This window comes from Pelophylax lessonae (assembly GCF_965119305.1).
Source record: "Pelophylax lessonae genome assembly, chromosome: 3".
NCBI lineage: Eukaryota > Metazoa > Chordata > Amphibia > Anura > Ranidae > Pelophylax > Pelophylax lessonae.
Genome location: NC_138770.1, coordinates 304,888,616 through 305,032,794, shown reverse-complemented (window position 1 = coordinate 305,032,794; position 144,179 = coordinate 304,888,616). Strand labels below are relative to the sequence as shown.

At 43.9% G+C, this 144,179-nt stretch overlaps 1 protein-coding gene across 1 annotated transcript; it reads left to right on the top strand.

The window, feature by feature from the left end:
• Window positions 1-67,952: 67,952 nt before the first annotated feature.
• SLC51A (solute carrier family 51 member A) lies at window positions 67,953-136,475 on the top strand. Its single transcript, XM_082252265.1, has 9 exons — window positions 67,953-68,110; window positions 93,885-93,979; window positions 102,115-102,269; window positions 112,306-112,379; window positions 113,712-113,870; window positions 123,632-123,743; window positions 133,572-133,718; window positions 133,842-133,947; window positions 136,069-136,475. The coding sequence occupies exons 1-9, from the start codon at window positions 68,076-68,078 to the stop codon at window positions 136,182-136,184; spliced, it is 999 nt and encodes a 332-aa protein (XP_082108391.1). The 5' UTR covers window positions 67,953-68,075; the 3' UTR covers window positions 136,185-136,475.
• Window positions 136,476-144,179: the final 7,704 nt, after the last annotated feature.

Here is a 144,179-nt window from a genome sequence, read left to right as displayed (position 1 = left end):
TTTAAAGTTTCCAACGTCACCTTCCATAGCAGAATCTTACACAGTGGTGCCTAATATCCTCCAGAGGACTTACTGTTAGATGCTGATTCCCCCAGGCCCCCACCATCTCTAGTGGAGGAGACTCCAAAAGCCTAATTTCAGTAAGCAGTTTTTTCACCAAAACAGAAAGAAACTGTATGCTTACGATTAAAGCTGTGCGTTCCACTTTAAGGTTAGAGGTTTCCACTACCATGGTGTTTTGGATCAGTTCTCATAGACCTAAACTCTCCACGAGGAGTTTCCTCATCATCCGCTACTCAATTATGTTAGGGAAATGTAGAATGATCTTTGTTGAATCACCTGGTCACTTGACATTTTGTAACAGTGTCAACCATTTCAAATTTTTTTTTTAAATCAATATCTAACACCTGGATAGAGAACAAGTTTGAAAACTTAGTAAAAATATTTATGGGGGAAATTTGACCAGACATTGAGGCAAAATGCCAGGGGCTTTCAAGCCTTGACATGGACGACACATCTGATGAGCATGGACAAAATATGTAATGTATTTATCACTGGGAAAATATGAAGTTAATAATAATAATGACCAAGTTGTAGTTTGATCTTAATCTTGATATGTAGTGTCTATAAAAAAACTTTTATGATCTATAGGGAGTTTAGCGGTTATCTGCCTCAACCACCCCCACCAATGCTCAGTTCCTGAAAATCACTAATTTATCTAAAAGTTTAGAAAAACACCCAGACAAGCAATTCACTGTTCTTAAATGGTTCTAGCCATTCTATTCTTTTACAGGAGATTTTTTCACAAAATGGTCTACTGCTTCAGTAATTTATAACCTGTGTCCTGCATTATCAAAGCTCTGATCTTTCTTATAACAATCACTCTATCCTTTACGGACCGTACTGACAAGAAGTCGCAAGCGATTTCTCAATACATCTACTCCTTGTCGGCATCTGCCTTTAACCCATACTCATCCTCAGAATTAAGCTGCCCATAGTGGATCTAAATTTGGCTGGTTCAGCGGCAACATTTTGATTCATCTATCGCCATTCTCATTCCTAATTTAAGGATCAACTTCTCTCTAAACTGCTTGCTGGAAAATTCTCTTTCGATCAGCACCCCAGTCAATCGGGGGAGTCACTACTGTCAGAATTCCATAACACAAGTCTGACCTCTAGAGTACAGGCAGGCTGTGATCCCAAGTTGAATGCATAGACGAAAACTGACCATGTTGGGATGGATGTCCTTTCATGCCTAGCGTGATCAGTTTGAAATAGGAAAGCAGGGGAACTGGCAGGATCACCAGAAATTTTACACAAAGGAAACATTGCAAAAAGAACAGGATACTTTTTCATACAAATACATAATACAACACACACATATCAGAAATATGGGGTAACATACACTTTAAGTTTTAATAGGTGCTATGAATATTCACTTAACCCAGCTGCACGAACAAAGGATAAATGATGTAAGTCAATACTTAAAGCATTCCTTTCATTCCTCTAAGTCAGGTTCCAATTTCTGAACCCACGAGTCTTCCTCCACCTCCTCTGGCTCAGGGTGTTCTGAACCTCCTTGGCAACACACATAGGGAAGTTCTTAACTAAACACCCTCTGCCCAAGGTTTCCGTAGCGTCATCAATATGGTCATTCCTCTCCTCGATCTAAACAAATATTACGGGAATCTCGTTGTTTTACAATTTACTCCAGCAGAAACTGATCTTTACGAAGACAAGTCATATTCTCAAATGGGAAACTGATTTTGGACAATCTTTCACACTCCCACAATGGCTTTCGGGCTTTAAATTTATTTACACGTCATTCCATTGTGTCAATCATTGGGAAATTATACAAAAACTAATTAATAGATTGTATCTCACTCCCTACCAATTATCCAAATTCTCTCCTCATAATTCTGCACTCTTTACCATATCTTTTGGTCATGTAAAAATCTCTCAAGTTTCTGGAGAGAGATCTTTAAACTACTATCAGATATCACAGGTATCTTTCTAAAACCTAATCCTGCCCTAGCAAGAGTAATCCTCCAATTTGATGACTTACTTGCTAAACTTTCGCACAGTAATCACTCACATGCTCATAGCTGCATGAACAGTGATTGCCAGACACTGGAAAGCATCCCAGGCCCCTAATAAATTGGAAGTCATTTTCTTAGTTCAAATGAACTACTGTTATGAAAGATCTATTTCCATTAGAACAGGAAAAAGTCAATTATTTGACCGATTGTGGAAACCGTGGACAGATTGGTGTCATCGTTGACTTGAAGCGTAACTCCACTTTTGTTGAAAAAAAAACATTCCCCTCTGGGTGATCTCTGTGCATTACAGGGATTATAACATACTTTTTTGCAGATTCCTACTTTTCGTTATTCTGAGAAAATCACTGTTTGTTCCTCTGTGCCCCTGTGTTAAGTGGATCTAATGGGAGAAGTTTCATAATTATCAATCAGCTGTGCACCTGCAGAGCACCAATGAGGAAATCTGCTGGGCCTTCATCCCTTTAGACGTGTTCCTATTGGGAGTATCTAATCAAAAATGAAATTTTTGTTGCAGGGAATGCCTGAAATCTGGCTTGTATCTTAAGAAGATTTCTGGGAAAATCAGTGAGCCAATCACACAAGCAGGAAATTATGTTTCTGAGATGCGTTCAGTACAAATTCTGTATACAGAACAACTCCAGGTAGCCATATTGTATTGCATTTTCAGAAAATTACAACGGCTGCAGATTGAAAAGGAAAGGTAATTTTTAATACCATTCAATACAATATGACTTGTGTTGCAATTGTATACGCTATATTGTTTTTTATTTATTTGCAATTTTTTTTCCCCACAAAAGTGGAGTTGCCTTTAAGTTATCAATACCTTATTTTTCTTAGTGTGTAAACCATAGACACATTGGTACTCCTAAATGTAATTTAATATTCACAGTATGATATCTAGTATAGTTTCATGAAAACTTAAGACCATGTCACACAAGGGGTACCTCAAAAGGAAACACACCACTATGAACATAGCAACAAATGGATAAATAATAATTTATGCACTGTCAATGAATGAATATAAATAAATAGGAATAACTTTAAAAATAGTTAATAAAAGTGAATTTTTCAATAAAAATATATGAAAAATATAAAAAATCTTAAAATACATTTTAAAGAAAAAAGGCCCAACCGTACATAGCTTCATCAAGAAACTTAAAGCGGAGTTCCACCCAGGAGATACTTTTTTTAATAAAAATACCCCCGGGACAGTTAGGGCTAGTACATTCCACAATGGCTAGCCTCTGATCTGTCCCGGGTTGCACTTACCTTTTAGGAGAAATACTTACCTTGAAAAAGTATTCTCCAGCGCTGCCATCTCAGGTGTGGGCAGCTTGAAGCCAGCTCGATCCTCTTCGGCGTCCTCTTCCTTCTTCTTCAGTCCCATGATGCACTGCACCGGCCCCGCCGTCACTTCTGGGCGCGCGCGTCATCCCTCCACAGCTTCTGGGCATGCCCAGAAGCTGTTTAGAAGGGAATGACGCGCGCGCACCAGAACTGACGTCGGGGCCAGTGCACTGCAGGCGCATTGATTCCTAGGAGCAATGACGCTCAGCTCTCAGGAATCATTGCAAAAGCCAGGAAGTGACGAATCGCCGTGGCCGCCGAGGGGAGGAAGAAGGAAGTAAGGTAAGTATATTTTCTCTACAAGGTAAGTAAAAAAAAAAAATTGCGATTATCCATTTGTTTTTCAGGTGACCCGGAGCGAGAAGATGGAGGCAAGTGTAAATTTAGGGTGGAACTCCACTGTAATAATTTATATATATAAAAATATAATTATATAATTACACCTACATAAAAAAATTCACTAAATATGAAAAGTAAGCAGCAAAACATTACAGCCATAAATAGATGAACCACTTATAAAACAATTCAACTATTTGCAATGAACACGTTGACGTCCCATTCCACGTTCATATCATATTGGACGTAGGTTTTGGCTGTATACAGTATATCCACCAGGTCTCAAGCTTGGATATCTCCCTAACAATATTACTCCCCCTCCAACTTCCAATAAAGTGATCAATGCCCAAAAGAAAAACGATCCACTCGGATTCCTATTGTGGCAAAGTGCATAATGCTTAGATAAACTGTGGCCCGGAAACCCCTTTCTGATATTGGCCATATGTTCGTTAAACCTAGTTAACAGCATCCGTTAATGGCGGCAATATACTTTAGGCCAGATGGACATGGGCATTATGCACTTTGCCACAATAGGAATCCGAGTGGATCGTTTTTTTTTTTTTTGGGCATTGATCTTTTTATTGGAAGTTAGAGGGGAAGTAATATCCAAGCTTGAGACCTGGTGGACATATACAACCAAAATCTACATCCCATATGGTATGAACGTGGAATGGGATGTCAACGCGTTCATTGCAATTAGTTGAATTGTTTTATATGTGGTTTATCTATTTATGGATGCAATGTTTTGCTGCTTACTTTTCATATTTAGTGAATTTTTTTATGTAGCTGTAATTATATAATTATATTTTTATATATCTAAATTAATATGTTTCTTGATGAAGCTATGTCTGAGTGCGCCTTTTTTCTTTAAAATGTATTTTAAGATTTTTTTATATTTTTCATATATTTTATTGAAAAATTCCCTTTTATTAACTATTTTTTAAGTTATTCCTATTTATTTATATTCATTCATTGACAGTGCATAAAATAATATTTATTCATTTGTTGCTATGTCCATAGTGGTGTGTTGCCTTTTGAGGTACCCCTTGTGTGACATGGTCTTAAAATTTGGATTGGTTGATCTGCTTATTGTAATGTTTCCATAATTTGTAAGTTCCGTTACCTGTGTCTGAATCGCAGTCCGTGGATGTGGGAGGGGTGTTAGCCTTTCTTCCGCCCGGTGGAACGCAATCAATGCATCAGCTGGCTGCTTGTTTTATACTCTAAATATTTAGCGCAATGCCACATGCTGGTCACACCCCCTGATGATGTCATTGCTGACGAAATGCGTAGGGAGGAGACCAGACGTGTGACGTCATTGCGCACCTGGACGTAGCAGCCATCTTTATGCTTGGAAACAAACGATTTCTAAGGCACAACTGCTATCTGTCATCTGATGAAATGTGAGTTGTATTTTACTTAATAAACTCGTTTTTTTGTGGAACGTACTACCTCATGAGTTGTTCTCTTTCCATCTATGAGCTCTGTATGCCTCTGGAAGATCTCGGAGTGGACTATATCAACCCGGTTTGAGAACTTGAAGGGGTGCCTGTGGCTACATAACCAGAGACTTATTACCAAGCTTATCTGACCCTCTGTAATAGGGGGTCCACGTTTTGAGGTAGGAGGCAGTATGTTTGGTGTTGCTGGAGGTTGTGTTTCGAACTTTCCTTAAAATTCCATCGGCATCTGCTTTTCTGCACATCACCAGACTCCCTTGGAAGAGTTGAATTTGTCTATCAGCTCTTCACCTTATATGACTATTATTGTTTTATGCCGTTTGAGATCAGGACTCTGTGCAAGCCATTCAAGTTCCTACATCTTAAACTCGCTCAGCCATGTCTTTATGAACCTTGCTTTGTGCATGTGTGCATGACGTAATGCGTAGGGCCTGAGCGGATGCATACTGGAAGTGATGTCAGCATCTATATGAGTTCGGTACGTGTGGATTTTTATGTGCTTGTACTTTTTTAAATGTGAGTAATAGCTGCTTTACCCTAATAAATCTTTTAAAGCAGGTGTGTTAAATTTTGTGTTATCGCTCTCACTTTCTCATACTGGTCACTGGAAGTTCAACATGGCACCTCATGGCAAACAACTCTCTGAGGATCTGGAAAAAAAAAAAAGGGTTGCTCTACATAAAGATGACCTAGGCTATAAGAAGATTGCCAAGACCCTGAAAATAAGCTGCAGCACGGTCGCCATTTAACAGGACAGGTTCCACTCAGAACAGGCCTTGCCATGGTCAACCGAAGAAGTTGAGTGCACGTGCCCAGCGTCATATCCAGAGGTTGTCTTTGGGAAATAGACATATGAGTGCTGCCAGCATTGCTGCAGAGGTTGAAGGGGTGGAGGGTCAGCCTGTCAGTGCTTAGACCATACGCCGCACACTGCATCAAATTGCTCTGCATGGCTGCCGTCCCAGAAGAAAGCCTCTTCTAAAGATGATGCACAAGAATACCCACAAACAGTTTGCTGAAGACAAGCAGACTAATGACATGGATTACTGGAACCATGTCCTGTGGTCTGATGAGACCAAGATAAACCTATTTGGTTCAGATGGTGTCAAGCGTGTGTGGTGGCAACCAGGTGAGGAGTACAAAGACAAGTGTGTCTTGCCTACAGTCAAGCATGGTGGTGGGAGTGTCATGGTCTGGGGCTGCATGAGTGCTGTCGGCACTGGGGAGCTACAGTTCATTGAGGGAACCATGAATGCCAACATGTACTGTGACATACTGAAGCAGAGCATTGGAGACTGGGCCGCAGGGCAGTATTCCAACATGATAACGATCCCAAACACACCTCCAAAACGACCACTGCTTTGCTAAAGAAACTGAGGGTAAAGATGATGGAGTGAGCAAGCATGTCTCCAGACCTAAACCCTATTGAGCATCTGTGGGGCATCCTCAAATGGAAGCTGGAGGAGAGCAAGGTCTCTAACATCCATCAGCTCTGTGATGTAGTCTTGGTGAGTGGAAGAGGACTCCAGTGGCAACCTGTGAAGCTCTGGTGAACTCCATACCCAAGAGGGTTAAGGGAGTGCTGGAAAATAATGGTGGCCACACAAAATATTGACACTTTGGGCCCAATTTGGACATTAACACTTAGGGGCGTATTCACTTGCCGGCGGTTTAGACATTAAAGTGGTTGTAAACCCACTTTGATTACTTTTACCTATAGGTAAGCCTAAAAAAAGGCTTACCTATAGGTGCTGTAAATATCTCATAAACTTGCACCGTTTAGGAGATATTTACATTGCATGCAGCCGATGACGCCATCGGCGCATGCGCCCTGAAGAAACGGCCGCCCGTGCCGTTCCTTCAGAGCCCTGTGCCGTGACTGGCGGCTTCCGTGCGCATGCGCGGGAGTGACATCACACGGCTCCGGCCAGTACAGCCGGAGTCCGCAGACCCGGAAAGGAAGACGGGTGAAGATGGATGCGGCCGGCTGCAGGGACAACGCGGGCTTCGTTGCAGGTAAGTGTCACATAATGTGCTAGTATGCGATGCATATTAGCCCATTCTGCATATACTTTGCAGGGAAAAAAAAAAGAAACATTTTTTTGAAGAGTTTACTTCCTCTTTAATGGCTTTGTTGAATTATTTCGAGGGGACAGAAAATGTACACTGTTAAATAAGCTGTGCACTCACTACTTTACATTGTAGCAAAGTGTAATTTCTTCAGTGTTGTCACATGAAAAGATATTATAAAATATTTACAAAAATGTGAGGGGTGTACTCACTTTTGTGAGATACTGTACACATTCAATAGTGAAGGGTTAGACGATTGACAAAAAAAAAGGACTTTTTAGAGCATATTTGCGCAGTTTGATTAGTCCCGAAAAATTCATGTTAGAATTTTTTAGCACCTTGATGATTACATTTGGATTATGTGATTATATACAGTATGTACCAGTTACTGAAGATTTAACATGTGATCATAGGCACAACAGTATACATATTTATATGCGGATTTGCACATATTTACTTTATACAATATTTTGTGTGACCCTTTGCCTTCAAAATAGCAGCAATTCTAGTTACGCTTGTACGCTTGTTTTCGAAGGAACATCTTCCAAGGTCGAAGGCAAGTAAACATGATGTGTGTTTCATCTGCTGCATTAAGTTTCCTTGACCGACCACTATCTCTACGGTCTTTAGTGTTACCTGTTTCTTTGTGCTTCTGCAAATGAGCTTGAACAGCACATTGTGAAACCCCAGTCTACTTTGAAATCTTTGCCTGGGAGTGACCTTGTTGATGCAGTACAACTATCTTGTGTGCTCAGTCTTGCCTTGGTGTATGACCTGTGACATGAATCTGTCTTTCACAACCTCTCCTTGCTAGTAGAATTTGGCCGTTACTCACACAGGTTTAAGCCTCCAATACAACTGTTTCTCTTTCAGTTATTGACTGTGTTTCAATCTACATATGACAATGATGATCATTAGCATCTGCTTGATAAAATTGATTAATCACACACCTGACTCTAAACCTACAAAATCCCTGACTTTGTGCAGGTGTAAGAATTGATACTGATTTGAAGTCAAAGGGCAGTCACACCAAATATTAATTTAATTTCGATTTTTCTTCTGTTTGCTCACTTTACATTTTTAAATTGAAAAAATTAAACGATTAAAATATGTATTATTTAAAGAACTCTTACTTTACAGCATTTATAGATACCTGTTCACATAATCACATAATCTGTTCTCAGCTGCACTAAGGGCTTAGAAAGGTGGTGGGGAAGGGGGGGGGGGGGTTGTGAAACAGTAGTACACTGATCTTCCCAGTGAATGGCTGTGCAGTGGGACATGTCAGCACAAATCTTGGCCATTGGAGGACAGGGAGGCTGTTCTCCCAGCACAGTCAGGAAACTGACCACTCTGAGAAGGATGTACTCTCATGCCTAGCATGGTCAGTTTGAAAAAGGAAAGCAGGGGGAATGGCAAAAGCACCAGGAATTTCACACAAACGAAGCAATATAAAGAGAACAGATCACTTTTTAACTCAAGTACAACCGACATGAATCAGGAATTCGAAATGTTGAGGTAACATCATAGGCGTGCACAGGGGGTGTGCCAGGTGGGCCTGGGCACACCCTAATCACTACCCTGCAGGATGGAGAGTGGGGAAAGAGGCTAGTAAATATGTAATTTACTGGTGCCTTCCTTTTCCAAATGAACTTTGTGAACACAACTAGGTTTACTATGCTTCAGTTTGTGAATGAACGGGAAGGCGCTCAGCACAGAGCACTTCCCATTTATTCACTGTCCAGTGCAGCTGAGGCTGCAGAGAAAGGTATGTGTGGTTGAGCTTTGGGGTGCACACCCTGATGCAATAGGCTGCGAACACCTATGGGTAACATATTCTTTAACAAATATATGGATGAGAATATATATATATATATATATATATATATATATATATATATATATATATATATATACACACACACAGTACATATAGAATTACTTATAACCTTGTTCATTTTTGTATATCTGGAGTTCACCTTTAATTTAAACAATTCGTTTGTATACAATATGAATGCTTTTACATAATTTCCTTTTAACAAATTTGCTATTTTTTTTTTAGAATAATAACACATTGTTTCACTGCCCTAAGCTTCCCTGACATTCACATTTAACATGGATTTTTTTAATTATAATCACTGTTTACATAACTACTAAACCATCAATTAATGACTTACATGATGCCACATGCAGCGTTGACAAAGAGATTGTGTGTAAGAGAAAAATCAGGATAATATGCAGTTTATAGTGTACAAAATATGGAGGAAAATACATGCTGTATTTCAGTTTTTATAAGAACTCTAATTTAAGCCAATCATTTTGTACAGTTTCTAATGGATGAGTTCTTTTATTATAAAGGGTTTGCTATTTTTTCTCTGCATCTAAGCCTATGATACTTGAAATAGCTTACCAGTGATAGGATCGCTAAAAAGTGCACAGAAAATACTCACCTGTTTTTATAATGTAGCTCCCTTGCAGGCTGGATTTACAAATTGTCAGCCCATGGCTGCTGTGAATGCTGCACAACGTCATTGACCAGCAATGGATTGATGCCCCTGCCCTGTAAAGCGATCCTGTCCCTGGCAAGCTGTTGCCAGGGACAGGAGCATGAGTGTAACATGGCCCAAATGCTCCAAGGAAGACTGCCGTTTACATAGATGCTTCTGTCTAGTAAAGCCTCATAAACACGCATCGATAGTTGGCCGTGAATTTTCGGCCAACGTCCGATCGGCCGATTTTCGGCTTGTTAGTATGATGCTTTCGACAACCGACTCCGACTTTTCGGCCGAACAAAATCTGGTGTGCATGCTATAAAATTTTTGTTGGCCGTCAACAGAACGGCCGATTTTTCGGTCAGTCAGTACAGATTTCGGCAGACAAAAATCTGATGAGCAAGACTGGGCATGCTCAGAGAAGAAAAAACACACGGAAAGTAAACCAGCACATGACATCACTTCTGAAGCTGGTTTTTGTTGGCCGAGAAAATTTGTGTGCAGTCTAGAGCACATTTCAACCAACACAATAACACTGGACAAAAGACGGCCGATCGGTCGGCCGATAATCGTTGCGTGTGTACGAGGCTTTACTCTCCAGGTCCAGAAACCAAGTACCTTGCATAGCCCATGTGAAGGGGAGAGTGTTTTTTGGCCCTCATACATGTTGGCTGCCTTTTAGTGCAATGCAAAAAGTTGGCTTGGTCTCTTCTATCCTTTGGTCTGACACTCCTTATATCGGTACATTAACATATGAGGCACAGGAAAAGAAAATCCTATTGGTTCTTCAGAACCATTTTTAAACAGATTTCATTGTAAAATCATCCAAACAGACTAATGTCTAGTACACGCAGGCCGAATGTCGGGAGACATCGGCCAGTCCAATGGCTGTGAGCGACGGCCGGAGTGTTCTGGTGGGTGGGCTGTCCCGCTGTCAGAACACAACAGGTCAGCGGGGAAGATCGCTGTACTAACATCGGACATATAACCCACTGGATTGAACGAAAAAAAAAAAAAAACTATTAGTGTGTACCAGTGTTAATTTCGTCGACTAAAACGTTTTTTGTACTAAATTAACACAATTTTAGTCGACTAAAATACGACTAAAACTAAAACAATTCAGATGACTAAAATACGACTAAAACTAAAATGGCATTTTAGTCTTAAGACTAAAATACGACTAAAACTAAAATGGCATTTTAGTCAAAAGACTATAACTAAAACTAAATCGAAATTTGCTGCCAAAATTAACACTGGTGCATGCTCAAAGCTTAATACCATAAATAATAACATATTCGATTTTTCACTCCAGGACCAGCAGTAGTATATAATGAGTTTGGAAATTGTAGAGAAATGCTTAAATAATGCATTACAAATTACAATTGAACTACACACATTCGATTATAGATGACTAAAATTAGTTATAGTCGACTAAAATGTAGGACGTTTTAGTCGACTAAAATGTACTGGAGTTTTAGTCGACTAAATACGACTAAAACTAAAACACTTGCAGAAGACTAAAATGGGACAAAAACTAAAATGCCATTTTAGTCCTCAGACTAAGACTAAAACTAAATTGAAATTTGCTGCCAAAATTAACACTGGTGTGTACTAGGCTTAAAGTGTTACTAAACTCAGAACTTGCATTCACTACGTATATCTGCTCTCCCACTGTAAACAGAACGTTGAATGAAAGTTGAATTATTTTAGTAAATATAAATAGATAAATACATTTTCTCATCATCAGTATAGAGCAGCCTTGTGACTTGTATCAGTTACTAGTAAAGCTTGTAGGAGGAGATTTCATTCTACTCTGATCCTCTGTCTGGACATGTCTGGACAGTGCTGATTGGCCCTGTCCTGATCACATGCACTCCCTCAAGAAAAAAAAAAAAACTCTAGCAATACACATCAAACTGAGCATGTGCATCCCGTCCCCTGGCTCTGGAAATATCATTTCTTTTTTTTTTTAAAGACTGTGAAAGAAGAAGAGGATCAGAGAAGACAGGATCAAACAGCCTTCATACACAAAGCAAAGGATTAACCCCTTAGGTTCCACAGTGAGTATAACAAGCATGCTTTACTGCATATACAGACAGATTTTACTTTTGTGGGTAACACTTTAAGGCAATTTGCTACTAACATTTTCTATTAAAACGCTCAATAAATCAGATTTGTTGGTCATAATTTCCCTTTCTCCATTTCATTATTTTTGATTTTTAAAGTTGGTTGAAACTGCTTACAAACTTACACAGTCTAAAGCTGGCCATACACTACACCATCTGATTGTACAATCTGCTTTAGATTTACCAAAACAATGTAAAAAGAGGACAAATCTAGGAAATCCATTTATTTAGTATTAAATCAGACTGACTCTTGTATGATATACTGTTGATCTGAAGGAGAGCATATAATCAGGTTGTATAGGGTAGCCTTTAGGCTTAAGTCCCGATCACACTGGCGCGATGAGGGAAACCCTACGATTCAGTGACGGTTCCCACATTGCACCTGAATCGCACACTGGTTCACACTGACATCTGGGAACAGCTTGGGGTGTCAATGTAAAGTCGAAACTGCCAGATCAGTTCACAGATCGCAGTGCGAACTGTCAAATGGTGCAGGAATTGGATCGCATAGGTGTGTACACCCATGCGATCCGATTTCAGTGCGGACTAATAAAAGGGTCCTGCACCATTTTGGTGTGAATGCGATGCGATTTCAGCCATACAGTTTGTATGAATTTGTTTCGCACAGACAATGCGCTGCGAATCACATGCGATGACTGTGACTGAACAAGTGTAAACCTAGTCATAAGGGGTCTGTTGGTTCTTTTTTTTTCGAAAGTTCCCTCTACAAAATGTTATACAATTATGCCAAAGTGAGCAGTTGGGTGCTGATTTAAAGTAAATGTAATCCCAGTCACTAAAATCTCATATACAGTGAGGGAAAAAAGTATTTGATCCCCTGCTGATTTTGTACGTTTGCCCACTGATAAATTAATTGATCATTCTATAATTTTAATGGTAGGTTTATTTTAACAGTAAGAGACAAAATAACAACAAAAATATCCAGAAAAACGTTATAAATTGATTATCATTTTAATAAGTGAAATAAGTGTAGCACTGCCCCCACAGGAACTGCTGGATTCTGTCTTTTCGGGCTCCCCTGGTTACCAGCACACATTTACTTGAACAAGTCTCTGAATCTCTCCTTGTTCCCAATGGCTCCTCACATGAATGAACAGCCTATGGGTGTTGTTTGTTTTGTTGTTTATTGATAACTTTGGAATAGGAGAAGGGAATAGTGGGATACTCCAACTGAACTATTCACATTGTTTGAGGACTTCTATTTTCAAAACTCTGCTTGAAAAGATATGAAACAGCCAGGCTGTTAATCCACACTGCCACTAGGGTGGATGGGGTTAAGTCACTTGTTCTCTTTGCCCTCTAACAAGAAGACTTGATGGACGATAATCTATCTTCAGGACACTCACTAGCATCCTCTTCCCGCTGACACCCGTCCACTGACTATCCTAGGAGCAGGGGTAGCCCCCCCTCAGGTCAGGCCCCTTGACACGAGTTTCTGTACTCACTGTACTGCAGGGACAGATCCTCCAGTGTCTTCCCTCTTAGTCAGCTTCCCTGGATCTCTGGGTTCAGCTCCTCCCTGCTACTTTTTCGGCCCTCAGGGCGACCCCCTGAGGCCACATGGCACCTCTACAGAGGAGGATGCAGCTGCCCCCTCCCTCCACGACTCCGCTCCCCAACGAAAGACCTTGAGCACATGTGTTCCTGGCTTTTATACAGTATCCCAACATGCGCTGAGGCGACTTTCCCTCTGCCAATCATCAGGAATGTATCAAAAGCTCATGCACCTATTTGTCCCCTAGTCTACCCAATGGTCAGATCTTTAGGGCAAGACATTTTGCGAATTGTCGCACGATCGGTGTCATTTATTTACTCCTATGTACATGCAGATGCTTCTACATAGGAAAAACTAAACAGGAGTTCTGGCGTCGCGCATACCGCCACATCCTTAGTATGCGCAAGCCAGACCCCGAGCTCCCCCTAGGGCGTCACGTAAAATTAGTCCATAAGGGTAAATTTCCAAAAATTAAGTTCCTTATTTTGGATCGTATACACCCCAGCCCGAGAGGAGGAGACTGGAACAAAAGTCTCCTCCAACTCGAGCTGAGGTGGATACATCTGTTAAAAGCGACGGAGTCTCCTGGCCTCAATGGAGCAATGTCGTTCAAACCCTTTCTTGAAGGGTTTTCATCGGGAGGGATGGAAAAATAACTGTATTCTATATCTTATAACATCCATATTATTTCCCAATGTCCTTACTCCATAATGCACATGATGTGTTTTGTATATTACATATTCACTACATAGAATTGTAAAAGGAGTAGCTAATTCCAGACCAGATATTACCGCATAATATTCTGCTACCACAGTAAATCTTTCATTATGTGTATTGACATTTTTTTAACTTTCCATTATCTCTACTTCTTGTCACTTGTCATTGTTCTATTCATGTTTAAATATGGGAATAACATCTAATGAATAGGAAAATCACAAATTCATTGACAACCTGGGTAATTTAAGATTCTCATTCCCCCCACTCATTTTTTCCCGATCTCTGTGGCCACCCCGGCACGGGGAGACAGATCGCCGAGTGGCGCTCATTGTCCCTGGCTGGCCCTACCCATTGCAGTTTTCTGCACATATGGGCGGACCTAGCCAATCGCAAACCGGATGCGGTTGTCCGCTTCCGGTTGCGTGACCCGTGCCGGTGGAACGCAAGCGCCACTTCCGGTTCCGCCTAGCGTCATGACGTTCTGTCGTGCGCACACAGATGGCGGGGCGGTCCTGGCGCTTGTGATCCAGGAAGCCCCGTAGGCTAAGCACCAGCTGCCGGCAGTTAAGGACCAATTAAGGTAATATTTTAACACCCCACATTGTCAGCATTTTATCCACACTTTTCAATTTGTGCTGGTCGATCCCTTATGTGGAATCGGTGGGTCTTACAACACACAGGTAACTACAACTCTTATGCCCCTATATACGACACTCTGGTGAATACTTCACTGACCCAGGTGTCTACTTTTGGAGGCTTATACTAAGCCCAAAAAACTAATTAAGACATCCTGTCTATATACTTTTCCCTTATAGCTGGCCCCCACTGTCAGTTTCCAGGGTGCCGCAGCCAAATTTTTGGGACTTCAGGTGACCACAGAGACTGGGAGATCCGGGGGTTCTCTATGTGAATCATCCCATAATTACAAATTTGATACACCGGTCTCCTAAAAAACCTTGGAATGCATGGACATCAGTGATAGTGGATCCACATATGCGGTCATTCAGCTCTGCTTTTAGCTACCCTACAGGCTCCATATGTATGACAAGAATAACCATGTAAGTGTTTTCTTTCCAACTGTTTTGGGGGGGGGGGGGGAAACATATAATAACAAATGTATTTGCCTGTTATTGTGTTTAAAGTGCAATAGTCATACTATATATGATGATCCTGCTTAACATGTGTGGTGGGCCTAATTATATTGTTATCTCTATTATTAGAACACTTCTACTGTGAATTGCCCCTGAAGAAGGAAATTGTTTTTCCGAAATATATTGGGCTACAATCTTCACCATTCACGGTTACGGTTATACATTCTTGATGCATACATTTTCGCCTGTAATGTTTTTAACATTTATGCTCCTATGTTTGTCACTTTAATAAACTTTATAAATTTTTTGCATAGATCGTTGAATCTGTATATTTATGTGCCTAAAAAGTCCCAATAATAGGGGAATTCTCTCTTATGCACCTATTTGTCAGGTTTCCTCTCACTGTCCAACATGCCTTCCTATTGGACCAGTTTGAAACACTCTCTAGAAAGAATGAGTTGCACAGTGAGTTGCACAATGAGCATACCTCACTAACAGATCCTGCTCTCTGGTAGGCAGAGAACAATATATATTTACCTGTAGCTCTTCTGGTAAGCAGACAGAGCACAAACTATACTTTCTCACTAGCACCTACCTAAGAGGGTGCTACATAAGTATTTGACCCCTTTGCAAAACATGACTTAGTACTTGGTGGTAAAACCCTTGTTGGTAAGAGGTCAGACATTTCTTGTAGTTGGTCCCCAGGTTTGCACACATCTCAGGAGGGATTTTGTCCCACTCCTCTTTGCAGATCCTGTCATTAAAGTGATTGTAAAGTTTGATTGTAAAGAGTGGCCCAGATCCTCCGCTTCCAGTTTCCTCTTCTGTGCTCCAGACCCCTCCCTCCTGTTAAGTGCCCCCACAGCAAGCAGCTTGCTTTGGGGGCCCCTGAGCCGAGTCACAGACACAGAGCCCTGACCCAATCCTGCCCTCTCTCTCTCCTGATTGGCTGACTGCCTTTGATTGACAGCAGCGGAAGCCAATCGCACTGCGCTGCTGTCTCAGCCAATAAGAAAGGGAATCCAGGACAGCTAAAACACTGCGGCAACATTGCTGGTTAGAGGTGGGCTCAGGTAAGTATTAGGGGGGCTGCTGCACACAGAAGGTTGGTTTTATCCTAATGCATAGAATGCAAAAAGATGAAAAAACCTTCTGCCTTTACATTCCCTTTAAGGTTTCGAGGATGACGTCGGGTAACTCGAACCTTCAGCTCCCTCCACATATTTTCTATGTGATTAAGCTCTGGAAACTGGCTAGGTCACTCCGGGACCTTAATGTGCTTCTTCTTTAGCCACTCCTTTGTCTCCTTGGCCATGTGTTTTGGGTCATTGTCATGCTGGAATACCAATCCAGGGCCCATTTTCAATGCCCTGGCTGAGGGCAGGAGGTTCTTACCCAAGATTTGACGGTACATGGCTCCGTCCATCATCCCTTTGATGCAGCGATGTTGTCCTGTTCCCTTAGCAGAAAAACACACGCAAAGCATAATGTTTCCACCTCCATGTTTGACGGTGGGGATGGTGTTCTTGGGGTCATAGGCAGCATTCCTCCTCCTTCAAACACAGCGAGTTGAGTTAATGCCAAAGAGCTTGATTTTGATCTCACCTGCCCATAACACTTTCACCCAGTTCTCCTCTGAATCATTCAGATTTTCATTAACAAACTTCAAATGGGCCTGTACATGTGTTTTCTTGAGCAGGAGGACCTTGTAAGCGCTGCAGGATTTCAGTCCATCATGGCGTAGTGTGTTACCATTTATTTTCTTGGTGACTATGGTCTCAGCTGCCTTGAGATCATTTACAAGATTCTCCCGTGTAGTTCTGGGCTGATTCCTCACCGTTCTCATGACCAATAAAACTCCACGAGGTGAGATTTTGCATAGAGCCTTAGACCAAGGGAAATTGACAGTTATTTTGTGTTTTTTACATTTGCAAATAATCGCACCAACTGTTGTCACTGTCAGGAATACCATATGCAGGTATCCAGCATGGGTGATCAGATCAGTTGGCTGCACTAAGGACCCAGACGGATAAGGTGTAAATACATTTATTAAGGCAAAAGACACACTCCAATACCAACACCAGTAGCCTATGAAATATAACGTGACAGTGCAAAACCCCAAACTAACCTAACTAACTACAGTAAACCCCCCTCCATTGCGGGGGTTACGTTCCGGACCCAGCCGCGAAAAGTGAAATTCCGCGAAATAGAAAAACCCTATTAAAATGCATTGTAGGCATGTTTTTTTTTACTGTCACTGTACGTGTAAAAGCATTTTAAGGTCTTTAAACACACTTTTAAAACAATAGAAACTCATTTAAACACATAAAGATACTAAGAGACATAGCAAGAGCTATGGAAACACAAAAATATTTCATTTTTAATGATTTATATAGTAAAATAACATTACAAAAAAAAACGCGAATTACCGGGACCGCAAAAACTGAACCGCGATGGATCGGGGGATTACTGTATATACAAAATGGAGCGAAGACTGGGACAAGAGACCAGGGGAGCAGGAAGGCAAGTACAGGAAGCAGGGAACAGGACACAGCATCAGAATCAGGACCAGGGTACAGGTTTCAGAATCAGGTTCAGGCTCAGACAGGGACACAGTTTACAGGTAAAATACTGAAGCCCTGAACCCCAGTGAAGGGCGGGTTTATATTCCCTCAGCAGTCCAAATCAGGTGCAGCCTAATTAAATGTACAGTCGAGCTGCTGGGAGACGCCTGCTGTGTGTGGGTCTACAATCTTGTCCCTGACATCCTTGGGCAGTTCTTTGGTCTTGTCCATGGTGGAGAGATTGGAATCTGATTGATTGATTACTTCTGTGGACAGGTGTCTTTTTATACAGGTAACAAGCTGAGATTAGGAGTACTCCCTTTAAGTGAGTGCTCCTAATCTCAGCTCGTTACCTGTATAGAACACACCTGGGAGCCAGTAATCTTGCTCATTGATAGGGAATAAAATACTTATTTCACTCGTTAAAATGCAAATCAATTCATAACTTTTTTGAAATGCGTTTTTCTGGATATTTTTGTTGTTATTTTGTCTCTCACTGTTAAAATAAACCTACCTTAAAAATGATAGACTGATTATTTCTTTGTCAGTGGGCAAACACACAAAATCAGCAGGGGGTCAAATACTTTTTCCCTCACAGTAATCTTGAAAATGTTGTGAATTCAAATCCCCATATAATATTTTTTATTTCTGTAAATCTCATTAAAATAATACATACTGCCCCTGCTTGGAAGTCCTGATTTAGGCATTACGCTCAGCCATTCTCGGGCAGATGACGCATACGCAGTGACGTGATGGTGAAGGGCGGAGCCATTTTTAAATGTAAGGCACCTCACAGATAGGTAAGTAAGACCCCTCCGCAGCCTCTGCATCTCCTGTACCATGTCTACAGCCTATGACATCTCCTGTACCATGCTCGCAGCCTCTTCATCTCCTGTACAATGTCCGCACAACCTATGACATCTCCTGTACCATGCCCACACAGCCTATGCATCCTGTACCATGCCCGCAGCCTCTGCCTCTCCTGTACTATGTCGCACAACCTATGACATGTCCTGTACCATGCCCACACAGCCTATGCATCTCCTGTACCATGCCCACACAGCCTATGCATCTCCTGTACCATGCCCGCAGCCTCTGCATCTACCTTACCATGTCTGAACAGCCTATGACCTCTCCCGTACCATGCCCTCAGCCTCTGCATATCCTGTACCATGCCCTCAGACTCTGCATCTCCTGTACCATGTCCACAGCCTCTGGCATGTCCTCCTGCACTATGCCCGCAGCCGCTGCATCTCTTGTACCATGCCTGCAGCCCCTGCATCTCTTGTACCATGTCTGCAGCCCCTGCATCTCCTGTACCATGCCCGCAGCCCCTGCATCTCCTGTATCATGTCTGCAGCCCGTGACATGTCCTCCTGTACCATGTCCACACAGCCTATGAACCCTTCCTGTACCATGTCCGCACTTTTAACCGGAATTTGCTTATATATATATATATATATATATATATATATATATATATATATATATACGGGGCTTTTTTTCTCAGAGAATAGGTGCAGGAACTCCCACTTTTGGGGGTTTCCCCTTGTCTCTGCCCCCTACCTACCTCCGAGCACCGTTCCTAGGTTCCACCCTCTACCCACCTCCCAGTATTGCCCCTTTTAGAGAATACAGAATCAAGTATCATTTGTGATACTAAGTAATTTGTATGGGAATTGTTAATGTTAATGACAAGAAAAGCAGTAACATAACAACAAAGGACCCCCCAAAAACAGTAGATCCCACCAGCAACAATGGACCAGCCACAACAAAATACCCCTAGACAACAATAGACCCTCAGCAGCAACAATAGATTTCCCCACAGACAGCATCAATAGACCCTCCAGCAGCCAGGGTCTATCAACAGTAGATTCCTCTTAGCAACAACTGACCCCCCCCAAGCAACATAAGACCAACCCCAAGCAACAATAGACCCCCTCTGTAAAAATAGATCCCTTCCAGAGACAATAGGTCCCCCAGGAGCAACAGTAGACCTCCCCGGCAAAAATAAACCCCCTGCAAAAATATATCACCTCCAGCAACAATAGATCCCCCACCAACCAGCATCAAAAGACACCCGTAGCAAAGCCCAGCACCCCTTGCCATTACATACATTCAGTGCTGGAGGTGCCGGAACTGCGTCCCCCCGCGTTCCCGCTGAAAAAAAGCCCTGTATATATATATATATATATATATATATATATATATATATATAGCCCTATGTGCTTTCATATCTGTCTTATCTATATACTGTATAATACACTCTTCAAATGTGCTTTAAAATGCATGGTTTTCTCTTTTATGAACAAGAAAAAAATGACGTTATGCTGTTTGGCTGGTATAATAAGCTATGGGGCTGTTATGAAATTATTTCCAGAGCTGAATTTTATTCCCAGACTGGCCCTGGTATCAACACACGTGTAAAGCATATATCAGCAGCATACCGTGGATCTTCAAAATAGCACAGGATCCCTTTGCCTGATGAAGGGGTCCTGAGTGGCGCCAAAATGTCACAATTACTTGCTTTGATGTGGTCACTTCAATAAATGTTTGGACGCTAATTTGGAAATCCACGATGTGTTTGTGATATATACCTTAATGCTCTGTCCCTGGCTTCCAATTGTCCTCTTGTGTTGTCTACTGGCTACATAAGCTTTCAGCGTTGACTATAGGTGACCATTTTAACGCATAGGCTTCTAGCACACTGCAGCTTAAAAATGCTCAGTACAGCTTTTTTTTTTACTGAGCTAAAATTCAGCCCATTAATTGGAATATGCCCATGCACACAGGCATGTAAACAGGCGCCGCACATTCTTCAGTAAAAACAAAATAGAAAAATCTGCAAATGCCCATTTTCATAGAGCGCAAGGACGGGAAAAAAAGTTTACATGCGTGTGCAAAAATGCGTGAACGCATTTGCGTGAAAATACACGCACGAGGGACTCCTGGACATTGCTGGGGCTTAGGTAAGTATTAGGGGGTGCTGGGGAGGCTGCTACACACATAAGGTCTTTTATCCTAATGCATAGAATGCCCCCTCCTTTGGTCGATATCCAGCTTTCTCATCCAGCATCCTTTTATATATAAACAACCTCTCTAAGTTTTTCCCTATATTCACCATAAATATATATAAAAAACTTTTTTTGTATTTTTGTGCCTTCCCATCCAACATCATATTCATAGGCACTAATGCACTTTTCACACACACTCTTGTTTTCTTTATCACCCGGCACTCATTATTACCATTAATATTGTCATTATTCGCACAGAATTTTTTACCTAAGTACTGTTTAATTTAAATAAAAAAACACATTTTTTCACTTGGTTTCTTTATTGATACACATTGAGGGAACCTTTTTTCTTTTTGAGTTTTTTATTTTTATATTTTTTTTTTTTTTTCTGTGTTTCTGAGGACATATGTGCAATTTGATATATGTGTTTTTTCCTCAGGAACAAATTTCTAAAAACCATAATTAAGGATTCAATCATTAATACACATATTCTCGATTTAATTATTTATTGCCTCTGTTCTGTTGTGGCTATTATGCAGAAGTTTCCGGATAAGTTCATTCCCCTTTTTTTACCATCCAGACATCCGGGTTCAATAACATATCCACCTGTCCGTTAAACAGTTTTTTTAAAAAAACAAAAAAATTTTTTAATTTCACCTTTTTATTTTTTCATTTTTTAACTGGCCTTTTTTTTTTACGAGTTTTTTTAATGTTAATAATAAAGAAATGGTTCAAATACGTAAGGCTCGTATACACACTCGTTTGATCAGATATGATGAAGTATGGCCGTTCCCCTGCACATCCATAGCAAGAAGCTAGTAGTGGAGCAATATGGCTTCCGGAGCGGGAGTAGCAAGATGGCGGTGTTGTTCCGTCCCCTCCGTTGCTAGGATACGGGTGGCTATAAGAAGTCCGGGAGTACGCTTAGTTGACGCCGCTCCAGTTGACGTCATTGTGACGAAACGCGTAGGGCGGAGTCTCCGACGTCATACGTCACTTCCGGTTGTCGGCCGTGGAACGCGGAAGCATCCCGGCGCACACTGTATTCTGATCTCGATCATCTCACGAGTGAGTTATCTACGCCTTGCTTTATGCTATGTATGATTTTACTATTCACTATGGGATTTCTTCTTCTGTGAGCATCTAGGCCTTCCGCCATCGGCTATTGATTGCATCATATTTCGAAGGGGAACCCCTCATCATCATACAGGTTGTATTAGCAAAACGCCACCTAGTGGCCACTACGGACTTTACACACAAAGTCTTTTTCAGTTTATTATCACACTTTGTGTGGCACGTTTATTTACCTATCACTAAGTTCATTTTACACAATTTGTGGTAGTGGGTTTATCACACTCACGGTATTTGTTTATTGCACTGTTTGAGATTTATTTTGATCTTCATGTAAATAAACACTCTGATTTGCATTCCTGACTATCATTTTACAATACTTTTTGGCATATTTCACTATTTGTGGGTCTTCACACCCTTTTATCCCCACTCACGTTATTTGGGGTACTTATAAAGGTAGCGCCAACACCAATCGTCACATTTTTATTTATCACTTTCACCTTCATCTAAGGTTTGATTGGGGCAGCTTACACCTTATTATTTTATTATTTTGTGTGTGTGTTTTTCCACCCCCCTTTTTTCATATTTTGAAATCCGTAGCGCTGGTCACCTCTCTTTATCATAATGCATAGAATGCCCCCTCCTTTGGTTCAATAGTTCTACTTTAAGGGCAATCAAGAAAATGTTCATCCTCTTTAAAACAGGAACTACAGCTACAGGGGAACCTGTTTAGGCACCTTTGTCTCCAGTAAGGCCCCTTTCACACAGGTGGACCGTTCAGATCCGCCTGTCAGTTTTTTTGGCGGATCTGAACGGTCACCCCATGCATCTCTATGAGGCATCGGATGTCAGTGGAGACATGTCCGCTGACATCCGATCCAATCCGATCCATCAAATCTGTACAGATGGAAACCTGATTTTCCATCCGTCCACCGAATCGGATGGGATCGGATGGGAACGGACAGACGGTCTGTTCCCATCCGATTCCACCATAGAGATGCATGGGGACCTGACAGCTGTGTCTCCGCACACAGCGCGGAGACACAGCTGTCATCCTCCTGCTCAGCAGGGGATCGGCGGATCGATCCCCTGCTGAGATAAACGGAGTCCGCCGACGGACTCCCTAGTGTGAAAGGGGCCTAATATTTTATGAAAACCTATTGAGGTAGGTTTTGAACCTTATTTCAGTTTTTGACTGGAAATGTCAACTTGAAAAAAACTGTTGACATTGGAATGATTTAAAAAAGATGTATGGGTTTCTGTTTTTTATTTTATTCATACTCACCTAGGTGGATGCAGCATCGGTCCGATGCTGCATCTGTCCCCGGGCGGCTCTACACTGAGAACCGAGTGATTGAGCACCGCTGATTGCTCGGTTCTCACAGCTCCTCGAGCAGAGAGCTGCTGACTGTCACTCAGCAGTTCTCTGCTCTTCCCCCTCCTCGCTCATTGGAGTGCTAGGCTGTGGACGGGTGGGGAGCGGCCGGCTCAGGCTCTCAGCAGTCGGGTGCCAGTCCGGGCATGTTGGCAGGTCCCGACTCTGTGGTTGTGATGACACGGAGCCTGAACCGAATTCTGTGACCCCAGCAGAAAGCGGACTTCAACTCGCTCTCTGCTAAAAACGAGTCACAGGAGTGCAAAACCTACTGCACTCCTGTGATCTATAACAGATGTGCAGCCAAATGAGTTCCATTTTTTTTTTAAGGTGATAGAAAATGTTTCAAAATCCTGCAAGTACGCCACACGCATTAAAACTAGCAGGATAAGCAAAATGGTGCTAATGCTGAATATCATCTTATTATTAAAGAAAAAGATTTTAAATACCTGTTTTTAGTTGTAAAAATCAGCTCATAAGATTTCTTGCTTTTAAAATATGCAGCTGTGGAGGAGTGTACACATTGCAGTTTCTATGTCACTAAATACATGGGGACGAAGTGAACTTACTTTGTTAAAAACGTTTTGTATTTATTGTGACATGCTGAGGTACAGCAAAAGAAGGATGTTGCAGGGATGCAATATCCCCTTTATCAACAGACAGTGGATATTGCACCCCTGTAACATCTGTCTTTTGCTTTAGCTTGGTGTGTCTTAATAACTGCAAGAGACTTCCTTTTTGAATATAATACTTCTCTTAACTTTCTTATTTGGTTATTGATGTGGGATGATTATTAAAGTGGTTGTAAAGGCTAAAGGGTTTTTACCTTCATGCATTCAATGCATGAGGGTAAAAAATCTTCAGTGTGCAGCTACCTACCCACTCAGCCCCCCTAATACTTACCTAAACCCGATACCGATCCAGCGATGTGCACGAGACCCAAGGTTCTCCTGGGTCTCTCCCTCCTGATTGGCTGAGATGCAGCAGTAGGAGCAGTGCTGTATCTTGGCCTAGGCCACCAAGGCCCAGGCCTAGGGCAGCACTTTGCAGGGGGGCAGCAAAAAAGCTGCACGATTAATGAGAAAAAAACAGCCCCCTCCCGGCTCCCCCACTAAAAAGGGTCCCTGCCGGCTTGTGCTACACTTTTAGTATAGTGCCAGTCTTATAGGGTGAATTGGGCTGGAGGGAAGGGTCCAGGAGGCAAATCAGTCTGGCACCCCCATAAAGCGGTCACACCGCTAGCTCCTGGTATGATATGATGGTATGATGATGGGCACTGCTGAGGCTGACCTTCTGGGAACTGATGAGGCTACACTGATGGGCACTGATAGACTGTGGTTGTGGTCTGTGGTTTACAGATGACAGGGCGGGTCATAAACAGGAAGAGGTGTGGCCTTTACAGGAAGGGGTGCGTCATATTTAAATTAGGGGGTGCACAAGTTTAGTCAGGCCTAGGGCAGCACAAAACCTAAATACACCACTGAGTAGGAGCCATTGGCTCCCGCTGCTGTCAATCACAGTCAGAGAGGCGGGAGAGGGGGCGGAGCTGAACCGCCCTCTCTGTGTCTTATAAAGAGCTTGCTCAGGAGCGAGTAAGTACGAGTGCCCTCATAGCAAGAGGCTTGCCATGGGGGCATTCGGTAAAGGGGAAGGGGCCCAGATTGCAGGCGGAGGGACCCTAGAAGAGGAGGATCTGGGCTGCTCTGTGTAAAACCACTGCACAGAGCAGGTAAGTATAGGCATGTTTGTTATTTTTTTTAAAATAAAAAAGATTCCTTTAGGATCACTTCAATGCCTTCCTTGTCTGGCCCCAATACTTGTAGCAAAGATTTAGTAAGGAGCTAGTAGATAGTTGGTCCCTTCTGCCATTCCAGCCATAGCTGGACTCTACAACTCATTAACGTACCAACACACTAGTAGTGACAAAATAAGCTTTTGTAGGCACAATAGTTTAAAGCAGTAGTAAACTGCAAAAAAGAAATCAAAAATCTTCTCCCTGCAAGTTAATAGCACAAAGTGATAGTATGCATTGCATACTAGCACATTATGAAAGACTTACCTGGAAACAAAGCACTCTACCGTTGACAGGGCTTCAATCCTCACCCACTCCTCCTTCTGTGTTTGTGGGCTGCGGCTGTTTGAATGGCCAAGCCACGATGACGTCACTCTCATGCATGTGTGCGGGATTCACGGCGGCACTGCTCTCTCAATGGACGCCATTAAGAGGGCAATGAGCATGCGCCTGTAGGTATAAATCAACAATGGATTTAAAAATGACAGGCAACTCAATTGTAAACACTTGAACAAATATAAGCACAACAAGGGTAAATGCTGTTTGGTCCTCTAGTTGGTTGTGACCCAACTTTCAGAATTCACTAGGCAGGTGAAAAGGGAGCTTTGTTTTGTCTTTTTTTATAGCTTTTATCTGAGTATAGATATATGTGTGCCCCAACCATATATCATTTCAATTACGATTGACTGACCTACTACCTCTCCTGAAAGTCTGTTTCAAGCATCAACTATTGTTTCAATAAAATAATACTTTGTAAGGTTGGTTTTGAACTTTCCTGCTGCTAGTCCTTGTTCTTAAACTTAAAGTGGTTCTAAAGGCTCAAGGTTTTTTACCTGCATTCAGCAGCCCCCCTAATAGTTACCTGAGCCCCATCTCCATGCAGTGATGTGTACAAAAGCCTCAGCTCTCCGGGGACTTTCCCTTCTTTTTGGCTGAGACTGCAGGGGGAGCCATGGGCTCCTGCTGCTGTCAATCACAGCCAGTGAGCCATTGAGGAAAGGGAGGAGTGCGGCCGAGCTGCAGCTCTGTGTGTGAATGAATACACAGAGCTGCGGCTTGGGAACCAGCCTGTTTTGGTGCCCCCATTGCCATTGCAAGCTGATTGCTCTGGGGGCACTTGGCAAGAGGGAGGAGCCAAGAGGGAAGAGGAGCATCTGGTTTGCTCTGTGTAAAACCACTGCACAGAGCAGGTGAGTATGATATGTTTGTTATTTAAAAAAAAGCCTTTATTATCACTTTAATTCATATGGAAAATACTTCCCTCCTGCACATTATTCTCAGATCTATTTTATTTAAGGATTTCAATCACTTCTCCCCTTCTCTGTTAAACTTTCACTATTTTTTTTGTTGCCTGTCTCTGAACTCTATTCTTGCTTATCAATATTTTTTTTGTAAATGATGTAGCTTTTAATCCTTGCAGTGCAGAAGGACCCCACTGAAAGGGCTTTTTTTTTTTCGATCCCAGCCCTGAATTCAGCTTTACAGCAATTGTACACCGCTGCCTGTTTTTTTTCACTTCCCTGCAAGGCAAAGGCATAATGTGCTAGCATGCATTACATACTAGCACAACATATGAAACTGACATGAAAACGAAGCCTTCCAGAGATGCGATGTCATCACTGGAGAGTGCTTCCATATTCACCCGTCTTGCTTGGAGGTTCTCACACTCTGGCTCTGTGACTGGCTAGAGGCGCGATGACATCACTCTCATGCATGCGCGTGGGAGCCGCCGGTCACAGCGCAGGGCTCTGAAAGAATGGCACGGCTGGCTGTTCCTTCAGAGCGCGTGCACCTGTGATGTCACTGGCTGCATGTACAGCAAATATCTCTGTGCACAATTAGGAGATATATACACTACCTCTAGGTACCTATAGGTAAGCCTTATCATGGGCTTACCTATAGGTAGAATTTAAAGATGGAAGTTTACTTCCTCTTCATTGATCCTTTTTTCAGAAGTGATTCCAGTAGTTTTATTATAACCAATGTTAATCCCACTGGCCTGTAGTTGTCAGCTTCTTCCTTTAAAACCCTTCATTTGGAAAGGTACAATGTTAGGTGTCTGCCAGTCATGGGGAACTTCACCTGTTAGAAGAGATTGATTAAAAAGATCCATTAAATGTCCAGCAACTATAGGTCAAAGCCCTTTTAGAGCTCTGAATGAATACCATCAGGACTCATTGCTGTAATAAACTTTAATCAAGCCATTTCATCTGCTACCTCTGCCTTTGTGAAACCCTGAAAATAAATCTTCACCGCTAAAACCTTCAACTTGTTTTTCGTTTTTGTTTTTTACCTCTGACAAGACCAAACAGAAATTGATTAACATGCTTCTAAGAGACGGCTCACACTGAGGCGACACGACTCCTTACTACTTCGGGGGCGACTTGTGCATCACCATGCACCACGACTTCGGAGCGACTTGCAGGGACTTTAGATAATGGAAGTCTATGCAAGTCACTCCGAGGTCGCCCCGAAGTAGTACAGGACCCTTTTTCTAAGTCGGATCGACTTGTGTCGCTCCTATTAGAACGGGTCCTGTACTACTCAATGGACCGCGAGGGAGCGCGACTTGTCAGGCTGACAAGTCGCGCTAGTGTGAACCGACTCTAAAGGGTAATTTTTTTTTTTTACCTAAAATAAATAACATGTTATTTGTAACGGGGTTTTGAGGGCGCCCCCTAGTGTCTTTGGGGTCCCTAACCCTAGTTAACTCACTATGCCTGACAGGCGGATCCTGAGCCTCCGCTATCTGGGAGCTGGGGTACATGTCTGCGGCAGTGCCTCCACCCAGTGGGGCATCCGGGGTAGGGATGTGGGGTCCCACTGGGAACATACTTGGTGCAATGAGACTGACACAGCCTAACTGGAACTAACTTTATATAGTAAGTAGCAAATGAACCAACATACAGTACATAGGAAAATACAATAGAGTAGCACAGATAACAATGCAATGTGGATTTTCCTCACCCACCCACTAGCACACCTGCGTCCCACCCCCTTATCTTCACCCTAATGGCCGTTGGTGCACATAGGAGAGTTGGGGCCCTTATAAGTCCTGTTCCACAAAATAACTGAAGCAGCCTGAGCTGTGCAATGTCCACTCTGGACCGTAGAGTCTTTACTGTGAGTGAGGAGACAGGTGCCCTGGGGTGATACAGGGAGAGGCTTGGCTTACCCTCACAATGCAATTTACCAGATCAGTCCGCTGCAGTCTCCTCTCACTGGATTCACCAGACGTCTGGACTCAGTGCTTGTCTTTGCCAGGGGTCCCTCTCTCAGCTGGTGTGGTCTTGGGTGAAGTAAGTTCTCTCAGCAGGGTTCTATCTCTGTGCTGCAGTCTTTCACGGCTAGCCACATGTCCTTTCTCTGGCTGAGCATGTGGTAACTTCTAGAAGTCTTCCATGACCTCCTTCCTCAGAGCTGTGCAGGAAGTCCTCCCAGGACATTAATAGGTGATAAAACCTGAGCAGAAGGATAAGAAGTCATCCAGAGCTGGTGTCTATCTCCCTCAGTCTTTCCTCACACACCACTTCCTGGTCACACTGTGATGATGCCACAATCATGTGACTGAAAAGGCCAAGTCCTGTGTTCAATGCTCAATGTTTTATTAACTGCATACTGAGTCCATCTGCCATCTACTGGGCATTTCAGATAATACAGCCTGTGTAACTCTATTAGGGTTACATGCTCCCCCTTGAAAATACTTGCCTTCCACTGGCAAGTCCTAGCCAGGGGGCTTAACAAAAATTCAACAGAAAAAGGTTTAGCATACATATAGTACAGTTAGCACAGTAACATCCTAGCTAGCTAGTTATCTAGGGTAAAGAGTCACTAACATTTACCACTTCAGCTAGTGCATGTAGGAAAGTGGCCATTTTAGATGCCGCTTGTATCAGCGGGGCATAACTGGGCTCTCCTATATTATCATAAACTAGGGCCCTAGTGGGTTGCCGCACTCTGGTGCTGTGTCTCAGTTCTCGCTGTGGAAGAGGATCTTGGGACATTAACTGTGGAACTTCGACTGCGGCCCTCGAACTAGAGTCTCTAAGGGAAGTTCCAGGCACAAAACATGGACTTTCTGGATTTAACCTTGGAGAACTTTGTGAACCCACAGGAGTTAAAGGAGACAATTGCTGTGTTTCTTCAGCGGGTGATGACCACCACTGATCCTCTGCACTGGGAGTTCCCGGGGTCTCCTCTGCCCCATTTCCAGGACTCTCTGCTGGATTTTCCCTCAGTTCTTCACCACTCTGCTCCTCTTCATCAGCATACACAACTGGAAGCAGATGGTTTCTATGCCAAGCCTTTATTCGGCCCTCCGGGCCCCTAATGTTGTACACTGGCAGTCCTTCCAGCTTGGACACAACCTCAAACAGGGTATCTTTCCATCTGTCAGCCAGTTTGTGTTTTCCAGGCACACCTAGATTCCGGAGAAGAACTTTATCCCCTGCTTGAATCTCCCGATATCTCACCTTAGCATCATACCTTCTTTTGTTCCGTTCTTCCATTTTTGCTGCAGCTTGGGTGGCCAACTCATAGGCCCGATGAAGGTTTTGTTTGAGGTTCCTCACATATTGAAAGTGTGAAGTTGAATCTGTTCCATCAGGAGACACTCCCAAACGGACATCTATCGGCAATCGAGCTTCTCTTCCGAACATTAGGAAATAGGGTGAAAACCCTGTAGATTCATGCTTTGTACAGTTGTATGCGTGGACCATGGCTTCCACATGTTTACTCCAAGACCGCTTCTCGACTTGCTTGAGAGTCCCTAGCATATCTAGGAGGGTCCTATTAAACCATTCTGGCTGTGCGTCGCCCTCCGGATGATAAGGTGTGGTTCTGGACTTCTGCACCTGCAACATGTCCAACAGCTCCTTGATCAACTTACACTCAAAGTCTCTACCTTGACCAGAGTGTATCCGATTGGGTAGTCCATAGTGAATAAAATACTTCTGCCAAAGGACTTTGGCTACAGTCACAGCCTTTTGATCTTTAGTGGGGAAGGCTTGAGCATATCTGGTGAAGTGGTCTGTTACCACCAGCACATTTCCAATTCCTGCTGTATCGTTCTCAATGCAGAGATAGTCCATGCACACAAGATCCATGGGTCCCGTACTTTTCAGATGAACCATAGGGGCAGCTCTCACAGGCAGGGTCTTCCTCTGGATACACCTCCTGCATGTCTGTACATGTTGCTCGACATGTTCCCTCATGCGAGGCCAATAGAACCAATCTTGCACTAGGCCATAGGTCTTGTCCACCCCGAGATGCCCATGTTGATCGTGGAGAGCTCTCAGGACCATGCCACGGTATCTGTGCGGTAGTACCAATTGTTTTCTGTCAGGGTGATCATGATACTTCACGACCCTATAGAGTACTCCATCTTCGAGATGTAGTCGGCTCCATTCTCTTCGGTATAATTCTCTTTGACTCACAGGTAAAGAAGTCAGCAATTTAGGATTCTTTGTCTTTATTGCTCTGATAACTATCCCAATATACCAGTCCTGCGCTTGAGCCTTCCTCTTGTCTTCTGTGGTTATACTGGACCACTGTTGAAGCATGACTGGAGCATGGAACACCTCAGGCACAGCTTCCGGAGAGTGGCTAATGGAGTCTATCCCTCTTAGCTCGGCAAATTCTTCTTGACTCTCGGCCACCACATACATCTGACAAAAGGCTCCTACCCCCGGCCCAGGGATCTCTTCCCACTCCTCTTCTTCTCGTTGAGGAGGGAGTCTAGGTCTGCGGGACAGGGCATCTGCGCTGACATTCTTGGGCCCAGGCTTGTACTTCAGGCTGAAACTGTAGCTTGACAAGGCAGCCAACCACCTATGTCCTGTGGCATCAAGCTTAGCTGTAGTCTGTATGTAGGTAAGTGGATTGTTGTCAGTCCTTACTTCGAATGTTGCTCCATACAAATAGTCATGCAGCTTATCCACGATGGCCCACTTGAGTGCCAGAAATTCCAATTTATGAACTGGATAGTTCTTCTCTGCACCTGTAAGACTTCTACTTATGTAAGCCACCGGCCTCAATCCTTCTGGATAACTTTGGTGCAGTACACCCCCTAGGCCTTCCATACTGGCATCCACATGGTGGATATATGGTTTCTCAGGGTCTGCATAGGCTAAGACAGGGGCTTCTGTAAGTCTCTTCTTCAATGTCAGAAAGGCGTCTTCACATCCTGAAGTCCATTTTTCTCCAAAGGGGTCTTTAGGATATGGTGCCTTAGCACCCCTTACGTCAGAGGTAATCTTCAGCAGGTCATGTAACTCTCGAGCAATCTTTGAGTAGTCTTTCACGAACCTTCGGTAGTAACCACAGAACCCGAGAAAGGACCGCAACTCACTGATGTTATTTGGTCTTGGCCAATTCAACACTGCTTCAATTTTAGCAGGATCTGTGGCTACTCCTTCAGCGGAGACTATGTGCCCCACATAAGTGACAGAGTTTTGGGCAAATCGGCATTTGTCCACTGATAGCTTCAGGCCTTCAGCTTGAAGTCGATCCAACACCTTTAGCAACCTTTGTTCATGCTCCTCTGGCGTCTTCCCGAAAACAATTAGATCATCTAGATACACTAGACACTCTTTGGGATTCATATCCCCCACAGTTTTCTCCATCAGCCTCTGAAAAGTAGCAGGAGCTCCTGTGACTCCATGTGGCATTCTGGTAAACTGGAAGAACCCCAAAGGGCAGATGAAAGCTGTCTTTTCCTGATCCTCCTTCTTCATGGGTACCTGATAATATCCAGACCTCAAGTCAAGCACACTGAACCACTGGCTGCCAGATAGGGCGTTCAGGAGATCCTCTATCCGTGGCAAAGTGTACTGATCTGGCACAGTCCTCTTGTTCAGAGTACGGTAGTCCACACATAGCCGAACTGAACCATTCTTTTTCCTCACTACCACAATAGGTGAGGCATAGGGGCTCCGGGACTCTGTGATGAAGCCTGCTCCTTTCATCTGCTGGAGTATGTCCCGGACATCTTCCACATCTCGAGGGGGTATTTTTCTTGACCTTTCTCTGAAAGGAGTAGAATCAGCAAGTCTTATAGCATGGGTGGCACTCTTAGAACACCCCACGTCCAACTCTGCTCTGGAGAACACTCCCTCTCGGGTGGCCAGTTTTGAACGAAGGCTGTCTTTCCACTGCTGTGGTAGAGGAAAATCTTCTAGATCAAAATCTAAAGGTGTTTTCACATGATCCTTCTGTTCTGCACTCACAGACATGATGGACAAAACTTGATCTAAAAGGTGTATCACACCAATCTTCTGATGACGATCAATCCGGATTTCTGTGGGGGTTAAATTCTGTACCATCACAGGAAAGCTCCGACACCAGCTTTTTCGCCAATCTTTTACCTCAGGTATGAGAGTCCAGCCCTTCTTCTGATCCTCTTCAGGCAGAGACTCAATAAGGTATTGTCCAGTTCCCCCCAACATTTCATGGTGCATTGAGGCTATGGCTCGTAAAGTTTTGGTCTCACCAGGCTTCACAACTGCAGGTTCTGTTCCTGAATAGTGGCACAACCCTGGTTTTGTTTCAAGGGCTAGTCGTTGACACTCTTTTCCTAGGACAGGGCTGACCTCCATCAATCGGTCTAAAGAGACATCTCCCACTTCTGTCAGATAGGCCCTGAATACATCCTGTACCATCTTTGCATTAGTACCCAATATTATTGGGGCACACACTTTCTTGGCTGCAGGGCATATCAAAGCTTCCAGCTCCATAGGATATATCATCCCGGTGTTTAACTGGGGAATAGTTATGGTCAGTTTTATGCATCCCTCCACAGGTTGAGCTTGAGACCCAACACCCCATAGCTGAAACTCTCCTGCAGGTTCCATAGGAATGTGTTTCAAATGACGTTCATAGAAGTCTCTGTAGATAATGGTGACTTGAGAACCTGTATCTAGCAATGCTGAAGCATGAATTCCTTCTACTTGCACGTGTATCAAAGATTTAGGCCCAATCTTGGCCCCAACAGATAGACTATATGTAGGCCGGGTCTTCCTCTGCTTGTAAGACCTGGTCATTTGAGTCTCCTCGAGCTCCGTTGCCAGCACCTCCACATCCACCTCCATGGAATTCACAGAGCACTCCCGCTGAAAATGCCCTGACTTTCCACATTTAAAGCAGTCCCCTCGGCGGGGTGAATCCTCAGGAAACAGCTTTTTCTGAGTCTTCCTGTGTTGCCCCCCACTTCCAGGAGGATCTGCTCTCTCAGGTGGTGATTTGCATAAGAGCTCCAATTCAGCCACCTTCTTCCTAAGAGCTGACAGTTCTGTATCCTCTTTCTCCTTCTGTAGGGGTGGACACATCTGGTCTTCCAATCTCCTGGCTGTATTTATTAAGGTGGAATAAGGCAGAACTTTATCATCCAACTTGGCTCTCAGCAGAATCATAACTGGATTATTGGTCAAACCACCTCTCTGAATTTGCTTAGATAGCCGAGCATCCAACTCAGAGGCAGTGATTGCTCCTTTATGGAATAACTTTCCTAGCGATAGCTGTAACCGGTTGATATAGTCAGTGGCTTTTTCATGCTCCTTCTGCTTAGTGGCTAGGAACTTAACCAACAGATCATCCAAATCTTCTGATTTCCCATAAGCATCCTGTAAGACTCGTAGATAGTCGTGCACAGTAGCTTGCCCATTTACTCCCTTGTACAGTCTTATCATGTCTGTAGCGGGAAAACGAAGACTCTCTACCAACCGCTGTTTCTTTATGGTATCCGTACAAGACCATTCCTCCAACAACTGCATAGCATTATCCTTCCAGACCTCAAAAGGCTCTTCTCCTGCAGGAACAGGCTGATTCCCAGAAAACACCTTTAGTTTGCGGTAACTATGGGTGTGGTTTGCCGTCACTATGGCTTCTGAGAGTTTCTGTAGTATGTCCGATACATCACTACCTCCTGTAGGCAGGGTGCGTACTTCAGGGTTGTCTGGTTTCAGTAATGCTGCAGATGGATGAAATTCTGCTTTAGGAGTAATCATCCCCTGTCCTGTAATAGGATGGGCAGCTTGTTTAGGAATGGCTCCGGCCTTTCCTGAGATGGGAGTCAGGAGCTTAGAATAACTTTCCGTGACATAGTCTTTCTGTTCTAATTTAAAGGGTGGTTGCAGTGAGACCCTTTCTTCCTTATCAAGGAGAGCGTACACTAAGGAGCATCCTTCATCCGGGGCTCCATATAAACGAACGTTGGTAGGCATCTCATGGTCTCCCAAGTCCGTATGACAATATATTAACATGTAAGTTTGGCCTTCAGAATCCTGCAGGATATCCCTGATGGTCGCCATTTCTATTCCCAGTCGAATTTCTATACACAAGATGACGTGATTCATCTCACAGCAGGAGGGAACTTTGCATAACATCACAGCTTGCTGTAATGGTACATTTCTTTGCTGGACCCACTCTTTTGCAAAGGAGGGAGTGGCCTGAGGACTTAACCTATTCTCACTGGTTGTACCCCAATAGATCTCAGCAGTGCCTCCATATGTAACGGGGTTTTGAGGGCGCCCCCTAGTGTCTTTGGGGTCCCTAACCCTAGTTAACTCACTATGCCTGACAGGCGGATCCTGAGCCTCCGCTATCTGGGAGCTGGGGTACATGTCTGCGGCAGTGCCTCCACCCAGGGATGTGGGGTCCCACTGGGAACATACTTGGTGCAATGAGACTGACACAGCCTAACTGGAACTAACTTTATATAGTAAGTAGCAAATGAACCAACATACATAGGAAAATACAATAGAGTAGCACAGATAACAATGCAATGTGGATTTTCCTCACCCACCCACTAGCACACCTGCGTCCCACCCCCTTATCTTCACCCTAATGGCCGTTGGTGCACATAGGAGAGTTGGGGCCCTTATAAGTCCTGTTCCACAGAATAACTGAAGCAGCCTGAGCTGTGCAATGTCCACTCTGGACCGCAGAGTCTTTACTGTGAGTGAGGAGACAGGTGCCCTGGGGTGATACAGGGAGAGGCTTGGCTTACCCTCACAATGCAATTTACCAGATCAGTCCGCTGCAGTCTCCTTTTACTGGATTCACCAGACGTCAGGACTCAGTGCTTGTCTTTGCCAGGGGTCCCTCTCTCAGCTGGTGTGGTCTTGGGTGAAGTAAGTTCTCTCAGCAGGGTTCTATCTCTGTGCTGCAGTCTTTCACAGCTAGTCACATGTCCTTTCTCTGGCTGAGCATGTGGTAACTTCTAGAAGTCTTCCATGACCTCCTTCCTCAGAGCTGTGCAGGAAGTCCTCCCAGGACATTAATAGGTGATAAAACCTGAGCAGAAGGATAAGAAGTCATCCAGAGCTGGTGTCTATCTCCCTCAGTCTTTCCTCACACACCACTTCCTGGTCACACTGTGATGATGCCACAATCATGTGACTGAAAAGGCCAAGTCCTGTGTTCAATGCTCAATGTTTTATTAACTGCATACTGAGTCCATCTGCCATCTACTGGGCATTTCAGATAATACAGCCTGTGTAACTCTATTAGGGTTACATATTTATAGTGTCTGCTCTGTGTCGTTCTATTGCACAGATAAGCCCGTAACCTCCAATTCTGGGGTCCCCCGCCAGCGCTCTCTACTCCCCTTCTGTGTCTGCCCCATAGCAAGCTAATACACTGATCAGCACTGCCAGCTATAGCCAGTGGCACTGATCATGCAGACATTTTCCAACAGGCCGATTGTACAGAAGTAGATCAACTTCTGTTCAACCATCCTGCCCAAACATGGATCTCATTTCTGATCCATAGATGGCAGCTTAACTGTTTTAGAGAAACCCCTTTCAATGCATCCCACAAATTTCTGTTTCTGTCTGTAATCACAATTTGAAAAGAAATGTCCAGCATATTGAAATCACCCATAGTTAATACCTCTCCTGCATTGTCATTTGAGTTACCTTATCAATCAACAGGTTATAATAATCCTGTCCTGGGGGTCTGTATGCTTTACCAATTCTAAAGCTGCCCATATATTAATATATATAATATATACATATATATATATATATATATATATATATATATATATATATATATTTTTTTTTTTTTTCTTTTTTTTGCAGCCAGTGGGCTAAAAAAAAAAAAAAAGAACAGATTCCTGCATCTACACAAACCGGATGGATGGAGGAATCTTCACCAGGACATTTTATTCTGACAGCGAGACCAGTTGCTATCAGAATACATTAATGCAGTTGCAGCCGCTGATCAGGAAAACTTTTCCATCTTGTTTTCTTCATTCTAATGATTGACTTGTGTTGAACAGGGATAGCCACACATTGATTAGAATTCGTTCAGTGCCTGTTGAACAGGCCAATTTTGATCAGTCAACTTACGAGGCGATCCCTCTTTGGTTTGATGGCAGACTCAGAGGTTTTTAAGTGGTTAATTTGGCTTCTAAATTAATGTTTTATGTTATTCTTGACTTTGCAATTCCACCTTCCCTTCTTAAATACTCTTTCTTTCCTTAAGAGTGTGAATCCTGGTATAGTTATTTCCCAGTCATTTGAATCCCTGTACAAAGTCTTTGTAATCAGAAAAAAGTCTAAGTTATCGATAGACATAAGAGCTGTCATCTCACAAAATTGTTACCTATATCAGCCCTCAAAATTTCCACTCGCTTGCACGCATTTGGCGAGTGGAAATTAGTTAAGGGCAAGCGTGGAGCAGTAGTGAACTGGGCCTTTTTTTACAGGGCATCAGAGCACACCCTTTCTGCCAGAAGCGATCAGCCGAGAAACTGTCAGGAGGAGAACCGGCCATATCACACAGTGCGGGGATCTCCCGCTGTGACACAGCCTGTATATGAAATGCCAGCCCTGTCAAACAAAGTCCTGCCTCCTGGACATTTCCTATGATAGACAGCACACTGGTCCAATGCCGATCCAGGAGGCTGGACTTTGTTTGACAGCATCCAGCGTTTCATATACAAGCCGTGTCACAGAGGGAGATCCCCGCTCTTTGTAATCTGGCCGGCAATCCTCCCTGTGATCTCTGCTGTATTGATGGGCACTGATAGGGCTGCACTTATGGGTATTGATAGGCTGCATTGATGGGCACTGATAGGCTGCATTATTGGGCACTAGTGAGTCTGCATTGATGGGCACTAAAGAGGCTGCATTGAAGGGCACTGATGAGGCTGCACTGAGGGGCACTGATGAGGCTGCACTGAGGGGCACTGATGAGGCTGCACTGAGGGGCGCCGATGAAGCGGCACTGAGGGGCACTGATACGCTACATTGATGGGTACTGATAAGGCAACACTGATGGCCACTGATAGGGCGGCACTGATAAGCTGCACTAATGGGCCTGCACTGATATGCTGCACTGATGGGCACTAATAGGCTGCATGCTGCTCACTGCACAAATTTGGCAATGCAGAATGTGACTGCACTCCTGTGCATGTGCCAGAGTGATGTTCCGTCAGCCCGTCCAATGAAAGTGGCGGGCGCTTGCTTCCGCCGAAGCCAGCCACTAGAACATATCAGTGACCCGTAGGGAGCTCCAGGACACTGCATTGCTGGAGCTGAGGTGAATATAGTTCCACTTCTAAACTCTTGTACAAAAACTCTTGAATTCCATATTAAATACATTATATAAAATAGGGAAATTCACTTGTGATATTCACAAGAAATCTCCACCCTGCGCCAAAGTACTAATGTAAAAAATTACCAAATAAAAAGCAGCCACCTTCTAAAATAAACAAAATACGCAATAGGATATATAAGTTCAGAGAACTAAAACATCAATTACATTGCACTCTTGACTAGCTTTTTTGACAATATTTCAAATGTTCCTCTTATTCTTCTACTAGTAGTGTCAGATAAACACCTAACTACTTTCAACACTTCTGCACCATTTTCTAATGAAACCCCATACAGTTTAATCACAAATAAGAGGATGACTTCTAATTTTAGGATAAGGTGACCAGATATTTAAAATGAAATCCGTGGACATACTTTTTTTTAATTGGCAAATGGCACAGGACTACATAATACACAGAGTGCTGGGCACAGAGCTGCAAAATACACAGAGCGCTGCACACAGGACTACATAATACACAGAGTGCTGGGCACAGAGCTGCAAAATACACAGAGCGCTGCACACAGGACTACATAATACACAGAACGCTGGGCACAGGAAAGCATAATACACAGAGCGCTAGGCACAGGGCCACCCAATACACAGAGCGCTGGGTTCAGGACTGCATAATACACAGAGCGCTGGGCACAGGACTACATAATTACACAAAGCGCTGGGCACAGGACTGCATAATACACCGAGCGCTGGGCACAGGAAAGCATAATACACAGAGCGCTAGGCATAGTGCTACCTAATACACAGAGCGCTGGGCACAGGAAAGCATAATACACAGAGCGCTAGGCATAGTGCTACCTAATACACAGAGCGCTGGGCACAGGAAAGCATAATACACAGAGCGCTGGGCACAGTGCTACCTAATACACAGAGCGCTGGGTTCAGGACTGCATAATACACAGATCGCTGGGTTCAGAACTACATAATACACATAGCGCTGGGCACAGGACTGCCTAATACACAGAGCGCTAGGCACAGGGCTACCTAATACACAGAGCACTGGGTTCAGGACTGCATAATACACAAAGCGTTAGGCACAGTGCTACCTAATACACAGAGCGCTGGGTTCAGGACTGCATAATACACAGAGCGCTGGGCACAGTGCTACCTAATACACAGAGCGCTGGGTTCAGGACTGCATGATACACAGAGCGCTGGGCACAGGACTACATAATACACATAGCGCTGGGCACAGGACTGCGTAATACACAGAGCGCTGGGCACAGGAAAGCATAATACACAGAGCGCTAGGCACAGGGCTACCTAATACACAGAGCGCTGGGTTCAAGACTGCATAATACACAGAGCGCAGGGCACAGAACTACATAATATATAGCAGGGTGTTAGACATAGAGTGCATGGTCCAGAGGTTTGCTATACACAGAGGACACTTCTGCCCCCATATCCAAACTCACCACTGCACCCTTCTCTCACAAATTATCTCTGCAGCCACCTCCTAGCCTTTTACCCACAACAGCTAAACTCTCCATCTCTCCATGCAGCTGCATCAGCTCTGACCCCTGCTCCCCCACTGCCCTCACCTGTGTAAAAACTAACCCCCCCCCCACCTGCTGACCTCCCGGTCTCAGCACTCCACCATGCAGACAATTTTTGGCTCTGCCTCTCCTCCAGCAGCAGGAGTGGCCGTGAGATTGTTCAGCAGGAGGCGTCGGCATCATAGCCACCAGGCTGTTTCTCAGCCAGCATAGGATGCCGTGTCTACCTTAATCCGGCCCTGAATCCGGGGACAAAACCGGGGACAGACTTGGTCCGGGGATAGTGTCCTCAGTCCAGGGACTGTCCCAGGAAACCGGGGATGTCTGGTCACCCTATTTTAGGAACATCGTCCACAACTACAACTGTGTGGCTTTTATTTATCAGATCCAAAATTTACTTTTGGCAAAGCAATTTTTTTTCAGGGGCCCCCATGCCCAGTAGTGTCACCGTTCTCCCAAACAGCTATTCTTGCAGCCTCTGCATTACCATGTACAGAAATAAACACTATAAGGGTTATACAGTGACACAACAAAGGCTACATCTTTATTACAGTCCTCACTGTTTCAGACCACAAAGATGTCCACACTGGCCCTCTCCAGTGAAGTCTTTGTGGAAGAGGTGGCTTTTTGCTAAGTAGAACAAATTGGCTTAGATAGCCTCCTGATCTCAGAGAAAAGAACACACATCAATTAATTCAGACAAGCAATGCCACAATGTAGCCTGGAAATCTGCATGCAAAAAAGACAACATCCCTGCTTCCAAAGAGTACCATAGAAAGCAACTGTAAAACAGGCATTGCACTTAAACCTGACGTCTTCTTCATAAATGATTATTATCTTCTATCTTATCTTCTATCTCCTGTTTTCAAACTACGGATTTTCAAAATATACCCTTTTTTCTGCTAGACTCCTGCCCTGATATATTTAGGCTAACTATACACATGTAAATGTCTATGATTCAGTCCACAGGCTGAACAGGAGAAATTGCATAGATTCCTCTATCTGCGTGTAGCACTGTGCCCGTAGGGCTTGCTGTATGATGACTTATCACTCTCTAGCATCCCCTTTCCTGACACCTGTCCACGGACTCTTCTAGCTGCAGGAGTGGTCTCCCTCAGGTCAAGCCCCTTGTCACAGATCTGTACTCACTGTACTGCAGAATCAGACCCCTTAGTGTCTCCACTTTCCGTCAGCTTCACAGGACCTCTGGATTCAGTTCCTCTCATGGCACCTGTACCCTCCCTTTGGGACTCTGCTATCGAAAAGACCCCAAGCACATGTGCTCCTGGCATTTATACAGTATTCCAGCATGCACTGAGGCACTTTTCCTTTGCCAAATCACCAGGGCTGTGCTGTGCACTCATTCATCAGGTTTCCTTCCACTGTCCAATATGCCTCCCTATCGGACCAATGTGAAACACTATGCAGACAGACTGAGTTGCACCTGAGCACATCGAGCAGACCTCACTAGCAGAACTTAACCTCTTAGCGCCGGCGCCTCCCGGCCCTTTAGGAGGTTTATGACGTCGAGAAGCAGGGCTGTCATGGCAGTCATGTGGTCCAAAAACTCCCAATCGCAAGGGCGATTGGGAGCATTCAAGTGATGATAACTGTGCTGGAATTTAACTCAACACACAGCCATTACTGTCTAAACCGCTGGCAACAAAAGTGAGTACACCCCTAGGTGAAAATGTCCAAATTGGCCTAATTAGCCATTTTCCCTCCCCGATTTCATGTGACTCATTAGTGTTACAAGGTCTCAGGTGTGAATTGGGAACAGGTGTGTTAAATTTGGTGTTATCACTCTCACTCTCTCATACTGGTCACTGGAAGTTCAACATGGCACCTCATGGGAAAGAATTTTCTGAGGATCTGAAAAAAAGAATTGTTGCTCTACATAAAGATGGCCTAGGCTATAGGAAGATTGCCGAGAACCCAAAACTGACCTGCAGCACGGTGGCCGAGACCATACAGCAGTTTACCAGGACAGGTTCCACTCAGAACAGGCCTTGCCATGGTCGACCAAGCAAGTTGAGTGCACATGCTCAGCGTCATACCCAGAGGTTGTCTTTGGGAAATAGACATATGTGTGCTGCCAGCATTGCTGCAGAGGTTGAAGGGGTGGGGGGACAGCCTGTCAGTGCTCAGACCATACGCCGTACACTGCATCAAATTGGTCTTCTTGCCTTTCATCCCAGATGGAAGCCTCTTCTAAAGATGATGGAAAGAAAGCCTGCAAACAGCTTGCTGAAGACAAGCAGACTAAGGACATGGATTACTGGAACCATGTCCTGTGGTCTGATGAGACCAAGATAAACTTATTTGGTTTAGCTGGTGTCAAGCATGTGTGGTGGCAACCAGGTGAGGAGTACAAAGAAAAGTGTGTCTTGCCTACAGTCAAAGCATGGTGGAAGTGTCATGGTCTGGGGCTGCATAAGTGCTGCTGGAACTGAAGAGCTACAGTTCATTGAGGGAACTATGAATGCCAACATGTACTGTGACATACTGAAGCAAAGCACGATCCCCTCCCTTCAGGGACTGGGCCACAGGGAAGTATTCCAACATGATAACGACCCCAAACACACCTCAAAGACAACCAAGGGGGTACCTAGGTTGAGGACCCTGAAGCCACAGAGGGGGTACATAGTCTAGTGGACCCTGAAGAGTTTGAGGTTAAAGGAGGTACCTGCAGTTTGGGCCCTGAATTGTACAGAGCGTGCCAGTTACCGTTACAGCTATACAGAGTTCTACTATATACTACCTCAAGCTGTGCCAGGCGGGGGAAAGTATTCAGTGACTTTCACAGTACAACAGTGTCAGGAGTTCTCCAGTTCTCAGTCCTGGATCTTCTGGACTATAAGTCGAGGATTCAGCACTTCTTCTGTTTTACAGAATATTCTCAGTGTCAGTGAGCGTTGGCTGGCGCCGGCTGGCGTCAAGGAAGCGCCAACGGCCATTTCAGAAGTAAAAGTCCCAATTGTAATAATTTGATGAAGATTTTTCTTTTGTTTGTTCACTTTGCCACATTTGAATCGGAAAAAAAAACCGAAAGTTTTCGATTTTACTGATTCAAAATTAATCGATTCGAACTTTTCGAATTGAAAAAAAAATGTTAAATTGTAAGAAAATTCTAAAAAGACATAAAGCGAATTCAGAATACGAGTTGATCAAATCAACTGAATTTAAATTAAACAAAATAACTAGATTAAGGAATCTAAACTATACGCAACAATTTTTTTCGACATGCACATGTCTAGGCAGCAGCACACTGAGCTTCCAAGTGAAAGGCTGTGCAGGAGGGGGGGGTGCATTAGAACAAGTCTGATCATTGGAGTAGAGCAGGCTAAATTCCCAGCATAGCTAGAGAACAGACCATGGTATGTTCTCTTGCTTAGTGTGGTCGGTTTTTAGTAGGAAAGCAGAGGGACTGTCAGGAACCCCAGGAATTTCACACAAAGTAGGCAATACAAAGAGAACAGGATACTTTTTTTTATCTAAGTACATGGTACAGCAGGCACATATCAGGAATATAAAATATTGGGGCAACAAACACTTTAACCGCTTGATGACCGCCCACCGCAGATTCACTGCGGCAGGCGGCCGCTCCTGGGCAAACCGACGTAGTACTATGTCGCTCGCTCAGGAGACTCTAGGGGGCGAGCGCGCGCCGCCGGCGCGCTCCCACCCCCGCTCGTCAGCCGGGGAGCCAGTGCGTGTGACAGGCGGCGCCGATGGCCGCCGGCCACTCGTGATCTCCCCCCGCTGATAGAGAAGGACGGACGGCTGATGTAAACACAGCCGCCCGTCCTTCTCCCTAAAGTGATCACAGAGGCTATGTGATCCTGCTATATAGGATCACAATTCTCTGTGATGATCTCACAAGCCCAACCCCCCCCCCTCCCACAGTTAGAGTCATTCCCCTAAGCTTACATTTAACCCCTTGATCACTAATAGTATTAACCCCTTCCCTGCCAATGGCATTATTACAGTAGCAGTGCATATTTTTTAGCACTCACTACTGTAGTAATGTCACTGGTACCCCCAAAAGTGTCAAAAATGTTAGTTAGGGGTCCAATCTGTCCGCCGCAATGTCGCAGTCCCACAAAAAATCGCAGATCGCCGCCATTACTAGTAAAAAAAACAAAACAATAAAAGGATATAAATCTTTCCCGTAGTTAGTAGACGCAATAACTTTTGCGCAAACCAATCAAAATACGCTTATTGCAATTTTTTTTACCAAAAATATGTAGCAGAAAACAAATTGGCCTAAAATATTAAAAAACGTTTGATTTTAAAAAAAATTTGGGGAATGTAATATAGCAGAATGTGAAAAATATTGTTTTTTTTTTCAAAAATATAGCACAAAAAATAAAAATCGCACAGGTGATCAAATACCAACCAAAAGAAAGCTCTATTTGTGGGAAAAAAAAGGACGTAAATTTTATTCGGGTACAGCGTCCCACGACCCTGCAATTGTCTGTTAAAATAACGCAGTGCCGAATCGCAAAATAGGGCCTGGTCATTAAGCAGCAAAATCTTCCGGGGCTAAAGTGGTAAATAGTTTTTTCCAATTTGTAGTATTTAAATGCAACTTGGTGGTAATACACATTAGGAGCAATGTATTTAACACATGTGTTAATGATACTTAACTTGTAGTAAAATCCCAGCATCTTCATTTAGTTTTTATCTGGTTTATAATATATGGAGTGGTAGTAGATGAAGTTTTAAGATTTTCTGCTATTCAGTTATGTTATAAAGCAGGTCACATTGAGGTGGGTGGTCAAAGAATCCCACTGCTTACACCTCATGAGCTTGGCATAAATGCACGCAAAATTCTAAATGGTATCTTTGTTTCTTAAATTGTAGGAAGAATGCTGATTCTGCACACACTGTAGAAGATTCTGGCTTAGTCCTGACCACAAGGGAGCAAAACACCTGGGAGGTAAGGAGCACAGATTACAGTCACAGTCACTAAGAAGGCTGCGGCTGTAGCAAGCAGGGCACTGAAATCCATCCTTTGTTTAGAAAGATTATATCATTTTACGTAATATGTTGCTGAGGTTAATCGCAATCATTTCCACTAACATCAATAAGTGAAGGTGATGCTACAACTGCAGAATGCAGTATGTGTACAATAGAACATACACTAGAACCCTTGTTTAATAAGGCATATTTATGTGCAGTAATCTGTGGCAACAACTCAAGCATGAATTTAAAATGGTTTTGCTCCACACAGTGTCCGGTGACCTGTTACGTCACCATTACTCTTGCCTAGTTAAGTAGACTTTGCAAATGGTATAATTATGAATGATCACTTCTAGCAATATTTTCACAGAGGCTATTCATTCATACTATATTAAATATTAGAGCTGACTGGCTGCACCAAGAATATTGTTTTAGGCCCTACACACATGACAATGGGGCTGTTTGCGATTACCGTTGGGTGGGAGACTCACCAGGGATCCATGCAAATAGGTGCAGGCAGGAAGCCCTTTTGAAAGCAATAGGAGCCTGACACCTGCAGCTATTCGGCAGATGTTCACATATATTTATTCTTGCAGCGATTACCTGTGGATGATCGGCCCTGGACCCAGACAGTCAGCATCAAGGCAGTGTCGGGACAAGGTCATCTAGAGCCCAGGGCGAACATGCCAAACTGTGCCCCCTCCCACTCCAAAATGTATGACCATTATGTCTCAGCAAAAAATCCCCCTCCCCAAAAAAATTGAGCACTAATCTGCATGCTTACCCCCTAAGCATAAATTCCACCTCCTCTTAGCACATATATTTGCCCCCCATCCCCCAAATCCCACCAGCACAAATGTCCCCCCCAAAAAAAAAAATTATGCCTCCTAGCACAAATCCTCTACCCCTCAAATTTCCCCTCACCCACTTCAAATCCCCTTTCCCAGCACAAATTGTCACCCTATTCCCCCTCCCAGCAGCAACCCCCCCCCCCCCCCATCCCAGCACAAATCCTTCCCCCCAAATGTCCCCTCCTAGCACAAATACAGCAAATCTCCCCTACAAGCACACTCTTCCCAAAAAAAAAATAAAAAATCCCTTCCTAGCATAATTCCCCTCCTCCTCTATCATATCACCTCTTCTAGCACAAACAATCCCCCTTCCTACCACAAATACTCTCTTTACCCATCTCCCTCCCAACACAAATCCCCCTAAATAAAGACTCCCATAGCAATGTTCTTACCCCCTGGCGCCCCCCCAAATTCCCCCCACCAGCACAAATTCCAAATCTCCCCCACCTCTCATGATATGCCAAAGTGCTCAGGGCAGCCGCTTCTCCTGCTCACCCCTTGTCCTGGTCCTGCATCCAGGACCCAATGGTTCTATAAGAAATTTAAAAAATATATATATATATATACACTGGCAGATCACATGCACTGCAACAACCTCTCCCTTTTCTTATGAGCACAGTAGCTAGGATGGATGAATTATCATTGTAGTATCACTTTCAGAACTTTTTACTTTATTTTTCTATTTGTTGTAGCGGTGAAGCACTTAATAACATTGGTAATTGCGGTACGAACGTCTCGCAATGGGAGGAACTGCACAAGGCAAAGCTATTCAAAAAAAGATCAAAAGTGTTAAATTGCACATTGTTTAAATGTTTCATGCAAGGAAAATTTTCTCACCAGGTAAATATTATTTCGGGATTTTCATTTTAGGGTTATATAGTATAATACAGCTTTTTTCAACCAGGGTGCCTTGGCAAAATGCCTAAACATTGATCAAAAATTGTATACAAGCCACCAGGTGGATGAAACCTGCCTTTTAGTTACACAAAGCCACGGGTTTTTATTATGAATCATTACGACTTTCTAGACACTGGCACTCTAACAACCAATGATGTCATCAGTTGATAAGGAGGATGTCTGTTGCCTCCACAGCATCCTTGTTTGACCCTCCCCTGCCCCTCTCCCTCAGTACAGGGGTGACATTAGCTAACTAATGGACAGAAATTGAGGGAGAAGTTAAACATTGGAATACTAGTCAGTACCAGTGTGCTAAAGTGTGTTTGCTTTGGAAGAAAAAATCACCTCTAACATTGGGTGTCCTATGTGTGTATATGTCCCTGCATTATGTAAAACTATTGGAATAGATTTTTACATGTTAGAATGGGGTGCCTTGCATCTGTAAATCATTTTAAAGGGTGCCTTGAAATTGTCTATGAATATAAAGGGTGCTTTGACTGAAAAAAAGTTGAGAAACACTGGTATAGTATATTAAGAAATGAATGATAACAAATGTTACATACTTAAAATCATTTAGTAAAGCAAACAGCACAGCAATATGCAGTAACCAATACAAATTCAGTTTTCATTGATTTGATAACAATAAATTGAAATCAAATTTATTTGCATGGGTTTGCGAATGCCTTGAATTGCTAAACCAGCCTAATAAGATTTTTGCTCTCCGTAATGGCTGTTTCAAAAAAATGTTATAGACTAATAGTACCACTCCATTGTCATGACACTGGAATAAATGTCTATGCTGAGCCAGGCAAAGACAGGAGAACCCTGAGATAAGCAAAATAGAAATGAATATCAGATGTTGAAGATCATATTCACTTTAAAGCACTGCAGTGCAAAGTATTGCTGTATTCCAGCCCATTCTATAAATGACAGCAATGATAATGTGCAAAGTACAATAATCCATTGTGGCCATTTATTTCTATTTTCTAAAATCAGATAAGTAAAAGATGAATTTTGATTTATTGTTGCAAGCTGCTTGACTTTGTACATCGCTTTTTAAAAAGTCATTGAAACAAAGCTAGCTTATTTTAAATAAAATGTCAATATAAATACATGTAAATGTTTAAAACCTAAATACGGTAATTCTTTAAGTGAGAAGATGTCATTAGATGGGTTAACCAGTATAAAGATATAAATTTTCAGATTGGAAAATTGTTAAAAAAAAACCATAAACAGATAAAAAAATATTTTACAGACTACGAACCATGACATCACTGAGAAGGCCACTAAAAGAGCATGATCTCATTATTGGCAGCATCCCTTTGTAACATGCAAGTGTTGTGCGTGGCAGTGCTTGAACAGGTTGGCATCACAATGCAGAGAACATGTAACATATAATTCTCTCCCTACTGTTTACTATTCTATTTGACTTGACTATCACAAAATAACTTTTTGGTTGTACACCAGGTTTAGATGTGACATAAACTGGTCAATATACAAAAGAAGGGGAAAAAGTAAACTTTTTTCTCATTTCTTTTTACATATTTTAGGAAGTGTTAATTTTTCGATATTTTTATTAACTGTGTGTAAATTTGGGGATGGTGGAAAATCCTCAATTCTACATGGAGCAGTTAAAGCTGGCTTAGGACAACTGAGCCACAAATGGCCTTATTCAATAAAGAATTCTTATTCTTAAGATCTAATTTTTATCCTTAAACAGTCAGAATCCAAGAGCTAATTGGGACTGGTTGTTATTTGTTACTGAACTTACAAAATTACCATTTAAAATGAATAACTATTTATTGACCAAGGCAGAAGAGTCCTAGGGCACACCTGAGGCTGAGAGCGAAGCCCTACAAAGACCTAGAATATACAGAAACCCTGAGCAAAAAAATAATAATCATATAAGAAGGGTAAAAAGTGGCTGAACCGACCTTCTAAAAGAGAATTACTGATATGTATTTACAGTACCTCTCATTCATTATTACAACTGAACTTACTTACACATCTTTTTATAGCAAACTGACAGAATAGATAAACTATCATTTCCCAGGAATCTTCAAGAAGTCGAGGCTGCATTTTCATATGTATAGAAAATCATAAGTGTTACTTTGGGTCCTGTGTTAAATATTCTACTTACCTTACAGAACAGATTAGGAAATTCCATGAATTACTGGAAAGAAACCTCATCATATCAAATTTACACAAAATTCATCACCCTCAGTGTATGTAGCAAGCCCCTCCATAATATAAAGACCAGCCTAAAATACATAATGCTCCTGAAAAATCTGTATTGGGAAAGATAGGCATGCCTGTCAATGTTTTTTTTTTTTTTTTTTTGTCTCTGTCATGTTCATGAACTTTCAACTTGACAAAGACCTTGACATTCTGTTGGAACTATTTGCCACTTAGTAACAAACCTAAAAGATACTGCTCCAGGTAAAATAGCAGTGGTCAAGGCCATAGGCCAATGACCATCAGGATGAGGTTCCTGAATGCAAAAGCCAGTTTGAAATCAACAAATTAATCCTGTATGTCATCAGCATTCTTTTGATCAGCACAAACAAAATTTAACAGAGAGGTAATAGTATCACTATTACTTGCTCTTAAGCAAAAATTAGGCAGGTATCAAACTGTATCAATCAGCCTTTAGTTATTTTTGATTATTCAGGTGAAGTTCCTCTTTCAAAATCTTTTAGGCTCCATTCACACCTGAGCGATCGGAATCGCTGCGGTTCTGCCCATGATTCGAAATTGCGGCAAATCGCAGGATGCTTGTGCGATGGCATTACTTCCCAATGGCACCCTTATCACGACACGATTTTGCCACGATTGTCGCCCGACGAATTGTGATAAAATTGTCCCGTGTTGCCGTGATTTCAAATCGCTCAGGTGTGAATGGAGCCTTAATGTATTTTTAAATGCAGCAAACATAAGTACGCATTGATATTAGCCCATTACAACCCCCGCATGGAAGGACCTGGACTAAAGCAAGGGAAGGATCAGTATGAAAACAGTTAGCAGTCAGCATATTGGCAGGAGGGGGCTGCAGTGTAAGTCCCGGTGTTCTAAAATTTAGTCGGACCCGTAAAAATTCCGGATCCTCGTCACTTCTGGTCACTTCCGGGGGCACGCTCCGTCACCACCAGCTGCTGCGAGCCCCGGTGCACATGTGCACAAGGCATTTTCAAGGTCCGATGAAATTCTAAGACTTACGAACAGCTGACTGAGAGGAGGAGGGGCTGAGGCGGGACGCACACACCGCTGCGGGAAAATGTTACAACAACCCCCGCGCAGAGCTGACTTAGAGGAGGCGGGAAGGAAGTGAATACTCATACTAAATAGTAATGATAAAAATTTTTTAGTATTTCTTATTATTTTTTTTTATCATTACTATTTAGTATGAGTATTCACTTCCTTCCCGCCTTCTCTAAGTCAGCTCTGCAACATGTTCCTTGCTCGATGATGCGGCGGTGTTGTAACATTATCCTGCAGCGGTGTGAGCGGTGCGGAGTAATGATAAAAAAAAATAAGAAATACTAAACATTTTTTATCATTACTATTTAGTATGAGTATTCACTTCCTTCCCGCCTCCTCTAAGTCAGCTCTGCGCGGCGGTGTTGTAACATTTTCCCGCAGCGGTGTGTGCGTCCCGCCTCAGCCCCTCCTCCTCTCAGTCAGCTGTTCGTAAGTCTTAGTTTTTCATCGGACCTTGAAAATGCCTTGTGCGCATGGGCACCGGGGCTCGCATCAGCTGGGTTATGATGTAGCGTCACCGGAAGTGACGAGGGTCCGGAATTTTCATGGGTCCGACTAAATTTTAGAACACCGGTTCACACCTATACCATGCGGGAACCCTGCAAATCTACTGCGGGTTCCCGCATCGCATACCCAGCACAGGCAGTTCACACTGCCATATGCGAATCGCTGGGGGTGTCAATTCAAAGTTAACGATACCCCAGATCAGTTCACATATCGCAGTGCGATCTGACATTTGGACATGAAATGGATCGCATAATTGTGAACCACCATGCAATCCGATTCTGCTGCGGACCCAAAAAAGGGTCCTGTGCGTGTTTGTGCCGAATCAGATGTGAATTCAGCCATACTATCTGTATGGATGAATTTGCATCGCACATGCATCGCATGTGATTTTCAGAGCAGTGTGCTCCGAATCACATGCAATGTCTGCCATCGCAGATGTGTGAACCGAGCCTCAAGTTGGGTACACACAAATATTTTTTTGAACAGATTTCTGCATCCAAACAAGCGAGGTGGATGCAGGAACCCCTCCCCCACCAAGACATTATAATCTGATAGTCAGGACTTCCCGCTATCAGAATACACTAATTAATGCTGCAGCCGATTTGCTGCAGCCGCTGATCAAATTAACATTTTTTCAGCTGGTCCATTTGACAGAACCTGATTTCATAATTGGCTTCTGTCTCACATGGAGGGCTACACACAGATCGAAAATCGGCTGGTATCTGCTGAACCAGCCAAATTTTGTTCTGTGTGCACCTAGCTTAAGCTAAGTGATGACTCTTCATTGTATGGCTGCTGCTCTATCACTGTCCAGTTATTAGACAGTGATAGTATGTTTTTAATCACACAGAACCAATGTAACGAGGTAAAAAAATATATATACCTACAATTCTTTTTTAAGCTGAAAATTACACATTACTGCTGAATGAGTCAGAGCAGTACCCCCTCCTACCCATTCCTGTGTAGAGCTCTGTACACATTTACAATAAGGCGTCTGAAAAGAAATCCATAGTACTCTCAGAATCATTTTTTAGGTATTCAATGTTTCTCTGTATTGCAAACATGGAATAAAGTAAAAATGACCCAAAAGCATTAATATTTTTTAATGAGAGTCATTTGTAATAAGCAATCACTAACGTGTATGTAATATCTTGTCAAAACATTACTGTGCATGTAATTGTGGTTACCCAAGTAAATTCCCATTCTCATAGTAAAGTCTACAAAGAAAGCCCCTAAGTGGTTTTTGAGGAAGTTAGCAGTTTATACAAAATTTTAGGTTGTCATGGTTATTTTTGTATATCTTAGATTGTAAGCTCTAACGAGCAGGGCCCTCTGATTCCTACTGTATTAGAGTGTATTGTATTTGTACTGTGTACCCTCAAGTTGTAAAGCGATGGGTAAACTGTCGGCGCTATATAAATCCTATATAATAATATCTGTATAGAATAGGACAATATTTTATTAAAGCGGAGTTCCGCCTCAAAAACAACTTTGGCCCATCCGCTTGCTGTAAATAGCCTAAAAATCAATTGGATAATCCCAATTTTTTTTTTTGCTTTACTTACCTTGTTTTTGAAGAAAATATACTGACCTTCCTTCCACTTCCTTCCTCTGCAGCCGCGGCCTGCGGCATTTTTTCCCGCTTGCATTGACTCCTGGGAGCTGAACGTCATCGCTCCCAGGAGTAAATGCGCCTGCACCGGCCCTGCTCGTCACTTCCGGTGCAGGCGCATCATTCCCTGCTAAACAGCTTCTGGGCATGCCCAGAAGCTGTGCAGGGATGATGCGCCTGCACCGGAAGTGACGAGCAGGGCCAGTGCAGGGCATTCTGGGACCGAAGAGGACGCCGAAGAGGACGTTCTGGCTTTAGCTGCCCACACCTGAGATGGCAGCGCTGGACAAGACATTTTCAAGGTAAGTATTTCTTCTAAAAGGTAAGTGAAACTGGGGACAGTTCAGAGGCTATCATTGCTGAAATGCACTAGCCCTGACTGTCCCGGGGGTATTTTTATCAAAAAAAAAAATTTTGAGGCCGGAACTCCGCTTTAACTGTGTTTTTTTTACAGATATATTGTCAAAGAACCCCAGAAAAGATGCACATTATCAAGAGTAAATCTTAAATCTTAGTTTAAAAAAAATACATGTGCTAGTGAAAGCTGTAGTACTAAATCTGGTCTCATGATGGCTGTTGCCTGGCACAGACAGAGCTCCAATTCTGTTCTTATAGAAGATCCCTACCCTTGAATCAGTACACATTCTGGGGGTCAGGCAATGCAGCCTCCAGCACTATATTGTACCCCTGGCTGTGACCGTTAACAGCCATTCTGACAGGTTTCATTTTAAAGTGCCTTTTCTGTTTGCCCTGGTAACCACTGTCACAAGGACTGAAAGTGAGGGAAAAGCCACATTTCAGGGTTGTCAACAGAACAGGAATAGAGAGAATCATCTAATGGATGCACTTGATCCAATCCAACTATCTAATAGAGCGTAGGCAGGTGTAGTCTATATTCTCCACTGTAGGTGGTGCGCAACCTTAGTGGAAATGCAGATGGAGGAGAAAGTCAAGAGGAGCCTCCTTCTTCTATGATCTCCTCGGTCACAGAGAGGCAGCATGTGATTGGATGCTGGTGTTTCATGTGACTTTGACAGCCATTTTGGGTCAACAGAATCAATTTAAGACCCTGGCTCCTAGGTTTGGTGCGCATTTCGCATGTGGTTAGAGTAGGTACATGTTACCCATCTGTCAGTGACAGTGCTTAGAGTCAGGGAAAGGTTCCAGATGAGTAGGGAAAGTGCAGGGAAAAGCCATCCTTACTGGAAACCTCTCCTTGGGCACGGACCAGCCAGGCTGCATTCAGCTCCTTGAGACAGATGCTATCGGCACACCTGAGACCCATTGCCATTACGCATTGCTGTGCATTCTGTAAGTGTGCACGTTACATTGCTGAACTACCATTTCAATACAGTTCTGTTTTCTGCAACTGCAATTCTCCTCTTACTTCCTGTGGTTTATAGGGGCAGGAAGTAAAGAGAAATCTTCCCAGTGGGACAGAGACTGCATTAAAAATAGAAATGACAGGGGTTTTAACCATTCCATACTATATCCAAAAATCAAAGTTTTAGCTTTAGATATTATCTATAGACTAAAAAGAAGTTGTATCTAAACTAGCTACAGTATATAACAAAACTCCAATGTAAAACAAAAAAATCTGTGAAAATGGTATCCATGGCCACAGGTAAGTATGAAGAAAATAAAAAAGTAGGACCTTCATGTGTCTGCATAAGCTGCTCCCCCACCACACGGAAAGGAGTTGGAAATATTAAATGGTTACCGTCACAAACCAGGTGGATGCCAGAGTAGGAGAGGTTAGCCTTTTTAGCTTCTCCGGGCCAATTTAGCCTTGTAGTAGTGTCAGGTGACATGAGCAAAGGAGGGGCATGAGTGCTGGCAGCTGTATTGAAGTCCAAGCCCACAGAGTTGATACAGATGTACAATAATCTCCACTGGACAGGCAGACATCAGCAGGAGGTCAATGGTGGGTGTACAAGAACAGAAGACAGGAGCAATATTCAGGGACGAGCCAGCGTAAGCAGCGAGCAAAGTACAGTGGCAGCAGGTGGAGATGAGGTCTAGTGGATAAGAGTAATCAGTAACAGGAAATCAGAGGTTCAGGTCAAGTCAGGCAAAAGACAATCTGAAGACCAGAAAGATAGCAGATGAGTGCTGGGCCCTAAATAGCCCATTTGATGCCAGTGCAGGTGAACAGGCATGCACAGGGTGCACACAAGCACACACCTTTATGCAGAAACATGCATCTAGTCATGTGTCCAGATGGTGAGCAACGTATTTCAGCGTGCGTATGCACTGGTGCATGGGCCAGCTGGATAGCTCTCTTCTATTCCAGTTACATTGGTTTTAGTAACTACATAAGCTCCATGTTCCTATGTAATAATAAAAAGGTTTTTTTTTTATTGTGACACAGGAAAAGGTTAAGAGAAGAAATCAAGGGCACAGCATCCCATTATTTAGACATAGGACACACGAAAAAATGCTCACATCTGGAGCTGGGATTTTTAAGGTGCCAGTTACCCAATTAACATAAATAAATGTTAAAATTAATAAATGTTATATGTTGATTAAAAGATATAAACATAGCAAAAAATATACATAAATGAAAAAAACATTTTAAAAAGTTACTGGATCAACTCATTTATGGATGTTGACAAATATGATTGATAGTTGTTAATAACTATGGGGTGATAATCCCGACATGTTTTGCCAACAAATTTGGCTTCTCAGGGGCATATCCGACCGCATCTGGAGTATTCTGTCCAGTTCTGGTCGCCAGTCCTCAGGAGGGATGTGTTGGAGCTGGAGAGAGTCCAGAGAAGGGCAACTAAACTGATTAGGGGGTTGGAGGACCTTAACTATGAAGAGCGGCTGCAATCGCTCGATTTATTCTCCCTGGAGAAGAGACGTCTGAGGGGGGACATGATAGCAATTTATAAATATCTTAATGGGGATCTCAACTTAGAAAAAAAACTGTTCATTCGAAGGAATTGCATGAGGACTTGAGGACATACAATGCGATTAGAGGAGAAGCGTTTTAACCTCAGGCAACGAGGAGGGTTCTTTACTGTTAGGGCTACAAGATTGTGGAATTGTCTACCACAAGAGGTGGTTTCTGCGGGTAGTATGGTGGCTTTCAAAAGACTCTTAGACTTACATCTCAAGGATCAGGACATTAAGGGCTATGTGAGATGATTACAGCCACACACACCTACACAGGTTGAACTGGATGGACTATTGTCTTTATTCAACCTCACCTACTATGTAACTATGTATATGTAAGGGGTTGGCGAGACTGGCGCCCGCCAGGAGTGCAGGCCAGGGGGGGGCGCGCAAAAGTCAACTGGCAGTGTTAGCAGTGATTTTTGTTCCCTCGGAGCCCCCAGGCAACGTGTGGCTCCATCAAGGAACCACATGCACAGTACACAGGGGGAGCACCTCCCTCTTTGCGGTCTGCGTAGGAGCGCCGGTGTTGAGCCGAAACAGGTTTCCCCATGGCTCTCGGCTGGTTTCGGAGCCCTGCCCCTCCAGCCTTCTACAATCCAGTTCCTCCCAACTCCGCCTCTCCAGCAGATCAGAACTCCTCCCCTCCAGCCTTCTGCAATCCAGCTCCACCTCTCCAGCCGATCAGAACTCTGCCCCTCCAGCCTTCTGCAATCAAGCTCCTCCCAGCTCCGCCTCTCCAACTAATCAGAACTCCTCCCCTCCAGCTTTCTCCACTCCAGTTCCTGCCATTCTCCCTCTGTGGAATCTATGTTTATAAAACTCTACTTTATTCACCCTTCCCCCGCCCCCGTGCGCAGCCCCGATGCAGCCATTCAATTTCTAGATAAGAGGGAAGCATCACACACACATGTATGTGTGATGCTTAATGGCACACATACATGTTACATGTATGTGAAGAAAAGGGGTTGCATTATGGCATTCAGAGAAGCCACAATGAAAATCTCATAACTACATTGCCTTGCAAAAGTATTTGGCCCCCTTGAACTTTGCGACCTTTTGCCACATTTCAGGCTTCAAACATAAAGATATAAAACTGTAATTTTTTGTGAAGAATCAACAACAAGTGGGACACAATCATGAAGTGGAACGAAATTTATTGGATATTTCAAACTTTGTTAACAAATAAAAAAATGAAAAATTGGGCGTGCAAAATTATTCAGCCCCTTTACTTTCAGTGCAGCAAACTCTCTCCAGAAGTTCAGTGAGGATCTCTGAATGATCCAATGTTGACCTAAATGACTAATGATGATAAATAGAATCCACCTGTGTGTAATCAAGTCTCCGTATAAATGCACCTGCACTGTGATAGTCTCAGAGGTCCGTTTAAAGCGCAGAGAGCATCATGAAGAACAAAGAACACACCAGGCAGGTCCGAGATACTGTTGTGGAGAAGTTTAAAGCCGGATTTGGATACAAAAAGATTTCCCAAGCTTTAAACATCCCAATGAGCACTGTGCAAGCGATAATATTGAAATGGGAGGAGTATCAGACCACTGCAAATCTACGAAGACCTGGCCGTCCTCTAAACTTTCAGCTCATACAAGGAGAAGACTGATCAGAGATGCAGCCAAGAGGCCCATGATCACTCTGGATGAACTGCAGAGATCTACAGCTTAGGTGGGAGACTCCTCTGGCTCCCACTGCCTCATCAAAATGCCATAATGGATTAAAATTTGAGTTCATCAAGGAGTGGACAAATTTTAATACATCTATGGCTGTTCCTGCTCGACAGAATGTTCAACTTCTGATGAACAAAAATGTTGGAAAACTTTTGTTAATCATTGGCTGCTGCAGCACAGCACAGCAGGGAGGATTCCTCTATCCAACTCGAATGTGTGGATGGACGAATCTAATTGTTTTTCTTTTTTTTTGGCCCGCTGGCTAAATGGAAAAAAAACAAAGAACAAATAATATCTGGGGAGCTTTGCTCCAAACTCCTGCACTCGAGACTAGCATGCAACAAAAAAACAGACGAAAGATCGTCCGATAATCTGATCGTGTGTACGAGGCTTACATTTCAAGTCAACCCTAGCCCGTTGGCCCCCACCATCCTCTTTTGGAAGGGTCTGGTAAATAAGGTGACTCCGCTCTATAAGGCTACATATCTCAGCAGGGGCTGCCCTCGTAAGTTTGATAAAGTATGGAAGCTGTGGATAGATTCTCCGGCCTCGACCTCCGCTAACGTCTTAGGGGTCCTACTGTCATTTTAGATTGGGGTGGCTGGGGGTGTGTGTTGCTGAATGCTGGCGTCACCTGTCTAATGCCCTGCTATTGTCGAATTATCTTTGTCTACTTTTTCAATTGATTCTCATTTTTTATAACTAGGAACTGAGGCTGATGGTTGATGTTCGCTTGCTTGGGTTGTATCTCCGCATTATAGGCCTGCTACTGCTGTGTTGAGACGGCCTTGAGGGGTTTTCTAGCCCCCTTGAGGGGATCTGTTTCTGAATAATGGACCTGCTGGGGTGGTGGGTGGGTGGGGGTGACCTGTTGTCACTTTCTTTTTTTATGTGTTTGCCCTGCGTGGCATTGTGCTGTGTTTGTCTGTTTTTGTTCACTTGCAAAATTAATAAACAGAAATTTTCAAAAAAAAGTTTCAAGTCAACCCTATTGGGAAGGAACTAAGCGGGAGCCTTGCGCAAGGCAATTAACCCCACAACCGCCAGGCATCCTTACTGTACTATATAGTCAGCTGGTGCTACCTAAAGCAATTGAAAGCCACACACAATGTTTGCTTCTCTGGCAGGACGGTCCAAGTTATGATCCTGCACACAAGCCCACTGCTTTCATAAAATGCCCCTGGTGCAATGTATGCCTTGAGTTCAGAAAAGCTCAGAAAATACTTTTTTTGCCGTGTGCTCCCCTGCCAGAGAAAAACTTAAAATAGAAAGGTTTGTGTGTATTTCTTGTCTTTGGCTTTATTGTGGTCTGTAGAGGAAGCTGTTTAACAATGGTAATAGGTCATCTACTGACCTTTTCAATATGCAATTTTAATAAGCCATTGCAAAGAACATAAAGAATAATTAAATACAAGGACAAATAATCATATATTGAAGCTTACCAGTTTTATATGTGGCGACTGTATTCGTTTTCTTTTTTTCAGAACATTTCTTAATAAGCAAAGGAAATACCTGTTAATCTTACCACTCCTGTGAATTAAATTAAAAGCACAAACAAATGTATCTTCCTTTTGGAAAGAGCCAACGCCATTATCCACCATGGAGAGGAACAAAGGCAGACATACCTGAACTATAGAATAGAGTAATAACAATAAAGCCACTCAGGGACAGGAATTGTGTTATTTCCAGGATTACCGGTTAAAAATAAAGGGGCCTGAAAATTCATCAAAGATCCAACAGCGTGTGGTCAAAATCATGTAGGAGATAACAATGGATCAAGGGCTTCCAGAGCTGTTTGAATGTAAAAACAGAATCTTTGAGGAACCCCGTAATTTTTTTCATTGAGGAGAGATCAATTTATTCTCTGTTTACGTTTGGCCGATTGTTGGGGTCGGTGACCACCATGCCTTTGCAATAAATAGCTTTGCTGTCAGAAGATGAAATTAGTTATTCGTACAAGATTCGGGTTTTCTTTCAGAAATTTTCAGAAACAACAGGGAAAAAAACATTTTTACGTGTACTTAGTCTAATTTGCTGGACATGAGTGCACTATTATAATATAGGATTTATATAGCACCAACAGTTTTCACAGCGCTTTGCAACATTACAGGTAAAATACAATTCAATACAGGGTGAAACAGAGAGCACTGCTCATGAGAGCTTACAATCTAAGAGGAAGGGTCAAATGATACAAAAAGGTAATAACTAGGGGGATGAATGGATGGTGAAAATAAAGTTACAGTTGTTAGGTGGGGGCAGGATAGGCTTCTATGAAGAGTAGGGGTTTCCAGGATTGTCTAAAAGTGAAAAGAGTAGAAGATAGCTGGACCATTGGGGTAGGGAGTTCCAGAGGATGAGGAAGGCTTAGGAGAATTGTTGGAGGCGAGTATAGAAGGAAGTGACAAGGGAGCTAGAGAGTAGGAGGTCTTGGGAGGAACAAAGAGAACAATTTGGTTGGTATTTTGAGAATAGTTTAGTGATGTAACTGGGGGCCGAGTTGTGGATGGATTTGTAAGTTGTTGTTAGCATTTTAAATTTAATTTGTTGGGTGAGCAGAAGCCAATGGAGGGATTGGCAGAGAGGGGTAGCAAATGCTGAGCGGTTACTTAAGTGAATGAATCCTGCAGCAGCATTCGTGGTTTACTGATATGTAAAAGAAAGCCAATGAGAAGGGAGTTGCAGTAGTCAAGGAGAGAGATAACCTGGGAGTGAATTAGAAGCTGTGTGTTGTCATCAGGGCCGCTGATAAGGCAGTACAGTCAACCCACCTGTATTGGGCCCAGGTCCCATCAGTTCAAAAGGGGGGCTCGGGACCTGCAGAGCAGGAGGGCCAGCTGTACTGCCTTATTGCCGACTATTGTGTCTCACCCTGTAGCGCTGCTGGCTTCTCCTCCTTTTGCTACCTTCGGCTGCACTGCAGGGGGATTGTTATCTGTGCCACCACCCCTTTGCTGCTGGGCATCCACTCTATGTACCCCACCTTCTTTAGAGTGCATTTGAAAGGTGGTGAGGAGGCATATTGCCTCCTCACAGCCTCTTTTAACCTCATTCTAGTGCACTGCAACCGCGTGCTTTGTGCTTAGCGTTTGCAGAGCAGTGCTATTCACCTAAATGGGTCTTGTCCAATGGGTGTATATGTTTTGACATGGCTTGCGATGCAAAGCATCTAGTCAGTGGCATTTTAGCAAAAGTATGATTTGATATTTTTGAAGGGGGGGGGGGTCTGTCAGGTAGGCTGTATAGGGCCCTGTGATTTTTAACAGCAGCCCTGGGTGCCATTGGTTAGGAAGAGGTGTATTTTTGCCCTCCCCCATACAGTTTAGAAAACAGTCCCCTAGGCTCACATTTAACCCTTTGATCACCCCTGGGTTAACCCCTTCCTTGCCAGTGTCATTATTACAGTAACAGTGCATATTTTTATTAGGGATGATCGAACGGTTCGGGTCCATCATCGGTTCGGCCCGAACATTGGGTGTTTCGACGTTCAGCCGAATTTAGAACTTTTTGCCCAAAAAGTTCAGAATTCGGCAACCAGAACAGCCCAAAATGCAATGCTTCAGGAAATGGGCTTTAAAAGCCCGTGATTGGACCAGAACCATTAGCAAAAGCCAATTGAGGGGGCAGGAGAATTCTAGGAATGTGATTGGAGTGACTAGGGGGTCCCTAGACCAATCATTAGTGAATACGCCCCCCAGTACATAAGATCGCCCCCGCCATATTCCTATCATTGTTATACTGGACATGGAAGAGAGTGGAAGCAGTTCTGTTAATTTTACTTTAAAAGTGTCATTTAGCTATTTATTAGTGTGAGGAAAGGGATATCTAGTGTAGTTTGAGTGCTCCTTTACACTTAAGTCAGCTTAAAAAATTGAGTTTCTGTAGAAAAAGTGTTAAGTGTCAGGGGACCGTAGTGTAGTGTAGGGTTAACTGGCAGTGACTGCTATGGCAGGGTGACAAAACCCCTCCATAGCAGGGTGACCGCTATAGAGAAATGATCATTTCTCTGAATAGCTTCAGAACTGGAATATGGCTTCTCACCAGCCAAGCATTTTTTATGCTGCAGGGGCTGCCACTGCCAGTGCTTTTTTGAGGACATGTTTGATGTCAGACATGACATCTGAACATGTGTATAGGGGGTATATATAGACATATATGTCTGAATATATACCCCTAGACATATATAGGTGTGATAGTAGCAGAAATAAATGCTTGCGCTAATGAAATCATTTACAGTAATATATTTCTGCTACTATCACACCTATATCTGTCTAGGGGTATATATTCAGACATATATGTGTATATATACCCCCTATACACATGTTCAGATGTTTTGCCTGCCTCAAAAGAACCCCAAAAAATGCCAAAAAAATGCTAGCGTCAAAAAAAAAAATGCCCAGGTGTGTTTTTGCTGGCATTTTTTGGGGGGTTTTGGAGGCAGGCAAAACATATGAACTTGTGCACAGTACCACTATACACAAGTTCAGATGTTTTTCCTGACTGCAAAGATCCCAAAAAAATGCCTTCTATTAAACCGGCAAGGTGTTACAGGAGCGGAGCCAACCCCCTGTCAGAAATTTTTCTAATACAAACAATCCTTTTTTTTTTTTCTGGTTCTGGACATGCTACAGAGCTGAAACTTCACAGGTACACCTTTTAGACCCCCCAGACACAAAATCACACAAAAAAAGTTCTTAAAAATTGTCATTTTTGATAAAAAAAGCCAATTATTGAAAAATTAAAAAAAAAAAAAAAAGATTTTCTGATTTTTACTTTGGATTTCAGATCTGGGGGGTCTAAAAAGTGTACATGTGAAGTTTCAGCTCTGTAGCATGTCCAGAACAAGAAAAAAAAGATCGTTTGTATTAGAAAACTTTCTGACAGGGGGTTTGCTTCGCTCCTGTTACACCTTGCCGGTTTAATAGAAGGCATTTTTTTGGGATCTTTGCAGTCAGGAAAAACATCTGAACTTGTGTATAGTGGTACTGTGCACAAGTTCTGATGTTTTGCCTGCCTCCAAAAACCCCCAAAAAATGCCAGCAAAAACACACCTGGGCATTTTTTTTTGACGCTAGCGTTTTTTTTGGCATTTTTTGGGGTTCTTTTGAGGCAGGCAAAACATCTGAACTTGTGTATAGTGGTGTATATACACACATCCATATATTTATATACACACCTAGACATATATAGGTGTGATAGTAGCAGAAATATATGCTTGCGCTAATGAAATCATTTACAGTAATATATTTCTGCTACTATCACACCTATATATGTCTAGGTGTGTATATAAATATATGTATGTGTGTATATATACCACTATACACAAGTTCAGATGTTTTGCCTGCCTCAAAAGAACCACAAAAAATGGAAAAAAAAACGCTAGCGTCAAAAAAAAAATGCCCAGGTGTGTTTTTGCTGGCATTTTTTGGGGGTTTTGGAGGCAGGCAAAACATCTGAACTTGTGCACAGTACCACTATACACAAGTTCAGATGTTTTTCCTGACTGCAAAGATCCCAAAAAAATGCCTTCTATTAAACCGGCAAGGTGTTACAGGAGCGGAGCCAACCCCCTGTCAGAAATTTTTCTAATACAAACAATCCTTTTTTTTTTTTCTGGTTCTGGACATGCTACAGAGCTGAAACTTCACAGGTACACCTTTTAGACCCCCCAGACACAAAATCACACAAAAAAAGTTCTTAAAAATTGTAATTTTTGATAAAAAAAGCCAATTATTGAAAAATTAAAAAAAAAAAAAGATTTTCTGATTTTTACTTTGGATTTCAGATCTGGGGGGTCTAAAAAGTGTACATGTGAAGTTTCAGCTCTGTAGCATGTCCAGAACAAGAAAAAAAAAGATAGTTTGTATTAGAAAACTTTCTGACAGGGGGTTTGCTTCGCTCCTGTTACACCTTGCTGGTTTAATAGAAGGCATTTTTTTGGGATCTTTGCAGTCAGGAAAAACATCTGAACTTGTGTATAGTGGTACTGTGCACAAGTTCTGATGTTTTGCCTGCCTCCAAAAACCCCCAAAAAATGCCAGCAAAAACACACCTGGGCATTTTTTTTTTTGACGCTAGCGTTTTTTTTGGCATTTTTTGGGGTTCTTTTGAGGCAGGCAAAACATCTGAACTTGTGTATAGTGGTGTATATACACACATCCATATATTTATATACACACCTAGACATATATAGGTGTGATAGTAGCAGAAATATATGCTTGCGCTAATGAAATCATTTACAGTAATATATTTCTGCTACTATCACACCTATATATGTCTAGGTGTGTATATAAATATATGTATGTGTGTATATATACCACTATACACAAGTTCAGATGTTTTGCCTGCCTCAAAAGAACCACAAAAAATGGCAAAAAAAACGCTAGCGTCAAAAAAAAAATGCCCAGGTGTGTTTTTGCTGGCATTTTTTGGGGGTTTTGGAGGCAGGCAAAACATCTGAACTTGTGCACAGTACCACTATACACAAGTTCAGATGTTTTTCCTGACTGCAAAGAACCCAAAAAAAATGCCTTCTATTAAACCGGCAAGGTGTGAAAACCGAGAAGCCATATTGGTGAAAAATCAGATCTGAAAGTTTTCTAATACAAACGATCTTTTTTTTATGGTTCTGGACATGCTACAGAGCTGAAACTTCACATGCACACCTTTTAGACCCCCCAGATACTAAATCCAAAGTAAAAATCAAAAAATCTCTTTTTTTTTTTAATTTTTCAATAATTGGCGTTTTTGTATCAAAAATGACAATTTTTAAGAACTTTTTTTTGTGTGATTTTGTGTCTGGGGGGTCTAAAAGGTGTACCTGTGAAGTTTCAGCTCTGTAGCATGTCCAGAACCAGAAAAAAAGATCATATAGGTGTTAAAGTTAAAGGAGGGTCCCGACCCACATCCCTGTTCTACTGAAAAATTATCTTTTTCTTTTTTCATGGTTCTGGACATGCTACAGAGCTGAAACTTCACATGCACACCTTTTAGACCCCCCCCCCCCCCCCAGATACTAAATCCAAAGTCAAAATCAAAAAATCTCTCTTTTTTTTTTTTTTTCAATAATTGGCTTTTTTAGCAAAAATGACAATTTTTAAGAATTTTTCTTGTGTGATTAATAGTTAATGGGGCATGACCCAGAACCCTAGGCACTTTTTAGGGGCATTTATTGGGTTTTGGGGCTTCAAAATGGTGTTTTTTGATTACCGAAGTTCTGGGTCCCATTGATTTCAATGGGGTTCTGAAATCCGGGCCAAACTTTTGGGAAGTTCGGATGTTCTGGCCGAACCGAACTTTTCAAAAGTTCGATCATCCTTAATTTTTAGCACTGATTACTGTAGTAATGTCACTGGTCCCCCCAAAAGTGTCAAAAATGTCAGTTAGGGGTCCGATCTGTTCGCCGCAATGTCGCAGTCCTGCTAAAAATTGTAAATCCCCTCCATACTGGTAAAAAAATAAATAAATAAATAAAAATGACATAAATCTTTCCCCTAGATTGAAGACGGGATAACTTTTGTGCAAACCAATAAAAACACACCTATTGGGATTTTTTTCACCAAAAATATGTAGCAAAATACAAACTGGCCTAAAAGGATGGAAAAAATAGATTTTTAAAAATTTTTTTTGGGGGGGGGGGGATGTTATATAGCAGAAAGTGAATATATATATATATATATATACAGGGAGTGCAGAATTATTAGGCAAATGAGTATTTTTGAGGATTAATTTTATTATTGAACAACAACCATGTTCTCAATGAACCCAAAAAACTCATTAATATCAAAGCTGACTATTTTTGGAAGTAGTTTTTAGTTTGTTTTTAGTTTTAGCTATTTTAGGGGGATATCTGTGTGTGCAGGTGACTATTACTGTGCATAATTATTAGGCAACTTAACAAAAATCAAATATACAGTATACCCATTTCAATTATTTATTTTACCAGTGAAACCAATATAACATCTTAACATTCACAAATATACATTTCTGACATTCAAAAACAAAACAAAAACAAATCAGTGACCAATATAGCCACCTTTCTTTGCAAGGACACTCAAAAGCCTGCCATCCATGGATTCTGTCAGTGTTTTGATCTGTTCACCATCAACATTGCGTGCAGCAGTAACCACAGCCTCCCAGACACTGTTCAGAGAGGTGTACTGTTTTCCCTCCTTGTAAATCCCACATTTGATGATGGACCACAGGTTCTCAATGGGGTTCAGATCAGGTGAACAAGGAGGCCATGTCATTAGCTTTTCTTCTTTTATACCCTTTCTTGCCAGCCACGCTGTGGAGTACTTGGACGTGTGTGATGGAGCATTGTCCTGCATGAAAATCATGTTTTTCTTGAAGGATGCAGACTTCTTCCTGTACCACTGCTTGAAGAAGGTGTCTTCCAGAAACTGGCAGTAGGACTGGGAGTTGAGCTTGACTCCATCCTCAACCCGAAAAGGCCCCACAAGCTCATCTTTGATGATACCAGCCCAAACCAGTACTCCACCTCCACCTTGCTGGCGTCTGAGTCGGACTGGAGCTCTCTGCCCTTTACCAATCCAGCCACGGCCCATCCATCTGGCCCATCAAGACTCACTCTCATTTCATCAGTCCATAAAACCTTTGAAAAATCAGTCTTGAGATATTTCTTGGCCCAGCCTTGACGTTTCAGCTTGTGTGTCTTGTTCAGTGGTGGTCGTCTTTCAGCCTTTCTTACCTTGGCCATGTCTCTGAGTATTGCACACCTTGTGCTTTTGGGCACTCCAGTGATGTTGCAGCTCTGAAATATGGCCAAACTGGTGGCAAGTGGCATCTTGGCAGCTGCACGCTTGACTTTTCTCAGTTCATGGGCTGTTATTTTGCGCCTTGGTTTTTCCACACGCTTCTTGCGACCCTGTTGACTATTTTGAATGAAATGCTTGATTGTTCGATGATCACGCTTCAGAAGCTTTGCAATTTTAAGAGTGCTGCATCCCTCTGCAAGATATCTCACTATTTTTGACTTTTCTGAGCCTGTCAAGTCCTTCTTTTGACCCATTTTGCCCAAGGAAAGGAAGTTGCCTAATAATTATGCACACCTGTTATAGGGTGTTGATGTCATTAGACCACACCCCTTCTCATTACAGAGATGCACATCACCTAATATGCTTAATTGGTAGTAGGCTTTCGAGCCTATACAGCTTGGAGTAAGACAACATGCATAAAGAGGATGATGTGGTCAAAATACTAATTTGCCTAATAATTCTGCACTCCCTGTATATATATATATATATATATATATATATATATATATATATATATATATATATTTTTTTAGAATTGTCGCTCTTTTCTTGTTTATAGCACAAAAAATAAAAAATCGCACAGGTGATCAAACACCACCAAAAGAAAGCTCTATTAGTGAGAAAAAAGGACATCAATTTTATTTAGGTACAGCATCGCGCGACTGCGCAATTGTCCATTAAAGTAAAGCAATCCCGAATCGCAAAAAATGGCCTGGTCATTAACCTCCCTGGCGGTATTCCCGAGTGTGGCTCGGGGTGGAATTTCAGTTCCATTAGCGGTAACCCCGAGCCACACTCGGGGTATTGCCAGGGAGCATCGCTGGATCCTGGAAGAGAGGGTACTTACCTTGTCCCCGTCTCCTGCGAGCGTCACGTCGCAGGGGGGTGGAACCGGCGGCAAATTCAAAAAGTTAAAAACAAAAACACACTGATATATTGTAATCCTATTGGATTACATTACTAAAATAAAATAAATTGACCTTAGTTTGCCCCCCAGTGCTTTCTCCAGTGCCCTTCTTGCATTTTTCCTGTACTTTGTGTCTGGAAACTGCAAAGCGACCATGGCATCAAAAAAGAGTACCGCCACCTCAAAAGCGGTATATGACCTGTTGGAAAACAGCGACAGAATCGCTTGCAGAATGGAGTGTTAGCGATTCGTGGGGGAAGTTCGTCATCGGACACAGAAAGCGGTTTCAGCGATGTTCCTGCGACTGCGCCCAGCGATGTGCGGACTTGGTGCTTGATTGACTGCGGTACGGAGCACGTAGCGCCCCCAAGGTTCCCGTTTACTGGAGCACCTGGTATCAAAGTGGATGTTGAGGATGACAACCCCCTTGGCATACCTGCAACTCTTTTTGACCGATGAGGTTATTGAAAAGATTGTTATGGAAACAAATCGGTACCAGGAGCAACAAGCTGCAGCGCATCAGAGGTTTTCAAGGAGCAGAATGTGGGAACCCACGACCAAAGAGGACATCTGGAAGTTTCTGGGCCTAATTATTCTGTAGGGAGTGGTGGGGAAACCCCTGCAGAAGTGGTATTGGACCACCAACAAATTACTAGCCACTCCTTTTTTTGGCACGGTCATGTCGGAATACCAATTTTCGCTCATTATTATTATTATTTTGCAAATAATGAAGACTTTGATGAGACTTCTCATCAAGCTCCAAAACTCAAAAAGATTTGGGACGTTTACCAAATTATTCTGAAAAATTGCTAGCAGACCTATGTACCAGATAGAGACATTTGTATAGACGAAAGTCTAATGGCCTATAAAGGAAGACTCAGCTGGATACAGTATATAGTGTCAAAGAGAGCTTGATTTGGCATAAAATCATTCATGCTATGTGAATCCAGCACTGGTTGCATATGGAATTCGGTCCTATACACTGGGAAAGGAACCAAATTCAGTGAACGATTCAATAGTTATGGAATGGAAACCGCTTCGGTTCTTACGTTGATTGAGCCATTGCTGAATCAGGGGTACTGTGTCACCACAGACAATTTTTATACATCTCCAGAACTGTATGAGTTCCTTCTTCACAACAAGACGGATGCATATGGGACTGTTAGAGCTAATCGGTGTGGCATGCCCCCAACCTTTGGCAATAAAAAGCTCAAGGCAGGAGAAATAGTTGCCTGACAGAAAGGCAAAATGATGACACTGAGATGGCGCGATAAAAAATATGTGTGCCTAATGAGTACCATTCACAACACCTCTACTGTCATGGTACACACAAAAGCTGGAAAAGACGTAATGAAACCACAACTGGTCATGGATTACAACAACACCATGGATTGTGTGGACAGAGCTGACCAGGCCATGACATTTTATCCGGCAATGAGAAAACAACAAAAAAAATATTACAAAAAAGTCTTCAGGCATCTTCTTGAACAATGTTTGGGGAACGCATTCATTCTACTAAAAAAAAAAGAGTGACAGGCCTGTGGTTCATGCGGACTTTGTTTGGAAAGTTGCCGAACTTATATTTCTCAGGCACCAAACACCAAGGACTGTAAATAGATTCGGACGTCGTGCTGCTGGCTTTGTGAACACGGAATGCCTGACTGGTCGTCACTTTATGGACCACATTCCACCAACAGAAAAGAAGCCTGCACCCACAAGGATGTGTGTGGTTTGCTGCTCTAAACGTGACAACACTGGAAGGAAAATCCAAAAGAAACCCGGTACTACTGTCCTGATTGTAAGGTCGGACTTTGGGCTGTACCATGTTTTAAAATTTTCCATACCCGGGACGTTTACTGAAGCAATATGACTACTAATATTGCATCCTTGTTTGACCAAAAAAAATGTCAGTGTTTTTGATTACGTTATTTACTATAATTTATTGAATAAAAAGTATTATTATTATATTATTATATTATTATTTATTATTTATTATATTATAATTTATGATTTTGTGTTTCAAACTTTATCATACCTGAGATGTTATAAAGAAGAATGCACAGTAAAAAAATATGTAAATAGTTGGTTTGGGCTGCTTGTCCTTAAGAATTACATGCAAAATAATGGTACCGCTTTCAGCACCTAAAATCTGAAATAATCATACTGCCAGGGAGGTTAAGGGGGCAAATCCTTCCGGTCCAGAACTGGTTAAAATGTCAATAGCTGAATTACAATTATTACTGTGTTTTCTTGCTCCCAATTCTGTATGCATGATTTTACTAAACAAAACTCACTAGCGTGGTTCCTGTCTTTGTCAGTTACAAAGAAAAATTGCTTATTTTTAACATGAAAGTATAACAAGCTTATCCAGGCAGATATAATTAGCTCTAATTAAAAGTAGGATTTACAGTAAAAAGAAGGGAAACCCAGGGCATTTGCGAATTGTTTAAGTATGAAGATCATTGACCTCAAAGTCGAGGGTTCATTATCAAGGTACTGCAGAAACTTGGCAAAGTCCATCCGCAGCAGAGGGGAGATTGTCAGAACTGTGGACAGCAAAGAGAGTTGACAGCAACATCTGGATTATGGCGTCCCAAGATGTATTCGAACTGGACAAAAGGTAGAGATACTGACTTACCTTTACAATGTTCAGCAAAGCTCACTAAGAGGATCTTTAATTAGAACTAATGATTATTCAGTTTGGATTTTTAGCTTGATAGAAAACAATCTGTAGCAATATTACAAGTAAGCAGAGATGAAAAGACATTTGGCTTTCCGATTCAGCTAGATTGATCTACAGTATATGAAGTAAAAATGAATGCACAGTGAGACAGCTGTCATTTATATTTTACTTAACAACTGGCAGTTTTAATAATTCCAGGGATCATTTTTTGATATTTTAGGATTAACAAAGCTTTTTGCTTATGTTACTTTCATATGATAATTTAGTGCAAATGATTTCTGTACTAACTAAAATCTTCCCTAAATGGATCTTCTCTTCCTTCCTGCAGCCTTTATGCTCTTTAAGGGCTCTTTCACACGGAGCGGACCGCATTGCGATCCGCTCCGGCACTTCTTTTTTTTCACGGACACGGATGACACTTGTGTCATCCGCTCCGTATGTCTGCATATCATTCCATCCGTTTGCGGATGATATACGGACATAATGTAAGTCTATGAGCATTGCGGATGTCAGCGGATGACACCGCTGACATCCGATTTTGCATCCTTTCTGTTTTTTCAACGGAACAAAAATAGGGTCCTGTTCTGTTCCAAAAAACTGAACAGAACTGAAAGGAAGAAAATCGGATGTCAGCGGATGGTCCTCCGCTGACATCCGCAATGCCATTGACATACATTATGTCCGTAAATCATCCGCAAAAAAATAGGATGATTTACGGACATGCGGAACGCCCGTGTGAAAGGGCCCTTATGTTTGATATTTCCTCTGTAGGAGGTACTGCAAAATTTAAACTGCAGCTTCTGAAACAAAGAGGCTTGGGCCCTGGGGCCAAACCATAAGCCTGAGGGCCACATGCAGCTCTTTGGTACTAGTTGTATGGTCCTTGAACCCCAGCAATCTGTATTGGGTTGGGAACATTGATTTGTAAAGGGGTAAAAGAAGGGACCTCTCCTGACCTCATGTAATATGCCTCCTGCAGTATGTTTATAGTCTCCAACCAAACCCAAACTTAAACAATGTATAGCATGTCCACAGTTTCTGACCATCATTTCATCTAGTGTTATTGCAGGCTCTGATAGTCCTCACTGGCATTCTATAAACTGCACATTATGTGTGGCCCTTTGGTAATGTCAAAAGCTGCAGCAGAGGTCCTCTATACCTCAAAAGTTGACATCCACTGGGCTAGGATCTCAAGCAGGGATAACATTTTCACCGGCCATAAAAAAACAAAACTAGCAACCAATAATGGTACTTATCAGATCACATATTATGTATACCGGAGGTCCCCGGGTTACAAACAAGATAGGGACTGTAGGTTTGGTCTTAAGTCAAATTTGTTTGTAAGTCAGAACAGGTAAATGTTTTAAGTGTAGCCCCAGCCAAAATAATATTTTTTTACATTTTTTGGATAGCATAGGGAAGGGTTACCACCCCTGTACCATTTGCTTTGCTGTCAGTGCCCCTGTTCAGAAGATTTCACCTCACTTTCTGTCCCTATGACAATTGGATTTTGAAAATGTTGGGTTGTTGTAGAAACAAGGATTGGTGATAAAGCTTCAGTGGAGCCACCTTTTTCCCATGATAACTCTTACAGGAGTAAATTTCCCTTCCTAGGGGTAGATTTCATCTCACTTCCTTTTTTATCCCTCTGTTTGTAAGTAGAAGTTGTTTTGTAAGTCGGATGTTTGTAACCCGGGGACCTCCTGTACATGTATTACCTTTGTCTCAATAAGTTAGCTTATGGACTCCTGCATGAAAAACTGAGGGGTTGATTTACTAAAACTCAAGAGTGCAAAATCTGGAGCAGCTGTGCATGATAGCCAATCAGATTCTAACTTCAGGTTGTACAATAAGGCCCCTTTCACACATACAGTCCGTTTGTCCATTTTTCATCCATCCGTTGACAGATGAAAAACGGACATCATTGCATCTCTATGTAAAAACAGATGACAACGGATGATCATCAGTTAACATCTGTTTTCATCCACTTCCATCAATGTCCATCTTTTTGAACGGATGAATGTCCTATTTTTAATCCGTCAAAAAACGGATCGGACGAAAAACGGATGTAAACGGACAACAGTTTGTTTTTCATCTGTTTTTGGATTGGTAGTGGATGTAAATAAAAATGGATGAAAAATGGATGAAAAAACAGATGAAAAAACTGATGAAAAACGGATGATAAACGGATGAAAAAACGGATGAAAATCTAAACATTTTGACGTGACTGAACTGATGAACTGAACGGACCATATGTGTGAAAGGGGGCTAAAGGGCCATACACACTTGACGAAAATCGGACGAAATATCCTCCGATTTTTCTCTGTCTTCTCAGCGTTCATTACCGTTTTTAGTCGACAGTGCATAAATGTTCACGAAATTTCTCGTCCGATTTTTCTTTTTTTTTGGCACATTTGTTCCTAGACTTCCGGGTTGTCAGCAACTTCAGATCATGCGCGGTCTTTCGTATCCGATTTTTCACGGGCGAACTGCATACACATTTAGCGAAAATCGGTCGCCTGGGGACGGATGAAAAAAATTTTGGTGTTTGTCCCTCTGTTTTTTTTTTCGTTGAAAATGTCTGAAAGTTGTGTACACACTAGGCGAAAATCGGACGATTTCACATCGGGCGGGAATTTTCGGCAGATTTTCTACTAGTGTGTACCCTGCTTTAGGCTTTGATAAAAAAAAAAAAAAAAACTGGAAGCTAATTGGTTTCTATGCAGGACTGCACCAGATTTTGCACTCTCCAGCTTTACTAATGGGCCATACACACTATAAGATTTTCTGAAGACTTTTTCCTTCAGACTTACCAAAACCATATAATAGGAGGTCAAATCTAAACACTTTCAATTTGTATGCAATCTGGCAGGCCCTTGCACTACATAGGAAAGGTAAATCTGAAGGAAAAAGTCTTCAGAAAATCTTATAGTGTGTATGGCCCTAAAACAACCCCCGTGGCATCTTTATGGGTTTGTAAAAAGAATTGTGAAGTGGGAAGAGCACAACTAATCAACCAATATTCACTTCTACACTAGGACCATTGAATTAGCAATTTCAACTGTCTTGCTTTATCTCGATTGCTAAAAATATACTGCTGCCTTATTTATGTTATAATTCAAATGACCAGAGCTGCCAGTATTTTAAAATAATGCCTTGTGACTATCCAGATTCGTACAGTCTACTAATTACCTTTGTCATTTTTTTTTTTTTTGCAATTGAATGTAAAAAGTTTATATAGAGGGTTATATAAGCAGTTAAGTCACCTCAATGCAGGTGACTAAGTGTGCTTTTATTGATGTGATGATGCTGTCACCTAAAGAAAGAGCATTATATAATTACACAGAATCTTGAAAATGACAAGGTTCCACAGTCACAGACCTGAATATAATTGAATCCTGTAGCTATTGAGTCCTAAGGCTACTGTTTTTTGGCCTGATAGTTGTTACAGCTTCTTCCCTAACTGTTACCTTATCACTATTATATAAGATCATTGTCAATGGAGTGCAGCATTTAGAAGCTTATACAAAAAGTAAAACAAATGAAATAAAATAGTTTCCAAAATCAAGATTCATGCAATCTAGAGAGCTCTCGACCTTTCCTGTTTTTAATCTTACTTTTTTATTGAAGTCTTGTAAAACAAAACAATTAAGAGATAACTGTACTGATTAATGTGCAACTGTATACAGTAATAAAGCATGGTAATACAGCAAAGTGTATCTTTTTTAGGTCTTTTTAGGCCCCAATCGTGCTCCCCCATAGGCTGTAAAGGCAGTGATAGGAGGTGTACACATGCCACAGCTGCAATGCTTTGCATCACACCTTGGTAAAAATGATCCCTGCTGTCACATTCAGTGGGCAGTATCCAGTGAGTGGCTGAATGGGCACTCCCTGCTACTGCCCTACAATTGCATGCAAGTAGAGTAGAGAATGGTTAGAACACGCGTGCCTTCAGGCTTTTTCAGTGGAGCTTTGGCAAAATACCTAAAAATTGCCCAAAAATTGTATACAAGCCAGCAGGTGGATAAAGCCTGCCTTTTAGTTACACAAAGCTTTGGTTTTCATTGTGCAACATTACAACCTTATGTCCACTGGTGTCAGAACAACCAATGATGTCATGGGTTGATAAGGAAAGCCTGCACAGCATCCCGGGGTCACAATAGCAGAGTGAGGGAGAGAAACTGAGGGTGGAGAGAAACATTGGAATACTAGTCAGTACCAGTGTGCAAAGGTGTATTTATTTTGGAAGAATAAATATTCTCTTTGGAAGAATAAATAATATCTAATGTTGGGTATTCTACATGTGTGGATGTGCTGCGATATGTAAAACTATTAGTTTAGGTTTTTTTTATAGCATAGAACGGGGTACCTCAAGATCATGCATAATTTTAAAGGGTGCCTTGACTGAAAAAAATGTTAGAAAACACTGGGTTAGAGCCCCTGTCAGTATTTTTTTTCTCCCTTTGACCTTTAGGTGGACTTTCCTTCACTTCCAGTCCTGGAGACAATATTGGGACTCTGGCACGAAGTGAGAGTATGGCACAAATTGATGGTGTTTACTTTATTTGTACGTAGTTACATTGCATCCTGTGTTCACAATGCAGCGGCTTGGCATGGGACCCAGAAGATAGTTGAGATTACTGTCGTAGTGGTGCCTACTACAGTGATTTCCAGGTTCCTCAGGGGATCCCACAGTTATTGCACAAACATACTTACATTCCAAGCTGGATCAGTGTAACTATGTAAAAATTGCCAGCTTTTATCATGCCACTTCAAAAAAAAACACTCAAACCTTCTTCAGTGAAACTGTGGAAAAACCAAGTATATGTCTACCTCCTGTACAATTCTCTTCCAATCATTTTACCTATTACTACAGTATAAGTGGAAAAGTAATTTAATTTGCACTTGGAACACACTTATGTATACATCAGCAGATGAGAAAGGCAGCCATCCATAAAGGTAAGATTACAGACCCAAAATATACAATGTAAAACAAGGTAGCGTCAATACAATAAATCAGTCAACAATAAAAGTCCATGATCTGGTTGAAAAAGAAATATATCCATCACCAATGAATAGAGATGGAATACAGTACATAAATCAGCTGTAAAAGTTCATATGTAAATAAGAGAAAGATATGTCCAGCACCAGTGAATGGAGGCAAATATAATGCATAGATAACCCGTGGATATTCCAAACTGTTTACCGGACAAACGTGACCCTCAAATTATAGAGTGGTCACATGAGACAATGATGGTAGATAATCAGCAGCAATGGCATCAAAAGAATGATGAATGGGTGACTCTCAGCATTGATGAAGGTTATTTACCTCAGGTGAAGAAAGAGACTGGAATGGTGTAGTACGTTCAAACTGAATTAACATTTATTAAAAGTACACTGACGTAAAAAAAGTAGAAAACCGGCATGTAAATAAAGGATAAAAACCGTGGTGCAAGGCGTGCTGTCGTCCGACGTATGGGTCCCGACGCGTTTCATCATCTAATTGACATCATCAGACGCCTGGACATATCTTTCTCTTATTTACATATGACCTTTTACAGCTGATTTATGAACTATATTCCATCTCTATTCATCGGTGCTGGATATATTTCTTTTTCAACCAGATCATGGACTTTTATTGTTGACTGATTTATTATATTTGCACTACCTTGTTTTGCATTGTATACTGAAGTTTAAGTGCTCTGTAATTTCCATAACGCATTGCTTCAATGCAAAGGCCTCATACATGTTTTAGTAGTATTTTAACATTAAATGTTCTACCTAGCCAACTACATCAACATGAGCCTTATTTGGCCAGTTCCTACCCCACTAGCTAATTGCCAAATACTTAGTGTATAACAGTAGTGATTAACTTAGATATATAGGGGGCCCCAAATATGTTCCCTGAAATCAACAAGGGGCTACACATTATAATAGGCATGCATAATGCTACTTATGACTTCAGCGACTGCAGATTTATTACAGAAGACTGTAGTGGAGATGTGCTATTGGAGACCATCAGAGACTGAATATGCCACAAGTGTAGTTGGAGAATACTGCATTATAGCCACTAGATGGCACTGACTATCATAGGAAATAAGTATGCTCCTCAGCGCCATCTAGTGACCATAATGTTGTGTTTTCACATTCACACATTTGAATTGCAGAGAATATAGCCTTTAAACATTACAATTTACCCCTTTCATTTGGAATTAATTTACATGCAGTTTTGACTGAAGGTTTACATACACTTTTAATCCCCTAATGCAGACATGTCAAACTGGTGTTTTATGGTCTGCATGCAGCCCTCTCGCTCCCTCTCTGAGGACCTTCATGGCTTAATGAAAAAATAAATGCAACCCCAGCTGGTGTCTAGTTGATAAATTACACTTTTTTACATCATTTTGAAGCTAAATACTTCCGAAAATGTTTATGATCCTTTTCTTTGGGACTGAATATTTTTACTTTAAGTTCTGTTAAGTTCTTAAAATTAAGTTCTGGAATTAAGAACGTGCAACCCTCACTAGTCATATTGTGGCCCACAGCAGACATAATGCAGCCCCCCCCCTTGAAGGTTTAGTCCTCTCAATTCAGCTCATCAGTGCTTGAGATGTCTGACTGAATGAGTTCTTATATCCCTCGGATCTCTGCTGGGAATCTCTGCACCTCAGTTTCGAAAGGTGTATGCCTGTTGTGGTCATTTGAATGGGCAACAACTCTCACATTCTCCCTGACTGCTTTTGTATCTGGAGTGTATTCCATGGAGGAGTGGGAATATCCCCAAGATAGGCAGAAGCACTAAGAACTCAGAAAAGGGCAAAGGAAGAACTTGTTACTGGATTTCCCAAAATATATGAAAAGTCACAGGGTGAACCAGCCTATCAGAACCCACTATAAATACCAGGAACTGCCATTACAATATGACTATATCATTATAATTTAGCTGTTTCCAGCTACTTCTCTAATAACATGATTCACTGACCTCCTGTCTTCATTATTCTTGTGATGACATACTGTAGATTTGAACATCATGACAGTTATGTAACTACAAGTGTCCAGATCTGTACTGCTCATTGGAACATGGCATACTGGCAGTGTCATCTTAAAGCGGAGTTCCAGGCACAAAAACAATTTTTTTTTTTTTTGTGCCCCTCCGCTAGGTAGAGCTCACCTGAAAAGGAATTGGATAGTTATTTTAATTTTTTTTGTTTACTCACCTTTTTATTGAAGATCGTAAATACTCACCTATGACTGCTTCCTCCAGGGCCGATCCTAGGGTCACAGGCGCCTGGGTGCAGAAATTTTTCTGGCGCCCCCACGTGGGCATAGTCATCTTACCTACTCCTCCCCTTTACAAATGTTTCTATGGCAATGGCTCAAACACAGAGATGCTCCCCTAAGACATCTTCCTTACCGCGGGACACTCCCACGATCTCTTAACAATAAACAAATTACAGTAAGAGAAGCAGAGTACTCTAATGGGAACTGGAGGGGGGTCTATCTAATGGACACAGAGAGGGCATCTGTTAGAGAGTCTGTTAGACAGAGCCCCCAAACAGGAGATGGTAAGAGACTGCAGACTTAAAACAAGAGATCAATGCATCAATGCAGACTGATCAGTGCCCACCAAATGCAGCCTCATCAGTGCCCACCAAATGCAGCCTACCAGTGCCCACCAAATGCAGCCTACCAGTGCCCACCAAATGCAGCCTCATCAGTGCCCACCAAATGCAGCCTCATCAGTGCCCACCAAATGCAGCCTCATCAGTGCCCACCAAATGGACATGGTACAGAGGGAGATGGTTAGAGGCTGTGGACATGGTACAGGGGTGAGATGGTTAGAGGCTGTGGACATGGTACAGGGGTGAGATGGTTAGAGGCTGTGGACATGGTACAGGGGGAGATGGTTATAGGCTGTGGACATGGTACAGGGGGGAGATCAGGGCCGATCCTAGGGTCACAGGCGCCTGGGTGCAGAAATTTTTCTGGCGCCCCCACGTGGGCATAGTCATCTTACCTACTCCTCCCCTTTACAAATGTTTCTATGGCAATGGCTCAAACACAGAGATGCTCCCCTAAGACATCTTCCTTACCGCGGGACACTCCCACGATCTCTTAACAATAAACAAATTACAGTAAGAGAAGCAGAGTACTCTAATGGGAACTGGAGGGGGGTCTATCTAATGGACACAGAGAGGGCATCTGTTAGAGAGTCTGTTAGACAGAGCCCCCAAACAGGAGATGGTAAGAGACTGCAGACTTAAAACAAGAGATCAATGCATCAATGCAGACTGATCAGTGCCCACCAAATGCAGCCTCATCAGTGCCCACCAAATGCAGCCTACCAGTGCCCACCAAATGCAGCCTACCAGTGCCCACCAAATGCAGCCTACCAGTCAGGGCCGATCCTAGGGTCACAGGCGCCTGGGTGCAGAAATTTTTCTGGCGCCCCCACGTGGGCATAGTCATCTTACCTACTCCTCCCCTTTACAAATGTTTCTATGGCAATGGCTCAAACACAGAGATGCTCCCCTAAGACATCTTCCTTACCGCGGGACACTCCCACGATCTCTTAACAATAAACAAATTACAGTAAGAGAAGCAGAGTACTCTAATGGGAACTGGAGGGGGGTCTATCTAATGGACACAGAGAGGGCATCTGTTAGAGAGTCTGTTAGACAGAGCCCCCAAACAGGAGATGGTAAGAGACTGCAGACTTAAAACAAGAGATCAATGCATCAATGCAGACTGATCAGTGCCCACCAAATGCAGCCTCATCAGTGCCCACCAAATGCAGCCTACCAGTGCCCACCAAATGCAGCCTACCAGTCAGGGCCGATCCTAGGGTCACAGGCGCCTGGGTGCAGAAATTTTTCTGGCGCCCCCACGTGGGCATAGTCATCTTACCTACTCCTCCCCTTTACAAATGTTTCTATGGCAATGGCTCAAACACAGAGATGCTCCCCTAAGACATCTTCCTTACCGCGGGACACTCCCACGATCTCTTAACAATAAACAAATTACAGTAAGAGAAGCAGAGTACTCTAATGGGAACTGGAGGGGGGTCTATCTAATGGACACAGAGAGGGCATCTGTTAGAGAGTCTGTTAGACAGAGCCCCCAAACAGGAGATGGTAAGAGACTGCAGACTTAAAACAAGAGATCAATGCATCAATGCAGACTGATCAGTGCCCACCAAATGCAGCCTCATCAGTGCCCACCAAATGCAGCCTACCAGTGCCCACCAAATGCAGCCTACCAGTCAGGGCCGATCCTAGGGTCACAGGCGCCTGGGTGCAGAAATTTTTCTGGCGCCCCCACGTGGGCATAGTCATCTTACCTACTCCTCCCCTTTACAAATGTTTCTATGGCAATGGCTCAAACACAGAGATGCTCCCCTAAGACATCTTCCTTACCGCGGGACACTCCCACGATCTCTTAACAATAAACAAATTACAGTAAGAGAAGCAGAGTACTCTAATGGGAACTGGAGGGGGGTCTATCTAATGGACACAGAGAGGGCATCTGTTAGAGAGTCTGTTAGACAGAGCCCCCAAACAGGAGATGGTAAGAGACTGCAGACTTAAAACAAGAGATCAATGCATCAATGCAGACTGATCAGTGCCCACCAAATGCAGCCTCATCAGTGCCCACCAAATGCAGCCTACCAGTGCCCACCAAATGCAGCCTACCAGTGCCCACCAAATGCAGCCTACCAGTCAGGGCCGATCCTAGGGTCACAGGCGCCTGGGTGCAGAAATTTTTCTGGCGCCCCCACGTGGGCATAGTCATCTTACCTACTCCTCCCCTTTACAAATGTTTCTATGGCAATGGCTCAAACACAGAGATGCTCCCCTAAGACATCTTCCTTACCGCGGGACACTCCCACGATCTCTTAACAATAAACAAATTACAGTAAGAGAAGCAGAGTACTCTAATGGGAACTGGAGGGGGGTCTATCTAATGGACACAGAGAGGGCATCTGTTAGAGAGTCTGTTAGACAGAGCCCCCAAACAGGAGATGGTAAGAGACTGCAGACTTAAAACAAGAGATCAATGCATCAATGCAGACTGATCAGTGCCCACCAAATGCAGCCTCATCAGTGCCCACCAAATGCAGCCTACCAGTGCCCACCAAATGCAGCCTACCAGTCAGGGCCGATCCTAGGGTCACAGGCGCCTGGGTGCAGAAATTTTTCTGGCGCCCCCACGTGGGCATAGTCATCTTACCTACTCCTCCCCTTTACAAATGTTTCTATGGCAATGGCTCAAACACAGAGATGCTCCCCTAAGACATCTTCCTTACCGCGGGACACTCCCACGATCTCTTAACAATAAACAAATTACAGTAAGAGAAGCAGAGTACTCTAATGGGAACTGGAGGGGGGTCTATCTAATGGACACAGAGAGGGCATCTGTTAGAGAGTCTGTTAGACAGAGCCCCCAAACAGGAGATGGTAAGAGACTGCAGACTTAAAACAAGAGATCAATGCAGACTGATCAGTGCCCACCAAATGCAGCCTCATCAGTGCCCACCAAATGCAGCCTACCAGTGCCCACCAAATGCAGCCTACCAGTGCCCACCAAATGCAGCCTTATCAGTGCCCACCAAATGCAGCCTCATCAGTGCCCACCAAATGCAGCCTCATCAGTGCCCACCAAATGGACATGGTACAGAGGGAGATGGTTAGAGGCTGTGGACATGGTACAGGGGTGAGATGGTTAGAGGCTGTGGACATGGTACAGGGGTGAGATGGTTAGAGGCTGTGGACATGGTACAGGGGGAGATGGTTATAGGCTGTGGACATGGTACAGGGGGGAGATTGTTAGAGGCTGTGGACATGGTACAGGGGGGAGATGGTTAGAGGCTGCGGACATGGTACAGGGGGGGGGGGAGATGTCTGAGGCTGTGGACATGGTACAGGGGGGGGGGGGGGGAGATGTCTGAGGCTGCGGACATGGTACAGTGGGGGAGATGTCTGAGGCTGCGGGCATGGTACAGGGGGGAGATGTCTGAGGCTGCAGACATGGTACAGGGGGGAGATGTCTGAGGCTGCGGACATGGTACAGGGGGGAGATGTCTGAGGCTGCGGGCATGGTACAGCGGGAGATGGTTAGAGGCTGTGGACATGGTACAGGGGGAGATGGTTAGAGGCTGTGGACATGGTACAGGGGGGAGATTGTTAGAGGCTGTGGACATGGTACAGGGGGGAGATGGTTAGAGGCTGCGGACATGGTACAGGGGGGGGGGGAGATGTCTGAGGCTGCGGACATGGTACAGGGGGGGGGAGATGTCTGAGGCTGCGGACATGGTACAGGGGGGGGGAGATGTCTGAGGCTGCGGACATGGTACAGGGGGGAGATGTCTGAGGCTGCAGACATGGTACAGGGGGGAGATGTCTGAGGCTGCAGGCATGGTAAAGGGGGGGAGATGTCTGAGGCTGCGGACATGGTACAGGGGGGAGATGTCTGAGGCTGCGGGCATGGTACAGCGGGAGATGGTTAGAGGCTGTGGACATGGTACAGGGGGAGATGGTTAGAGGCTGTGGACATGGTACAGGGGGGAGATTGTTAGAGGCTGTGGACATGGTACAGGGGGGAGATTGTTAGAGGCTGTGGACATGGTACAGGGGGAGATGGTTAGAGGCTGCGAACATGGTACAGGGGGGGAGATGTCTGAGGCTGCGGACATGGTACAGGGGGGGGGGATGTCTGAGGCTGCGGACATGGTACAGTGGGGGAGATGTCTGAGGCTGCGGTCATGGTACAGGGGGGGAGATGTCTGAGGCTGCGGACATGGTACAGGGGGGAGATGTCTGAGGCTGCGGACATGGTACAGGGGGGAGATGTCTGAGGCTGCGGGCATGGTACAGGGGGGAGATGTCTGAGACTGCGGGCATGGTACAGGGGGGAGATGTCTGAGGCTGCGGACATGGTACAGGGGGGAGATGTCTGAGGCTGCGGGCATGGTACAGGGGGGAGATGTCTGAGGCTGCAGACATGGTACAGGGGGGAGATGTCTGAGGCTGCAGACATGGTGCAGGGGGGAGATGTCTGAGGCTGCGGGCATGGTACAGGGGGGAGATTTCTGAGGCTGCGGGCATGGTACAGGGGGGGAGATGTCTGAGGCTGCAGACATGGTGCAGGGGGGAGATGTCTGAGGCTGCGGACATGGTACAGTGGGGGAGATGTCTGAGGCTGCGGGCATGGTACAGTGGGGGAGATGTCTGAGGCTGCAGACATGGTACAGGTGGGAGATGTCTGAGGCTGCGGGCATGGTACAGGGGGGAGATGTCTGAGCCTGCGGGCATGGTACAGGGGGGAGATATCTGAGGATGCAGACATGGTACAGGGGGGAGATATCTGAGGATGCAGACATGGTACAGGTGGGAGATGTCTGAGGCTGCGGGCATGGTACAGGGGGGAGATGTCTGAGGCTGCGGGCATGGTACAGGGGGGAGATGTCTGAGGCTGCGGGCATGGTACAGGTGGGAGATGTCTGAGGCTGCGGGCATGGTACAGGGGGGAGATGTCTGAGGCTGTGGACATGGAACAGGGGGGAGATATCTGAGGCTGCGGACATTGTACAGGGGGGGGGGGGAGATGTCTGAGGCTGCGGACATGGTACAGTGGGGGAGATGTCTGAGACTGCGGGCATGGTACAGTGGGGGAGATGTCTGAGGCTGCGGACATGGTACAGGGGGGAGATGTCTGAGGCTGCAGACATGGTACAGGGGGGAGATGTCTGAGGCTGCAGACATGGTACAGGGGGGAGATGTCTGAGGCTGCAGACATGGTACAGGGGGGAGATGTCTGAGGCTGCGGACATGGTACAGGGGGGAGATGTCTGAGGCTGCGGACATGGTACAGGGGGGAGATGTCTGAGGCTGCAGACATGGTACAGGGGGGAGATGTCTGAGGCTGCAGGCATGGTAAAGGGGGGGAGATGTCTGAGGCTGCGGACATGGTACAGGGGGGAGATGTCTGAGGCTGCGGGCATGGTACAGCGGGAGATGGTTAGAGGCTGTGGACATGGTACAGGGGGAGATGGTTAGAGGCTGTGGACATGGTACAGGGGGGAGATTGTTAGAGGCTGTGGACATGGTACAGGGGGGAGATTGTTAGAGGCTGTGGACATGGTACAGGGGGAGATGGTTAGAGGCTGCGAACATGGTACAGGGGGGGAGATGTCTGAGGCTGCGGACATGGTACAGGGGGGGGGGGATGTCTGAGGCTGCGGACATGGTACAGTGGGGGAGATGTCTGAGGCTGCGGTCATGGTACAGGGGGGGAGATGTCTGAGGCTGCGGACATGGTACAGGGGGGAGATGTCTGAGGCTGCGGACATGGTACAGGGGGGAGATGTCTGAGGCTGCGGGCATGGTACAGGGGGGAGATGTCTGAGACTGCGGGCATGGTACAGGGGGGAGATGTCTGAGGCTGCGGACATGGTACAGGGGGGAGATGTCTGAGGCTGCGGGCATGGTACAGGGGGGAGATGTCTGAGGCTGCAGACATGGTACAGGGGGGAGATGTCTGAGGCTGCAGACATGGTGCAGGGGGGAGATGTCTGAGGCTGCGGGCATGGTACAGGGGGGAGATTTCTGAGGCTGCGGGCATGGTACAGGGGGGGAGATGTCTGAGGCTGCAGACATGGTGCAGGGGGGAGATGTCTGAGGCCGCGGACATGGTACAGTGGGGGAGATGTCTGAGGCTGCGGGCATGGTACAGTGGGGGAGATGTCTGAGGCTGCAGACATGGTACAGGTGGGAGATGTCTGAGGCTGCGGGCATGGTACAGGGGGGAGATGTCTGAGCCTGCGGGCATGGTACAGGAGATATCTGAGGATGCAGACATGGTACAGGGGGGAGATATCTGAGGATGCAGACATGGTACAGGTGGGAGATGTCTGAGGCTGCGGGCATGGTACAGGGGGGAGATGTCTGAGGCTGCGGGCATGGTACAGGGGGGAGATGTCTGAGGCTGCGGGCATGGTACAGGTGGGAGATGTCTGAGGCTGCGGGCATGGTACAGGGGGGAGATGTCTGAGGCTGTGGACATGGAACAGGGGGGAGATATCTGAGGCTGCGGACATTGTACAGGGGGGGGGGGAGATGTCTGAGGCTGCGGACATGGTACAGTGGGGGAGATGTCTGAGACTGCGGGCATGGTACAGTGGGGGAGATGTCTGAGGCTGCGGACATGGTACAGGGGGGAGATGTCTGAGGCTGCAGACATGGTACAGGGGGGAGATGTCTGAGGCTGCAGACATGGTACAGGGGGGAGATGTCTGAGGCTGCAGACATGGTACAGGGGGGAGATGTCTGAGGCTGCGGACATGGTACAGGGGGGAGATGTCTGAGGCTGCGGACATGGTACAGGGGGGAGATGTCTGAGGCTGCGGACATGGTACAGGGGGGAGATGTCTGAGGCTGCGGACATGGTACAGGGGGGAGATGTCTGAGGCTGCGGGCATGGTACAGGGGGGAGATGTCTGAGGCTGCGGGCATGGAACAGGGAGGAGATATCTGAGGCTGCGGACATGGTACAGGGGGGGGGGGGGAGATGTCTGAGGCTGCGGACATGGTACAGTGGGGGACATGCCTGAGGCTGCGGGCATGGTACAGGGGGGAGATGTCTGAGGCTGCGGGCATGGTACAGGGGGGAGATGTCTGAGGCTGCGGGCATGGTACAGGGGGGAGATGTCTGAGGCTGTGGACATGGAACAGGGAGGAGATATCTGAGGCTGCGGACATGGTACAGGGGGGGGGGGGGAGATGTCTGAGGCTGCGGACATGGTACAGTGGGGGACATGCCTGAGGCTGCGGGCATGGTACAGTGGGGGAGATGTCTGAGGCTGCGGGCATGGTACAGGGGGGAGATGTCTGAGGCTGCGGGCATGGTACAGTGGGGGAGATGTCTGAGGCTGCGGGCATGGTACAGGGGGGAGACGTCTGAGGCTGCGGGCATGGTACAGTGGGGGAGATGTCTGAGGCTGCAGACATGGTGCAGGGGGGAGATGTCTGAGGCTGTGGACATGGAACAGGGGGGAGATATCTGAGGCTGCGGACATTGTACAGGGGGGGGGGGAGATGTCTGAGGCTGCGGACATGGTACAGTGGGGGAGATGTCTGAGACTGCGGGCATGGTACAGTGGGGGAGATGTCTGAGGCTGCGGACATGGTACAGGGGGGAGATGTCTGAGGCTGCTGACATGGTACAGGGGGGAGATGTCTGAGGCTGCAGACATGGTACAGGGGGGAGATGTCTGAGGCTGCAGACATGGTACAGGGGGGAGATGTCTGAGGCTGCAGACATGGTACAGGGGGGAGATGTCTGAGGCTGCAGACATGGTACAGGGGGGAGATGTCTGAGGCTGCGGACATGGTACAGGGGGGAGATGTCTGAGGCTGCGGACATGGTACAGGGGGGAGATGTCTGAGGCTGCGGACATGGTACAGGGGGGAGATGTCTGAGGCTGCGGACATGGTACAGGGGGGAGATGTCTGAGGCTGCGGACATGGTACAGGGGGGAGATGTCTGAGGCTGCGGGCATGGTACAGGGGGGAGATGTCTGAGGCTGCGGGCACGGTACAGGGGGGAGATGTCTGAGGCTGTGGACATGGAACAGGGAGGAGATATCTGAGGCTGCGGACATGGTACAGGGGGGGGGGGGGAGATGTCTGAGGCTGCGGACATGGTACAGTGGGGGACATGCCTGAGGCTGCGGGCATGGTACAGGGGGGAGATGTCTGAGGCTGCGGGCATGGTACAGGGGGGAGATGTCTGAGGCTGCGGGCATGGTACAGGGGGGAGATGTCTGAGGCTGTGGACATGGAACAGGGAGGAGATATCTGAGGCTGCGGACATGGTACAGGGGGGGGGGGAGATGTCTGAGGCTGCGGACATGGTACAGTGGGGGACATGCCTGAGGCTGCGGGCATGGTACAGTGGGGGAGATGTCTGAGGCTGCGGGCATGGTACAGGGGGGAGATGTCTGAGGCTGCGGGCATGGTACAGTGGGGGAGATGTCTGAGGCTGCGGGCATGGTACAGGGGGGAGATGTCTGAGGCTGCGGGCATGGTACAGTGGGGGAGATGTCTGAGGCTGCAGACATGGTGCAGGGGGGAGATGTCTGAGGCTGCGGACATGGAACAGGGGGGGGGGGGAGATGTCTGAGGCTGCGGGCATGGTACAGTGGGGGAGATGTCTGAGGCTGCAGACATGGTGCAGGGGGGAGATGTCTGAGGCTGTGGACATGGAACAGGGGGGGGGGAGATGTCTGAGGCTGCGGGCATGGTACAGTGGGGGAGATGTCTGAGGCTGCGGGCATTGTACAGGGGGGAGATGTCTGAGGCTGCGGGCATGGTACAGGGGGGAGATATCTGAGGCTGTGGACATGGAACAGGGGGGAGATATCTGAGGCTGCGGACATGGTACGGGGGGGGGAGATGTCTGAGGCTGCGGACATGGTACAGTGGGGGAGATATCTGAGGCTGCGGACATGGTACGGGGGGGGGGAGATGTCTGAGGCTGCGGACATGGTACAGTGGGGGAGATATCTGAGGCTGCGGGCATGGTACAGTGGGGGGAGATGTCTGAGGCTGTGGGCATGGTACAGGGGGGGAGACGTCTGAGGCTGCGGGCATGCTACAGGGGGAGACGTCTGAGGCTGTGGGCATGGTACAGGGGGAGGTGGTCAGAAGCTGTGGAGGGGTCTTACCTGGCCGTGATGAGAGGCACTCGCCACTGCTGGGCCACTGCAGTTTACTTTAGATTTAAAAATGGCGCCCCGCCGGCACCATTACATCACTGCTGACAGAGAGGACAGGAGGCGGGACTGCTGATTACTTAGCTGAGAGGAGACAGGACGGAGAGGGGGCGGGGCGGAGGCGGGACGAAGTTCTTAGCTGGGAGGAGGCGGGATGCAGAGAAGACATCCTCGGGTCTGAGAGGAGGCGGGGCGGAGGCGGGACGAACTGCTTAGCTGGGAGGAGGCAGGATGGAGAGAAGACATCCTCGGGTCTGAGAGGAGGCGGGATGAACTGCTTAGCTGGGAGGAGGCGGGACGAACTGCTTAGCTGGGAGGAGGCGGGACGGAGGTCGAGCATAATTGTAATAATGCAGAGCTTGCTGATTACATTTTTTCTCTACCTCCGTTCCGCCTCCTCCCAGCTAAGCAATCCGTCCCGCCTCCTCTCAGACCCGAGAATGTCTTCTCTCCATCCCGCCTCCTCCCAGCTAAGCAACCAGTCCTGCTGCCTCCCCTCCTCTCTGTCAGCTGTGTATTAAATTTTAGAACACCGGCACTGTCACTGGAGCTTCGGCGCCCCTCCTCCGCCTCAGCTCGCGGCGCCTGGGTGCGATGCACCCCGTGCACCCGCCTCGGACCGGCCCTGGCTTCCTCCTCCAGCGCCGAGGCTCACCCCGTCACTTCCTGCCTCGCGATGATTCCTGGGAGCTAAACGTCATAGCTCCCAGGAATCAATGCGACGGCACCGGCCCCGCTCGTCATTTCCGGGCAACGCCGCATTCCCCTGCTAAACAGCTTCTGGGCATGCCCAGAAGCTGTTTAGGAATGCAGCGCCGCACCGGAAGTGACGAGAGGGGCCGGTGCAGTGCATTCTGTGACACGAAGACGCGGAAGAAGACAGAGAAGAGGACCGCGCCGGCTTCAGCTGCCCACAACAGAGCTGGAAACGCTGTGGAAGAAATTTTCTAAGTAAGTATTTCTTCTAAAAGGTAAGTGCGAACCGGGACAGATCAGAGGCTAGCCATTGTGGAATGTGCTAGCCCTGACTGTCCCGGGGGTATGTTCAGCAAAAAATCATTTCTGTGCCCGGAACTCCGCTTTAAGAGCATTAAAGGATCACAGGCAATGCAGTGCACTTTGATCCGGGCTACACAATCACCCACGAGAATAAAAATGCAAATAATCGATAAGGCGATATTTATTGGTACAGCAGTGCCAGGCTAATGACAACTTCCAAGTTCGGTGGTTGGGTTTGGTGAACACACGCACGGACGGGAGTCAGACTCGACTGTCCTGTGTGTGCCTGTTCCCGGAGAGGCAGACAGGCATTCCTCCAGTTATGGGCTTCCCCTCCATGACCCAAGTGGCCTGACAGCAGTGCAGGGCCGTCAGGTGCTTGCCACCTGCTAAGTTCGGCGGCGCGATGCACACGGGAATCGGGACTAATGCATAACTGGGGCTGGGTCACTGGACAGGTGGGGCCCCCCGGGCAAGTGGAGCCCCCAGGCAACTTCTCAGCATGCCCATTCGGTAAGATGGCCCTGCATACTGGGCATGGGCAGATTTCAAAGCATTTCAGAACATATAATGTATTTACAAGGCAGCAGTGAAAAATGATTTAGTACTTATAATGAGCATGAGCAACAATGACAAAACATTAATGACTTTATCTAACATGTTGTAAACTCAAGCTAGGAAACTATGCAAACAGCATGCATTAATACATTTCATGACCACTAATACTATTACGCAAACTATAATGCCTCTGTTCTTACACCTTCATTTTTGGTGTCATGTCATTTTTACAGAGTTATACTTTCATAAAAACTCTAATGCTGGAAAAGGCAGCCTCCATGTGTACCTATTTTTATGGCTGGGTTTACACTTAGATCGGACGCGGCTTACAGCAGGGGTCCGGTGTGTCCCTGTTCTCTGTTTCAGGGACGATTCAGGCCCGATTTTTTGCCTGAATTCGGACCTGAAACTTAGCCAAAGACGCACAGGACCCTTGTGTAATCCGCTCCGCAGCTGCCCTGGAGATGTGTGAACCGGCTCCATTGAGAGCCAGGCACACTCTCCTGTCATGCGAATTGGATGCGGAAAGCCTGCATCCAATTCGCACTAGTGTGAACCAAGCCTAAAGGAGCAAACTGTGGATTTATGCTGAATACTGGCTTTACCACCTAGTGATTCTGAAATTGTTTACTAGCTGCATGCTTGTTCCAGTTTGGTGGTGAATCCAGGAGTCTAGGTTCACATCTATGCAGTTAATGCGTTTTTCACACACGTTTTGCAGCGTGTTTTGCGTTTTTTATCTCATGCTTTTGATGTGGTTTTGTATGCATTTTTCCTGCATTTTGCGTTTTGTGTGTGTGTGTGTTTTTTTTATGTCCCTTTAAAAACACTGTATATAGCTGGTCGCTAAGGAGCGGGCCAGGAAGCCGGCCGCCGCGCCCTTAACAACTGATAAGCCGGGGTTCCCCGCTGACAGCTAAATGTAAAAAAGATTGCCCAAAAAAAAAAATTGATCGGGAAAAAAAATGCCCCCCCCAAGGCCCTTAAGGTATAGTATGAATGTGAAGGGATGTGAAGGGAAACCCCACACCAAAATTTAAACAAAAATGATAACTGATGACTCATCAGTTGTTAAGGACACGGCAGACAGCTACCCAGCCAACTCCTTAGCAACCAGCTATATACAGTTAAACAATACAAAAAGGTGCGCTCAACTGCAAATATGTGAAATCAAAAAACTGCTGCAATCAAACACTCCTTGAATAGTGAGGAGAAAAAAAAAACATTGTAAAATAAATAAGATGTGCTGTTTTAAAAATGATTAGGTAACAGATGCAATAAACAATGTGCAATAGGGCAAAATCCAACAATAGTGAATGTTGAAATGGCTAGATAAAGCTTGGTACACACGCGTCGAAAATCCGCAGGGAATTTTCGTCCGACGGCCGATCTGCTGATATTCGGCTTGTTAGTATGATGCTTCCGACAACCGACTCTGACTTTTCGGCCGAAAAAAATCTGGTGTGCAGGCTATAAAATTTTGTCCGCCGTCAAAACACGTCCGATTTTTCGTGCAGTCAGTACAGATTTCGACAGGGAAAAATCTAATGAGCAAGTCTGGGCGTGCTCAGAGAAGAAAGAACACAAAGAAAGCAATCCAACACATGATATCACTTCTGAAGTAGAATTTTGTCGGGCGAGAAAATTTGTGTGCAGTCTAGGCACATTCCAACCAACAAAACACCACTCTGGACAAAAGACGGACGATCGGTCGACCGATAATCGTTGCGTGTGTACTAGGCTTTAGTGAAACTCTTGTTGCATGGAACGGTGTATCAAGTAAATGACATCAAAAATAATTTTTGGGTGAATAAGTAGCCGCGATCTGTTCACAAAAAAATGACAAATAGTAAATGGTGCAAAAAATTCATAAATAGTTTCAGCGTTCATCCCAGTCGATGCCTTCTGAGAGAAAAAAGCGTTGGATTGGAGCTTGCAAAGTGAAGTCAACTAGCGCAGACCGCACTGCAGGCAGCCGTGCAAGATTTTATCCCATATCGCTCTAATTCATTGTCCTTGATGTAAGTGCAATTTTTATTTATTAAACGAGCTTTATACGCATAAATGCACTGTGAGCGTCTTCCATTATCTTTTATAACCACATGAGGTGATTACCGAGATTAAGGAACACCATCAGTCTGGATACATTCCCTGGACCTGGCTGACCACTTGTCTTCAGAGGCGCTTCCACTCACACGCATATGATCTCTTAGTGGGATCATTTGATTCGGTAAGCAGCCAATTTTCACATATACAGTGCATCTGGATATTATTCACAGCGCTTCACTTTTTCCACATTTTTTTATGTTACAGCCTTATTCCAAAATGGATTAAATTCATTATTTTCCTCAAAATTCTACAAACAATACACCATAATGACAACGTGAAAGAGGTTTGTTTGAAATCTTTGCAAATTTATTAAAAATAAAAAACTAAAAAAATCACATGTACATGAGTATTCACAGCCTTTGCCATAACACTCAAAATTGACCTCAGGTGCATCCTGTTTCCACTGATAATCCTTGAGATGTTTCTACAACTTGATTGGAATCCACCTGTGGTAAATTCAGTTGACTTGGACATGATTTGGAAAGGCACACATCTGTCTATATAAGATCCCACAGTTAACAGTGCATGTCAGAGAACAAACCAAGGCATGAAGTCCAAGGAATTGTCTGTAGACCTCCAAGACAGGATTATATAGAAGCACAAATCCGGGGAGGGGTACAGAAAATTTTCTGCAGCATTGAAGGTCCCAATGAGCACAGTGGCCTCCATCATCCGTAAATGGAAGAAGTTTGGAACTACCAGGACTCTTCCTAGAGTGGGCCACTCGGCCAAACTGAACGATTGGAGGAGAAGGGCCTTAGTCAGGGAGGTGACCAAGAACCCGATGGTCACTCTGACAGAGATCCAATGTTTCTCTGTGGAGAGAGGAGAACCTTCCAGAAGAACAACCATCTCTGCAGCACTCCACCAATCATGCCTGTGTGGTAGAGTGGACAGACGGAAGCCACTACTCAGTAAAAGGTACATGACAGCCCGCCTGGAGTTTGCCAAAAGGCACCTGAAGGACTCTCAAACCATGAGAAACAAAATTGTCTGATGAAACAAAGATTGAACTCTTTGGCCTAAACGGCAAACATCATGTCTGGAGGAGGAAACCAGGCACCGTTCATCACCTGGCCAATACCATCCCTACAGTGAAGCATGGTGGTGGCAGCATCATGCTGTGGGGATGTTTTTCAGTGGCAGGAACTGGCAGACTAGACAGGATCGAGGGAAAGACGAATGCAGTAATGTACAGACACATCTTTGATGAAAGCCTGCTCCAGAGCGCTTTGGACCTCAGACTAGGGTGAAGGTTCATCTTCCTACAGGACAATGACCCTAAGCAAACAGCCAAGATAACAAAGGTGTGGCTAGGGGACAACTCTGTGAATGTCCTTAAGTGGCCTAGCCAGAGCCCAGATTTGAACCCGATTGAACATCTCTGGGGATATCTGAAAATGGCTGTGCACCGACGCTCCCCAACCAACCTGATGGAGCTTGAAAGGTCCTCCAAAGAAGGATGGGAGAAATTGCTGAAAAATAGGTGTGCCAAGCTTGTAGCATCATACTCAAAAAGACTTGAGGGTATAATTGGTGCCAAAGGTGCTTCAATAAAATATTGAGCAAAAGCTATAAATGCTTATGTATATGGGGTTTTTTTTTGTTTTTTATTTTTAATAAATTTGCAAAGATTTTAAACAAACTTTTCTCACGTTGTCATTATGGGTATTGTTTGTTGGAATTTTGAGGAAAATAATAAATTGAATCAATTTTGGAATAAGGCTGTAACGTAACAAATTGTGGAAAAAGTGAAGCACTGTTAATACTTTCCAGATGCACTGTAGAACACAGCGGTGACTGTGATGGTGGCGGGTATCAGATCCCAGCCCTTCTCACTAACTCGTGACCAAGGACCAGGCAATCTCACACCCTGCCGTCACTTGCGTAACAATGCCACTCTCAGCTGCCCCCGGCACATAGATTTCCCAGCTTGCGGGACCACAATCTAGATGCCAGCAGGCTGAGAGCGATTGTCACCGGGCTAATTAAGCAATTAACCCTTTCACTGGCACCACCGCAACGTTATGATGAGCCCAGCGGACGCTCGTAATTTTAGAAATACCAATTATGACTTTAGAATAATCATCTGTAACACGCACTGTCACCACACAGGGATGTTCAGAGAATTTATTCTATACAGTAGCACTCTTCAAGAGACAGGTTCATTGTTAGTTTGCATTAAGAGCTTAGGGACAAGATTAACACTTTTCAAAATAAAGTTTAATAATAAAAAGGTTGAAATCGGTGCAAATAAAATATTTACAGAAAAAGGTGTTTCAAAGAAATAGCGACATAATTCAGCAATTTTGAAAAATAAGGTAGAATTTAGAAAGAAGAATACTTGCATTCAATGTTCTTGGGTTATCAATGTTCAGAGTTCAATAGCTGAGCCAGTGTGATCGGTTCTCAAACTTGATGGATGTTCCTTTCTTGATGTTACCATGAGAACTCTCTAACCCCATCTGCCTCTCTCTTTTTCTCTGAGACCGCAGGGGGTGTTAACAGAGGTCCCTGACCAATAAACACAGTGGCCATGGGCGGCCCTAAAGTTTACGACAATACCAAGGAACCTCCTGTATAGAAAGATTTATAACATAATTCATATCTCGAAATATGTAATGGTTACATTCTTTAAACTGCTAGTTTATCATTCAGCATGTGATTTGGCTTCAAAAGATACTAAACATGAATATATTATCACACAGGGAATATCTTATTGCTATCTTCTATTCTATATGTGATAGGGTGATCATGCATGGTCTCAATTCGATCAGTATTTTATTTTGCATTTAACTATACACTTTCTAGAGACATATCTTGTTTGAGTTTAAAGTTATGAATTTGTGTGTAAATGTGTTCAATTAACAGAGCTCTTGAATGGCTCTGTTTTACGACCCATTAGCCATTATCCTCCTTTGCTTGGTTATGGCTTTACGACCTGGCCTGAGTATCAGAACAGATATCCGTCCAGACATCTGTTCAGATAACGGCTTGTTTGACGTCGAAACTCCCTGCATTCCAGGAATTAATTGAGGTAGGGGAGGGGGGCTGTGTGAGTGAGGATCTTTTATAAGCTGTCATGGCAGAGCGCTGAACAAAATGGTTGCCGTGACAAAATGGTTGCTTGCGACAGCTTTTAGGATATCCAGTGCAGGATATCATTACAGTGACACGCTTGCCATTGTGGATTATTTCAGCTGCACTACAAACAGCTTGTTGTATTTGCAGGTGGGAAAGTTGGAGCATAATCTTTTCACTAAACACATTGAGTTGTGTAGCACTGGACTATTTATGAACTTTTTTGCAACATTTATTTTTTGTAATTTTTTGTGAACGGATAGTGATTATTTTTTCACAAAAATATTATTTTTGATACAATTCACTTGTTACACTGTTCTAGGCAACAAGAGTTCCACTTATCTAGTGATACTTTGCTATTTAAACAGTCACTATAGTTTTATTTTGCTTATTGCACATTGTTTATTGCATCTGTTACCTAATAATTTTTAGGATAATATCTCAGTCAAAAACAACGCAGCTATATACAGTGTTTTTAAAAGGGGGGGGGGGAATGCAAACCGCATCAAAAACACAACACATGCATTCCTGGGATGACTTTATTGGAGTCTATTACACGCAAAATGCAATCTGCTGCGGGAATAAAAGCCCCCAACCCTTTCCAAAAACGCATAGATGTGAACGTGTACCATAGGAAACCATGTTAAACAGACTGTAGTTTGTTTCTGAAAAACTGAAAACACAAAAAATGCATAGGTGTGAACGTAGGGTCAACTTATGGCTCTGAACTCAGCTTTTTCAAGGAAAAACTGTTACAAGAGGAACACATAGCCACCAATACTGACCTCTCCTAAAATGCTAGCTGCTCAAAAGTCATGCTGACTCACTTCTTGAGTTACCTACCTGGAGCAAATTTAAAAATAAAGAATTTGGACGTTTAACTTTTATTTTATGCCAGCTAGTTACTGAGAACTATGGAAGGTGGACATATCCTGATGGATGTACTATAAAAACAAAACAGAAGTGGCATCCAAAGTCATGTTTAAATGACAAAGAAAGAAGTGGGATCTTGAACATGTACTTATTTTGGGGCAGATCATTTTGGTATACATTTTCCCTAAGCATGTGGTCCCATGTGTGGTCTGTGAAGGTTCTCATTTATCCAGGTCATGGTATGGCCAGTAACAGTCAGTCACATTCAGCTGGACTTGTTCTTAAAGGCTTATTACAACAAGCCATTAATCCCATCCCTTGTGAAGAGCGGCTGGCAGATGCGTGTGCATCCACCGGAGAGCTTCATGCAGGTAGCCCCGTAGAAATGGATGCACATGCAGTGGCTGCATGGACACAATCGCACGTCAAAGTTTGACATGTGGGCAGGAGTGGGTGTACAGACCTGATCTTAGACACTGTGCATTCAGATCTGTGCGCCTGCTCATGCCCGTATGTCGAACTTTGACATGCGGTTGTGTCCATGCTGTGTATGCATTATTTCTGTGAGCTGCCTTCATGCAGCTCCAAGGTGAATGCACATGCATCTGCCAGCAGCTCAGATAGGAGGATGGGATTAATTGCTCATCTGAATGAGCCCTTAATGTTGAGATTTCTCTGTTTATCTAAGAAGCGTTTTGATAAACATTTGAGAGCCCAGGATAGTGCATGGATATGCAGTAAAATATTTTATATTATTAAATGTAACAGAAGATGTTGTAATATACAGATGAGGAACCAACCTCTTAAAATATATGTTAACCCACTATTTCATATTCCTGATGTGTGCCTACTATACCATGTACTTGTATATATCCTGTTATCTTTATACTGCATCCTTTGTGTGAAATTCCTGGAATTCCTGCCAGTCCCTATTAAAAACTGACCACACTAAGCAGGAGAACACAGGAGAACACACTGTGGTCAGTTTTCTAGCTATGCCTACTCTACTCCAATGATCAAACTTGTCCTGATACACCCCCCTCCTCTGCAATGCCTTTCAATGGGAAGATCTGTGTGCTGCTGTTTCTCTTCATCCAGCTCTTATGCTCTGAAAACAGAGGGAATGTGATCACTTAGAAAAAAGGAGAAAAAGATAGGTGTTTATAATGTTTTTTTTTTGTATCTGTACATAAATGTTTGCCTGTCATGCTGCTTTTAATAATTAATAAATATATTAAATAAATATTAAATAATAATTAGGTATCTTGTATTCATGCAATGTCTTAATTACTTTAACATGATTTCTGTTTGTTTTTTTAGACATCCTGAAAAGCTTGTTTACTTCCTGATGAAAAATTACAGCATACCAAAAGCCTGCTTCTCTAAACCTCCAACAGCAGCACAGCTACCGTACAGTATGTACACTAGGAATCTAAGAAAATAATTTTAAAAAGTTTAGCTAATTATTCACAGTTGATCACTGTATAAAAGGAAAAAAAACTTATATCAATTATATAATATCCAGGGATTTTAAGCAACTTTGCAAACATATCCTTTTCTTCCTGCACTTTGTGAGCTGTCACACCCAGGCCAATGTAAACTCTGCTTTGTGTACATTCGCCTTATCTGCATCTGTACTGGACAATGTGAGAACAAAAAAAATGTATGCTTTATATACCTATATTGATTGATTTTCTGTAGGCAACAGTTTAAGCTCCATGCACACACATTTTTTTTCTGCTCCTAGAAGCTAAATAATGTTATCTTATGTGTCCATGCAAACTAATTTAGGCTATTAGCATTTTTTGAGCTTCAGAGTCTAGGAGCAGAAAAAAAAAATTGTTTTTGTAGAGTTTCTTGGAGCGTTTTTTCCAGCAAAAAAAAAAAGCTGAATGCTCCTAACTGCTTCTAAATGCTACTAAAATGGTACTAACAGCTTTTTTTTTTTTTTACTAACCTCTTTTTTTTTCTTTCTGCGATTTCCTTTAGATTTACCTTTAACTATGTAGTGCAAGGGCCTCCCTGATTGCATACAAATTGAAAGTGTTTAGGTTTGACCTCCTATTATATGGCTTTGGTAAATCTAAAGAAAAAAACCTAAGGGCCCTTTCAAAAAACCTAAGGGCCCTTTCATGTCCGCAAATCATCCTATTTTTTTGCGGATGATTTGCGGACATAATGTAAGTCAATGGCATTGCGGATGTCAGCAGAATACCATCTGCTGACATCCGATTTTCTTCCTTTCAGTTCTGTTCCGTTTTTTGGAACGGAACAGAACCCTATTTTTCCTCCGTTCAAAAAACGGAAAGGAAGCAAATTTGGATGTCAGCGGTGTCATCCGCTGACATCCGCAATGCCCATAGACTTACATTATGTCGGTATATCATCCGCAAACGGATGGGATGATATGCGGACATATGGAGCGGATGACACAAGTGTCATCCGCTCCGTAAAAAAAAAAAAAAAAAGTCCCGCAGCGGAGCAAAAAACCGGAGCGGCCGTGTGAAAGAGGCCTATAGAAAATAGTATAGTGTGTATCCAGTTTTAGGCTCCATGCACTTAAAAAAATTCAAGTCCCCTTGGCAGAAAAAAACGCTCATATAGAGCATTTTTTGTACAGAGTTTAGACAAGGTTTGCATTTTTTTCTGACAGTAAACTCCAATCAGAAACGCAAACCAGAAGGGTTTTTATTCCTGCCTCTAAACGTTGAGCGCAGGATGGTGTCCTAATCGTCCTAATGTGCATGGACACATAGGATAACATTGAGCTGCTTCTACAGGCGGAACACAAAACTCCTGTAGAAGCAGCAATTTTTAAGCTAGTGTGCATGGAGCCTACTACATTTAGCTGCCCACATCCCCATCACATGCATAGTTGCCAACATTTAAAAAAAATTTCCAGGGACACTTTGCAGCACAGCTATCAATTACCACACCTACTTCCCTGAAGCTCCACCCACTCTGCATAATTAATCTCGCCTATTTATCAGATTATAGAGTCTACTCAATATAGAGAGGATTACAGGAAATTAAAAATGGAATTTCAAATTTAAAGCGGAGTTCCGGGCACAGAATCGTGTCTGTAGATTTGACGACATCTGCTTCCTTATCCTTTCCTGTGCCCAAATTGGATATTCCCGGCCTTTTTTTTTTTTTTTCCTTACCTTTTAAGAGAGGATAATATACTCACCTTTCCATCGACTTCCTCCTTCCTTGGCCGCGGCCCGCGCCGTCACTTCCTGTCCCGCAATGCGTCCTGGGAGCTCTTACTCGTCGCTCCCAGGATGCAATTGGCAGTGACGTAGGCGGCCGGCCGCTCTTCTCATCGCGTTATTTCCAAACAGGAAATAACGCGATGATAGGCATCCCTATACTATGCCGATCGCATAGTACTGGACATGCGCGAGATTTCACGCTGGATTCACCGGCCTCCGCCCACTAGAACCAGGAAGAAGGGAAGACAGATGGCGGCGCTCATCACAAATTTTATGAAGTAAGATTTTATGCTTGCAAACTGATTATTTAATTGTATGAAACAGGATTAGCGGATGTATAGAGGTCTAAGGGTCACTGTTTGGGGGACATTAAAAAAAAAAAACGATTCTGTGCCCGGAACTCCGCTTTAAGGCCACAGTAGCAGAGTTGGAATAATTCTCCCATTCAGCTGCACTACTTCTGCGTAACATTCATGGGCAGCCCGATTAACAGGTGCTTCCAGGGACAATATAAATTACCTGGGACAGGCTCCTATTTGCAGGGACTGTCCCAGGAAAAAAGGGACAGTTGGCAAGTATGCACATGCAATATCAGAAAGTCAAAATGGAAAGCAAAATACCTATTTCGAGACTTCTTTGTTCTCAGATTTTCGACATAGTAAATTGTGCATGCAGCTGCCTGATTCCAACACTTTGTGATCTTCAGTGATTTCATCAGTGAATTGCAACTTAGAAATAAATTATGTCTGCTATAAATGAAAATTTTGAACCAAGCAGATACAGTATATAAAGTAAAAGCTATCTCGCTGTTACAGAGCAGGCTACAGACAGAATATAATCAAAACAATGTTTATACATTGCATGTATACTTGCCAGCTGTCCTATTTTTTCCGGGACAGTCCCAGCAAATAGGAGCCTGTCCCGGGTAATTTACATTGTCCCGGCAATGTACTTATTTACACTTTGCACTTTGCACTTACTTACTTATAGTGGAGTTCCGGCCTGAAAACGAAAATTTGACATCCGCTTGCTCTAAGTTACCTGAAAAAGAATTGGATAATCACGATTTTTTTTTTTTTTTGTTTACTTACCTTGTTTTTGAAGAAAATATACTTACCTTCCTTCTACTCCCTCCCTCTGCGGCCGCGGCCTGCTCCGTCTCTTCCTGCTTGCATTGACTCCTGGGAGCTCAACGTCATCGCTCCCAGGAATCAATGCCCTGCACCGGCCCCACTTGTTACTTCCGGTGCAGGCGCGTCATTCCCTGCTAAACAGCTTCTAAGCATGCCCAGAAGCTGTGCAGGGATGACGTGCCTGCACCAGAAGTGACGAGCAGGGCCGGTGCAGGGCATTCTGGGACTCCGACGTCACAGAAGAGGACACTGAAGAGGACTCTCCGGCTTCAGCTGCCCACACCTGAGATGGCAGAGCTGGACAAGACATTTTAAAGGTAAGTATTTCTTCTAAAAGGTAAGTGAACCCGGGGACAGTTCAGAGGCTATCGTTGCTGAAATGCACTAGCCCTGACTGTCCCGGGGGTATTTTTTTTTAATTTTTGAGGCCGGAACTGTACTTATTTACACTTTGCACTTTATTTATATTCACATTTTTTGTATGGTCACACCTGAGCACATTTGACACTTTAGAATTGCAGGAAATTGTGATGAGAATTTTAAACTTTAGACAGAAGTAGTGCAGCTGAATGGGAGAATTATTTCAACTCTGCTACTTTGTCCTCAAGTTTAAAATTCCCTTTTCAATTTCCTGTAACTCTCTCGTTATTGAGTAGATCCTATAATCTGATGATAAGTAAGTGGAGATTAATTATGTGGAGTGGGTGGAGCTTCAGGGAAGTGAGTGTGGTAAGTAATTGATAACTGTTCTGCAAAGTGTCCCTGGAAATTTTTTTTCAAATGTTGGCAATTATGTGCATGGTCTGGACCTGTGATGGCAGATCTCAAAGCCCAGGGAAAGAAAAGGCAGAGGGTAAAGTGGCAAACCTCACTGGTTGTTTTTTTTAGTGCCGTATCTGCTTGGTTTTGGTATGCTGCTCATTATGTTGTATTTTTTTTTTTTATTGTTCTCTGTGCAGTGAGCCTTGTGCCAAAAAACTACTATTGCTGGACTTCTGGCAACGAAACAAAATAATTCATGATTTGTGGCTTACAGCTCTGTAATTGTTATCCACACGCACAAATACCAGAACTTTACTTCTCTATGTGAACAGTATCCTCAGGAAATTATTCAATATAACAAAATAACCACCACGCAGACCTCCCTAGTGTGATATCCAATGAGTGGCTGCCAGCATAAACATGTGTTCCCACATCAAAGGAATTGACAACAATAAAGTGCAAAGCAGCGCTACTGTACTCTGAACCAATATTATGACCGCTTAATTGGCTCAGGAAATTATTGCTGATCAGGCCACAGAAAAAGCTTTATACAGGCCACACAATAGCTTGCCCTACATTGTAAGAATAGTAGATAAAATAGTACAGTGTTATTAAACCCACAACAGGAAAATCAGTCTGTATATGCAGTAAAGCATGCTTATTATACTAAATGTGGAACCTAAAGGATTAATCCTCCACATTATGTAAAAAGGCTGCCTGATCCTGTCTACTCTGGTCCTCCTCTTCTTTCCCTGTCCCAATCCATCTACTGATAGAACAGAGCTTTGGAGTCACTCTGCACATGCTCAGTTTGATGTGTATTGCTAGAGAGTTTTTTTTCTGGGAAGGGTGCATGTGATGGGCACAGGGCCAACCAGCACTATCCAGACAGAGGGTAAGGGGTCCTGCAGCCCTTATAGGACAGTCAGAGTAGAATACAAACTCCTACCAGACACTGGTAGAAGTCACAAGACTGCTATAAACTGCTGATGAGAAAAGGTATTAGGCAGTTTTTTATTTAGTAAAAGAATTGCATTTTCATGTTCTGTGTAAGGTGGGAGACCAGATATAGTGAATGCGGGGTCCTGGGTTTAGTAAGATATTAACTGGTACTGTTAACAGACTCCATTGTTTTGAAACAACTCTTTGCTTTTCAGTTAGAATGTTGAAGAGTTCCTCTTTAACCACTTTAAGACCGGAAGGATTTGCCCCCTTAATGACCAGGCCCTATTTTGCGATTCGGCACTGCGTTACTTTAACCACTTAAGCCCTGGAGGATTTGGCTGCTCAAAGACCAGGCCCTATTTTGCGATTCAGCACTACGTGAATTTAACAGACATTTGCGCTGTCTTGCGACGCTGTACCCAAATGACATTGACGTCCTTTTTTTCCCACAAACAGAGCTTTCTTTTGGTGGTATTTGATCACTTGTGCGATTTTTATTTTTTGCGCTATAAACAAAATAAGAGCGACAATTTTGAAAAAATAACAATATTTTTCACATTTTTTTATATGAAATTCTCAAACAAATGTAAAAATCTAAATTTTTTAACATTTTAGGCCAATTTGTTTTCTGCTACATATTTTTGGTAAAAAAAAATTGCAATAAGCGTATTTTGATTGGTTTGTGCAAAAGTTATTGCGTTTACTAACCACGGGAAAGATTTATGTAATTTTTATTGTTTTTTTTTAAAACTAGTAATGGCGGCGATCTGCGATTTTTTTGTGGGGCTGCGACATTGCGGCAGACAGATCGAACCTCTGACTGACATTTTTGACACTTTTGGGAGTACCAGTGACATTACTACAGTAATCAGTGCTAAAATCATGCACTGTTACTGTCAAAATGACACTGGAAGGGAAGGGGTTAACTTTATTGGTGATCAAGGGGTTAAGTGTGTCCCTAGGGGTGTGATTCTAACTGTTAGGGGGCATGGCTAGTGAAGTAATCACAGAGACATACTGTATGATCCTACATAGCAGGATCGCATAGCCTCTGTCATTACTTCAGGGAGAATGACAGACGGCTGTGTTTACATCAGCCATCTGTCTTTCTCCCACTCCTGAGGGAGATTGCGAGTGGCCGGCGGACATCGGGAGCCACCAATCACATGCGCTGGCTAGGCAGGGAACGAGCAGGGGCGGGAGCGCGCCGGCGGCGGTGCGCGCTCGCCCCCTACAGGCTCTTTGGCAAGCGACGTAGTACTATGTCACTTTGCCTGTAAGCGGCTGCGTGCCGCAGTAAATGTACAGGAGGCGGTCGGCAAGTGGTTAATGGACAATTGCGCAGTCGTGTGACGCTGTACCCAAATAAAATTAACGTCCTTTTTTCCCACAAATAGAGCTTTCTTTTGGTGGTATTTGATCACCTGTGCAATTTTTATTTTTTGCGCTATAAACAAAAAAGTGCGACAATTTTGAAAAAAAAAAAAAAATATATATTTTTCTCTTTCTGCTATATGACATTCTCAAAAAAAATCAAAATTTTTTAACATTTTAGGCCAATTTGTTTTCTGCTATATATTTCTGGTAAAAAAAAATTGCAATAAGCATATTTTGATTGGTTTGCACAAAGGTTATAGCATCTACTAACTACGGGAAAGATTTATGTAATTTTTATTGTTTTTTTTTTTTTACTAGTAATGGCAGCGATCTGCGATTTTTTGCGGGACTGTGACATTGCGGCAGACAGATCTGACCCCTAACTGACATTTTTGACACTTTTGGGGGGACCAGCGACATTACTACAGTAATCAGTTCTAAAAATATGCACTGTTACTGTAATAATGACACCGGCAGGGAAGGGGTTAACCCTGTGGGTGATCATTGGGTTAAATGTGAGCCTAGGGGAGTGATTCTAACTGTGGGGGGGGGGGGCATGGCTTGTGAAATGACCATAGAGACATGTGATCCTATATAGAAGGATCACACGAGCTCTGTGATCATCTCAGGGAGAAGAACGGTCGGCTGTGTTTACAACAGCTGACCGTTCTTCTCTCTCAGCGGGGAGTGATCACGGGTGTCAGGCGGCAATCGGAGCCTCCTGACCCATGCATCAGCTTCCCTGCTGCCGTCCCCTAGCTTCCCGCACTCGACCAATGTAGGTCTACATCGGTTTGCGCAGGAGAGCCACCCTGTTGAAGTAAAAAGGCGGCGGTGGTCGGGAAGTGGTTAACTGTGTCTGTGCCTAAGCTAACCACACATATTAGATGGCATTTGCAAAAGCAGGATCCACCCATCCAACAATAATCAGTCACATTCGATCACATTTTATCCACAGCTGTCAATAGCGAAAAGAGGCAGCTAGGAGCTAGAAGACAAGCCCAATGGTGGATGTCCTTTAGTGGGATCAGGAGCTAGAAGACAAGCCCAATGGTGGATGTCCTTTAGTGGGATCAGGAGCTAGAAGACAAGCCCAATGGTGGATGTCCTTTAGTGGGATCAGGAGGTAGAAGACAAGCCCAATGGTGGATGTCCTTTAGTGGGATCAGGAGCTAGAAGACAAGCCCAATGGTGGATGTCCTTTAGTGGGATCAGGAGCTAGAAGACAAGCCCAATGGTGGACGTCCTTTAGTGAGATCAGGATCTAGAAGACAAGCCCAATGGTGGACATCCTTTAGTGAGATCAGGAGCTAGAAGACAAGCCCAATGGTGGATGTCCTTTAGTGGGATCAGGAGCTAGAAGACAAGCCCAATGGTGGACGTCCTTTAGTGAGATCAGGAGCTAGAAGACAAGCCCAATGGTGGATGTCCTTTAGTGGGATCAGGAGCTAGAAGACAAGCCCAATGGTGGATGTCCTTTAGTGGCATCAGGAGCTAGAAGCACCTTTCATGCATCCACTGGAGGTGCCACTTCTGAGAAGATCATTGTCCTTAAGAAAAGTCTTGTTGCCAACAAAAATATCCCTTTGACCTTCTTTAAAATAGAACTAATGACAAAACGTTTTTTTATTTTTCAATTTGGATAGAGTAAGGGAGGGTTATAAATCTTGTCCTATATAGCCAAAAGAGGAAGTGTGAGGAAATACCTCAGAAGTAAGAGAATCCATGGTTGTCACCAGGGTCACCATAACTAGTGTCCCTATTGGAAGATTTGCCTGCTATTCCTGTTCTGCTGACAACCCAAAATTTTAGATTTTCTTTTTTACTCTCAGTGATAACGGAAAACAGGCCAAATATAGAGGTTTAATCTCCCTAACGGGGGCACAGAAAGAAATAAAAACCTGACAGGTGTTCTAATCCCTCTCCGCTCTATTCCAAAGTAAAAAAAAAAAAAAAAGTTTGTCTTTAGTTATACTTTAAATAGACTCCATAATACTGAGCCTTTGTACTTTCAATAAACAAATCTTCCATTGCCTGTGTGTCTGTTTTACCTCAATGATATCATCAAATACATTTCATCCATTTGCCGGCATTCTAATCATTATTCTCTCTTTCCAGTGCTGGACACAGTACAGCTGTGCATTATGGGAATTCTTACCATCCTAACCACAATCTCAGTCATACTCTATCTTGAAGAGGTTGCATATCTTCAAAAAAAAGTGAAATGTACGATAAAGAGGAGAACATCTTTATGGAGCAGTGCAGCCCCCACAGTAAGACCGTTTACAATATACAGTTTTATGTGAATATACTTTAATAACACATTAACAAAAAAAAACTGAAATCATAAAATAAACTATTTTTTTGGCTGAAAAAATAATTGGTTGACAGCATCTTACAAGCTTTACAAATGTACTCACGGGTCACTTTACTAGGTACACCTGTTCAGTTGCTTGGTAACACAAATTGCTAATTAACCAATCACATTGCAGTTTCTAAAAAACTGTTGATCTACTGGGATTTTCACGCACAACCATCTCCAGGGTTTACAGAGGATGGTCCAAAAAAGAGAAAAATTTCCAGTGAGCAGCAGTTGTGTGGAGAAAAATGCCTTGTTATTGTCAGAGGACAATGAGCAAACTGGTTTGAGATAAACGAAAGTGCAACAGTAACCCAAATAGGATATATAGGGCCAGCGCTTGGGATTTTAAAATTAATAAATATATAAATATATAGTAAGCTGCTGCTGTTAAAAAGGGGGTGCCTTTAAATAATAAAATTGGTGAGGTACCAGCGCTGCTTACTTAACAAGTGTGTGTTTGGTGTATTCACATACCCAAATAAATTTTTCTCATAATTCCTAATAAGTGATACTGTGCCAAAGTGCTAGTGCCAAACTATATCAAATACAAAAAACATTCCAATATTCAATCATAATTATAAATGTTCATACAGTTGTGTGCAAAAATACAAAATATTAAATATTAAAGTGACAGTGCTCAATAAATATATATAATTAGGTATCTTCCAAATAAATTCATATAGGAAAGTTCATAAATTCTTCAAACGATTATATTGTGCTATAGTGACAGTCTTTGTGCAAATCACGCAAGTGATTGCAAAAGCCTTTTTTATAATGCTCTGATTGGCGGAGCGAAACGCGTCAAGCCGTCCGAATACGTACTACGCAACGTCCGGCCACATCCAGCTTCCGGTTTCCGGTTATACGGGTGAAGCGCACGGCCATAGTTTGGCGGCCCGTAGGAATTGTGAAAGGCGTTTTTTATGCTGCAACATTGTAAGTGTAATTCTGTTATGCGTGATAAATAAAGTCTTAATATACTGCACGATAATAGCTATCTCTCTTTTGTAATCTACGAACATATCCTGGATGTAGTGAGCTGCAGAGTGCTTTAAACCATTTGTTTGCTGGCTGGCGTCCCTCGAGGCTCTTACCTTTACAAGGATTATCCTTAAGGCACATATTTGTTTGGCTTCTGGTGAGTAGGGGACCGAGAGGGGAGCACCTACTCACGTTATATGAGCACTGGCACTTTGAATAATATCCTTGAATAAGCACTCAGCACTTGCGCGATTTGCACAAAGACTGTCACTATAGCACAATATAATCGTATGAAGAATTTATGAACTTTCCTATATGAATTTATTTTGGAGATACCTAATTATATATATTTATTGAGCGCTGTCACTTTAATATTTAATATTTTGTATTTTTGCACACAACTGTATGAACATTTATAATTGTGATTGAATATTGGAATGTTTTTTGTATTTGATATAGTTTGGCACTAGCACTTTGGTACAGTATCACTTATTAGGAATTATGAGAAAAATTTATTTGGGTATGTGAATACACCAAACACACACTTGTTAAGTAAGCAGCGCTGGTACCTCACCAATTTTAGTAACCCAAATAACCACTTGTTACAACCAAGCAGTGGCGGCCGGTGCGTTGGGGGCGCAGGGGCGCATGGAGTTCAATGGGGCTTTTTTTTTTCTTGGCATCACCTGATTAGAACCAGAGTGCCCTGGTCTCGGGGGGGGGGGGGGCACACTGCATTGAAGGGGGCATGTACGCTGGTCACTGCATTGAAAGGGGGCATGTACGCTGGTCAATTCATTGAAAGAAGGCATGTACGCTGGTCACTGCATTGAAAGGGGGCATGTACGCTGGTCACTGCATTGAAAGGGGGCATGTACGCTGGTCACTGCATTGAGAGGGGCATGTACGCTGGTCACTGCATTGAAAGGGGGCATGTATGCTGGTCACTGCATTGAAAGGGGGCATGTACGCTGGTCACTGCATTGAAAGGGGGCACGCTGGTCACTGTTTTGAAGGGGGCACACTGGTCACTGTGCATTGGAAGGGGGCACGCTGGTCACTGTGCATTGAATGGGGGGTCACTGTGCATTGAAAGGGGGCACGCTGGTCTCTCTGCATTGAAAGGGGGCACGCTGGTCTCTCTGCATTGAAAGAAGGCACACTATACCTTAATTACTGAAGGCCCCTTTCACACTTTTGCGACCTCAAAGTCACAAAATTTTTTACAGCATTTTTTGCCGCAAAGCAATGCCTATTACATTTTTCTGTTTGCGCCCCCCCCCCCCCCCCCCCCCAAAAAAAAAAATTTTGAGCACCAGCCTCCACTGCAACCAAGGTATGCAAAATACCATCTCTGAATGCACAACACATTGAACCCTGGAGCAGATGGGCTACAGCAGCAGAAGACCACACCGGGTGCCACTCCTGTCAGCTATGAACAGGAAACTGAGGCTACAATTCATACAGGCTCACCAAAATTGGACAATAGAACAATAGAAAAACGTTGCCTGGTCTGATGAGTCTCGATTTCAGCTGCGACATTCAGATGTTAGGGCAAACATTTGGTGTAAACAACATGAAAGCATGGATCCATCCTGCCTTGTATCGATGGTTAAGGCTGGTGATGGTGGTGTAATGGTGTGGGTGATATTTTCTTGGCACACTTTGGGCCCCTTAACACCAATTGAGCATCGTTAAAATGCCACGGCCTACCTGAGTATTGTTGCTGACCATGTCCATCCCTTTATGATTACAATGTACCCATCTTCTGATGACTTCTTCCAGCAGGATAATGCACCTGGTCACAAAGCTCAAATCATCTCACCACTGGTTTATTGATTTCACTGTACTCCAATGGCCTCCACAGTCACCAGATCTCAGATAGAACACCTTTAGGATGTGGTGGAATGGGAAAATCTCATCATGGAAGTGCAGCCCATAAATCTGCAGCAATCATTTCTTTGCCAACTCTGCGGCACAAGCAGCATAAGAAATAGAGCCCTTTCATGGTCATCACCATTACCATGTTCTGTCCATCTGTAAGCAGCAATGCAAGGTCTTCAGAGGGCAGACAATAATAAAAATCAAAATGCTATGCTTTTGTGAATACTAAAAAACAAGTGGAATCATAAATTAAGTTAAATGCATCCAAACCTATATCACATGATTTGCATAAACACATCAGTGTTAAAAAACGAAATCATTGTGTATATAGAATTAAAAACGTGATCACGTGATCTGCATAACTCTGTATATTGACATTACAATATGAATATTCCAGTGATATGACCATTAGACAGAGGAGATTGGAATGTAGTGGAGCCCATGTAGGAGTTGATGTAGCATTTCTTCATGTGCCCACTCTGTAACTGAAGGCTTCTATGATATTATACAAGTGAGTATAACTACTTTTATTAATAAAACATTTCATTACGGAGAGCACTAGGTTTCCTTCCTTTTGTCTTTGAGAATGAATTGACTTCCTGGAGTGAGAATAGCTGTCATCCACCGGAAAGAATACAGCCTCCCAACCAGGAAGGAGTCTTGGCTATAAAAAGGATAAGCGTGAGAGACCTTTTCCTTTTTAAAAAGTTATATCAACAAAGTGAGGGCGTGCGCAAAATAATTTGGTGGGGGTCTCACTGGAAGTAACACTAGAGTGATTTGATGGTGAAAAATCACAGGAATTCTCATGGACAATTTTTTTATTTGTTTAAAAGTCTGCATGTTCACACTTGTGTATATCACTGGGATATTCAGATTGTGAATATCATTTTTTAATACTTTATACACATTGATTTTGATTTTAAACACTCATGCGTTTATGCAAATCATGTGAAATACAGGTGCATCTCATAAAATTGGAATATCATCAAAAAGTTAATTTATTTCAGTATTTCAATTCAAAAAGTAAAACTCCTATATTTTATATAGATGTGTTACACACAGAGTGTCAAGCATTTCTTTCTTTTAATTTTAATGATTTTGGCTTACAGCTAGTGAAAACCCAAAATTCAGTATCTCAGAAAATGAGATTATTACATAGGACAAATGGGAGATCGTTTTTCACCCACCCGTACAGGGATTACTGCAAGATACTATCTACTTTGTTTACATTCTAGAGTTCTACATACTATCAAGAGTAACACATACCTGTATCTTGAATATAACGACCCTTTGGGGACCATCTTTTGGGATCCTCGTGGGAACCATTGGTGGGGAATGGCCATACTTGCCATGGAATGATGCTATACATTTCCATCATTACACTATTCTCCCTAAGTCGTGGCAAATTAGTTACATAGTTACATAGTTACATAGTTAGTGAGGTTGAAAAAAAGACATCAGTCCATCTAGTTCAACCTATGATGTGTGTGTGTTTGCTTTTAACCGTACATTGTATACCCCTGTATGTTGTGGTCTTTAAGGTGTCCATCTAATAGTTTTTTGAAACTATCAATGCTCCCTGCTGATACTAGTGCTTGTGGAAGAGAATTCCACATCCTTACCGCTCTTACAGTGAAGAACCCCTTACGCACTTTAAGGTTAAACCGCCTTTCCTCTAGTTTTAGTGAGTGGCCACGTGTCTTATTGTATCTCCTTTCACTAAATAGTTTGTTCCTTATGCTCGGGTCACCAGTACAGTATTTGTACATTGATATCATATCCCCCCTCAATCGTCTCTTCTCCAGAGAGAATAGGTTCAGTTCAGTGCTTGTAGTCTTTCCTCATAGCTGATGTCCTCCATTCCCCTAATTATTTTTGTTGCCCTTCTCTGGACTTTCTCCAGTTCCAGCACATCCTTCCTGAGGACCGGTGCCCAGAACTGGACAGCATACTCCAGATGTGGCCGGACCAGAGTCTTGTAGAGTGGGAGAATAATCTCTTTATTTCTGGAGTGAATCCCCTTTTTTATACATCCCAGTATTCTGTTGGCTTTGCTTGCGGCGGCTTGGCATTGCATGCCACTGCCAAGCTTGTTGTCTACCAGTACCCCCAAGTCCTTTTCCATCCTAGATTCGATTCTCTGTATCTTTTGGCTTTATTAGTGTTGTAGCAGTCCATTATTGGATGCACAACAATTTCGGTGTTTTTAACACAGTGGCTACATACATCACATGGAGTGGCATGATTGCCTGAGATACATTTCCATTGACCTCTGAAAAAGGCCAAGTCCGAAACGCGTCAGGTCATCAGTTGGAACTCTCATGCTTTTCATTACAATTCTCCTCTCAAGTGATGTAACAACTAGCCACATACATTTTAATTGTTTATGTTTTTGATATGTTTTTTTCTATGGTAATCTGTATAATACTAATAAAATTATATTTATGCTTTACTAAGTCTACTCAGTGATGGGTTATTGCCTAAAAAGTCCCAAATCCAAGGGTAATCTTTTTCCAGTTCTGTAACCTTAGGGATGTCGGCAATACCCATCTTAACCACCAGACCCGAACACCTTTCACAAAAAATTTAAAAAAAAAAAGGATTTTTAATACAGAAAAACTGAAAAGTATGTCCATGTACAGTATAAATAAACAATAGTGCAAGTGATATGTGAAACAAAAAAACAATATGAAACCTTGATTTAGTCCTGGTTCACATTTGTGCAATGTGGGAACACTGCGAATATGCAGCGTGATCCCGCATCGCATCCGCACCTCTGGCAGTTCACACTTCCATATACGATACGCAGGGGTGTCAATTAAAAGTTAATGACACCCCCAGTTGCGATCGCATATTGCAGTGCGATCTGCAAGTTCGCACAGAATCAGATCGCACTAGTGTGAACCACTATGCGATCCGATTCTGCTGTGGATAAAAAAAGAAGGGTCAGGTGCGTGTTTAGTGCGGATGCAGTGCGAATTCAGCCATACAAAGTGTATGGCTGAAATTTGCACCGCACATGAGATTGCATGTAATTTAGGGCCAGTGCGCTCCGAATTACATGCGATCTCCGTAATCCCACTAATGTGAACCGGGGCTTAAGGGTAAGTTCCCAATGACACCAATTATAAAGTGAATTGAATCATAATACTTTGAGTCCATTGAATAATATACTGATTATATGGTAATCAGAAAATTATAAATCATAAATGAAACTAGATCAAACGGAAGCATATATGAACAGTCCTGAAAAATCAAGTGGGTGGTACAATCCAAAAATTCAAACTAAAGTTTAAAGATAAATCAAAAATCAAAAAAATCCTAATCTGTAGTAATCCATCATAAGAAATAAATCCCATAAATTGAGTAGAGGTCATCCATGAAGAGACAAAGTATATTCAAACTTCACTATGGCTGTGTGATCCCCCACCATAATGTAAAGTCAACACTCTTATCAGAAAATGTGGACTGCTATATTATTATGTATTGAATCAACCGTGCAGTTATGGAGAATCACCCCAATCATATCCAGCACTCCTAGATAATTGATAGGGAAATCCACCAGCCCAGAATTGGATGGAAAGATTAAACCTTCAGGAGGCAGGCTCTTGACATATAGAAAACCGCATCAGACTGGTAAGCAATTCTCGAGCATGTATGGAGGAAACAGCAAGCAACCGCACATAGTGTAAAACTTGAATATGTCCGCTGTCATGACAGTCAGTGATGATTTGGGGAGCCATGTCATCTGCTGGTGTTGCTCCACTGTGTTTTATAAAGTCCAAGTCCAGTGCAGCCCTCTACCAGGAAATTCTAGAGTACTTTATGCTTCCCTTTGCCAACCAGCTTTTTGCCAACCAGCTTCATGGAGATGCTAATTTCATTTTCCAAAAGTACCTGGTTTAATGATCATGGTATCACTGTGCTTGATTGGCCAGCAAACTCGCCTGACCTAAACCCCATAGAGAATCTGTGGGGTATTGTCAGGAGAAGGATGAGAGACACCAGGCCCACCAATGCAGATGAGCTGAAAGCCACTATCAAAGAAACCGGGGCTTCCATCACACCTCAGCAGTGCCACAGGCTGATCGCCTCCATGCCACGCTGCATTGATGCAGTAATTCATGCAAAAGGAGCCCCAACCAAGTATGTGCATACTATACTGTACATGGACATAGTTTTCAGTAAGCCAACATTTCTGTATTAAAAATCCTGTTTTTTTTTATTGCTCCTATGTAATATTCTAATTTTCAAAGATACTGAATTTTGGGTTTTCACTAGCTGTAAGCTATACTCATCAATATCAAAAGAAAGAAATGCTTGAAATATATCACTCTGTGTGTAACGCAACTATATAAAAATATATGAGGTTCACTTTTAAATTACTGAAATAAATTAACTTTTTGATGATATTTTAATTGTATGAGATGCACCTGTATGTTTGCATTGATTTAACTGAATTCATTATTCCACTTGCTTTTTAGTATTCACAGTAGTGCAGCATTTTGATGTTATTATTTTTGGTGTTCATAATTTTATACTTGCAGCTTTTTACTTTTATCACTGAGGGTGCAAGATTGTTTTGATTATTACAGCATACAGAAAGCTGACAAAACACTGTGTCAAAGCTGCCAAACATAAAACATTTTCCAGGAACAGAAATACTTGCCTTGGATCCGGCTTCTGGCTGCTTCCTGGTCATTCCATTAAAATTATTGTTCCTTACCGCTGACTGCCAGATAAGTAGGGTGCCCAAAATCCCACAGGAATATGCTCCAGCACATTGCAGGAATATATTCTCCTTCGATTTTGAAAAAAAAGAAAAAAAAGAGAAAAAAGAAACAAACAAGAGGGAGAGAGGGGGGTAAATTGGTTTTGCTAATGTGAAATAGGGCTGTGCCATTGCCCAGGACCAGAGGACAGTGTGTGAAACAGGTAAAGTATATGTGAACCCTTATATTGTAACAACCTAGTCAGTTTTAAAAGAGGTGCTGAAATCACAGTGTGTCAATGTTTTTAAGTTTACCTGAGGTTACCGATATTGCCGATATTTAGGAAAAGTGCATGTACTGGGGTGATGCCTGCAGCTAAACGCATCACCCCAGTACTGGTGTCCATAGCCGACGGTCGGCTGACTTGTAATGACAACCGATGCGGCTGAGAAGCCGCTCAGCTGTCATTACAAGGAGAGGAAGGGGACGTCCCTCCCACTGTCTTCCGCGGCTCGCCCGGGTCTCCCATCCCACCGAGAGACCCGGGCATCCTACCTCCACCGCCGCCACCGACTAAGAGAAGACACGGGTCTCCATGTAAAAAAACTCGGCGACGAATTAAAAAACTGACAGCATTCAAAACAGCCAAACTTGGCGTTTTAAATGCTTTTCGGTGCCAAGGAGGGCTTTGAAGTATTTTAAAAAACCCCAGATCCCTCCACAAGGAGTACCTAAAAAAAAAAAAAATAAATACATTTTTAATGTCCGAAAATATTGGCCGATATCGGCCGATACTGATATCCGATGACCAAAATATCGGTATCGGCATTAAAAAAAACGATATCGGTCGATCACTAGTTAGTAGAATGTTAGATTACAAGATCTTAAAGATCTGCAAAGAAGATTAAGGCCCCTTTCACACTTGTGCGACTTGTCCTGCGACTTGGGACCGAAAAGTCAAAATGACAACTCGTACTCCATAATTTACAAGGCGTACCGTTCATATCTGTGTGACTTCAAGTCATAACAACTTCAAAATTGTCCCTGCACTACTTTTGTCCGACTTTGATGCGTTTAGAGGTCTTTAGACCTCAAGATTACACAGGCATTGCTTCAAGTCCAGTCAAAATTGGATCAAACTCACAGCAAAAAATCGTGGCAAAATCGTACAGCTTTCAGGTCGCACAAGTGTGAAAGGGTCCTAAATGTAAGGTATTTGCCTTCCATCACAATTAGTAAGGGCAAACACATCTATTTATAGAGTAACACCACTAACCCTTTCAGTTGAGTCCCAGTGTTTTCAGTGCCGGTTCACACTAGGGCGACCTGTGAGGCGACCTGGTCGCCTCACAGGTCGCCGCAGGTCGCCTCCCATAGGGAAGCTACGGACCAGTTCTAATAGGAGCGACACAAGTCGCTCCGACCTAGAAAAAGGGTCCGGAGCTTCTTTGGGGCGACCCGGAGGCGACCGCCATAGACTTCAATGTTATGAAGTCCGTGGCGGCCGCTCCGAGGTAGCGGCGCGCTGCTCGCACCGCAACCTCGGAGGTCACGGTGCGAGGTAGCGTCGCTGCAATGTGAACCGGCGCTCAAGGTCCACAGGTTGATATGAATCCTTAATAATAATAACAATAACAACAACAAAATCATCTGTTTAACCCCTTCCCGCCCAGCCCCACATCCCGTTAAGTGAGTCTATATGCCTGGGGGTAGGATGGAGATCAAGCGACCTCTGTGATTGGCTGTCATAGTGGTCACGTAATCAAAAGCCTGTCTCATTGGCTCCCGATATCAACAAGAGATTGACGCATATGTGCAGCTTGTTGGCATTAAAGCTCACCCTTTTTGCCGCTGCTAATATGTGTTACGTTGGCGGCAAGAGGTTAAACAATGCAAGGAAAAGCTAAAGCATGGGAAAACTTACCTCCTAATTCTGTGACAACTTGGATTTCCCATCACTTTCGGTACCAGAGACAATGGTCATGATAACCAAAAGTGGGTGTATCTACCTAGCAGGCACATAGACAGCAATAAAAATATTACTGAATGTCAAACCCGTCTACATTGTATACAAAACTATAAAAAAAGTTTTAACTAAACTAATATACTTTATTGCTGGCCCCAACAGTGGCTTGTACTTACCCTACCTTTAATGTGTTTTCACTTTTTTGAAGTCAGGTAACAAGACAAGGGAGAGTGCATCGCGTTTCTCCCTCCCCTGAAGTACAAGACAGCAAATCATAGATTCACTTTAAGGAACATACAATCACATATATTTTCATAGGGCATTTTTTCATGTGCAAGTAGTACCAATGTTTGCACAAGATAATCACAAAACTAGGAGAGCTGTTATGTGTTTTCTTGTAGATCATCTCATTTTTTACCTGTTTGGGGCTGTGGATCCCTCGTTCAACTGGATTTATAGATATCGCTGTGGGCACGTAAGTAACAGTTACATACATAAACTGCATAAGCACTTTCAAAAATATACTACGAGGGTGGATTGAAAAGTTCTCAGCCATGCATAGAAAGAGTTTACATACAATGTCATTTCTCAACACAATCCCCTTTCAAGTCTTTTCACTTAGTCCATCAATGAATGTTTCAATGCCGTTATGCCAGGAAAATGCTATGCTCCCAACTTTGTGGGAACAGTTTGGGGTGGCCCCTTCCTGTTCCACCATAACTGTACCAGTGCACAAACAAGGTCCATAAAGACATGGATGAGCGGGTTTGGCGTGAAGGAACTTGACTGGCCTGCACAGAGTTACGACCTCAACCCAATAGAACACCTTTGGATGAATTAGAGCACAGACTGCGAGCCAGCCCTTCTCATCCAACATCAGTGCCTGACCTCACAAATGCGCTTCTGGAAGAATAGTCAAAAATTCCCATAGACACACCCCTAAACCTTGTGTACAGCTTTCCCAGAAGAGTTCAACCTGTTATAGATGCAAAGGGTGGGCCAACCCAGTATTGAACCCTACGGCTAAGACTGGGATGCCATTAAAATTCATGTGCGTATAAATGCAGGTGTCCCAATACTTTTGACAATATAGTATATATGGATGGCTGCACTCCTAGGATCCTCTAAAAATCATTCAGCAACAAACTAGACACATGGAAACAGTCAAGCAGCCACATATGGGGGGAGAGTAGAGGATGGTAACATGTTTTACACTAAGTGCCGGTTCACATTGGTGCAATCCGGGAAACCTGCAAATCCACTGCAGGTTCCCGCATCGCACCCGACTCGCAGGCAGTTCACACTACCATATGCGAACTGCTGGGGGTATCAATACAAAGTTAACGACACCCCCAGATTAGTTCGAATATCACAGTGCAAACAGTAATTTCGGACAGGAATTGGATCGCATGGGTGTGAACGCTCATGTGATTTGAGTCTGGTGCGGACCAAAAAAGTGTCCTGTGCAACTTTGGTCCGAATGCAATGTGAATTCAGCCATGCAATCTGCATGGCTGAATTCTCATCGCACTGACATCGCATGTGATTTGCACAGCAGTGTGGTGCGAATCACATGCGATGTCTGACATCGCCTATGTGTGAGCCGGCACTGAATCAGTGCTTTTTCTTCTTCAAATTTGGAAATTCTAACAACGTAAATGATTAATATACTGTAAATGTTATATCTGTAGTACTGCAAGCAAATGTGTAATGCTTTAAAGGAAATATAAAAAACATCCTACTAGTATAATTCCTGATTGAATATTTGCCATGCGATAACTCCCTGATCTTCATTTCTTTTAATCAGATATTTTGCAGTCTGTTTCTACCTGATATTGATGGTTATAATTGAAGGCTATGGAGGAAAAGATGCGCTTGTGAAGAAACTTGAGAGCAAAGAGGTCCACATCAACACAGGGCCATGCTGCTGCTGCTGTCCCTGCCTCCCCCGCATCAAACTCACCAAGTAAGGACGCCTCAGGCTAGACATGGGGGATGCTTGTGTTTGCCATTAAATCCACTGGATTTATATATTTACAGCAAATTTCATTCTGCTGCACTATAATAAGAAGTCTTTAAAGGAATGTGTCATTGAGCAATATTCACTTCACTATTGCTGACCTTCTTTTGCACACGCTGGTTGCCATGCTGACCTTGGGTTTACTACATTCTAAGTCACTGACCCCGAACAAGAACACAAATCAAACCGCCACAGTAAGTTCTAACTTCTAAAATTCTGCACTGCATATCTGTTCAGGGTCTATGCCTAGGAAGTATTGATAAGTGTTAGAAGATTTTTATTTATTTTAGTAATTAGCTGGGGTAGTACATACATACTGTAGTTCAACACATTGTGCACAATGAAATAAACAATCCCCATTAAAATTCCTATCCAAGCACTTGCATTTTACAACTTTCAATGCTGCTGGCTTCTGTTCTCTTGGTGCTGCTTCCCTGAAATTTTAATCATCATAGTAAAGCTTGGCCAGCGCAGGGGACAGTGCAGTCTCCAGCTAGTGTGTTACTTTGGAGAAGGAAGAGGCAGGAGAGTGCCTTGCCATCCTGGGCTATGGGGCTGCGTGTTTCTATTGATGCACACGGTGTAGGAAATCACAACTTCAATGGTTACTCCAGGGCTGTCTTTAACACAGGGCAAAAGTGGCAGCTGCCCCAGGTCCAGTCATTGTTGTGGGGCCCAAAGCAGCTGCCCCTTGAGCCCACACTGCCCGCAAATAGTTGATAAGTGGATTCAAGAGGGCCCAAGAAAAAGTTTGCCCAGGGTCCAATCAATATTAAAGACGGCCCTGGGTGACTCCATCAGGGGCAGGACAAGTGGGTGGGTGCCCTGGGCACTGTGGTATAATGTGAGGTGGGGGGGGGGGTGGTCACTGCAAGGAGATTTAGGGGGGAAGGTGATTTGTGTTGGGGGGGAATTTAGGGGGCAGAAAGCGATAAAAATTGTTCTAGAAGGAGAAATTTTGGGGTGTGTGCTAGGAGTGGTGATTCAGAGAGATTTGTGTTGGGAGGGAAATTGGAGAAGAGAATTTGTGCTAGGAGGGTCCATTTGGGGGGTTTGTGCTAGAAGAGGTGATATGGTAGAGGGGGAGGGTATTTGTGCTAGAAGGAGATTTTTTTTTTTGGGGGGGGATTTGCTGTCACATAATGCTCATACATCTTGGTGGGGGTGGGAGCAGTTTGGCGTGTTGCCCTGGGTTATAGGTGACATTGTCCTGGCCACAATAGCATGCTGCAAGAGAAAGGAGTCACCCTGAGACAGGAAACCTGGAGCAGCGGTCATGGTACCAGCTTCAACTGGAGCATAGAAAGAAATAATAAGTAATTAAATTGGCTGCTGAAAGGGCTTTAAAACGGAGAGCATAAAATCACGTTAGGCTTAGGTGGAATAGAGAGGCTGGGTTAACCTGCTTTTATTGAAAGCACACTAGTCATATAAAGGCTAAGTTTACCTTGTCTATAAAAGTTCCCATCCATTTAAGTGTCCCCAGTAGATTAGAAACTACTGTGCAGCATTTAAAAAAGGAGTTTTTTTTTAAACGTCATAACTGTAGGCTGTGAGCACCATCTGCCACTGCCAAGCTTACCAGAAGAACTCCTAATTGTTATTATTATTATTATACAGGATTTATATAGCGCCAACAGTTTGCGCAGCGCTTTACAATGTGAAGAAAGACAACACAGTTACAGTACAGTTCAAAACAAGAGGAACTCGTTAGAGCTAGACCCTCCCTGTCCTGCATAGATGCCAGGATGTGCCATACATTGGCTAACATTCAGAGAAGACCTTGCATTTTTCTCAGTAATGCAAAGTATTCTCTGATTGGATGAAGTAGAGGGGAGGGTTGGTCATGTCACAATCTCCAACTCATCCAAAGAGCGCATTGCAAGGCATTCTTTGAATGACGGCCGTGCTGTGCCGTGAGAGCAACCCCTGTGCCACCTAGTCAGAATGTACATTATCATTTTGTAGTGGTAATAAAGAACTACTTTACAGCGTGCCAGCACTCTAGAGAGTAGATTTCTGGTTTTGGTGTGAGTTCCTCTGTGTCTCATCTATATTCAAAAATTGCTGGTCTGCTTTATCTTGACAGACGTCACTATCATCACAAAAGCAATTCATTTTAGCTTGTTCCCTCTACCCTTCCATAAAAAGTATATATCTGTGGTTGTGCCAGAATTGCATCAATATACTTTATTGATTCCCTTTGTAAGTGTACTATTATGCTTACTCATCAGCATAATGTAATAAAACCAGAATGTGCCCACATCATTTCCTCTTCTTGTGCTTCCTGCTCTCAAGCAATTATTCAAGGACATAAAGCAGCAAAGCAAATCCAACTTTTAGTTTAAAGGAACCCTGTGCTGAGAGAAGTATGTTGGCTATCCTTGTTGACCTGAGTTTCTAAAAATGCTAGCTTCCTGGCAGTCCTACTAATGCACTGGTTTCCCTGGTGTCCTACAGTTCTGATAGGAGCACTAATTTGGTACATTCCCTCTAGTTCTTAGAAATGTACGGTATGTCCTACCCTCTGATTGGCTAAGGGATCTATTAATATAAAACAGGTTTTCCACCTTTTATGGGAAAATACCAGCTTATGGTGTCTTTTTTTTATTAATAACCTTTGGTGGCAAGTCAAGATTTTATCAGCCAGTTATGCCTCGTTTCCACTGAGCGTTACGGTTTGGTTCGGTACAGTTCAGTATGGTTCGGAACGGTACACCTTGATCAGGCTTGCGTTTCCACTGCCAACAGTACTTCAGCTCAACAGTACCTCAACAGTATTGCTCCACCCTGTTGGTACGGTACTAATGTGCTTGGTACCCCAACGAAAGGATCCCAAAAAAGTGGTACGGTACGGTTCGGAATTAGGGTACCACTCACAACTTTTGAATATATAAACAGCAAAAATTGCGTACCGTACCGAACCGTACCGCTGAGTGGAAACGAGGCATTACAAACCTTAATAAAAGAAATGGGACCTACACCACATTCCTGCTATTAGAGATAATTAATTAGCATTCCACAGGATACATGGGGCCAGGGCCGGCGATACCTATAGGCAAGGTAGGCGATGGCCTAGAGCGCACATTAGCCAGGGCGGCCGCCCGCCTGCCCATTCACAATGTAATTCTTTTTATTGATGCAATCTCCTTCTAACTACGCTCCGACCGCCGCTCTCTGAGCCGGCTGGGTTGGCCGAGCGCAGGGATGGACGGCGGGTGCCCTGTGATTGACCTAACGGGGTCATGTGTGGGAGGCGGGGCTGGCATGTCACCGGAGTCACCTCTCTTCCTGGCGCGCGCTATGTCTCCTCTGCTGCGGACCGGATGACATCATCTCCTCGTTGTGACAGTCTACTCTAGCAGAGCAGATGGGAGAAAAAAAGAGCAGGCTGGTGTTCGGCATAGGAAAAGAAAATGGGCATTCGGGAGGCTGCAGGGTTGTTGCCTGAAGATATGACAGTGGCTGCTTAGCCAGATTATGAAAAGAGGTAAACCAAATATTGCTTTTCAGAACATTGGCTTTTTTTTTAGTGCTCACCTTTTCTGATGTCTCAGAGCGTTAGTAAACCACACCTTAAGTGCTGGTTCACACATATGCGATGCGGGAACCCTGCGAATCCACTGTGGGTTCCCGCATCGCATTCAACTCGCAGGCAGTTCACACTGCCATATGCGAATCACTGTGAGTGTCAATACAGAGTTAGCGACACCCCCAGATCAGTTCGCATATCGCAGTGCAAACTGTCAGTTCAACCATTAATCGGATCACATAGGTGTGAACACCCATGCAATCTGATTCTGGTGCGGACCAAAAAAAGGGTCCCGTGCAAGTTGTGTCCAAATGCGATGCAAATTCAGCCATACAATCTGTATGGCTGAATTTGCATTGCACAGACATCGCATGTGATTTTCAGAGCAGTGCGCTCCGAATCACATGCGATGTCTGACATCACATATGTGTGAACCAGGACTAAAACAAAGCTCTTCCCCCAGCCTTCCTTCCAGGTTCACATGTTGTTCCCGACATCACTCCTGAACATAACTGGCTGTCCTCACCACACACTACTTACCGCACACTGCTCACTGACTGGCTGTCCTCACCACACACTACTCACTGACTGGCTGTCCTTACCGCGCACTGCTCACTGACTGGCTGTCCTCACCACACACTACTCACTGACTGGCTGTCCTTACCACGCACTTCTCACTGACTGGCTGTCCTTACCGCGCACTGCTCACTGACTGGCTGTCCTCACCACACACTACTCACTGACTGGCTGTCCTTACCACGCACTGCTCACTGACTGGCTGTCCTTACCGCACACTGCTCACTGACTGGCTGTCCTCACCACACACTACTCACTGACTGGCTGTCCTTACCGTGCACTGCTCACTGACTGGCTGTCCTCACCGCGCACTACTCACTGACTGGCTGTCCTCACTGCACCCTGCTCACTGACTGGCTGTCCTGACCATGCACTGCTCACTGACTGGCTGACCTGACCGCACACTGCTCACTGACTGGCTGTCCTCACCGCACACTGCTCACTGACTGGCTGTCCTTACCGCACATTGCTCACTGACTGGCTGTCCACACTGCTCACTGACTGGCTGTCCTCACCACACACTGCTCACTGACTGCCTGTTCTGACCGCACACTGCTCACTGACTGCCTGTCCTTCCTGCACAATGCTCACTGACTGCCTGTTCTGACCGGCTGACCTCACTGCACACTGCTCACTGACTGCCTGTTCTGACCGGCTGCCCTCACTGCACACTGCTCACTGACTGCCTGTTCTGACCGGCTGACCTCACTGCACACTGCTCACTGACTGCCTGTTCTGACCGCACACTGCTCACTGACCGGCTGCCCTCACTACACACTGCTCACTGACTGCATGTTCTGACCACACACTGCTCACTGACTGCCTGTCCTTCCTGCACAATGCTCACTGACTGCCTGTCCTTCCTGCACAATGCTCACTGACTGCCTGTCCTTCCTGCACAATGCTCACTGACTGGCTTTCCTCGCCGCACACTGCTCACTGATTGGCTGTCCTTACTGCACACTGCTCACTGACTGGCTGCCCTCACTACACACTGGACTCCAGGAGCGCTAAATGTCCATTGGTTAGGGGGCGCTAATTACTGGTCTTGCCCCTGACGCTGACAACCCATGCTATGCCCCTGTATATACTGCCCTAGCCTTTCCATATACCTGGGGACCATGGCTAGAGTGAGGAAGTGAGCCAGTGCCACCACTATTTGTCTTCAGACCGGGTCCAGAGGCGCAGGTGTAGGCCTACAGACCACGGCTGAAGAAATAGGTGGAGAGCAGCTGCAAAAAACTCCACCCCCACCACCTCCACTGTATACATGGGCAGGGTAAAGGGAGTGGAGTAAGGGGAGAAGCCAATGGGGGGGCGGCAAAAAAGGTTTCGCCTAGGGTGTCAAAAATCCTTGCACCGGCCCTGCATGGGGCTCAAAAATCTTCCAGGGAAGGTGAGCAACACTGCTGTGGGGGTTGTTGCAGAAAGTAGATGCCCTCACAGAAGGAAGATGTACTGCTAGGGGTAGATGTGTTGCAGAGAAGGAACATGCCATTGTGGGAGATGTGGCATGCAAACAGAAGTCACTAAGAGGGGCATGGGAAGCAAGTGTGTGTGTGTATACAGGTTCCGATACACTATTCCCAAGGCACACGTTCCTGTAAAAGTGGCTGTGAAAAAGTGGGTACTGAAGCGACTAACGGCTGGAACCATGAACAATCAGAGCAAGAGATGTCCCCAGCATCATCACATGCCTGATGAAGTGGTTCTGCATGGTTCCGAAATGTTTCTATTTGCTATAAGGCTGTGAAAGCTGAATAAAGCTTTGGACCCAATTTTGGATACCCATGGTGTGCTGGTGACATCTCTTGCTCTTGCTATATATAGGGAGATCAATATTTTATTGTGGGAGCTCAGCATTTTGTTGTTGCACCTCTGCAATGACTATCACAATCATTGACCTGGAACAAGGGTGCACATTGGATGTTCTGATTTGTTCTATACGTGTTTAAAGTCAGTTAAGCCCCGTACACACGTACCGATCGTCGGCCGAACGATCGGCCGTCTTTTGTCAAGGGCTGTCCTGTCCGCTAAAAACTGCAAAAGACTCCACTCGAATTTTGTCGGCCAACAACAGCCGACTGCAGAAGTGATGTCATGTGATGGTTAATTTTCCCTGTCTTTTTTCTTCTCTGAGCATGCCCAGTCTTGCAAATCTGCTGATTGTCGGCCGAAATCTGTACTGACTGATGCACAATCGGCCGTTCTGTTGTCGGCCTACAAAAATTTTAATGCCTGCACGACAGATTCTGTTCGGCCGAAAATGCGCTGTCGGCTGTCGGAAGAATCATATTAACAAGCCTACAATCGGCCGATCGGTCGGCGGCCAATATTTGCGGCCGACAATCGGTACGTGTGTACGGGGCTTAACTCTAAAAGTATTTAAACTGAAGACAGCTGGGTAACTAGCAGTTTTAGAAGATTAGCAATGGCAGCATGCAGATTTCTCTGAAGGCCAGTTTCATGGAAGGCATAAAAAAATTGCAACTAAATCAATACTATTTCAATGAGCGCAACTACAAGTCAAATACAATAACATAACATTAAATATAACTATGAAACGTTGTGGTGCTAGGTATACTTGTTTTAACCTCACCTTCAACCAAAAATTATAATCCAATAAAGTGAAGCAAAACACTACCAAATTGTGTCTAACTCAAATACAATGTGTACAATTGAGGCCATGTAAATTGTGAACAAATTCAAAAAACCGAATATTCACAAAATATTAAAACAGTCCATCACCCAGCAGTGCTCTGTGTGTAGTTATTCCTTCAAGTTCTTCTTGTGAATAGTGCTCATCCACCACCAGGTAAAAAAACTGCTCACCTCCAATACAATTGGAATAAGCTCATCTGTGCCCTCCACTGGCTATTAATCTCCCAAGTAGTTGACCTCCAACTGATCCCCTCAGACCCTAGACTGCAGCTACTTCTCCTTCCACTTGTCAGGCATTCACCATATGTTAAATGGGACAAAAGGGCAACAACATAGTGCTCTCCATATGAAACACTTTATTTATCCCCCACTAATTAAAACACTTAGGGCTCTTTCACACGGGTGGTCCGATCAGATCCGCCTGTCAGTTTTTTAGGCGGATCTGATCGGATCCACCATGCAGCTCTATGGGGCAGCGGGTGTCAGCGGAGACACCTCCGCTGACACCCGCTGCCATCCGCATCCGATCCTGTGCTGAAATCTGGACTGATGGAAACCCTATTTTTCCATCCGTTCAGTAATCGGAGCGGAGCGGATCTGATGAGAGCGGACAAGCGGTCCGCTCTCATCCGATCCCCCATAGAGGGCAGCGGGTGCTGAGACACCTCCCTCTCTGCTCTGCAAGCGGAGACGGAGCTGTCATCCGCCCAGCTCAGCGGGGATCGCGGATCGATCACTGCTGAGCAACACGGATCCGCCGACAGAGCGGACCGTGTGAAAGAGCCCTTACAGTAAAAGCAATCAAAATCGCTTTAAAAACAGATCTGCCAGCCAGCTCACCACTACCCTCATATTGCAGTGGTGGCGTGATGTCACAGGCTCGGCTCCTCCCTCCTAGAGGCGTTGCGCCCTCCCATTGGACTTCCTCAGTAGGCAGGGGCCTGAGTCACCAAAACCCTTTTAAAGCATAAAATGTGATTTCACTCTATGATTGGTTACCATAAGGGCTCATTCACTCTGGTGTGTTGGGGTAACGGGTGCTAAAATGCTCACGCTAACACCCGTTGCCGCAGCTCATGGCAGCTCACTCACTCTATCTGCGATGCATTGTGGTGCCATTCATGGCACTGCAAAGCATTGTACATAGAGCGAGTGCATTGCCATGAGCTGTCATTTATTGTAAAGAGCACCCCACAGTAGAGTGCAAAGCACAATGCAATATACTATGTGTTGCATTTTTGAAAAAAAAAAAGAGTCCTTAATACATATTGCGAGTTATGTCTTAATATATGAAAAATATCTGAATGTTTTTGGCACAAGCTCTAGATATACCATGGTCATATGCAATAATTAGCTATGATTGCTCCATGACATTATTTGATATCAAACAAAAGGCAAGCATGACAGATTTTGCACCAAGTGACTCATAAGACAATGATTCATAACTGATAACCTAAGACAATGATTCATAACTGATAACCTATCTGCTGAGTGGGTGTAAATTACATTCTTTTAGCTTCATTTCATTGTTATTTTCCACACTTTGCTAGTTTCTTCAAGATCAGAGTAGACCAGGGTGTTCTTCTGATTCCATGAAATATTGTAGCCCCCCCCCCCCCCCTACACACACACACGGCACCCCATTCAAAAATTTTAAAAAACTATTCTAATAACTTTACACAATGCAGCAACATACACACGTAGGGCACTCAATGTTAGAGGTGATTTATTCTTCCAAAGCAAATACACTTTTGCACACTGGTACTGACTAGTATTCCAATCCCTCAATTTCTTTCCATCAATCTGCTAATCTCCCCTGAGTGCTGAGGGAGAGGGGCACAGGAGGGTCAAACAAGAATGCTGTGGAGGCAACAGACATCCTCCTTATCAACTGATGATGTCATTGGTTGTTAGGATGCCAGTGTCTAGAAAGTCGTAATGGTGCATAATGAAAACCTTGTGGCTTTATGTAACTAAAAGGCAGGCTTCATCCACCTGCTGGCTTGTATACATTTTTTGGTCAATTTTTAGGCACCCCTGAAGAAAACCTCAAGGCATCCCAGGGCGCCTGGGCACCCTGGTTGAAAAAGGCTGCGCTAGAGTATGACAAAGTTTGCAAAGCATCATGTGATAATAAGCAGCAATCATGTCCTAAAGCAGTTGGAGAATCTAGGTTTCACAGACGTCCCACAGGTCTTATGTGTAGCACTGCAGCCTCATCTAACATGATTCTGTGCTGTTCATTCTCCCTCTCATTCAGGAGGAGGTAGGCTGGTACTTGAATTTTGGAACCTGATAGCCCACATTTTCACAAAAATTTAGGGCCCTGAAAAAAATGAGGATACTGGCAGCTATACGGACATAGCTAGCATGGTAGCCAACCAAAAGGTAGAACCATCAAGCTGGTAAATGATGAAACCTAAACTTTAAACACATTTGTATGTTTGATTGAAGTGCAGCTTTAAAGTTCATGTGTACTAGAAAACAAAGTAATAAACATTCTTTAGAAAGTGCTAGTTGTCTGGCTCTCATGCTGGAATAATGGCCTCTGAACTTTCTCAAATTGAACCTGGAGCCAGAATGAGATTTGGGAGTTAGAACCTCACTTCATGGTTGTTTTAGATTAGAGATTCACAAAGCAATGAGTTTAGAGACAGCCAGGCAACTAGCATTTTCAAATGACTGGTAGCAAAGGCTTTCTACATGTCTTATGACTGTTAATTTATATATTCCTGATCTTGTGCTGGAGTGAACAGCAGGAAGAGTGATGTATATTTGTAATGAGCTACACATGGCCATCAGAGTACTTTCAGAAGTGATCCTTAATGCTTCTAATGGCCTGCTAATGCAGAATCCTCAGATTGCTGACTAGCCGTGTATAAAATATAACAGTGAGAGTCTTCACTTATTCTGCTGAATCCAAATGCTTACTTTGCAGGAGAAAGGTGAACCTTTATATCCTGGGTGTTTTCCAGCTCGCCTTTCTGAAGCCGGTCTTTAATATCATTGGCATGATTTTGGCAGCGGATGGAATTTATGATGTGGAGGATGTGAGTTGTTTTTACTTTTCTAATCTTTAGTGAGAATATGGTGTACTTGTGCTGTAATATTCTGTATAATGTAAATAGATTAAAAGTTGCTTAAAGTGATCTTTTTATTTTTTTAAATTCTACTCAAGTATGCATTCTTAAAGTGGTTCTAAAGGTAATTTTTTTTTTTTTTTACCCTAATGCTTTCTCTGCATTAAGGTAAAAAAAACTTTTAATAGTGGCTTGCCTCCCAGCCCCCAAAATACCTGAACCCGATCTTGGTCCAGCGCTGGGCAGAATCTCCTCTCCCATCTCTCACAGGCTTGGCAAAACCTGTCAGTAGAGAGTGGGGCTAAGCAGGCTGTGTGCCAGAATAGACGCAAACAGCCCGGCTTGGGATCGGACACGCACGAGTGCCCCATGGGAAGCAACATCCGGGGGGGTCATTTGCACAGATTTGCTCAGATCCTCCTCTTCTCGGATCCCCCACTGGCGTTCCTGGCTCCTCCCACCCACGGGGTGCAGCCTAGCAAGCCACTTGATGCATGCGCGGCCACTCCTATCAGAAGCTCTTAAATTGAGCATCAAAAGACAATAACATTTTAACTGAATTAGCCCAGGTGGCTGATTATGGTAGTATATAGATTTAGTGCTTGATATCTGTTTAGTAAGTCACGGAGCGTGTGTAATTTTTTGTGCTGAATCTGAAAGCTGTGCCCAAAATAGGCAAATAAAAGGGCAAAGGACTATTCACCAGTATTATCTGTAGGCAGCTAATCTTTTCCCCATTACTGGCTTATCATTTCCTATTCTGTACTGTGACTCAGTGCGGGGGTGGCTATCATGATGGAGGCAGGGCTTTGCCTCCTCTCCAGCAAGGAAAACCAAGAGTAGCACAGTTGCGATGTCAGCAATCATTTCAAATAAATATATACATACATACATACATCTACTGCCACAACAAGCTTTCCATCCCAGAATCGCTACACCTGATATGTTGATCTTTCAATTATATGTTCCAATGAATCAATTATCAAGAAGGTGGAGTCTATTTGTGATGTATATGTTTTCCGTTTTTATTTTAAAAATTGTGCTGTGAACAACGCTTTTGTACCGAAACGCGTAAGCCCTTGTATTTTTAACTTACTTTTATGTATTAATAAAGTTATGATAAGGAATATTGGAGTTGCCAGCTCTACTCTATTGAAAATTGTTTGCTGCTTGATGTTAGAGAGGACATCAGAGCCAGAGTCCCGGTCAGTGGATTTCTTCATGAGCTTACATTGAGGTTACACTGTTCTGAGCCCTGCACCTGCTTCTCTTCCTAATCATTTCAAATGAATTCCAGATGTGGTGAGACAAGCAGCTATGCCAATGCCTTTGATCTCACTGCAGATATACATTAATGGGGCTACAGGAACACTCACAATCCAGGAAGTTCAATGCTATTTTTCAATAAAAATTTCAGACAAAATAAAATTTCCAGGGTGCTGCTTAGGCACAATGAATATTTCTAGATGTTCCCTATAACATAGCAAATCTACAAAACAGTTTATGACTAAACGAATATGAAAAATACTGCTCTTTCTTTATGTCCCAGCAACAATGACCTAAATAGGCCGCTCACATCTGTGACTTTTTATACAGTACCTAAGTCATACATCCCTCTCCAAGTTTAGTGACTCTCCCAATATGTCAGAAGCCAGCGTAGATCTGTAACATCCCTTGGAAAGTACGCATCACATGCCTGAGTATTCACTAAACTACAGATTAGAAGGGATAGCTGAAAGAGAGGCAGCATGTTTGCACTGAGAGCCAGCAGGTTTGCACTGGCAGGGAACAGAAGTTGACATAAGTTAAGAAGAACCATAAGGGTCCTCCACCCCAACGATGACCCTAGTAAAGCAAAAGATGGCATAGTACCTGAATCATAAAAAGATGGCAGCAATACTAACTGACACAACACACAAATTTGAGAAGACGTGGTCTCCCTGGGTAGACCACTTTCTTCCAAAAGGCCTGGACAAGTCCCTGCAGCTTGCGTAAGAGGGTCTTGTGTGAAACCCGCCTACGGTTTGTTGGTTTCCCTGATAGCTCGTCCCCTGGGATTCCTCTTCCTCCATTTCTTTCTTCTCTTTATCCTCTGACTCTTTGGTATAGTCTTTTCCTATACACTTTTAAGTTCGTCTTCCAGGTATCTTTTTCCTGCGGCACCATACTGTTTTTCCTGACACCACCTTTAGGGCTGTTGGTCCTCCAGACTTCTGAAGGGGCAGCTCCTCCATACAGATGCTATATAAAATCAGTACAGGGGGGGGGGGGGTGCCGTTTGTCCTTGATAACTGCATCTTCCTTCAGTTATTACTATAATAGTAAATCCCACGAATGGGAAGCTATATTGCTCACATAACTTTCCATGTGATCACACATTTATATGACTGTGAAACTCTGGATCTGTAATGCTTGCCTGTAAAAAGCTGCTGTCTTTTTATTTGTATTCAATGTTTTTTTCCAATGTAGCACTGTCCCTGCAGGGCCTATTGAATAACGGCTCCCCTGATTACCAGCACACGGTTACCTTGAAATACCTTGAAGCCTCTGGGTTCAGTTCCTCACTGCTACTCTCCAGGCCCTCAGGACGACCCCCTGAGGCCGCATGGCACCTCTACAGAGGAGGAGACAGCCACGCCTCTACCTCCTGGACTCCGCTATCCAAACGAAAGACCTTGCGCACATGTGCTCCTGGCTTTTTTAGAGAATCCCAACATGCACCGAGGCACTTTCCCTCTGCCAATCATCAGGACTGTATCAAAAGCCTGTGCACCCATTCGGCAGGTTTCCTACTACTGTCCAACATGCCTCCCTATCGGGCCAGTGTGAAATATTCTCTTAGACAGAATGAGTTGCATCCTGAGCACAATGAGGAGACCTCACTAACAGATCCTGCTCTCTCGTCGGCAGAGAACAATATAGACTTATCTGCAGCCCCTCTGGTAAGCAAACAGAGATCAAAACTATACTTTTTCACTAGCACCTACCTAGGAGGGTGCTACACTAATAAAAAGTTATTAGAAAAGAAGAACCATAAGGCATTGATCTATGCAGGTGAATATGATAACTGACATGGTAACTGGGAGGGGTCTTCAGCAGTAGGTAGCTAAAAAGTATGAAATATTATTAAAAAAAGTTAGAGCAGAGAAGGTACACATTTCAATTATGGCAGGCATCAAGTCTGCCTCCCTTGTGATTACCAGTGGCTATGGAATTCACCCACTGCTTCCACTGTAAATGACCGGCAAGTCAAACCAAATGGGGATCTGGCCACTCAGAGTTCCTTATCAGGTTTTAGCCATCCCACAACCTAACTGCTGAGCCTGTGTGACAGGTTCAGTGGATGGGCAGAGAGCTGCACAGAGGAAGGAGTGTATGGTATAGACACTGACCTCAGTTCCTGTACTGGTTTCCGAAAGGGACATGAATTTGTTGCACGTACTGACAATAATCTACGACATTCTTAGTGAATACCTGTTGTTAAAGAGCTTCATTATTCTCATACATCTAATGCTATGCGGACAAATGTTGCCCAGATTGGACCACAGAGACATTGCTTTGTACAACTTTTATAATCTGTTTTGTATTATTCTGCACTGCATGTATGTTTTTTTGTCATTCTGACCGTTTTGCAAATTTGGTTCTAACATTACACCTGTTTAGTAAACTGTAAGCAACTGTAAATTACAGTTACCATGTCTGATTATTCAGCTTATTATCCATCCTGTTGCATACTGTAGGTATACAATACTTATTCAGTGTATAGCCATTTAAAGCGGAGCTCCACCTAAAAGGAGCAGCGAGGGGGAGCAGGTACCCAATTTTGACAGCTAACTGCTCCCACTTCGGCTCCAACTGCCTAGGCGATCAGAAGTCCCCCCCCCCCCCACCTTCTCCAGTCTTCTGGGACATGTGACAGGTCCCAGGAGACTGCGGGGCCATTCACAATGAGCAGCACCACTCATGCATACTCAGTGGGCACCTGGCTGTGAAACCGCAAGCTGTCACAGCCAGGTGCCACACAGTTAAGATGTTTTCACCGAGGAAATAGGACAGCAGGTGAAACTGGCAGGGGTGAGTACACCTCTGGATGGTCAGACAGGTGAGTGGCTGTTTTTCAAAAGGCATAATGACCTGACATGTTGTTTAAACAGTTGTGTTCCTCTGCCAAGCTGAGCTGGTACATAGTGTATTTAACGTTTTTTTTTTCACTTGATTTGGGTTTTCAGATATCACTGAGGACCTATTCACATTGCTCGCATGCCACATGCTCTGTTTTAGCATGCGGGCAGCTGTTAGTTTTCAGGTGCTGTGAGCCACGTGATGTGCGCTTCCTTTGAACTTTATTTGACGTGTACAAAGTGATACTTCATTCCTGTCTACCCACAGCAGCGCGGTGAATTGTGCTGCTTAGCAATGACATGCAGTCCCTAACCTGTGTGCTGAGGTTAAATGTATGTTTGTATTATAGCTCACTACATACATTACATTCTGTCCTGATTTAAAGCGGTTGTAAACTGCTGGTTGCTTTTTTTTTGGACCTGCAGGGTAAAGGCATAATGTGCTAGTATGCATAACATAATAGCACATGATGTGAAACTTACCTGAAAACGAAGCCCTTCAGCGATGCGATCGCTGGAGGCAGCGTCCATCTTCTCCTGGTCTTCCTTCCGGGTTCGCAAACCCTGGCTGTGTGACAGGCCAGAGCTGGGATGACGCCTCTCCCACGCATGTGTGGGGGGAGCCGTCATTCATGGCACAGGTATCTGAAGGAATGGCACGGTTGGCCGTTCCTTCAGAGAGCATGCGCTGATGACGTCATAGGCTGCATGCAATGTAAAATTCTCCTAAACGGTACACATTTAGTAGATATTTACAGTACCTATAGATAAGCCTTATTATAGGCTTACCTGTAGATACAAATTATAGCTTAGAGTTTACTTCCTCTTTAAGATCAGTACCGTTTCCTATCCTTTCTATGATTTCTTCTCTGCCATTTCATATTTAGTATTTTTAACTATAGACATGCTTTAGAAAAAAATTCTATTGTAGTTGAAACTGTTCCAGGTAAATATATTTTCTGTTTCTTTTTTTTTAACTAGTGCTTTTTTTTTTTTTTAACAAAAACCTTTGTTTTATATGTAGCACCCTACAGGTAGGTGCTAGGTAAAGTATAGTGGGCCTTGGCTGCTTAACAGCAGGGCCATAATTTCAGCTGGACTGTCATGTCTCCATGGTGAGGTTACTGAGAGGGGAGTCTCCCCACTGGCTCTGTGAGAGGATTCTCATAGGGCAGTGGAGGAAACCCAATCAGTGGCTCAGTCAGGCTTGTATCTACCCCAGAAGGCAGATTCTGCCGCAGAGGATTCTGGGAGTGGGCATAAGTTGGAAGGGTACACATGACACAGCGTCTATGGCGGGAAGCAGAGTCCCAGGAGGGAGAGTGCGGCTGTCTCTCCTCCTGTCAGAGGAAGCGGGTGTCCCGGGTGGTGGCCTGGGAATCCAGAGAATGTGAAGCTGAGCTGCAGAGGGGATCCGGTGTGCCGAGAACCAGCGGAAAGAGAGAGGGGTCCAGTTCCAGGAAAGCCTTAAAAGGTTGTGAGTAGAATTGAGCGGACACCTGGATGTCCGTGTTCGGCGGGTTGGGCCGAACTTGAAAAAAAAGTCCGGGTCCGTGTCCCGGACTTTTTTCGAACTTTACCCGGACACCGAACCCCATTGAAGTCAATGGGGACCCGAACTTTCAGGCACTAAAATGGTTCTAAAAAAACAATGGAAAGGGCTAGAGTGCTGCAAATGGCAGCAAAATGTAGTTAAGAGCATTGCAAGTGCTCTTAAAAAAAAATTCTCCTTTAAATTTGTCATTTTTAAATAGCAGATTAGAACAGCAATCTGTAGTAAAATATAGCTGAACGCTGCACACAACAGACTGATAAAAATAGATTTGTTTCTCCCTCCTCCTCCTCCTCAGTGGGCTCAAGTGAGGGCAAAAAGATCGTTCACTGCACCACCCCCCACACAGCAAAATCGATGTAGATCGCTAACGGACGATTGTTCTGTCCTGTGTCTCCTATCTGTCCCTGCCTAATCGCTCCAGCCTGTCCCTAAAATGCTCAAATATCTTTCCCTGCCTACACTCTGACCTGTCCCTGCATTCTTTTCGGGCACGATTTTTCCCTGTCTGTCCCTAATCAGCAGCAGCCAGCACGTATGATGTGTGCTCTCTCCCTACACTACAGCAGAATGACGCACCGCGCTGTGTCTCTCGAGCTTATAAAGACATGGGTCACATGCTTCAGATGGCCAATCACAGCTCCTAATACATTAGTAGGCATGGCTGTGATGCGGCACACCAGTTAAACGCTTTTTGATTGGCTGTTGAAAGCCCGCCATTAAAAGCGCGCCATTACATACAAAACAGGAAATAAAATGACCGAACACGTATTTTAAACCCGAACATACAGTAAAGTTTTCGGGTCCGTGTCCGGGTAACAAAAATCCAATTATCCGTTACGAACCCGAATAATACAGTCCGTGTTCGCTCAACACTAGTCGTGAGTACTGTGGACTGCCCCTGGGGGTCTGTCTAATGTCAGAGGGGATCATTCCGGAGAAGGTTTTAGGGATCCAGGAGTCAGCTAATTGTGAAAGGGGGTGCCTGGTCAGAGGACCCTGAAGTGTCAGAGGGGGTACCTAGTCAGAGGACCCTGAAGTGTCAGTGGGGGTACCTAGGTAGAGGACCCTGAATTGTGAAAGGGGGTGCTGGTCAGAGGACCCTGAAGTGTCACAGAGGGTACCTAGTCAGAGGACCCTGAAGTGTCAGAGGGGGTACCTAGGTAGAGGACCCTGAATTGTGAAAGGGGGCGCCTGTAGTTTGGGCCCTGAAGAGTCAGTGTACAGTGGGAAGTGTACAAGGTTAAGAGTTGCAGCAGCACAAGTATCTACACAGAGCTACCTCAGCCAGTGCAGGGCTGGAGCGAGCAGTTCAGTGACTTTTGAGCCAAACAGAGTGTCAGGAGTCAAGTGTTCTACAGTCCTGGATCTTCTGAGTTAAAGTCAAGGTTCAAGCATGGTTTCAGTACTACAGTATCTTTAGGCGTCAGGAAGCGCTGGTCGGCATTCAGCTGGCGTCAAGACAGCGCCAACAGGTATTTTTCTTCAAGTGTCCCAAAGTGTACCTAGCTGAGCCAGAGGAGTATCCCACTCATTCTCTTCTCCCATCCCCAAATACAATAAAACAAAACAAACCAAAGATGCCGGAATGGTCATTGTCTCAGTTCTCACACCTAGGGTTACAACTTAAATGTGTTGAAGGTGTCACCGATAACAATGGCAGACCCACATCAGGCATAAGATCTGGAAATACTGCTACATACATATAAACTTTACACTTACACGTTTACAATTACACGACCCAGAATGCACAGAACACTAAACATTAAAGTGGTTGTTAACCTTGCTAAAAACACCTTTGTGTGCCCACTGATTACATGAAGGTTAACTGCACTGTGAGTTTTGTTTAAAAAAAAAAAAACTTGTCTCTGCTGTGTTTTGCACCTTCAAAGTGCAGATCCGCAGGTCACGCAATCGCTGTCAGCTCAACAGTGATGCATGGACCTGCCAGTGGGTGTGTCCAGTGTCAGGGCAGTGCATCAGCGCCGCTGCCACCAAGTTTCTGTGTTTGCATGGCAATGGAACACAATCAGACTCAGACTTCATAATTGTAATACATAAATAAAAAAAACCAAATGACAAAAATTGCTGAGAAGGATAAAATAGATATATAAATAAACCATAAAAGAGAATGGATACTAGAGAGAGAGACACACACAATTTATTGTAGATGCAGATCCAAATCCCACCTCAGGTTTAACCCCCTGGGATGATCTAGTATTTAATCTAAAAATCCACCATGCCTCTCTCCTCTGTAACCTTCTCTCCCTGTCACCTCCTCTAGGCGAGTAAGACAGCCGTTCTATTCCTCTGAATTGGAATGAGGAAAGATTGTCCTGATGGCATTCTCTAAACATGACATGTTGCATTAGAAATATTTTTAGCATTTGAATTATGTGTGTCACAATAATGTTCCTCTATTTGAGTTCTCAAGGACGTGTAGTGCAGTCCACATATTGTAGGCTGCATGAAGTACAAGCGATCAGATAAATTACAAAACCATTGCCACGGTTAACATATTTATGTATAGTAAACTCTTCCCCTGTAGCAACAAAAATTTTACCCGACAAACTCACATGACAGTACCTAAAAGTCTTTGTATTGCAAAGATATTTTCCAGGGTATGATAGCCAGGTAGACTAGCATTGTTTAGACAAGAAAAAAAACGGGTGACAAAACATTCCCTAATGTGGGTGCTCATTAACCTGCTTGCAATATCCCATTTAAACCTTTGTCTGTGTAATATTGGCAGATTCTTTTTTAATATTTTTACTATTTGATGATATTGTACAAATGTATTGGGTTTGCCTGTTCCTCTATTTTTGGAGATGTAAAATTGACTTTTATGTCCTCTCCATCGGGGCTTTGCACTGACCACTGTATCTTTGGCATAATGACATAAGACGTAAACTGACCACGGTAGCTAGGACCGGTTGCCATGCTACCGTGGTCAGTTTACATGTTGGAGGAGCAGCACAGGCAGGATCAACCAGGTATATTAGAGCATTGACAGCGGGAAATACAATGCAAACATAAGAAATCACATATATTTAAATTTAAAAAGACAGTGCAATGCTTTTTTATTTTTGACTTTACAAACACTTTACCTCATTCACTTGAGTATGAGTCACTGAGCTTTGTAAAACGCAGACTTGTTTTTTTTTTTTTCTGTATGGGGTGTGATATTTGGGGGTTGTTTAGCTTAGTGCAGAGCCTACCAGTGAGTCCACGCCAGTTGTGCCATTTAAGGGATTGCTGGCCCACTTTTATTAAAGGAAAAGAAAAACAAGTCCCATAACAGAACAGCTGCCTACGCAGGGGTTTCAGCTTTCCACAGCAACAATGTAAATGAAAAATACCGAGGCACCTGGCTCTCTTTAGCATCACTGCTGCTCAGGCTTTATGCCTCGGCCCTTTTGGCCATTTAACAGAGTTCCTGTACAAACACTGTACCTCAGTTATCACTCTTTTCCAGCTTTTCCAGGCCCCTTTGCCTGCTCTGACTGTCCGTGCAGACATGCACACGTCTCCCTTGCACACCAGGACTCCTTGGGAGGGTGAAGCCCAGAACCCTGGTCTTATCTTTACTAAAAGACCCAGACAAACCTGCACAATCAGTGTCCTGGCTGTTCCCAAGACCTGGCCCCAGGATTGGAGATTTCCTCCCACCCAGATCGCAATGAAATATCCAGGCTCAAGGTCCCCAACTGGATTTTATCAACTGCAGAGGTAACTGAAAACAGTCTCGTCCAAATTAAACAATTCTTCTGGAGCCTCTCAAACCGCGAATTTGAGAATCCTGGGCGACAAACACTAGTACAGGGATTCCTACTGTCACAGGGGGTAGGGAGAAATTGGAAATCATGGGAAAAGGAGGCAAGAACACCACCTTATGGGTTCATATGAAAGTAGGAATTATGTTTATATGAAATATTTAATGCACTGTATACCAGACTGAAAAAAGAAAAGAAAGAAAAATGTGAACACTTATTTTTTGTTTTTAAGAAATTTACTATAGCTATATTTGAGCAAAAATGGGCCTTCCTTCAGTTGGCATCCCTTATTAGCTGTTATTGCAATGCAATTATAGCCCATATGTCATCTTGTGTATTGTGTGTCTTGCAGCTATCAACTCGCAGCATTGCCTTTTGGATGGGCATTACTCTTGGTTTCTGTACCATTATAGCACTATGGCCCATTGGAATACTTTTCCGAGAAGCAAAAGTTCACTTGGCTGAGAAGAATATGGCGACAAAATTTGCAATTTTTCAGGTAAAATTTTCTTCTTCTATCTTGGATTTCAAAAAACGTTTTCTGGAACATTTCTGGTCCATTCACAGTTTTGATCATACGATGATAACATCACTGGGTTTCTGTTGTGCCTTTGTTTTCCAGACACTTCTTATCCTCACCTCTTTACAAACGTCAATCTTCAATATCTTGGGCACTTCTGGAGTTCTTCCCTGTGTCCCTCCCTATTCATATAAAGCCAGAGCTACCAGTAAGTATCCATTTGGTCTTATAAGTATCAAAAATGACATTGATAATTAATGAATGCCTAAATCCGGAGTCTGCAAAATTTTCAAACAAAGAGCCAGTTTATTGTCCTTCAGAATTTAGGAGGGCTGGATTGTGGCCAGCAGTGGCAGAAAATATTCTAATCTTTAAAAAACACTGCATGTAGCCTGGGTTCTCACTAGTGCGTGAGGAACACCTTATTCTGCATTCCGGTGCATATCACATGCCATGTCTGTGTAGTGCAAATTGAACCATACATTTTGGCTTAAATCGCATCGCACCTGCACCAAAATGGTACAGGACCCTTTTTTTCTTCCTGCATCTGAATCGCATCGCATGAGTGTTCACACCCATGCAATGTGATTCTGGCAATCGCACTGCATTTCGCGATCTGTTTCGAGGTGTCATTAATCTAACATTGACACCTGCAGCAGATCGCACGGACGCCGTGTGATTGCTATGCAGTGCGATGCAGGGGAACGCAGCAAATCTTATACTTTTCCCGCATCACATCAGTGTGAGCCAGGGCATAGTGGGATTGTTCCAATGTGTTCTCTTCATCAGCTGCTATGTAATCACATGCCATCTCCCTATAGTAGAGTAGCCTGGATTTTCAGTTTCTAAAGTGCATTGGATAATTGCAAGGTCATAGACTTCTGTTATTATCTATTTGATATGGGCTGTTTTCCCATGTTTGGAATTTGCAGTGAAGCTAAACTACATATTTGTTTGGGAACAGCCTTGTGAGAAGACAGCTTTTTTACACATCCTTCAAGGATTTAGAACTTGGCAGGGATTTTATTTTCACGTACTGTTTCGTTAATACCTTAGTGGCCCATCACATCCCATAATATTTTTCTTGTGGCCCATCAAATGTTTTGGGTTGTCTAGGTTTTTGCTGTAAAGATTGCCCTCACTTCCAGTGACGCTGAACATTGTCTGGGGAATAGGGCAACATCTTCCCAACATGACTGCAAAACTGAGAATTGGAAGAGGACTCCATTATTCATAGCCATTTCTTCCTCAACCTATTACTTCTAATGATCCAGAATTCAAGTTTATTTTTTACATTTCCAAAGCTCCAATTGAAGGGCTGGAAATCCTTAAATGCGTTAGATTATTTTATCCAATACACCGAATCTTGGAATCTTGAGGGACATCTTTATATTGACACTTGCTTTCTTTTTCCTACTACTACTTTTGTAGAAGAACCCCTGACATAAAAACCCAGCAACAACAAGGGATCCAGTGTCTCTCAGTCTCACCATTTTTAAATAAATGCAATGAGATAGACGTTATAATGCTTTCCCATTTTACTAAAAATTTATTGAGGAACCTGTCCCCATTGGACCAATGGCTGGACTCGATGCGCACCATTCACTGGGACAGGAAGGGACACAGCAAATAAAAAACTTTTCCACTCTATCAAAGGTGAAAAGAATATAAGGCTAGAGTTATACTCCAATATTTTCTAATTTGCAGTAAAAACTAAACCCAGAATCTGAATTCACTATATCTGGTCAGTACACAGAAAATAGAATTGCAATTATTTTAGTAATTATAAACTACTAAATACCTTTTCTCATCAGCAGTATATAGCAGGCTTGTGACTTCTATCAGTGTTTGGGTAAAGTGTGTAGGAGGGAATTTCATTCTACTCTGGCTAAGCTAAGAAACTGCATGACCCCAGCCCTCTGTCTGGACAGTGCTAATTGGCCTGTGCTGATCACATGCACCCTCCCAAGAAAAAAAAACCTCTCTAGCAATACACACCAAACTGAGCATGTGCAAAGTACCCCGAAGGCTCTGTTCCATCAGGCGATTGATTTGGGACTGTGAAAGAAGGGAAGGCTTAGAGGAGACAGTCTTTTTACACAACGCGGAGAATTAACCCCTTAGGTTCCACAATGAGTATAAGAAGCATGCTTTACTGCATATACACACTGATTTTACTGTTGTGGGTTTAGCAACACTTTAATGTCAGGAATATTACACTATGACTTGTCTGAATATTCTGCAATTGGTTCCAAATAATATTTAAAGCAAATATTATTGCATCTAGATTGTTTTTGTAATCGGGACATGTTATAATTTTATTTTTCAGTGATGAACAGCCAATTACTCATCATAGAGACATTTTTGCTGACTGTCTTGGGACGCTTCGCCTACAGGAAGAGGGATGATGAGGCTGGCTATATATCTAAGGCACTGCCTGTGTGAAGAGGACATTTTGCTGCATATACTAAATGATACACTGTACACAGTTTGTGTGGTTAGGTACACACTATTTGGGCCTATTTTACAAAGAAAAGCAAAGTACAGTGACAGTGTACAAATTGTACTCACCCATCGCAACCATTCCGGTAGTTGTAAATGACGGATGAACTGGCACAGATTTATAAACCTTTAAAAATAAGATTTTAAAGGCATTTTATAGGTATTTATGAAGCATCCCAACCCTATAAGGCTACAATACTTCAAACTATGGAAAAATAAACTTTTTTTAAACATTATTTAAATGCTTAGTGTGGATATCTTAAACTGTCTAACCTGCTTGTGCTGCAAAGTGCGATTGTAAAGTACAACTGAAAATAATTGATGAGAGAAATGGTACAACAATGTCCATATTGTAAACCTAGCTGATAATGGGCTCAGACCTGTGCAGAGAAATGACAGAGTAATGGATCCGTACACACAATGCGAAAATCGGATGAAAAATACCACTTTTGAAGCGATCGTTCGATAATCAGATCGTAAGTACAGAGCTTTCGAGAGCCGATCACGACAGTTCATCCGATATTATCTGATCGTACAAGCATGAAAAAGTTTCTTGTATGATACCAGATCATATGATTTTCGTTTAATCAGTACAGTTTTTGTCCGAAAATACAATACAAATAGACTACAACACATTACATTACTTCTGAATTTCTATCCTGTCGTTCGAGAATTTTCGTAACTTTATTAACCTCTCAATTTTCGATAAGCGACTAGCATGCAAAAAAAAAAACGGACGTTCTGTCGTCCGATTTTTGAGTCGTGTGTACGGGCCATTGTGTCTAGTACACACGATCAGAAAATCGGATGACAAAAATCTCTTTTGAAGCGATTGTACGATAATCTGATTGTTAGTACACAGCTTTCAAGAGCTGATCACGACATTTTATCCAACAATTGCTGAAGGGACAAGCACAAAAAACTATCCTCGGACAATAGCAGAGCGAATGATTTTAATTTAATTAATACAGTATTCGTCTGGAAAAAAAAGCAGAAGAACCAAGACCACGCACACGCACGCTCAAAAACGAAAGAATACATTACAATACAATACATTAAATCACTTCCCAAGTTGTATTCTGTTATATGAGAATTTTCGTAACTTTAGTAACCTCTGCATTTTCGATATGAGATTAGCATGCAACAAAAACCGGACAATCATTCCTCTGATATTATCATCCTGTGTACTCAGCTTAAAGAGTAAGTTCACCTTTGGGAACATGGTACATGTTCCACCCGTTTTTAGGGTGGAATATGTAACATGTTCTCAAAGATGCATCCCCTGTGCGATTCCCCCCCCTCCACCCCGTGACAGCATTACAGGGAGAAGTTTCCCGTACCCCATGACAGCACTACAGGGAGAAGTTCCCCACTAGCTGTCACTTTTTTCATGTCATTCATTTACACAACACTGTGTGTGAATGAACTACAAGCCCAGACATTCTTTGCTGCTGTTGGCTTGTAGCTCTCAATGAACTACCACGGCACTGTGGAGTGCTCTGGTACAGTAGTTATTTGCTTCTTCCTGTCACATTGTATCTGCTTGCCCGTATGGGATGTATGGGCACACAGATACACTGACAGATCTGGAAAAGACCTGCATGGCACCACAATGCTTTACAGGCTCCAAAAAATAAAAATAAATAATAAAGGCACATTTTTTTTTTACCAGCAAAAAAATCGGATTTTTGTAAGATCTTACCGTAAAATCCTTTTCTCTTAAGCTCATTGACAGACGTAGTCTTCTTGATTCACAAGAACTGGGTTATGTTGTCTCCGCAGGAGTAGGACTAGGCAGAAAGAAAAAACGTTCTGGCTCCACCCTAGGGGCAGTCCCAGAGGGTATATCCTCCCTCTCTCTGCTACAAGGCATCAGTTCTGTCACAAAGCAGCAACAGAGAATTTAACCCAACCCAACTCAATGATAGAGGGGCGGGCACTACGTCTGTCAATGAGCTTAAGAGAAAAGGATTTTACGGTAAGATCTTACAAAAATCCGATTTTCTCTGTCGCTCATTGACAGACGTAGTCTTCTTGATTCACAAGAACTGGGACATCCAGAAGCAGTGCCACAAATGAGGGGTGGGATTGACCGAAATCAAAATCCAATCTAGAAGGCCCAACCGGTGCCAAACTAGAAGTTTTAAAGGCTCATTATAAACAAAGAATGAGACTCAAATGAAAATTTCCAACGGAAAAAAACCCTCGAGGCAGACCACTGGTCTCCTCAAATGGCGGCCTGCAAAACCTTGCGGCCAAACGAGGCATCAGACGATGCCATTACATCAACTTTATAATGTTTCGTAAAGGTATGCACCGACGACCAGGTAGCCGCCTTGCACACCTGGACCACTGACGCCTGATGGCGAAAGGCCCATGACGCACTAAGTGCCCGAGTGGAGTGCGCCTTAACAGGGAACGGGGGCTCCCGACCCTTAATAGAATAAGCCTGTACCACCGTCTGTCTGATCCATTTGGAAATAGTCGCGGCAGATGCAGGCAACCCCTTTTTTTGGGTCCATCCAGGATCACAAAAAGTGAATCCGTCTTGCGAAACGAGTCTGTCGTTTTCAAGTATACCCTGATCGCCCGGACCACATCCAAGGAGTGTAAAGCAAACTCCCGAGGATGACTGGGCTTAGGACACAGGGAAGGTAATACAATTTCTTCATTCAGATGAAATTCTGAAACCACTTTTTGTAGGAAGGATGGGTTCGGACGAAGAACCACCTTATCTCTATGAACCACCAGATATGGGGAACGACAAGATAAAGCGGCCAGTTCTGACACCCTGCGTGCAGAAGTAATAGCCACCAAGAAGGCCACCTTCTGGGACAACGTAGGTAGAGGAATCTCCCTAATATCTTCAAAGGGAGGTTTCTGAAGAACCGACAATACTAAATTAAGATCCCAGGGTGGTAACGGCGCGCGCACTGGCGGAGCCAGATGTCGCACCCCCTGGATGAAATTCCGCACCAAGGAATGAGTAGCCAAAGGCTTCTGAAAGAAGATAGCTAATGCTGAGACCTGACCCTTGATAGTGCTCAAGGCCAGTTTCTTCTCAACCCCTTGTTGCAGAAAAGCTAATATTCGGCTAACCGAATAAGACCGTGGACGGAACCCCAGAGGTTCACACCATGCAATGTAGGACTTCCATGTGCGATGATAAATCTTTCTGGAAGTCGCTTTCCTTGTTTTAACTAGAGTAGGAATAACTGAATAACTGAAGCTGACAATCCCTTGTCCTTCAGCACCTGGGTCTCAATAGCCAGGCCGTTAAAGCCAGCGATCGTAAAGCAGGATGGAAGATCGGTCCCTGAGACAGTAGGTCCTCCCTGAGAGGAAGTCTCCACGGGACGTCCGCCACCAGTCTGACCACGTCGGCGTACCAAGCTCGGCGAGGCCAGTCCGGAGCTACCAGGATTACTGGAATTCCTTCCTCCTCTATCCTGCGAAGAAGTCTTGGCAGTAACCCGAGAGGAGGGAAGGCATACATTAGCTGGTATTGCCCCCACGGGGCGATCAGTGCGTCTGCGGTCTCTGCTAGAGGATCGCGGGAGCGAGCCACGAATCTCTGTACTTTCCTGTTGAATCGTGATGCCAACAGATCCACATCCGGGGTGCCCCACCGTAGGCACAACTGGTGGAAAACTTCTGGATGGAGGGACCATTCCCCCTGATCCAGAGTCTGACGGCTGAGATAATCTGCCTGCCAATTCTCCACCCCCGGAATGAATACCGCAGAGATAGCTGGAACAAATCGTTCCGCCCAGCGAAGAATGTAAGCCACTTCTTTGGCCGCTTGGACACTCTTGGTGCCCCCCTGGTGATTGACATAAGCCACGGCCGTGGCGTTGTCCGACTGGATCCGAACCGGGCTGCCCTGGAGCTGCTCGGTCCAGTGAATCAGACAAAGTTTGATCGCTCTCAGTTCCAATACATTTATCGGCAACCTGGATTCTTCCAGGGACCAAAGTCCCTGGACAGATAACTGACCGAGAATTCCTCCCCATCCGGATAGACTGGCATCCGTGGTCACTATCGTCCAATATATTGGCAGAAATGACTTTCCCTGGCTGAGCATCGGGGACCGAAGCCACCAGACCAGAGACTCTCTGGTCTGTTTGCTCAATCGGATCCGATTGTCCAGGGATTCCGGATTCCGATTCCATCTGAGAAGAATCTCTTGCTGAAGAATTCGGGTATGGGACTGGGCAAATGGGACTGCTTCGAAGGAAGCCACCATCAATCCCAGAACCCTCATGCAAGTTCGAAGAGAAGACCAGCTGTTGGATAGTAACAACTGGACTGCTGATTGAATCTTCCGGAGTTTCCCTACCGGAAGGAAAACTCTTGACCTGACTGTGTCTAGAATTAGACCCAGATATTCGAGCCTCTGGGTGGGAACCAGAAATGACTTTTGCTGGTTCACCAGCCACCCGAATTCCTGTAAAGAAATTATAGTAATTTCTATGTTTTGTAGCAGAGTCTGAGGAGACTCTGCATGAAGCAGGAGATCGTCTAGGTAACCTAGAATCGATATGCCTCTTTGGCGCAGTAGTGCCAACATTGGGGCCAACACCTTCGTGAAGACCCGAGGAGCCGTGGCGAGACCGAAAGGTAACGCCACAAACTGATAGTGGTTCTCTTCTACGGAAAAGCGTAGAAACCGCTGATGTCCTGCGAAAATGGGAATGTGAAGATAGGCGTCCTTGATGTCTATGGACGCTAGGACATCCCCTGGATGCAGGAAGGCTGCTATTGTGCGAATGGATTCCATCTTGAATTTCCTTATGTTGAGAAAGGAATTGAGTGCCCTTAAGTTCAGAATTGGACGCACTTTGCCCTCTTTCCTGGGTATTGTAAATAGGTTTGAATATAACCCTTGAACACGTTCTGTCCAAGGAACGTGGACTACCACTCCTTGTTGTAGTAAATCCGTGACTGCTCCCCGCAGATCTTCTAAACGATCCGGGGATAGTCGGATATTGGAAGGGAAGAATCGCGCCGGTGGGAGAGATCGAAACTCGATCTTGTACCCTGACCTTATGACTTCGCAAACCCACTTGTCCGGGATTCTGGAAAGCCATGGATCCGGGAACCGGCGAAGACGTCCCCCCACCCCAATTATGGGTGGGGGCGCACCTTCAGGCCTTGGACGATTTATCTTCAGGTCTGGAGGGGGCGGGCTTGCCCGACCAACGTCCCCTGAAGCCTCCTGAAGGAGCTTTGGAGGACTTAATTTTTTCACCCGCGGGACGAAAAAACTTTTTGTGAGCAGAGAAAGAAGGCCCTCGTCTTTGACGAGTTCCTTTACCCTTAACATTTTGCGGTAAAAAGGTGCTCTTTCCACCCGTGAGATCCTTAATGATCTCATCTAAGTTGGCTCCAAATAGACGCTCTCCTGAAAAGGGAATATTAGCCAATGCTTTTTTGGAACCTTGGTCGGCTAACCAACCTTTTAGCCACAGTGTACGCCTGAGAACCACTGCTGAAACTGATGCTCGCGCCAATAATGGAGTGGCGTCTAACGCCGCATCACACACAAACTGTAACCCCTGTATCATTTGTTCCAACAAATCTGATACCGCCTGAGGGACCTCTTCTAAGTCCCGGCGTAACCACTTGGTCCATTCAGTTACAGTCTGCGAAACCAGACCAATAGCAATTATTGGTCTGAAAGCTGATCCAATCAAGGAAAACATGGTGCGAGACATAGCTTCTATCTTGCGATCCACTGGATCTTTAAAAGACGGAGCGTCTTCTAAAGGAATAACCGTGGCTTTATTCAATCTAGCAATTGGTGAATCCACCACAGGTGGTTCTGTCCATTTCTTAATGAGGGTTTCCTCAAACGGATAACGCCTGTTAATGCGTTTAGAAATAGCAGAAGTGCGTTTTGGCAGACTCCATTCTTCTTTGATTGGATTGCCAAAACATTTGGGCAATGGAAAAACCTTCGCCACTTTGATGCGTTTTTTAGTCCCAAAAGGGATTTCAGTTTCAGCTATTTCCGACGGAATACCCTGTAATCTTAAGGTTTCTTGAACAGATGAGTGCGTTTACCAACGCTTCCTCTCGGGCTATGGCTGATGCCGAAACATCCTCCTCACTGTCTGAAGAGACAGTACCCGAGACACCAATCCCAGATGAGGTACCTGCAACTGCAGAAATAGGCTCAGAGTCTGAATCCGAAGTTTCAGATAATAAAGGGTTAGGCGGGGGTCGCTTTCTTGCGCCCTGTCCCTGACAAGCCACTTCCACCCGGGACACAAAAGTTTCCATAATAGCTGACAATGATTCAATCGTAAGCGGGGTGCTGGAGGATCCTGCAGACACCTCGAGGGGATCCGGTGGAGATACATGAGTGACAGGGTCCATGTTAATTCAGGACACCTCTGCCAGAAAAAACAAAAAACTTTTTTTTTTTTTTTTTTTTTAAATCAAAAAAAATACCTCTTTTTTTTTTTTTTTTTATGTGTCTCCCCCTAGCGCAATAGCGCCCCTCAGAGTACCTGCTTCTCGATCCCCACAGAGAGAGAGAGAGGGACCCCCAAGGCTCACCACCCGATGCAGAGAAGTTTCCAACCAACTGCAGTCAGCGTCTGTCTTTTACAGACTGGAAAGAGCTGTGTTCGTTTTCCCGGGTAGAAGGACGTGGCTCCGCCCCCTGTGTACGCCTTCCGGCGTTCCCAGCTCTCCACGAGGTAGCTGGGCTCATCAAACATGGCCGCCCCCATACAGGAGACAATAGACTCCAAAAACATGGCGGCCGGCGTGACCTGAGGACATACATGCACCTGGTCTACGGCAAAATGGCGGCGGACCGCCAAAATCGTTTTTCCCAGCACATCCACCTGCATCTCTGCTAAGTGGCGGTTTATCGATCTGCAGGAGGTACACTACAATTAAGGTAGGATTATACCTCCTATGTCTGCTGTAATACTACAGTCTGCTGGGTAGAGTGTTAGCTCTCAAACCAAGTCCACTTCCCACCAAACACATACTGTATTTACAAGGGGGACTTTTAGTGTCAGATATATACTGACCATGTATGGAGGGGCCCATAATTCATACTGCCTCATAACGAGGAAAAAAGGGAACGTTTACTCACCATACCGAACCGACAGGCACCCTCTCTTCACAATACCCTCTCCACCGGGGTGGAAGGTTGTGGACCACTCCGGACGCCTCGACTCTCTGGTTCCTGGCGTCCAAGCGAGACTTTTAACTCGCAAGGTCAGTCCCTCCAATGGGACTCCGTCGCGGCCGACCCAGCGCGGAGCTCTGGTCTGCACGCGCTCGTAGGCAGAAACCGGGGTGACCACTGGATCTCAACATCCAGCCCGTCGCCCGGCCCCGCATACTTACTTGAATGTGTCGCGGCCGACCAAGCGCAATGCAATGGTCTGCGCGCGCTCGTAGGCCGGCTGGGGTGACCACTAGTGTCGCCCAGTCCGGCGTATTTGCTTGAAGATCTCACAGGAAAAAAAACACTGGAGAAAACTGCCTAAAAAAATATTTTTTCTAAGAAAAAATCTTGCCAGGACCCAAAAGATCCCAGCAAGGAACTTAGGTCCTTACTCCTGACTAGACAGAAAAAAACTGATGCCTTGTAGCAGAGAGAGGGAGGATATACCCTCTGGGACTGCCCCTAGGGTGGAGCCAGAACGTTTTTTCTTTCTGCCTAGTCCTACTCCTGCGGAGACAACATAACCCAGTTCTTGTGAATCAAGAAGACTACGTCTGTCAATGAGCGACAGAGAAAATATCCCTTCATTATTTTTTTTCTAATAAGTGAACTTATTCCTTAAGTGCCTGTGATAAGAGATTTTGGGCTTGTGCCAATGGGCAAATGTAACATGCCTTCAGGTGCAAACCACTTGCATTTGAAATCATTCACTTTTCAATGACAGATGCAGCTCCCCATGAGTTGTC

Bases quoted from the DNA above. Each gene is read 5' to 3' on its own strand.
- SLC51A (XM_082252265.1), top strand. From the start codon at position 68,076: ATGGCGTCCCAAGATGTATTCGAACTGGACAAAAG. The intron at 93,980-102,114 runs GTATGTACACTA...CTCTCTTTCCAG, and splicing joins AGCAGCACAGCTACCGTACA to TGCTGGACACAGTACAGCTG. The intron at 133,948-136,068 runs GTAAGTATCCAT...TTTATTTTTCAG, and splicing joins ATATAAAGCCAGAGCTACCA to TGATGAACAGCCAATTACTC.